Below are 119,397 nucleotides of genomic sequence, written 5' to 3' on the forward strand. Positions count from 1 at the left end.
GGAAAAAGTGACAAGGCATCATCAGCATGTAGGATGGATTAAAGTCATAGAAGAGGATAACAATCTATTATTCTGTAAGAAAAGACAAAAACCAAAAACATATTCTGAAAAAGAGCAAGTTTTACTAGACAACAAAAGAGAACCTGGGGAAAGAAATTGAGAAATGACCGTTTGGTGAGCAAGGAAACTAAAACAGAGCAGCTTCTGACACGCCAAGGAAAATTTCAGAACAAGGAGCAGTCAGGTGTATCAAGCATCTCAGAAACATTAAGATGAGAACTGAAAAATTATTCCTGTATTTGCAAATTAGCAAAATATTATTAAACTTGGCCAGAGCAGTCAACAAAGCCCTAAAAGCAGGATTGCATGCTGGGCTTACTGGTGTTGGAGGAGCGGAGGAGCCATTTAATCTGTCATCCAACATGCATTTCAACTGAAGCACTTAACAAATCACATTGGCTGGGAAACTAAAATACGTGTTCAATGTTTGCAAAAAAAAATCCAGGCTGGCTATAAGAGATAGTGTTTTTAGGCCAGGTACAGTGGCTCATGCCCGTAATCCTAGCACTTTTAGAGGCTTACATGGGAGGACTGCTTGCTGTTAGGATTTCAAGACCAATCTGAGAAAAGAGCAAGGCCCTATCTTTACAAAAAATAGAACAACTACACAGGGACAGAGGGAGTGGGGTGCACATGCACCAGTGAGCCCAAGTCCCAGCTATTCAGGAAGCTGAGGCAGAAGAATCATTTGAACCCAGGAGTTTGAGGTGGCAGTGAGCTGTGACAATAGCACTGCACTCTAGCCAGGAGTAACAGAACCATACCTAGTCTCAAAAAAAAAGTGGGGGATGGATTTTTTGTCAACTTGCTCAAAATATTCTGAACCCAATAAGCTTAGAGACTAGCAGTGCTGGTAGTATACAGGATCCTAGGAAGACTCTAATGCCAGGCCTTAACCCTTTGATTGCTGTATTATAGAGAATTCCAGGTATTCCCAGGCATCTTGAAGAGCAAAAACACACATTTCACCTCATTACATTGTCCAACGTAGGATGGGCTTTTCTGTTAACTCCTCACCTCATAATCATCTACTCTCCTCTCCTATCATCTCCTTACTGTTCACCAATACCCATATCTATGCTAATACCACTGAAGGTTTAGGTAATACATTATAGCACAGCAAAACTAATATCTTCTAAAGGGTAGTAATTACATTTTAATTTCCTGAAAATTCTAAATATGATTACACAAATGTATTTGTTAGAACACCGAATCACTTTTTAAATTTAAACTAGCATTTTAAAGTAGTATCCAAACTGTCCTAAATATGAAAATGTGGGAAAATAATTTTCCATCTTTCTTAATAAGACCTGCTTTCTCTAGATTAAACATATAAATGCCAATTGACTCAATCAATTTAACTTTTGAAAGCCAAAAGATAAAAAAGAGGTGATTTCCTAGCAGCAAATTAAACTTGTATTCTTTATAGCAATCCATGTTTTTCTTACTTGTAACAAGCATTTTAGTCTATGACTCTCTACTCCTTCTCTTTTTTATTGACTTCATCTTTAATAAATGAGAATTTTTCTCAACTCACCATCAAAGTCCATGATTTTCATCAAAAGTCAAAAAGAATTTCCAGATCTTTTCTAAATCCCATGGCTCACAATTTGAAAGGGGGAGTTGCTTAAACTATATGCCTACAATATCAAACTATGGCCTCGCAAAGGACTTTGAGAAATACTGAGGAAATAAGACCAAAAACTTAGCAGAGTAAACTTAATCGGAAAGCCTCAGAGTTGTATTCATGTGCCACTGAGCCAGGGGTTCCCCGTTGTTCTCTTTTTACTCCATAACCTGGTTTGATCACTTCTAAGAGCACATTCAAAGAGATTTAAGAGCGATTAGAATACCTGATACCCAGGACCAGAAGCTGAGGGCAGAAATAATTTGCAGCATTTTGTCAGCAGTTAAGTGGCTACTTCTAATAAATTATGTACCTTCCTCCTGCTTAGAAAAAAGAGTCCCATTTTCTTATTTCCTTTTAGTGAGAGTGATTACTTCCTTAACAGAGAAGGAGCCTGTGTCTTTATAGGCAAAAGAAAGGGCAAGCTGAAGAGACCTAAGGGGAGAAAAGATGTCAATGGAATATAATAGTATTGGCCAGAGAAGACAGGAAAATGATTAAGCCATAGATCTGCCATTCAATCCTATAATTCCTCTACTAGGCATATATACCCAGAAGACCAAAAATCACATCATAACAAAGATATTTGTACCAGAGTCTTTATAGCAGCCCAATTCATAATTGCTAAGTCATGGAAAAACACCAAGTACCCATCGATCCACGAATGGATTTATAAATTGTGGCATATGTACACCATGGAATATTACGCAGCCTTAAAGAAAGACAGAAACTTTACCTCTTTCATGTTTACATGGATGAAGCTAGAACATATTCTACTTAGTAAAGTATCTCAAGAATGGAAGAAAAAGTATCCAATGTACTCAGCCCTGCTATGAAACTAATTTATGGATTTCACATGAAAGCTATAACCCAGTTATAACCTAAGAATAGGGGGAAGGGGGAAAGAGAAGGGAGGGTGGGGGAAGGTGGGCAGAGGGAGGGTGATTGGTGGGATTACACCTGCGGTGCATCTTACAAGGGTACATGTGAAACTTAGTAAATGTAGAATGTAAATGTCTTAGCACAATAACTAAGAAAATGCCAGGAAGGCTATGTTAACCAGTGTGATGAAAATGTGTCAAACGGTCTATGAAACCAGTGTATGGTGCCCCACGATCGCATTAATGTACACAGCTATGATTTAATAAAATAAATAAAGAGAGAAAAAGAAAAAACAAACAAAACAAAAAAACAAACAAACAAAAGAAAATGGCTAAGCAATCTCATCTTGCAACAAGAGAGAAGTAACACACTGAACCACTCCTGAGCAAGAAAGAACCTTCAAGTTTGCATTGCAAGATCCATGTGCATTTCCCCTCCCTTCAGAGAATGTCTTGGAATCTCCTGTCTGTAATCAAAGGCTTGGTGCCAAGTAAACCAGTCTATGTTGTACTGCTCTTTCCATGTACTTATTTCCAGGAAGTTTAGACAAAAAAATAACATCATTGACTCTTGCTTGCTCGCTAACTTCCACTGAGAAAATCTTTATTTTGGTTTCACAATCTTTTCTCTTTGCATGCCTCTGGCTCCCAATGTTGGATGCCCGTTCCTACCAAGTATCTGATGGAAACAGATGAGCATCTGAATTTCTTTTGATACTTTAGCAAGCTGGCTCTGCACAAAAACTGAACAAATGCTTTTGAAGATGATGTTATTGAAGGGGGAGGAACAGTATGATATCAGGATCTATTAACAGTAGCACCACTTGCCAAGAGTCAGGAAGCAACATTCCACTTCCTTTTTGGCCGGGGTTTAACTCTAATGAGATACATGCCCAGGGTTTGTCTTTGCAATTTAAATAAATATGAGGAAATTTGAGAGGGGCTAGAAAAGAGGGGGAAAGTAAAATATAGTGAGGAAAAAATAGAAAACTGTTATTTGGAGAAAAGATTAAAAGCGCTGGGATCATTTAGTCAGAAAAAGAAGAGATGATGGGAAAATGTAATGATAAGTGTAACAGTGAATAAAAAATAAAACACAATATTCTTTATCTTGACCAAGGAAACAATGAGGAGAAATGTGCTAAAATGAGAAAAATGGGGAGAGAGCTTGTTCAGGCATAAGAAAGAAACTCTTGGCCTCAACACTGAAACTTTGACATATACAGCCAAAAGAAAAGTTGCGAAATTTCTTGGAAACATCAATAACAATCTGTACTAATTGGTGAAGACATTTCTCTCTGCAAGAAAAAGTTCAAATCAATAACTTTTGCAGTCTTTGTTCTGAGGCCTATTTCTAAAAAAATTAGCTTCCTAAAAGATGAAGTCAAACAGAAATTTCTAAGCCCAAAACACTTTGTTCACAAACAATATTTCAGTCTCTGATATGTCAAAGTTTTATTTGATTAGATTTGAGAAGCCAGAAGTTTACAGTAAAAGGGTTTTGTTTGTTTGTTTGTTTTTATTATTTTTACCACGTGGTTCTCTTTTTCTTATACTAGCATGTCTTTTTTAATAGGTTAAACCCTTTAGGGCTCTAAAGTTATTAAAAAGAAGACAAAGACATTCTGATTTATAGAATATGAGACATACCAATTAATTCCCTGAACAAGGCTTAAATTTAAAAAAAGTAAAAAATAAAAAATTCTTTCTACAATTCATGGTCGCATTCCAGATGAATTTCTTTCACAACATTATAACATCCTACCCAGGTGGTTCTTAATGCCAAATGAACGAAAGGTGGAGTGAGGTGAAGATGGGAAGGGGGAAAGAACAAGGCAGAAAGTATGAATGAAGAAGAGTAAGACATTTAAATTTAACTTGGGGAGATGAAAGCGCATTGAAAGATCTTCAGTAGGAAAGGTACAGAATCCAATTTTTATTTCATCAAAATCATTGTGAAACTGTGGAGACATGATCGTGTCTCAGAGCTGATGGAGGAAGTCCACAGGGAGTGTTCTGAGTGGGTTCCAGAGATATGAGGGACACAGTTGATGAGGCACAATGATTCATAGGACAGTGAATACAATTAGTGAATGAGAGAGAAAAATCTAGGATGATTCTCCAATACCTGATTTCCACAGAAAACTCGCACCTCCACCCACCCCCACACCCAAAATACATATGTTGAAACCTAATCCCCAAGGTGATAGTATTTGGGAGTGAGGCTTTGGGGAGGTCATTAGGTCATAAAGGCAGAACCCTCACAGATTAATATCCTCATAAAGGAAAGTCCAGAGAGTGTCCTGGCCCGCACTGTCTGTGAAGACTCAGGGAGAAGAGAGCCGTCCATGAACCAGGAAGCAGGTTCACTGAATCCACCAGCAGCTTGATCTTGGACTTTCTAGCCTCCAGAACTGTAAGAAATAAATGTATGTTGTTTATAAGCCACCAGGTCTTTGGTGTTTTTGTTATACCAGGACAAACAGACTAAGAAACTGGTATGTGTATAAAGAAAGACGGAGACACGTGAATGCATCTCCTTGTCCACAAGCCCCAGAGTACAGATGAAAAGACTCCCTGGCAGCTGTATGAACTCCTCAAAATCCTTTTTCTTCCTGGATCAAAGGCATTCAGTCAAACAAATAGTTGGATTGCCTTTAATATGTTTCTGGAGTTCTTTCTGAGACATCTTCTTTAATCTCAAAACAGCCCCATAAATTATTTGACAAAGAATGAAGAAACCTCACTGCTTCACAGCACTTCAGGTTTTTATAAAATCTTATTCCAAAAACTCAAGCAATTTTTTTCCCAAAGGCACATCATTTCCGAGGGCAAATCTTATGTGGTATATCAGATCCACTCACGATATGATTTTCTAGTTTATTTGGCAACTCTGATAAGCTGTTCTGATGGTTTCTGCATTAGCACTCCCCTGGCGACTCTCTTAAAGAGTCCTCACACAGAGTTTTAATTGAATCTGCCTAACCTTCTCCTGGAGATTAAAAAGAAAAGTAATGAAACAGAAGAGTTTAAAGTCAGGTCATTAAATTTCAAAAGGAAAAAGCAGAACAATCATATACTATTAACATCTTTGACAATAATAGTACGATCTAAGGCAATACTTAATTCAGAGTTTTTCTCAGATAAACTTTTTCAGAGATGGGAAATAGGAGATCAAAAGTAGCCATTCAATCATTCATTAAATGCCAGCTACAATCCTGAAATGAATCTCCAGGATAATGGTTAATCCCATAACTTTAAGCAAGTAAGGTGGTTTGAGGAGAGAAATGAAATTATGATTGTTTGTAAGCTGGCTGAATTTCGATTCACTCAGTCAAGGTGATAGGCTAAAATTTCTTAGAAAAGAACTGATTTTTTTTTTATAAGAAACCTTTATGGACATGTTTTGTTATGAAAGATATTGTCAAGTGGACAAAGAAAAGATCAGAAGAGTTTAAATAAAGAAAAACTAAAACCTTCAGCCTAAAAAATTAACAAGAAAAAAAGTTCAGTATTCCCTTGGCAGACAAAGAAGACCAGGATTTTCTTATATCTTTGAATATTTTTTCTATCCTACTTACTCTCCCCCTTTTTTTATATTCACCAATAATACATCATATATCCTTTGTCTTCCTTAGTAAAATGTTTTATGATCATTTTTGTACCATTGCTCTTTTCTATCCCTAAGATTTTATGTTCACCATAAAATTTCCAGTAATATGTTATTGTTTAGTTGCTTCTGAATGTGACTTTCATCATCTTTATAATATTCTCTTACATTTGATGAGATATTATTTACAAACAATAAAACATACCAATCTATGTACAGTTTCATGTTTTATCAATTATATTCAGACATGTAACTATCATCTTATTTAAGGTATAGAATAATATGGGACAATTGCTTATGTTTTTTTAATCTCTTTTTTTTAATTCATAAAGTCTAGGGTGCCTGAAATACTTCTGAAGTTTTAACAAAATGTCTACCTGTCACGTCTTTAATCTTTACTTTGAGACCATTCCTTCCCCTGAGAAGCTTTTCCAATCTAGAGAGACTGGGATTCATTTTATTTTCTAATCAAGCATGTTCGGTGCATTCTTATTTGCTCTAAATTCTGCTTGCAAACTAGACAATCCCCTCTTTATTTCTTCTCTCTCTTCTCATACTTTATTGTGTACAGCTAAGAAAAGCCAAATGATAAACTCAAAATTTTGCCTGATATTCTTGGCCAGAACCATAAATTTACTTGGTATGTTTTCTATTTCAAAATTTGTATCAGGAAAGAGTTTTAGCAATATTTCAATTAATATGTAAGAAAGAAACCATTTTTCAGTCTTCCAACAATCCATTCACGATTTTAGCCACTGATCACTGATCAGTATCAAAACCAACACCACGTATTTTAGGTTTTGTTATGGCAGTACCCCACTTTCAACTACCAATTTCTGTTTCCGTTATCTAGTGCTACATATTAAACAATTCTACTACCTACTTCCTAAAAATTACAACCATTTTATTTGCGCATGATAACTTGGAACCAATTTGGGCTGAGCTCAGATCTATGGTTCTTTTTCTGGTCTTCTCGGAGGCCATTGTGTGGCTGGGTTGACTAGAGCTGGGTGTCTAAAAGGACTGTACTCTCATGGATCACATGTTGGCTGGTTGGTGCTGACCATCCACTGTTTCTCTGTCTCCACCTCATCATCTCTCATTCTCAAGGGAGCCAGCTTAGGCTTTCTCACAAGACAATCACAGGGTACAAAAAAAAAAGAGACATTGCTGACCTAGCACAATATCATTCCTGTCATACTCCATTAATTAAGGAAAGCAAAGCATACGGCCATCCCAGATCCAAGAAGTGAAAAATAACTCTTCCTCTTGATGGGAGGAAAAACAACGTCATACTGCAAAAAGAGCTTTCGAGCATTCACAAAAGGATGGAGAGAATTACTGCAGCCAGGCTTTGCAAAAATCTACTACTGCCTATAGATGTTCACATGCTATATTCTCACAGCCATTCAATTCACTGTACTTACATTTCCCATCTGATAGTTTGACTAAGTTATATTCAGAGTAGATGTTGGTAATTTCCAAATATTTGGGGATTTTCTTATTATCTCATTTTATGGACTTCCAGTGGAATTTTCTGTGATCAAAAAACATATGTGCTATAATTCCAATGCTTTGAAATTTGTAAAGACTTGATTTATGGCCTTGAATATGGTTTATTTTGGTGAACACTCCAGATGTATGTTGAAAGAATATATAATCTGTAGTTATTGGGTTTAATGCTCTATAAACATTAGTTAGGTCTATACTGAACTGATATTTTGCGTACTAGTTCTGTCAGTTATTTGGAAAGGAATATATAAGTCACAATTTTCCAGAGAAAAAAAATCAATAGGATTGTGTGTATCTGAATGGTGTCTATGCTCACCCACCCAAAAAAAATCCTATGTTAAAATCCTACCCTCCAAGGTGATAGGATTAGGAGGCAAAGCCTTTTTTAGTAGGCGATTAGTTTATAAGGGTGAAGGTTTTATGAATGGGATCAGTGCTCTTAACAAGTAATTTAAGGGTTTTCATTCACTCCTTCCACCAAATGACACAGTGAGGAAAGGGACATCTATGAATCAGAGAACAGGCTCTCACCAGACAAGAAATGTGCCTATATCTTGATCTTGGACTTCCCAGCCTCTAGAACTGTTTATGATATTTTGTTATAGTAGACTGATCAGACAAGACTATAAATACATATGTATGTGTGTATACATATATAATACATACAGAGGGTGCCAAAAAGTGTACATACATTTTAAGAAAGGAAAAAAACTATGTTAAAATTGTAATAATATATACTGATAACAAAAGATGAAAACAAGTTTTTTTGGGTTTTTTTCAATTTATTTTATTTTATTATTAAATCATAGCTGTGTACATTAATGAAATCATGGAGCACCATACACTGGTTTTATATACCCTTTGACATATTTTAATCACACTGGTTAACATAGTGATCCTGGCATTTTCTTAGTTATTGTGTTAAGACATTTATATTCTTCATTTACTAAGTTTCACATGTACCCTTGTAAGATGCACTGTAGGTGTAATCCCACCAATCACCCTCCCTCCACCCATCTTACCCTCTCCCTCCCATCCCTCTCCCCCTTCCCCATATTCTTAGGTTATAACTCGGTTATAGCTTTCATATGAAAGCCATAAATTAGTTTCATAGTAGGGCTGAGTACATCAGATACTTTTTCTTGCATTCTTGAGATACTTTACTAAGAAGAATATGTTCCAGTTGTTTTGTTAGACACTTCTTGCAATTACAGAAGTCAAACATGACTTGAGTACTACAAATTTAATACAGTTTTTTTCTTTAAGTATGTGTACATTTTTTGCATCGTGTGTGTATATGTGTGTAGAAAGAGAGAGAGAAATTATAAGGAATTGGCTTATTCAATTAATGAGACTGAGAAGTGTCGGGGCTAATCTGGACATGCCCCAGGATGAGAGCCAGCATTGGCGATGAGAGGAAGTCACTCTGAACCTAACTGGTAAACAACCTTGAGGAAGTCCTCCTGATTGGCCTGTGTAGGTGCATGCTGCGCTCATGCTGTATGCCTGCTTCGGCTTTGGACTGTAACATGTGCATTTCCCGAACACGTGTACTCTACTCTGATTGGCTTAGGAAAGGTATATAAGGCTGCACAACGGTTCCGTGCAGAGAGGTTCCTAGTTCCCATTCCCGTTCCTGTTCTGTCCTTTGAGCTTGCTGCATAAAAGTTACCTTTGACTCTTCGTTGGTGTCCTTGTCTCTGCTGGTCGGCGGCGCTGCGACACCGACAGAGAAGTCCCACAATGTGTCTGCAAGCTGCTGAGCCAGCAAAGTCAGTGGTACAGTTCCATCCTGAATCTGAAAGCATGAGAACCAGTAGGACCAAATGTGTAAGTTCCAGTCCAAGTTCAAAGGCACTTGAAAACATCAAACCACAATAATTTGTAAATATGAGGTTACAAGACCACAAGAATGAGACTTCAAAATTGTGATATTTAAAGATTGCAAATATGTTTCTTTTTTTCAGACTTTTTACCAGGTGGGACTTACTTTGCAAAATTCCCATGTGAAAGAATTATTGGCCAGGGAGGATTGACTTTGTGTCCTGGGCTCTTCCAGCTTCAAGTCCTGCATGCTATCCCTCTGGTTCATCCACACTTTATTAGTTTATCTCCAACTCACAAAAGACTAGCTTCTTTGCCTATCCCACTCCAAAGCTCGGCAATTGGCCCAAAGTATGGAAGCACTCTACAGTTCTACCCTGTATAGAAACAGAGGAAGTGGCAGTGCCTGTGGCTCAAAGAAGTAGGGTGCTAGTCCCATATACCGGAGGTGGTGGGTTCAAACCAGGCCTCGGCCAAAAATTGCAAAAAAAAAAAAGAGAGAGACAGAGAAACAGAGGGAGGATCTTTAGACTTCTGTAAACTCCTTTAGTCTTCTTTGCATCCACAGCTTTAGATGACTTACTTTTAAGTGTGTGTGCGTACGTGTGTGTATTTGAGATTTCTTGTTATGAGACTATTGTCTTTTCACCTCTTTGTACATTCTAACAAGAGGCAGTAACTTCATCTCTACAATATTAGTTTTTCCTCTTTCATTTTATTCTCAAGATCCATGTTTGGTCTTCATCTCCAACTCTTTTTCAAATTATACACAACCCCCTTTGTTTATAAATTTGCCAAATTGTTGGGGAGGGGCATTGTCCCTTTTTAGCTGAAACAAAAGAGACTCAGAAAACTTAGAGTACCAGGAACAATGGACACCAATAGAAATAAGTCCCAGCTTGTGGTAGCCTCAGACTGCCCAACATGTATTACAAGTAAGGAATAATCATCAATAAGTCTGACATCCAGATCTCAGCATGCAACCAGGAAAATAGTTTAGTGGCTAATGCTATCAATGGTGAGGTATCATAGATTTTTATTACTATATTGCCAATGACCCCCCCAAAACCATAACAGTGTTTTTCCTTAAGCCTAATGTATACTTTTGGTTAGTTGGATGCTAACACCAAATCATCCTTGAATCCTTCTTTATTTGTCATATTAAACGTGTCATGCAATTACTTGTGCAACTGGAAGGTTGGGAAGAAAGTAGAGAGGTCTGTAACTGCTGTAATATTAGGTAACCAAAAGTAAAAGTAACTTTTTGCAGCTTTAGTTGGAATACAAAGAGTCAGTAGAGGCAAGCTAGAGAAGAAAGCTCTCTATCTTTTTCTGTCCATTTTTATGTGTATATGTGAACACATTCATACATATACATAGGGGTATACATGTAACATGTATTTATATGCATACACCTTTATTTTTACTTATACAGTTAAATCATGACTACATATTAACAGTATTAAAACAGTTCAGATAAGGTCAAAATACCTCTTTGAGAAACACTTTTCCCTAGTCCCATCTCATCACTCCCTGGGGATAACCCCTATCCTTGAAGCTTCCACTCTCACCCTCTTGCAACCCTGCCACCTCCATGCTATAAAGAAGCTTAGAACTTGTGAGAGGAAGAAAGACCTTGTAGAGGAAGATGGAACCTCAGCTGACAGCCAGCACCAACTGCTACACATCTGACTGGGGTTGTTGAGTGGACATTTTAGCTATATGCGGCTGCTGCTCATCTTCCTGGGTCAACCCAGTGCAGCCTATTGATTCTCTGAGAGATCCAGAGAGGTGGGTGTCTCCCCAACTGGGGAGGGTTGTTGGGATCTTTCTGAGGCTGGGAGGCTAGAAGTCTAGAAGCTCAAGGTAGATTTTGTTTCTCACTGTGTTATTAAAGGCCATCAGCTCAGCTTTCCCAGCACACTGTGAGCTTGGCTGATATCTCTCTGATAGAGTGCTACAATGGGCAAGAACACCAATATGGCATCCAAAGCTGTGGGATGGTCACTTTCCTGGCTTCTGCTGTACCCCTGGGTGGTAAATCCATGCCTTTCCTAGTGTTCCCCATGAAATGAGACCAGACTTGGCTTTCTGACAAGTGTCTCAGAATACTAGGGAAGCGAGACAAGTGCTTCTAACTTATTTTCCCCTTGCAGAAACTAAGCCCAGGAAACCTTCTCTATCTGGGGGCTATGCCAGTTTGGAGGAGGAAGAAAGGGTGACACAAAGTAAGACCAGTCCTCTTACCCTCCAATTCACATTTCATTCCATTCTGTGTACAATATGAATGTCTCAGGCTTATTTCCAGGTGTCAGGGTTTTCAAAAGGATGCTCTGGTCTGTGGATAGTTGCTAGTTGAACTTTCTGTTTGGGATAGGGGCATCAAGATCTAGCATCTTGGTCTGGAATCTCCTCCTTTTTAATGATAGCTATCACAAATACAGTAGAACCTTTGTAAATTGATCACCCAAGGGACTGTAACAAACTGGTCAATATATGGAGGTTGTCAACATAAGGAACTAGGCCTACTGTACTGATATGTACATGTGGTGCATGTCTGGTCTATGAAAATTAGGTCAATTTAAGGAGGTGGTCAATGTAGGGAAATGGTTAGCTATGGAGGTTCTATTGTATATTTGTCTATCACTTGTATCAGTCAATGCTCTTTGAGAGAAAAAGAAACACAGCAAGATATATATTAACAAAGTTATTGCAAGGAATTAGCTTGTTCAGTTATGGAAACTGCTTAACTAAGTCCAAAATCTATAGGGCAGGCTGTCAGAAAGAGCAGACTGACAGTCTTGAGATGAACTGAAGCTGCAGTCTATAGTGTAGAATTTCTTCTCCTTTGTAACTTTAATTCTACTTGTAAGTCCTTTCAACAGATCGAATCAGGACCACTTATATTATCTACAATAATATCTTTTGCTAAAGTAAACTAATTAGAGACTTTAAACACATCTTCAAAATACTTTCACAGTAGCACCTAGGTTAGTATTTGATTGAATAGGAAATGAGGAACTGTAGCCTACCCAAGTGACATGTAAAGCTGACGAGCATATTAGTCCTTAAAATTATGTAGTGTCATTGATCAAAATTAAGTTTTTAATTCTAATATGATAATTGTATTAATTGTTCTCTTTTTATTAGCATTGTGTTCAAAAATCACTTCTTTTGTTCATGTTTCCAAACAAAATTTATGGTCTGGTGGGCTTCTTTGCTTGTTTCCTGTGTACATGTATGTGTGTGTGTTACCATAAGGTACCTATTCTACCTGCATTTTTTTTTTTTTAAAGAATTGGTGTTGGAATGTTCTGAATATTTGTGTTCCTTTCCCAAAAATCCATATGTTAAAATCTTAACCCCCAAGGTGGTGGTATTAGGAGGTGATGAGATCACAAGGGTGGGGACCACATAAGTGGAATTAGTGCCATTCTAAGAGTGGCCCCAGAGGCCTGCCTTACTTTTCTTCCATGTGAAAACAAAGCTAGAAGTCATCAGTCTACAACACAGAAGAAGGCCCTCACCCTACACCAAACCTGCCAGCATCTTGATCTTGGACTTAACAGCCTCCAGAACTGTCACAAATAAATTTCTGTTTTTTAAAGCAACCCAGTTTGTCATATTTTGTTACAACAGCCTGAGCAGAACACAACAGGCATGCTGCAAGAAAACTTTCTTTTCTTCCAAAACACATTAGCCAAATATTGTAAAACAATTTTTTGAAATGTTAACATTTCCTTAATTCATTTGTAATGTTGTTTCTTATGAATGGATATTTCATGGGAACATTATCCCTCCTTTTTTTTCTTTGATATAGTCTTGCTGTCCTCCCCAAGCTACAGTGCCATGGCATCAGCCTAGCTCACAGCAACCTCAAACTCCTGGGCTCAAGCGATCCTTCTGCTTCAGCCTCCAGAGTACCTGGGACTATAGGCATGTGCCACCACACCTGGCCAATGTCCTTCTATTTGTAGTTGAGATGGGGGGGTTCAATTTTCTTGAGGCTGGTCTTGCACTACTAAGCTCAAGTGATGCTCCTGCCTCAGCTTCCTAGAGTGCTAGGATTTCAGGTATGAGCCACCGCACCCAGCCATCTCTCTTTATTATCTTTTAATAAAATATTTAGCCCATGGTCATTGGCACCTTGAAGAGAACCCAATTCATTTACCAGAAAACCAGGGTGTTGGCAATTAAACCACCAGAAGAACAAATCCCCAGCTCCTAAATTTGTGCATACATGTATGTGTTGAAAGCACTAGAAACAAGCTTTTGGGGGGTGATACAGAATGGGCTGCAACAAAGGTGCTATTACTGAGTGACCCTCCTTTAGCCACTGTAACTGGCCCATTTCCAGAAATGGAAACTTGAGGCAAGTCTAGATTTCAGGTTATCTCCTTTTGAAATTTGCAATTTATGGTCTCCGGATTAAATATAAGCAAGACAATGTCTTCTGGAGAACATCACAATCTAATAAAGAAGAAATGAACTGCCAAAAAAAAAAAAAGAAATTTGCAATTAAGTCAGAAAATACATCAGAATGTGTCTTGTCTTTTGGTAAAAAAAAAAAAAAAAAAAACTTGAAAGCAATAGTTTGACCATATTTTACCAAGTAGTTTGAATATTAGACAAGTAAGACCGAGAAGAACAAAACAGGGCACATCAAGATTCGAAAGACAAGAGACAGCAGATGATTTATGTTGGCTTTCTATTTCTTTATTCTTTATGCCTTACTGAGACATACCTTTATTCTAGACCTCAATTCCCATAAAAAAATCTTTTAAATCTTTCTTAATGGTTGCTTAAAAAAAAATAAATAAAATGTACCCTGAATACATTTCTGTTGCCTTAGATTCCCTTTTATCCAAATAGAAAAGGGCACAAAAGAGGGAAGTTTATGAGATACAAACATTTAGCGTCTTGAGAACCTGGCCGTGTGCTCACAGAAGGAATAAAGAGCAACTATTAAAATAATGAATTACTTAAGCATGGATTATTTAAGAGAGCTTCTACTCTGCTGACAACAGATACACTCTAGTTTTTCTTGATAACAACTCCATGCTATACCTTGTTTTTATTTTTTTGTGTATATCAGATATATTCAAAAAAGTACATGAAGCATAAACATACAGATTTACAAACTGACACGTTTGTAACCTCCCCCCAGGTGAAGAAAAAACATTCACAGAACCCCAGGATCTTCCATCATGTTTCCTTCCAATAGGTACAATCCTCTCCTCCCCACAGTTAACCATTATACTCTACTGTAGCTTTATAATTTTGCTTGTCATCAAACTTTTTGTAAGAAACCTTCAACTGTTCTTTTTGTCTCCTTTTGTCTAATACTATGTCAGATTAATCCATTGTAATTTGTAGCAGATTATTAATTTTCTTTGCTATATGGTATTTCTTTGTATCAGTGTAATTCAATTTATTTGTCCATTCATCCTTGGTGGAAAAAAGGTTCTTTTTAGCTTTTTGGCTACTAAGAATAATGCTGAGGCAAGTATTTCTGTGACAGCTATGATTTTAAGTTCAGTTTTACCTAGAAATAAAATCCCTGGGACACTGGGTGTGCTCAGCTTTGGTAGATAATGCCAAGCAGCAGGACCACCCATATAACTCTCCATGAATAAAATATGAAATCATTGGAAACTTTATTGAGAAATTATGAAATTTTCAAGATAAGAGGCAGAGCATGATGGCAGACAGGAAGGACGTTTAGCTCAGCTCTCCTGGAACAACAGGTGAGAGTGAGTGGGCTAGATCATTCCCCGTGTGAAAAATTGGTGTGGAGTGGCAGTTTGGGGTGTGCAGTGAGGTGGCAGATTGCTGGACTTGGAGTATAATCTGAAGCTGCAGAGACTGCCAGGAAAAAGTTCTGCCCCATGGCTGCAGCAGCTGTGGGTAGCAACAGTGGAGACAACCAGCCCCACCACAGAGGATTGCAGTTCCCAGTTCATGGGGAAACTGGGTAGGGTGTGGAAATATTAGTGAAGTGTGGACTCCTGAGCAGAATTAGGTGGCCAGAGTGGGGTGCCGTCTGGTGTGGCACCACCACAGTTAGACAGTGGGAGAAACACTCAGACGGGAAAAATCCTGGATAGGAAAAGGTCATTATTTTGGAATTTGGGAGATGGTGGTTGCTGCAGGCACGTTTCCCCACAGGCCAGACACAGCAATTTGAGTCTCACCCACAGAGAGCCGTTCTACACTGGGAACTGGCCCAGGACATCCCGCACTTCACACGAATGGTTACAGGGAAAATTAGGGAAACCTGCCTATAAAGATTTTTTGAGATCGGTGGAATCAACAGTTCAGCAGGATCTAGGCCCCAAGCAGGTAATCAGGCAAACACCAAGAACATTTAAGCTGGGAGATAAGTATAAGCCTGGGAACCACTCATGGTGCCACTTGGTGTCCAGAAGTATATTGCAACATAAATATATTCCTACCAAAGTCGATCCTTATGGCATATATGTAGTCGTATGTTTTTATATATATAATTTTGTTGCCTTTTTTTTCTCTTTTTGCTCATTCTTTTTGCTTTTTTTTCTTTTTTCTTTCTTTTTTTTTGGCCGGGGCTGGGCTTGAACCCGCCACCTCCGGCATATGGGACCGGCGCCCTACCCGTTGAGCCACAGGCGCCGCCCCTTTTTTCTTTCTTGTAGGAGTTATTGTTAAAATTTTTTTTTAATATTATTTTTTGTTTGTTTTTCTCTGCTTCTCCCTGCCCTCTTTTTTTTTTTTTTTTTGACAGAGTCTCACTATGTCGCCCTTGGTGGAATGCTGTGTTGTCACAGCTCACGGCAACCTCTAACCCTCTTGGGCTGAGCAGTCTTGCCTCAGCCACCCAGGTTGCTGGGGCTGCAAGTGCCCACCACAGTACCTAGTTGTTTTTTGGGTTGTGGTTGTCATTGTTGTTTGGCAGGCCCTGGACTGGGTTGAGCGTAACAGCTCTGGTGTGTGCGGCTGGTGCCCTGGCTGCTGGGCTATGGGTGCCGAGCCCTCCCCTTCCTCTTATGGTGCTTACATCAGGCTATTTGAGGTTTGTGTGTGTGTGTTCATTTGTTTTTGGTTTTGGTTTTGATTGTTTGTGTATCTGTTTGTGTGTTTGTGTGTCTGATTTCTTTTTCTGTTTGTTTGTTTGTTCATGTCTTGTGTTCTGCTAAAACCTCAGGTTGGCTATTTTCCCTGACTCCAATTTTTACATGCAACAAGAGCAAAGGGGAATGGGTGGGTGATAGCCAACTGAAGCCAGCTTCCAACAGAAGCACCTGTCCAGAAGGAGAGATAGTGGCCAGAAACAACCCAACAAAGCTGAAGGGTGGGAGCCAAGCTGAGAGAAGAGATTGATAATTGCACGTCTTCTCTGCTGAGGCAAACTGCAACTCCAAGGAAACAAATTTCAGATACAGAACTCACCCCAAAGAGGACATGTGTCTGTTTCCTCCCCCCAAGAGAGTTGCTTGCTTGCTTGCTGTGAGATCTCCACTAGTAAGCAGTGAACTGAGGTCCTCTTCACTCACCCCACAAGAGTGGGTTGCTAGAAGGTGGGACTCCTTCTCCAGACAGTCCCTGCTGTGAGCCTGAACATTATCTTATCTAGCATGAAGGTTGAACATTTTCCCTGCCACTTTGAACTCCCAGTCTACCCTTCCCCCTGCGCTGGTGGTCTAGAAGCTCAACACCTGCAGAGAACAGAATGTTCTGTTCTATACATTGCATGATCTGAGGTAGCACAGCTACACTATAACTATGAACTGGCAACAGTGCAGAAAGGCACAGTGGGGAAGGTGTCTGGCTTGGCTCTGAGAAAGAGCAACTCAGCAGTGGGCAGAGGCTTGGGTCTCCGTACAATGGGGGGAAGCTCAGGAACTGCTGAGGCATGGGAACCCAAGTGGAGACACCTCCCTCCTAGCAGCAGCATTAATAGAGTGATTCTGCAAAGGTCAAATTTTGGAGAGACACCTCCCCAATTCAGTGGACTGCTACAGGGAGCTAGATCTCGCATTGCAGTTATACCAGAGGAGCAGAGTGGAAGGAGCAGAGGCATGGTCTCTGAGGGTGAAAAACATTTGCTGCTTTGTTAACCTCTGGTTTGGAATGAGTTCAGGTAGAACACAACCCAATTTCCATTGAGCTTCTGAGGTAATCAGACTTCAACTCCTCCAGCCAGCTGATGGCAGAGTGTGGTCACTTGGCCAATGAGGCATTGACTTCCCTCGGACTCTGGCAGTCCCAAATCCCTGGTGCATTTGGGAACTAGGGTACTAGGCCACAGCCCTATGGAGCTACCAGTGCCTGGGTGTAACAGAGGCACAAGGTGGGGAAGGAGGCACCAGCCCCCCCTGGACTATTTTTCTGGGTGGGCCTTTCTGAATTCACAAAGCACTGGAGTGAGTTACACTTCAGCTGCCAGTGGACCCTGCTACCTAGATGCAGAAAACCTTTTGAACTCTCCCATCTGATTGGTGTTTGTGTTGACCAGGACAATTGGTTTGGAACTCTTGCCTGGGCTGATCACCTGGGCACCCACCAAGGTTGTACCCTAGTTGTGTTGTTGTAGGAGTGTGGGATTCTCTTCTTCCAGTTGTTGCCTGGGAGTGTGAGGGAGGCAGGGTGTCTTAGTTGCTGATATATCTCTACAGCTGATATTTCAGCCCAAAGCCACTGATTCACTAGGATTGGACAGAGACTAGCCAAATACAGGTCATAGCCATCTAGCCCCCAACACACCAAGCAGGTCCCCAGAGTTTCAGGCTTTAGTACTGAATGGGACCTTTGTAAAGCTCTAGGGTAAAAGCTGCAATCACCAGTCCCAGTTCTTTGGCAAAGGACTCCAGGAGCCCTAAGTTCAGTTTCACCTTACCAGCTTCTCTAGTCAAATGGTGAAAAATAATCATGGGGCAGAATCAGTGAGAAAACTCTGGCAACATGAATAATCAGATAGATCAACTCCACCAAGGAATAACAAAGGAGACACAACAGAAGGTCCCATTCATAAACAAATGGCTGTGATGTCAGAAATTGAATTCAGAATTTGGATTGTAAATAAGATTAACAGAATGGTGGTAAGATGGGATTAGAAATTCAAGGAGCAATTCCAAAGTTTTCTCAAGAATTCAATGAATTCAAAGACAAAATCACCAAAGATTTTGACACATTGAAGCAAGAACTTGTAGCCATCAAAGAAATACAGTAGAATTCCTCAATAACAGAATGGAGCAGGCAGAAGAAAGGATTTCTGACATTGAAGACAAAGCTTTTGAACACTCTGAAATGCTCAAAGAAGAAGAGAAGTGAAGAGCAAAGACGGATCATTCCCTAAGAAAACTGTGGAACCACTCCAAAAGAGCAAACATTCACCTTATAGGAATTCCTGAAGGAGAAGAGGATGGTCCCAAAGGCACAAGTACTCTACTCTAAGAGATAATTAAGGAGAACTTCCCAAGGATGGTAAGAGATACTGAAATTCAGATAGCAGACAGTTTCGGAACCCTAGCACAATTCAACCCAAATAAAGCATCTTCTAGACACATTGTAATTAACTTCGCCAAAGTTAATCTGAAGGAGAAAATCCTGCAAGCAGTCAGACGTAAGAAAATCATAACCTACAAGGGGAAGAATATTAGAATGACTGCAGATTTCTCTGCTGAAAACTTTCAAGCCAGAAAAGGATGGTCTTCAACCTTCAATCTCCTAAAACAAAACAACTTTAAGCCCAGGAAAACAAAACAATCTTCAGCCCAGGATCCTGTATCCAGCTCAATTGAGCTTCATTTATGACAGAGAAATTAAACACTTTAATGATATACACACGTTGAAGAAATTTGCCATAACCAAACCAGCTTTTCAGGATATCCTCCATATTGACCAGCACAATCATCTACCACCAAAGTAAACTCAATCTGAAATTCTTTTTTTTTTTTTTTTTTTGCAGTTTTTAGCCAGGGCCAGATTTGAACCCACCAACTCCAATATATGGGGCCAGCGCCCTACTCCTTTGAGCCACAGGCCCCATCCCACTCTGAAATTCTTGCTTAAAACCCAATGTCCACAGTGATGAAAAGATTTAAAATGTTCACCAGACTTTAGAAAAACTTGACACCCATAATATTACTAGGATTATCAATACTTTCAATTAATGTGAACGGCTTAAATTGTCCTCTTAAGAGGCACAGGTTAGCTGACTGTATACAAAACTCAGGCCAGATATCTGCTGCATACAAGAATCTTATCTTAACTTAAGGATAAATATAGACTCAGGATGAATGGATGGACATCTGTAATCCAGGCAAACAGAAACCAGAAAAAAGCAGTGGTGACAATTTTATATGCCGATACATTAGGCTTTAAACCAGCAAAAGTAAGGAAAGACAAGGATGGTCACTTCATATTTGTTAAGGAAAACACTAACATGATGAGATGTCAATTATTAATATTTATGCACCCAACCAGAATGCTCCTCAATTTATAAGGGAGACCCTAACAGACATGAGCAATTTAATATCTTCCAACACCTTAATAGTTGGAGATTTTAACACCCCTTTGGCAGTGTTGGATAGATCCTCCAATAAGAAACTAAGCAAAGAAATTTTGGACTTAAACTTCCCACACAACAATTGAATTTAACAAGACATCTACAGAACATTTCATCCTAACAAAATTGAATACACATTCTTCTCATCAGCCCATGGAACATCCTCCAAAATTGATCCCATCTTAGGTCACAAGTCTAACCTCAGCAAATTTAAAAGTATAGACATTATTCCTTGTATTTTCTTGGATCATCATGCAGTAAAAGTTAAACTCACCAATAACAGGTATCTGCATACTCATACAAAGTCATGGAAACTAATCTTATGCTGAATGATAGCTGGGTCATAGATGAGATTAAGAAGGAAATTGCCAAATTTTTGGAACAAAACAATAATGAAGACATGAATTATGAGAACCTGTGAGATACTGCAAAGGCAGTTCTAAGAGGGAAATTTATAACATTGCATGCCTTCCTCAAGAGAACAGAAAGAAAGGAAGTCAATAAGTTAATGAGATATCTTAAGCAACTGGAAAAGGAAAAACATTCCAACCCCAAACCCAGCAGAAGAAAAGAAATAACTAAAATTATAACAGAATTAAATGAAATAAAAAAAAAGAATTATTCAAAAGACCAATGAATCAAAAAGTTGGTTTTTTGAAAAATTCAACAAAATTGATAAACCTTTGGACAACCTAACTAAAAATAGAAAATTAAAATCTCTAATATCATCAATCAGAAATGACAAAGGCAAAATAACAACGGACAACTCAGAAATTCAAAGAATCCTTAATGAATACTACAAAAACTTCATTCTCAGAAATATGAAAATCTGGAAGAGATTGACCAATACTTGGAAGCACGCCAATTTCCTAGACTTAATCAGAAAAAATTGGAAATATTGAACCGACCTTTATCAATTAATGAAATAGAATCAACTATACAAAATCTCCCAAAAAAGAAGAGTCTGGGACCAGATGGCTTCACATCAGAATTCTACCAAACCTTTCGAAAGGAACTAGTACCCATACTACTTAACCTTTTGACAAAACATCGAAAAAGCAGGAATGCTTCCCAACACATCCTATGAAGCAAACATCACCCTGATCCCCAAACCAGGAAAAGACCCAACAAGAAAAGAAAATTATAGACCAATGTCTTTAATGAACACAGATGCAAAAATATTCAATAAGATCTAGCAAACAGAATCCAGCAACATTTATCAAACAAATTATACACCATGACCAAGTGGGTTTCATCCCAGGGTCTCAAGATTGGTAAAACTATAAATATAATACATCACATAAACAAACTAAAAAACAAAGACCATATGATTCTCTCAATTGATGCAGAAAAAGCTTTTGACAATATCCAGCACCCTTTCATGATCAGAACACTTAAGAAAATAGGTACAGAAGGGACTTTTCTTAAACTGATAGAGGCCATCTACAGCAAACCCACAGCCAATATCATATTGAATGGAGTAAAATTGAAAACATTTCCACTCAGATCAGGAACCAGGCATGGTTGCCCCTTGTCTCCACTGCTTTTTAACATTGTAATGGAAGTCTTAGCCATTGCAATCAGGCAAGAGAAGGCAATCAATAGTACACAAATAGAGTCAGAGGAGATTTTACTCTTTGCAGATGATATGATTTTATACCTGGAAAACCCCAGTGACTCAACTACAAAACTCTAAGAAGTGATCAAGGAATACAGTAGCATCTCAGGATACAAAATCAATACTCACAAATCAGTAGCTTTTATATATACCAATAATAGTCAAGGACTCTATTTTCCTTTCACAGTTGTGCCAAAGAAGATGAAATATCTGGGAATTTACCTAACAAAGGATGTGAAAGATCTCTATAAAGAGAATTATAAAACTCTGAAGAACAAAATAGCTAAAGACGTTAAGAAATGGAAAAATATACCATGCTCATAGCTGGGAAGAATCAACCCAAAGCAATTTACAAATTTAATGCAATCCCTATCAAAGCACCACCATCATACTTTAAAGATCTGGAAAAAATAGTACTTCATTTCATATGGAACCAGAAAAAACCTCAAATAGCCAAGACATTACTCAGAAATAGAAACAAATCAGGAAGAATCGGGCTACATGACTTCAAACTATACTGTAAATACTTAGTGATCAAAACAGCATGGTATTGGCACAAAAATAGAGAGATGTATGGAACAGAATTGATGAACCCAGACACTTATTGTCATTTGATCTTTGATAAGCCCAACAAAAATATAAATTGGGGGAAAGATTTCCTATTTAACAAACGGTGCTGGGAGAATTGGCTGATGACTTGTAGAAGACTGAAACTGGACCCACACCTTTCACCATTAACAAAAATTGATTCTCACTGGATACAAGATTTAAACTTAAGGCATGAAATTATAAATATTCATGGAGAAAGTGCAGGATAAACACTTGAATAAATTGGCCTGGGAGAATACTTTGTGAGGAGGACCCCTCTGGCATTTGAAGCAACACCAAAAATACATTACTGGGATCTAATCAAACTAAAGAGCTTCTGCACAGCCAAGAACACAGTAAGTAAAGCAAACAGACAGCCCTCAGAATGGGAGAGGATATTTGCAGGTTATGCTTCTGACAAAGAGAGAGAACCCACAGAGAACTCAAACTTATTAATTAAAAAAGAACAAGTAATCCCATTTCATTGTGGGCAAGGAACTTGAACAGAAGCTTCTCTGAAGATGATAGAAGCATGGCCTACAGACACATGAAAAAATGCTCATCATCTTTAATCATCAAAGAAATGCAAATCAAAACTACTTTGAGATATCATCTAACTCCAGTAAGAGTGGCTCTCATAACAAAATCCCAAAACTACAGATGTTGGCGTGGATGTGGAGAAAAGAGAACACTTCTGCACTGCTGATGGGAATACAAGCTAATATGTCCCTTTTGGAAAGAAGTATGGAGAACACTCAGTGATCTAAAAGTAGACCTGCCATTTGATACTGCAATTCCTCTACTAGGTGTATATCCAAAAGACAAAAAGTCACTTTATAACAAAGATATTTGCACCAGATTGTTCATTGCAGCTCAATTCATAATAGCCAAGTCATGGAAGAAGCCCAAGTGCCCATCAACCTATGAATGGATTAACAAAATGTGGTATACGTATACCATGGAATATTATGCAGCCTTAAAAAAGATGGCGACTTTACCTCTTTTATGTTTACATGGATGGAGCTAGAACATATCCTACTTAGTAAAGTATCTCAAGAATGGAAGAAAAAATATCCAATGTACTCAGTACTATTATGAAACCAATTCACAATTTCTCATACTTTCATATGAAGAATAGGTCATAACTATGGCTCAGGATGAAGGAAGGAAAAGGGAGGAATGGGAGTGGAGGGGGGAGGTCAGATTGAGGGAAGGTGAATGGTGGGATCACACTTATGGTGCATAATGCAAAGGTATGTGTTGGATCTATTAAATATAGAGTATAAATGTCTTAACACAGTAATTAAGTAAATGAGGCAAGGTATATTTTAACCAGTGTGATGTAAACACTCCTAATTCTATATGAAATCAGCACATTATACCCCATAAATGCATTAATGTATACATGATCTATGTGTTTATGATTTAATAAAAAATTAATAAAGTTCAAGATAACAACAGCAGAGCATTAAAACAAACGTGGGTTTTTTCTTAAGACATGGCCCTGTATGATGACACTGATCACACACCCATGAAACTGGTCCTATCAAACCGTTTCCCAAAGTGGTTGCATCAACTTACACCTCCCAAAGTTTTTTCATGTCATTTGCATTTATGGAATTATGAAACCTATAATAGGATTGAGCATTTTATTATCTTAAGAGCTGGCTCCAGGAGCCTACTTCAGGGAAAAAAGAAAAACTATTTGGGAAACTACCTCGTTTGATAAAGCAATTAGAGAGATTCTAAAGGAAAAATCAAGGCAACCAAAATTAATACTGAATTTTATTAATGGGACCATGTGAAAAATGTAATTCCTTAGCCAGGCGTTGTGGCGGGTGCCTGTAGTACCAGCTACTCAGGAGGCTGAGGCAAGAGAATTACTTAAGTCCAAGAGTTTGAGGTTGCTGTGAGCTGTGACACCACGGAACTCTACCCAGGGCAACAGCCTGAGACTCTGTCTCAAAAAAAAATGTAATTCCTTCTGAATAAAATAGAAAAGGCAAGAGATAAGAGAAGAAAAGGGAAAGAACTGAGAGGATGATAGGAATCTGGGTGGTAAAAAATGCCCATCGCCAGGCTTATGAATAAGAATTTTAGTGTTTACGTTTCTATTTATAAATATTCATATTCATTATTTATAATTACATAACTATTAATTATGAATTAATTTATTTTACTTTTTTTTTATTTGCCTACCATTCTTTTTTTTTTTTTTTTTAATAGCACTCAAAGTACTTTTATTGTTGGGGATTCATTGAGGGTACAATAAGCCAGGTTACACTGATTGCAATTGTTAGGCAAAGTCCCTCTTGCAATCATGTCTTGCCCCCATAAAGTGTGACACACACCAAGGCCACACGGCCCTCCCTCCGTCACTCTCTCTGCTTTTCCTCCCCCCCCATAACCTTAATTGTCATTAATAGTCCTCATATCAAAATTGAGTACATAGGATTCATGCTTCTCCATTCTTGTGATCTTTGGCAGATGAATAGAGAAAGAAAATGTGGCGTTAATACTCTGTTTCAAAAAAAAGAAAACATGCAAAAATGTGGTGTACATATAACGGATACAAAGGTAAATGAGGACATTATGCTAAGTGAAATAAACCAGTGACAGGAAAGCAAACACTGCATATGAGATATCTAAGATAGTCAAATTCTGATTATCAGAGAGTGAAATCGTGATTACTAGAGGCCAGAGCATAGGAAGAAATGGGGAGTTACTAATCAACGAATACAAAGCTTCGTAAACTCTAGATATCTGCTGTACAACTGTACAACTGTACCTATTGTGAGCAGCAATGCATTATCCATTTAAAATTTTGTTAAAGAGGGTATATCTCATGTTAAGTGCTCTTACCAAAAATAAAATAAAATGTAAAATGTAATGTGCAATTTTAATTAATTTACATTTTCAAATTATAAGTATTTCTCACCAACAAATTTTCAAGATTGTGTAAGAATAATTTACTTGTAGATACTGATAAACAGCAATGTGCCATATTTAAACAATGCCTTCATGGAAACAAAATTAGATGGGATAGAAAAAAAATTCAACAGAGGTAGTAAATTGAAATTAGAAGTACCCACATGTTCATATGCCCCCAGGAATTTGCAGAAGAATTTAGACCTTCACAAAGCATGGAATGTGGGTTTCAGCTGATGTTATTGGAAACTGTGGTCCACAAGCACTACAGAAAAGTAGTAGCTATTTTCATATCAATTGACAGCCCTTCCATCCACCGCATGACTTATCCTCTAAAGGAGTATAACTTGAAATAGTGAACAGAACTTTGCCTTCTTGTTGAAACAGATCATCAAGCATTAACACTCCTGGCTTCCAGCACAGTGCTAGGCATTGGGATGGTCTGTGGAAATGTCAACATTTCTGCATGAAGGTAGAATGAGCAATAATCAGCAGTTCCACCAGTGGAAACCAAAGCAGAGAAGGGTAAATGATTCATTTCATGTATTAACCAAATGTGATGATAAGCGATACAGCAATATGTGGGGGTGTGAGGAGATGCCTCTCAGGAAGTTTCTTCCTCAGTGGCAGGTGAGAACAAAAGCCATTGTTACAGAAACTGTACAAATTTTAGGAGCTTCAGAAGCTTCAAGTTATACTTTTTCTGGTGTTGAAAGTTGATTCTGTTGATACCTCACTGCTAGAGTTTTGGACCTGCCTATAATGAGCAACTATTATTTCACCAAGTTCTTGAGCACATCAAGACAAGTACCTTTGCAACCTTAGCCATTCACACATACCTGGCACATACTTGGTGCTTAATAATTACGCTGATTATCCGACAGAGGAATTAAATGGCAAACTTTCATTTGATAAGCTTTCCGTTTATTTTGACAAACTTTTTATTTGTTTTTATAAAAGTGACAGACTTTTATAAAACGCTATTGAAAATTCTTCCACCAGTAAAAATTATTTGAAAAAGCCTATCCAAGTGAAAAAAAATGAGAAAGCACAAAAATTATCCAAAACCTAAAATTATGATTTATAAAGAGCCAAATATAAAAAAGAAACCCAGGCTTTAACGGTTAGATAGATAAATTTCAAGCCAGTGTGAAGATTATCTGAACCACAGGGATATAAAATGTGTCTGTGGGGAGACACTGTATTTGTATGAAAAAACAATAAGAACGGATTAGAGAGAACTGTAAGTATGACCTTGGGCAAATAATTTAATCCATAAAAATCACAAACCTGGATCCCCCTGGCTGTGAGCTTGTTCTGTCTGTTCCCAGGACACCGAATACGAATGAGAGAAGAGAGAATTATTCAGGTTTGGCGCATTACAAATTCATGCAGTCTGACTTCAAACGGGCCCTCTGTGCTCAGCCATCCTGTAATCACAACCAGGTTTTCTCCACTCGGAAGTGTTTCAAAACTTCTCTTTTCTCAGCTTTGACCTGCCCCTCTCCTTCCATCCCACTTAGCAGATGACTTCTACTTTAGGGGAGCATTGAGGCACTGGGGCCAACAAGGTCTTGCCATTTACCAACCTCTGTCCCCAACCCAGTGCATGTCAATCTCTAGGTCTATCCGTCCTCCCTAAAGTGTTAATGGAAGCAATTGCCCTCTCCTTCCCCACAGATGACCTCACGCTGCATGTTGTCAGTCACACCCCTTCCTAATTTCTGTGGACCTTGAATCTACTTATCACCCAACTCCCCAACATCTTTTCTGCCCTGCCGAATTTCTATATTGTTTATGATTTCGGATATGCAAATGTATGGCCCAACTTTTTTTTTAAGTAAAAAAACAAAAACCTTCTGTTGAATCTGTTCCACCTTCTAAATACTATGAAGTTTCTCAGAACTACCAAATTTTTCCAAGTAAACTTTTCCTGATGAATTCTTTTTTTTTCAACTCTATCTTATAATTCCTTTAACTCTGCGAAAAGGATTTAAGGGTCTCTTCCATACCTGTCTTAAAAATGTACCTTCCATGCTCACTTTTACATTTGTTTTCTCATTTTTGATAGTTGGTTTTCCCCAGTCAAAATGGTTAAGGTCATTTTTGTCAGTGTCCTCTAAATCTTTGTACCACATAACTCATTATTTCACCAAGTTCTGTCAGGAATTTTCTCTCCTATTCTTCATTGATCAGATCTTTAGTCCTTTATGCCCAGGATTCTGAAATTGCCTCCCAGGTAGGAAATGCTGCATCCATACAGTAAACCAAAGTCTTCATGGATAACAATAAGAAAATTTTATTTCTACTTTAAGATATGAATTGTCAGAACACTCAGCTTCACACTTCTTTACCTTGTGATTCAAGCTGATGGAGCAGCCTCTGTCTAAAAGATTGCCAGGTCCACGGCAAGGGGAAAGAGCATGGTATAGCACAACTCAGAGCAGAAAGCTTCTGCCTGCAAGTGGCGCTTATCATTTTTCTTGCTTCTAGATAGCACATCATTCACTCTTGTCTCTGGGATCTTCTATCCACCCCTTACATCTCCCCAACCAGCACGCACCACTTTCCCGAAGCCTACACACACTTCAACATTCCCAGAGGATTCATTATTTCCCTGTATAATTCCAAATCTCTCTTCAGTCAGTTCTTTCCTAATTTCTCTTTAGAGATTTAATAAACCTATATACAATGCTAGCACAGATATTTCTAGTTTGGTCATTAACTGTGTCATCTATATATCTGATTTCTCCAGCTATAGTTTGTAAGAAAAGACAATTGTTGACATTTGCTGTTTAAATCATTGATTTTCATCTCCTTTTTTTTTTTTTTTTTGATGACAGAGTCACTTTGTCACCTTCAGTAGAGTGCCGTGGCATCTTAGCTCACAGCAAGCTCAAACTCTTGGGTGTAAGTGATTCTCTTGTTTCAGCCTCCCAAGTAGCTGGGAATACAGCCTCCTGCCACGACACCCAGCTATTTTTAGAGACAGGGTCTCACTCTGGCTCAGATTAGTCTCCAACTTGTGAGCTCAGGCAACCCACCCATCTCGGCCTCCCTAAGTGCTAGGTTTACAGGAGTGAGCCACGCCCAACCCTGATTTTTATCTATTTCGAAACAATACTGAATGTCTCTAACATGAAGAGATTTAAGTTGTCTAAGGCACACCAGGAGACAGTCATGCCCTAACTAGAGTGAGCTTATGGGCGGCAGAGAGGAAACAGAGTAATAGAAGTTCGGTGTTGTTAACACTGTGGGTGCTGGAGATCGACGGCCTAGCTTCACATCCATGGCTCTGTGGCTTAGCAGCTGTGTGACCATTAGCAAGTTACTTAACTGTTTTCACCTCATTACCTGTTATTAATAAAAGGAGGATGACTATGATACTATGTCTATAGCATATGTCGATTTTAATGAGCAAATACATAAATACGTGAAAAGTCATTCTGACCAGTGACTGGCACATATGAAGACTTCTAGAAATACAAATACTAGGTTTTGTGGTTGCTGTTGCCAGTTGTCCAAAATCTAACAATTTGTACAGTCAAAATCTCAACAGACATTTGTTGTTTTCTACTCTCATGGTTACCAAAAATAAAGAATTATGAGGTAACTCATATCCCCTAGTGGTACCTGAAAATATTAGAACTGTTAAAGGCATCAGGAACTAGTCCTAAAATATTCCAAGCACTTATTATATTTTTGTTTCCCTTAGCACTGAAGGCTGCCCAAACTCCCTCAAGAAGTTCAATAAAGATTTGTTGATTGGCACAAATTCTCAGTTCTCAGCTTCCAAATATTAAAAATAGAAATAATACCTGCAGTGTTTATATTACAATATATTTTTAAACATACAGATTTGAATTTGTTTCAGAAAACAAAATGAAACAAAACATATGCACATAAATTTTTCTTTTTATGAAACGTATAATGGGACATTTAGGGTAATTGGAGAAAACACACTTTAAAAGATTATGTAAATGTTGCCATTTAACATTGTAGAAAGAAGAAATGAGATGAAGAAACTTTTATTTTATTTTATTTTTATTTTTTTGAGACAGAGTCTCACTATGTTGCCCTCAGTAGAGTGCTATAGCGTCACAGCTCACAGCAATTGTCAAACTCTTGGGCTTAAGCAATTCTCTTGCCTCGGCCTCCCAAGTAGCTGGGACTACAGGCGCCCACCACAATGCCCAGCTATTTTGTTGTTGTTGTTGCAGTTGTCATTGTTGTTTGGTAGGCTGGGGCTGGGTTCAAACCCGCCAGCACTGGTGTATGTGGCAGGTGCCCTAACCACTGAATTACAAGGCACTGAGCCAAGAAAGTTTTATAACAATAAAAAGTAAAAGGGACCAAAAAATATGAAAGTATTACTTTGCAGATGGAAAATGACACACTTTGAGGCACTCTTGAGAAAAGAAAACCAGGTTCTAGCAATGGCTTGACTCTAATCAGAGAAAAGAAGGAAGAAAGGACCATGGCAGAGAATAAGCCCAAGTTCCTAATATTCATTAAGACAATCCCTACTGGAAAGAGAAAGAGACAGAAAACTGAACTGGGTGTTAAATAGCTTCCTGTTCCCATGTACCAAATTCTGCTAAGTGATGAAATACCCCTAATTCCAGAGATTGAACAAGTCAGTTTTCCTAGTCTCAGCATTTTGTGATTTTTTTTATACACTCTATTTTATTTTACTTTTTACTTGTTCTTTCTCTATGAAAAGCTTTTCAAATATGTTACTAAAGTGGTAGACTTGTAACTATAAGTGACATGTAGTTTAGAATTGATGAATTATTAATGATAATAATTACATTATATAAATACAAAATAGCAACCTGGTAAAGACATTTCTTTGATGTGTAAAAATACCCTGTGTCTGTTTCTGCAATATATGTCCATTTCAGGATAAAAATATTAAAAAACATTGTTTCTGTAGTGGATTTCCATTTGGAACAAGTAAAATGTTATTGACTGCATGTGCTGGCTTTCTATAAAAGAGCATATTTCTTTCCAACAAACCATTAATTTATTTGATGTTAGAACTAGCCCCTTACTAAAAAGTAAAAATGTACCACCCTTGGGTCTCATCTTCTATTTGAAGTATATTTCTCATAACTATGATACATGCATGGGGTTCAGGTTGGAATCTATCACTAATCTATCTTAGAAAACTGAGACATAGATGTATTATTTCTAAGCCTAAAAGTTTAAAATGTATCATTATATAGGTCTAGAAATATAATTCAGGTCAATAACTCTATTAATAATATTCACAGGACAGAAGTAAACTAGTCCTCCCACTCTTTACCCACCCTAAACATATACCTCCTCTTACTATCATTCCATAGGCTTTTGGTGTTTTCCACAGCAATGACAGCAAAGGATTGTTAATTTTCTGGAAACATGGCCATCTTTTCTCATTATTCTCCTACCCAAGAATGTTACAGAGTTTATCTTTTTCCATATCTTCAATTCCAAAAACCTTATCGTTTTTCCAACTCTGTCCCCCATGACTACCCAATATGGAGTTGGTAGTCTGCTTTCTGACATGGACCATGCTCATCACTTATAAATCTGTACGTGGATGGTCTTCCTAGGACACCCTCCCTTTTCCTCTGTGTCCAAACTCCACCTGCATGTTAGGAGCCAGCTCTCGGGCCCCCTCTCTTGTAGCCTTCCTCCAAGGTCTCTACCTCTTATTGATCTCCCCTCTTCAGAACCCTTTTAATCCTAGGGAATAGCATTTGCTCATTTGCATTAGTGATCTATACTATGCCTTTCATGGTTAATGATGTTTCATGTCTGCTAGTCTTGGGACTACAGGGAGATTACAAATTCATTGAAGACAGAGATACAGTTTATTCTTCTTTTTATGCCATGTAGTAAATTTCAGAACAGAATTGGCCCAGGGATTTGCAAAGAATAGTGTTTGATAAATATTAACATTAATTCTCGAAAGACATTTAAATAGTTGAAAGATGAGAACGATCCTCAAATTCAGACTTTAAATTTGTTTATGATGACCACCATGCCATTGAACCTGTTTTAATTGCTAGTCAACCTATTCAATACAGCAGAAGGAAGAATCATCAAATACTTGTGCCTCAATCTACCTACACTCCTTCCAATAACAATAATCAAAAGTTTCTTCCATCAAAGTTAGTTAGCCTCACAAAAAGGCAGAAAATTTCTATTCTGTATTATGGGCAAGTAGAAAAGCAGCTACATCATTTATTTACTGCTTTCAGGTCTAAATTCATTAAACAGCCATCTATTGAAAGCCTACTAGGCATAGAACATAAACCTGCTAAGGACCAAATGCTTCATTCTATGATTCATTCCTTTGTGCCTGTAAAACCTTCTAATCTTCACAAGTCCTCTATTAAATCCAAATACACCAGAGAAAAGAAACATTTTGAACAGCTCTTAAGTAACACCTTCAACAGGCTCATTTGACCACTATTGGAGTGTAAGACCAGCACCCAGAAAGCCAGGAACAGAGACAGCATTGAAGGCTAAGTGCTAAAGATGAACCTCACCTATAATCTGCCTGGGGAATACCCAAATTTGTTTCCCTAGCAAAGGGCATGGGCATATTCAGTTCTCTGTCATCTCCCTATTTTTCTGGAACCAATCATCAAATTTTCTTCAACTCTGGGATATAAATTTTTTGAAGGGCTTTCAACCTAAGATAGATCATAGCTAGAAAGACAATTTCCAAAGTGGCCCAAATAAATTTAAGCACGACTATTTTCTACAAATGTGATTCTAGGCAAAAAAAAAAAAAAAAGCCCTCTTATTTCTTTGTTATCCTCAATAGCTTACTTAAGCATTTGTCCTTGTTTAAACAATGGTTTTGAGACTGTAAAAAAGTATAATTCTTTTGTCTAAGAGGAAAAAAGTAGAATTGTTTTTTTATTTCACAAAAGAAAAGCTAAACTTTCAAAAAATGCCAATGCAAGTATCAACACATGTTATGTTCAATTAGTTGGGCTAATATGAATAATCAGGTCAAGGGAATGTCTGTGAACCAGCTTTTTAAGATTTTCATCCTGATCTGAGAACTGAGCTGTGAAGTTTTGCTGCCCTCTTGAGGAGACTCAGAAATCATGACATCTACTAAATTCAGTACTTTTTGATGTTCTCGTTACCTTAGGCTTATTGGAACTGATTAAATTGCTGACAACATTAATCAAGTCACAAATTAAAATAATTTTTGCAATACAAAGTGTCTTTTAAACATTTCAAAGAACTTATAATCACTACGTTATTAAATTTTGAAACTAATCAATACAAAGTATCGGGTCCACTATTAGCCCTTTATGGACAACAAACATGGAATAATCATTTACTCAAAGGAATTCAGATAGTGGGCGGCGCCTGTGGCTCAGTCGGTAAGGCGCCGGCCCCATATACCAAGGGTGGCGGGTTCAAACCCGGCCCCGGCCAAACTGCAACCAAAAAATAGCCGGGCGTTGTGGCGGGCACCTGTAGTCCCAGCTACTCGGGAGGCTGAGGCAAGAGAATCGCTTGAGCCCAGGAGTTGGAGGTTGCTGTGAATTGTGTGATGCCATGGCACTCTACCAAGGGCCATAAAGTGACACTCTGTCTCTACAAAAAAAAAAAAAAAAAGCCCAGGAATTCAGATAGTATGTACCTGACTTATAATCCTGAATTCCCTGTATAAAACACAATGAATAAAATAACTCAAAAAGAAGAATAATTCAAGTTTATTACAAGGAAATTTATTCCTTTTCTTGTAGGTGAATTTAAAATTTTACAGATGATAATATATTAATGTTCCTATAATTTAAATCTTTCTCCCAATCCTTGACAGTAAAGAAGCACATCCCATAAGGAGTAGTTCCCTGTTTATTCAACAAGCATGTCTTCAAACCCTTCTATGTGCTCTTTATGAATACTAACAAAGGTTAGGTGAGAAACCAATAAATTATTTCATTTTCTTCTGTCTGCCCTCCGATACTTCAAGTGTGTGACCCAACTTACACTCCACATGAAAGCTGGATATCAGGAAACTGGCCTAGGTGCCTTTATGTTTACTAGTTCTCCACCTGAGAAATCAAACCACTAACATACATTAAGAACTCCCTGCCTGTTGGTGGGACTGCAAAATAATGCAGCCTTTTTGGAAAGAAGTACAGAGAAGCCTCAAAAAACTCAAATTACACATCCCATTTGATCCTGCAATCCCACTACTGAGCATCTATCAAGAAGAAGAAAAAATTATATCATTATAAAAGCATTTGCAATAGATTTTTATTGCAGCTCAATTTACAATCGCCAAGATGTGGAAACAATCTAACTGCCCATCAACCCAGGAATGGATTAATCAACTGTGTTATATGTATACCAGGGATTACCACGAAGCTGTAGAGAAAAGATGGTGACTTCACATCTTTTGTATTAACCTGGATGGAGTTGAAGCAAATTCATCTTAGTTAAGTATCTCAAGAATGGAAAAGCAACTAACCAATGTACTCAATACCAATATAAAGCCAGCAGTCTAATCACCCACACACAGGAGAAAAACTCATTTCAATTCAAGCTGGGGGCCGGGGGACAGGGCAGGGGTTTGGAGTGCTCCCACTGAAGGGGCACAACGTAGGAGTGTATGACACACCTTTTGGGTGTGGGACACAACTACAAGAGGGACTCTACCTAACAAATTCAAATATTGCGCCCTGGTTGTTTGTACCCTCACATTAACCTGAAATTTAAAAAGAAAGAAAGAAAAGAACTCTCTGCCTGCAACATTAAAAATTTTTGAACTGGTGAGAATTGGGAGTCAACCAGATTATGCACCAGTCGCTGCTTTACATGCGTTGAATTACGGTGCCCTAGTGACCACTAGAGGTCGCATCGCGTGAGATTTTTCTGAAGCAGCCCCTCTGAAACTGTAGCACCTGGATTATCCTCAGAGCTTTCTTTCCTTTCTCCAACGCCACCCAAGTGCCCGCTCCCTGTCCCTTGAGTTTAGTGGCCCACATTGTCCTCTAATATACTATTTAGCCTGAACTTCCCAGTTTCCTGGGCTCCAGCCTATTCCTTTTGTAATTCCTACCCATAGAAAATCTGAACCCCGAGTCCCAGCTGTGTTTACTAACTGAGACTACAAGCTTAATGAGTGAACATTGATTGCTGCCTTTGTCGTCTCATGCAGCGTTTTTTAACAGAGCCAAAGAAAATCTTTTGGCAATACACTAGAGTGGTTAAAAGTGCACCTAGTTGATTTTACAAGGTGGATATGCTGACGTACAAAAATGAAAACAGACTTTTAATTTCTCTGGAGTGGTTAGGCTTACAGTGACTGATTAAATTACTGACTGTATTAATCAAGACATAAAGTAAAATAATCTTTGCTATACAAATTTTCTTTTAAACATTTCCAAAAACTTATAATCATTACATTTTTAAACTTTAATCAATATGATAGTTCCGATGAAATTGTCACATTGTTATGCTTTTTTTAGCATGTTTATGCTCAGCTAAAAAGTCCTCCCGTCTCTTTTAGATGATAAAAAATAAAAGCCCAGTCCAGACTAATTACATAACTGCGATCTTCATTTCAAGTAAAATCTCTTTCTCCCAGCTTCAGGCTTGAATGCCAGCAGTAAGCAAGCAGGATGAAGCTAGCTTCCTTTCTCTTCTTTGCTCACCACCTCTCTTGCTAGCTAAGGCCCAGAGAAGAGGCTTTGGTGGGAAATTGCACATCTCTTACTTGGTAATACAGCTGAGATCTTGTATCATTGCCCTCTGGCCTCTAAAGACTGATTCTTCCTTAAAGGGTTTTGGAGGACAGGCCTGCAGAGACCTTCTCCCTGGAATGCACCAACTACCCTTCCTCCGGCAGGCCACTTGCTGCACTTCCTTGCCTGCCCCTGGGCTTCTCTGGCTGCCCATTTCCCTCTTGAGTCCCTTCACCATTCAGCCATGCTCCTAGATTGGATGCAGGTCAGCTATCCTTCCTGCATTCACAGAGCTTTCAAGGGAATCAACACGGTGGTTCTTCTCCTCGTGGAAGAGCCTTGCTCCCCGAGAGCCCTCCGCATGATGCGGTGGGGCAGAGCCACCTCCAGCCACAGCTTCTCACCTGTAACTTCCTCAGGAATGAGTCAACTATGAGTCCCTGTATCTCTCAAACTCCAAAAAGACTCAAGCATTCCTCAGCATTCTTCTCCAATTTCAAAGAAAGAAAGTGGAGGATGGCATACCAACAACACTGCCCAAAGAATTCCTGACTCTCAGCTTCTTCAACTTCAACCTGTTTTGAAACTTTAGTAGGTGACTGTCTAATCCTGATCTTTCTAGTACCACATGCCTAGTTTAGCACCTTTTTTAAATGTAGAAGTACTTAAGATCCAGTACTTTGTTCATGGCCTTTGAGTCTTTGGACAAAACTCCAATAAGGGAAAATGTATATATGATGCCAGACAATTAAGCTCCCAAAATCATCATGTAGAAAAAGTGCTACACACCCCATTGCTGAATATCACTATGCTCACCATCAAGGTGCCCCCCTTGGGAAGCTATGCATAGATACCAGTACCTAGTCCAGCCTCCAAAGCAGTTTTGGAACTCTCTGGAATGGCCATCAGAGTTGTCTTCATATAAGGTCTGACAATCAAGTTTACAAACTCATCATAGAAAATACTTTGAAGGGTAGACTAGGGATTGGCATTGGTGCATAGCTTCCCAAAGGGCCTACCTTGAAGGTGACCATACTGAAGATATTCAGCAATGGAGTATGTAGCACTTTTTCTAGATCAGTTTACAAACTTAATTATCTGACCTCATAATGTCCTGTGTGACCTTGAAAAAATTTGCTGTAACTTTCTAAAATTTATTTTATAATATGAATCTATAAAATAGGGCACCATAGGGCAGTTGTAAGAATACAATGTGATAATGCAGATTTTTAAAGAAAAGAGGTAGAATAGGAAAATAAATATGCTTTATATCATGGAAAACCTTCAGGAGCTACATCTCAGTGCATTCAGACCTCTTAGGGAAGGCAGCTCCATATTCCTGACACCTACTGAGAAACTTCTTGTTGTTGTATAATTTTCACATAAACAGCAATAGCATTATCACACCACATTAGCAATGTGAGGGTTAGAACAACCCCTTATTTAACATACCTCTCATGTGTATATATGCTAGTAAATTCCAAACCAGATTTTTCAGCTCATTTTGAGCATCTTCTGTGATTCTTCAGCCTCTCCTGTCTTGTGGGCCATTGGCCACTTACTGTGTAGTACAGGCAGTCCCTGGGTGATGAACAAAATAGGTTCTGTAGGTTTCTTCTTAAGTTGAATTTGCATGTTGGTTGGAACAGGTACATTTACCTATTACCTGTAATAGCCTCCATCTGTAAGTGCAAGTCGTACGTCAGATGTTTGTAACTCAGGGACTTGCTATAATAGCCTCTATTTGCAAGTGCGAGTTGTACATAATTTGGATGTTTGTAACTTGGGGACTGCCTGTAATTGCAGCCACATCCCAGCCACTAATACCAGGCTATCCAGCTGTCTAGCATCTCTGGCTCTTCCTATCACAACTAACATACTGGGACAGTAGTATAAATTTCCTCTGGGATGACCTCTAACCAACAGGAGATAGGACATGTGATTGAGCTGGCAGATAAATTTCCTCTACAATCCTTCACCTGATGGGTTGATATGACACAAAGTTTTTCTTTAGAGCCATGGCAGTGGCCCACCTGGTATGTCACTTTAAATTTGCTACTTATCCTTCCCTGTGTCACTTCTCCTTTCCTTCATTCTGACTGCACTAGGATGTACCTTTTAATTATTAATCACTTCAATTTTGCCTAAAACATTTTTTTTAAATCAGATATGAACTAAGAAATAAGAAATTGCATTATATTTCATAAGTTTCTCTTTTTTGTGGAATGAATCCAGACAATAAATCAACCAATTTACATTCTTTCTTGAGAAAGCATAGAAATTAGGAGTTTGCCCTGAGATAATGGGAGAAGGCACTAAATGTTTATTACTAATCACAGCATGACTAATTTAGACATCTGCTGCATACATACTGCACCCACCTAGTCCAGATCAACAATATCTCTTGCCCAGACTTGTACCAAAAGTTCCTAACTGGCCTCCCTGATTCTACCCTTTACCTGCTTTAACACATTCTCCTGGCTGCTGCCAGAATGATTCATGAGTAAGAATATACTACCTGCTCTAATAAACAACCCCCTAAATTCCAGTTCCTAACACAACATCTGCTTACTTCTCACTTGAGTCACAATTCAATGAGAGATGGAGGTGGGATGAGCCTGTGTTCCACCTAATCTTTTAGAGACCCCACTTCCTTCCATCCAGTGTCTTCTCATCCCCCGGAGCTTATAGCCCCGTTCTAGGTCCTCAGCCTGCCACAGAGCAAAGAAAGAAAGAAGGCATGGAAGATTGTACCCAAGAGGCAAACACCCATCCTGTAAGGGCACACACAAATCCTGCCCTATGCCCCTGGTGATGGTTAATTTTATGTGTTAACTTAGAGAATGTTTTTGAATAATATTGAAATTTAAATCAGTGAACCATGAGTGAAACAGAATACTCTCCATAATGTAGGTGAGTCTCATTCATTCCAGGGAAGGCCTAAATAGAACAAAAACACTAGGCTCCAGAGCAAAATCTTTGCTCTGTGTTGTTAATTCTTCAACGGACTGCCCTAAACTTCATGTGTAACATCAACACCCTGGAGTCTCCAGCCTGACAACCCACGTTGCAAATTTTGGTTTCACCAGCCTCTATAATTGTATGAGCCACTTCCTTATTATAAATCTCTTTCTAACTACTTATGTAGCCAATGTATCTATCTATCTACCCGTCCTATTGGGCTTGTTTTCCTGGGAAGCCATGACTAACACACCCCTGGCCCATTAATCGGGCAGATGATCTGTAACTGCTAGAGATCTAGGAAACTGGCCCAGGAAGAAGAGGAGAGGCGGCAACACTTTCTACAACAGACATCTGATCATATAACTTCCCTGTGTTAAATCCAGGAGGGGGTTGTTTTTAAGTCATCGGTTCTTGAAATTCTTATCTTTGTCCATGTCTCCATTTGAGGCACTGACCCTCTCTCACTAGCATCATACACTCTGACAAATTTCCTCTGATGGATCTCACTTTCTTTTGACTCCTTATAAACCTTTAATAATATGTGCATTAGCTAGCATTTATCAGGCACTTTCTTTTGACTCCTTATAAACCTTTAATAATATGTGCATTAGCTAGCATTTATCAGGCACTATCTGCCAAGCCCCGCCCCCAAAACTTAAAATACATTTTCTCGTTTAATTCGTACAACAATCCTGTGAGGTATTATAACTACTTTACAAATGAAAAAATTATAGCACAGAGTAGTTATGTTATTGAACCAAAGTCAGATAGAAAGTAAATAGTAAAAATAATTCAAACCCCTCTCTAACTTGAAAACTCCCCTAACCCCCAGTTTCTCTTTGCCATACTCTAACATCTGCTCAACACCTTTTCATCCTTGTGATATTAATTCAAACCTCTTTTCTTTCAGGAAACATTCACGACTTTATAGAGATCATTTGCTCTAGCTGCTAAAGTTTTCATGGAAGCCTTTATTTCTCCTATAATAATACATTTATTATAACTATTTAAATAATAGTCCATCATCTCCTTTAGAGTTTAGGTCTAGGGCTGGCATCACTATAATTGCACACACACAAAAAAATAGGAAGACAATAGAAGATTTCATTTACAATATTAACAAGAAGATAAAATATGTAGGGTACTAAATATCACTCATTGGCCCAGATCTACTCTTTACTTTGTACTCTGGCAGGCTGCTATCTGTAGCCACACCAGTAGTCGTCTTTGTCCTCTGGCATTTGTTGGGTTTGGCTAATAGAAGGCATTCACAGGTAATCTGATAGCAGAAGAAGAGCATGGCTATGGTGCCTTCTCCCCTGGGGTGACTGTGTCCCTCTATAGAAAGCCACAGCTCCTGTAGGGCAAGGCTCTTCTGCAAGTTCTCCCTCTGCTCTCTAGTATATTCTCTCCAACCTTGTACAACTCATTGCTGTCCTGAATCCCAGGATATTCCACTGTCTGTATTAGTCAGGGGGTTCTTCATAGAAACAGAACCAGTAGTATACGGGTATAGATATAGATACATGAGAAGAAATTTACTGTAGGAATTAGCTCACTCAATTATGGACATTGAGAAGTCCTGAGATCACCCATCCTCAAGCTGACCTGAGAACCTGGTGCAAGTACTGGAGTCCTAAGACCAGAGAACTTGGACTTCTGCTGTCCAAAGGCAAGAGAAGGAGGGTGCCACAGCTCCAGGGGAGAGAGAGAGAGGGAATCCATCTTTCCTCCAACTTTTGGTTCTACCTAGGCCCTCAGCTGATTGAATGATGCCACCCACATTGGTGAGGGTGGATTTTCCTTATTCAGTCCGCTGGTTTAAATGCTAACCTCATCTGGAAACAACCTCAGAGATATACCCTGACATAATGCTTTCCCAGCTATCTAGGTATTTTTAGTCAAACAAAGTCAGACAGCAAGTAGCAAATAGTAAAAAAAATTCAAAGCCCTCATCTAACTTGAAAATGCCCCTATCCTCTGACACATAAAATTAACCAATCCAACCAGGAAACAGAAATCACTCTGAGTATTGGTGATTTTGTAAAATACATGTTTAGTCTTTGACCTATTTCCTGACACACATATCCTAAAACCCTTAGAATCTTAGGAGTGCTAACAGTGTCTTTTTTATGCTGAAATGACTGGTGACTGGCAGCCCCTAGCTTCAGAATGAGGACTGGTCACAGGAAGACCAAAGCAGAACTAGAAAATTAGGATTTTTCAGGCCCACCTCCCCCACCACACCACAGAAAAGGGGCAGAGCTAAAGGATTAGTTAATCACTAATGGCCAATGACTTAATCAGATCTACATGACGTCAACACGGTCTGTTATCAGTTTTGTAAATATACCATTTTGTGCCGAAGAATCAGGAATTTTTTTTTCCATTTATGTTCTGGTTTTCTGTTCAAGTCCGTCACCAACACTATCTGTTGATTTTCTTTTTGGTGCTACTTTTCATAAAGAAATATAGTCTTAATTCTCTATCCATCATCATCTTCATAGGAACAAACAGAGCTAAAACAGCCTCTACAAACTAGAAATGCTACACAGTATTCTAGCCCTAAGAAAAGGGAAAACTTCTTGCAAGTTGGGGGAAAGGTACCAGTAGACTCCATCTTGAGGTATAAGGGTGCTAAATTTGGTGGTTTGGCACAACAAATGCACAAACAAGCTTGGGAGCCAGCCAGACACCAGTTGGAGTCAGCCAATTGCCAGCCCCATGACCATCTCAAGGCACAGTTTCTTCATCTATAAATGGACATTTTAATAGTCCATCTCTTACAGACCTCCCACAACAAACAAGATAATGCATATAATGCAATTTTCCAAGTTTCTGGCACATAGTTTGGCTGATAAAACGTTAGCTGTTTTTCTTTTATTGCTATTGAAAATGGCAGAGACTAGGAAATGAAATGGAAGCTGACAGTAACCAAGACACTAGAAAATAAGCCAAGGGTGAATTTATGAAATTGTCGGTCAAAACATTTGTCTGTCATTTTTGACAAATTGCTAGAGGGATCCTGAGAAATATAGACCAATGACTCAAACTTTAGTGCCAGAGAAGTTGGCAGACTATAACAAAGTTCTGAATAAAGAGAGAAATATATATATATATATTTATATATATATATCTCCACAGATTTGAAACCACCTAAGAAAATGGCAACGTGGTTTCTATAAGAATGACCCTTCCTGGCTTGGCGCCCACAGCCCAGTGGTTAGGGCCCTGGCCACATACACCGGGGCTGGTGGGTTCAAACCCAGCCTGAGCCTGCTAAACAAAAATTAATTACAAGTGCAATAAAAAGAAATAGCTGGGTATTGTGGTGGGCTCCTGTAGTCCCAGCTACTCAGGAGGCTGAGGCAAGAGAATCTCTTAACCTCAAGAGTTAGAGGTTGCTGTGAGCTGTGACACCACAGCCCTCTACCGAGGGCAACATAATGAGACTCTGTCTCAAAAAAAAAAAAAAAAGAATGACCCTGCCTGACTTCAGCTATTACAAATAAATAACTAAGTATTTAATCCCACACAAAGATATAAAATGACATTTATAAAGCAATTATAGATGCAAGAATAATTTGTGCAGAATATATGTTCAAGGAGTGCAAATCTGGGCCCACAGTCACATGTGCAATAAACAGAGCTTTATTTTCTGAAATTCAAGTCATTATCTATTTCAAATTCCCATTGGGAAACTAGGTTGCATTCAAGTCAAGCCTTCTCTCCCATATCTGCTCCATCCCTTAGATCAGCGTAAGGAAAGTGAAGCAGGACCCTCATTTTATAAATGAGGCAGAATCAGTTAACAGTGTCCCTTTTAGTCACATCAAAGCCTGAGACAAAAGGAAAACTTAGTAATATTAATACTGTTATTACTTCAAATTTTGATATTTTGTCCCTCGTGTATTTTCCCATTAATTTTGATTTCAAACATGGCATTAGTATATTATCTATCTTGATTACTTAGTTTTTTGGCACCACATTAAATTTTGCACTCAAGGTTGGTAACTCACTCACTTTACCTTAATACTAACTCTTCTCCTTCTTCTCCCTGGAATCAAGTTTAAATTCGGGGGTTATATATTTATGCCAAGATATCAGGAGAAGAGAGTGGGCTGGAGATATGGGGTTGTCATCTATGGACAACAGTGTGTTTTGAGATGCAGGCTGCCTTTCCTGTCCAAGGTCAGTGATCCATGCAGGCTGCAGACACATCATCATTTGGACTTGACCTCAGAACCCTTCAAATTTGATCCTATTCAATCACTGTGATATGGTTCAGATGTTTGTCTCCTCTAATTTCATGTTGAAATTTCATGTCCAATGTCAGAGACAGGGCTGAGTGAGAGATGTTTGTGATATGGGGTCAGCTCTCTCATGAACAGAGTGGTGCCCTCTCTGCAGTAATGAGTAAGTTCCTTGCTTTACTAGTTCACTCGAGCTGGTCGTTTAAAAGAGCCATCCCTCCTCTACTGCTCCCTCTTTTGTCATATGGTATGCCAGCTCCCTTTTGCTGTTTGCCATAAGTGGAGCCATCCTGAGGCCCTCACCACAGCAGATGCTCAAACCAAGCTTCTGGTATAGCCTGCAGAATTGTGAACCAAGTAACTTCCTTTCTTCATATATTACCCAGCCTCAGGCATTGTTTTTCAGCAATGCAAAGCAGGTTAATACACATGCCATGCTCATTTCAAGGAGCTCAAAAACCTTCAACCTGCTCTCCAAACCACTGTGGGGCTTCAGGTCAATTACTAGTGTTGTCTGAGATACTTTACCACCATGTCCTGCTCTTAGATGTACGGAAAGTTGTTCTGCCCCTCCCCAAAACACAAACAGACAGGCAGGAACCCCTAAAGGTTAGAGGAGGCCCATCTTCCTGGATGCATCACATAGCAGATTTTATACTGGATACGAAATGTAAGACTATGGTAGGTTCCCAGTAGCCCATCTGCTTCCTCAGGCTCTATCTGGGAAGGTAGGTGCAGGTCCACCCAGGTGCTGCTAGGTGTTAATATCTGCTCTGTGGGGTGGGATCTGGGGACTGGTTTGTCCAACATTTGTCCATTTCCATAGAGTAAAACTCTCACCACAACTGACTTCAGGTTACCATTGTGATACCAACAAGCTCACAAAACACTAAAACTTTACCAACCGTACCAGATCCAGCACATGACAGCATATTTTGCCTCAATTATCAAACCTTCAGACCTACCTGAGGGGTTGTTACCCTCTAAGAATACAGTGAAGGAAGGAAAGACATCAGGCATCAGCCTGCCGGGTTCAGAGATACCATCGCCTGATCTCTTATTCATGCCCTCATTTTCTTCCTTCCTGGGTTTAGAAAATCAAGAAAAACAGCCCCTTATCTCATCTTTCAAACCCATCATTCACTGCTAAATTCAAGAAATACAATAGATTAGTCCAGAATTTAACTCTTCTGTAATCTGAATTGTCCGTGTTCTCCCTACTACAAGGCAATGAAGACAGAATGCCTGGCTGTTCATATGGAAGAAACCATTAGGAAATCCAAAAGCAAGCAAGAGTTTGTATCCCAATGTATGTTAGTCTACCACCCCATCCAAGTAATCCACAAAAGGTAAGTGAAACAACAATCTCTTATTTAACAATTTTATCATTTATTTGCTCGACACAGATTTATTACACACCAGTACAAAAAAATAGGTGAAGTGTCAGGGACTGTGCTAGGTACTAAATACATAAAGATTAGTAAGGCTACACAATCTTGAGTTCACAAATCTCACAAATACATTCCTTAGTTAGAATACTGGCTAAGATTATATACATATAATAATAGATGTATATTATATTAATATGTGGTAATATATCTAGACACACATACTATGTTTATGATAAGCCATTCAATATATAAACTATATACATACTATACACAGCATATATATAGTACATGTAAAACTGAGAAGCTAAAACTAAAAGAAAAACACATGCGAGTTATCATAAAAAGCTCAGCTTTAAAAAAAAAAAAAAAAAAAAAGCTCAGCTTTACAGAAGAGCTGTGTTCAAGAAGAAGCTACTAGATACTGGCAATCTTCTATTTCTTTCTAACTTTTTTTTTTGCTTTGATATACATTATACACAGTAGACACTCCATAGTTGACCAGCTCCCTACATTGACCACCTCCTTAAGTTGACCTAAATTTTCATAGACTGCACAGGTAGCACATGTACACAGGCCTAGTTCCTTATGTGGGTCAGTTGGTTACAGTCCCTTGAGCAGTCAACTTATAGAGGCTTTACTGTATTACAAAACGATTGCCACAGTCCTGTTAGTTCACCTACCCAGTTGCTTTATTTCTTTATGTGGGTGGTAATTACATTCGTTCTAAAAACAGAACTCAGCCCTCACTTCGGACCAAGGGAGGCAATATAGAATAGCATGACCCAGCCTAACCAGTCTAATTAACTGAAAGACAGAGAAAAAGAAAAAAAAAAGACCTCTTAGCCACTAGAATTCAGCCCATATCCATATAAGGAGGTGGCCAAACCATCTGTCTCTTGAGTAATGTTTTTCCAAGACCACTGAAGCAAGATGCTGACACCGCTGATAAGAACCTGGCCTCAAAGAAATCAAACCTATCTAGGTCTAACTAACTCTAGACAAAAAGAACCACCATGCTGACTTTCCCCTGACTTTCCCCTCATTGTAATCTCATTTAATGCTACATATCACACCCAGGGGTTGGAGACTTAACATGCTAATGAGACACACAGTGCATGAAGAAACATGTAACAAAGCAGACAGGTGCCAGGAAATCACCCCTACGTGCTTACAAGTCATCTAAGCCTCAGCAAACTCTGCCCAAACACCCCTCAGGGAGCCAGCCTGCTTTTCATTATGTTATTTTTTATTTTTAAAAATCCCACCTGCCTAACTGATTTTGCCATTTGAGTATATCAAAAATTTTTTCATACCTCTTATTTTCAGCCTGAAGTATAATCTTATTCTAGGTTTCTTAGCAAGTTGAGATGGTTTCTACTATTGCTGCAGGTTATTGTTTTAGAGATATCTTTGAATGTTTTGAACAACGATCCACATTTAACTCTGATTTTCTTTTCTAAATATGAATCATCCTTCTTACCAGTAGTATGTTAAATCAAATCATTTTGGCTTCAGTGTTTATGACAGCCTAATCTCCATCAAAAGTACATTCTCTCATGATGAATTTCCCAACAGTTTAGGATTTGAAAAACAACTACCACTTCACTCAAACAAGAAATGACCTGTGTCTCCACATAGACTGGGGCTATGAATTGAAGAAGCCTGGACCAGCAAGAACAGGCAGTGACACAAAGAATCGTGGTGTGGAGCAAGGATATTCCCATAAACTAAAAGAGAAGAAACAAAAGGGAAATCTGCCAAAGTTCCTTACATACTTTGATTAGGGAGCATACAGAGATGTTCAAGGGGCTGATTTCAGATTGCTAACTCAGCTAGTTACTAATTATGTGACCTGAAGCAACTCACTCCACGGCCTGCTTCCTCATCTGTAAAAAAGAGAACTAGGTACATACTACTTTTGAGATATTTATAGGACTACGGTAATGTATGTTAAGTGCTTGCTAAAATGTACAGGTACATTATTACATCATATATTCATTTCAAGGAAATTTCATAGTAAAATTAGTTGTATATATATACATTTTTTGCAGTTTTTTTTTGTTTGTTTGTTTGTTTCTTTGGTTTTTTTTTTTTTGTTTTTGTTTTTTGGCCGTGGCCAAGTTTGAACCCACCACCTCTGGTATATGGGGCTGGCGCCCTACTCCTGTGAGCCACAGGCACCACCCTAGTTGTATATTTTTTTAGGCTGATTTTGTTGGCAATTTACTGTGGAAACCATTAAATCAAGAAACAAAGTCTGCTGGGACAGAAGTCTTGTGCATACTTTCAGGTGCTAAAAGAAACAAGCAGTTACACACAACTTATCATTCCATCTAGAGCATACATTATAAGCACATAATGTCCACTTGGGTCGTAAAATAATTGATTATAGGAATGCTATTTTTAAATTGCTTTGAGTACAAATTCTAACTCATACCTCTAAAACCCACAGAAGTACTCAAACCGCACATTTGGGAAGACATAAGAAGGGAACTTTTATATTCTACTGTTCTGGCTTTGCTTTCATGTCTCAGATCTTCAGCAAAGTTGTTAAAGAAAACTCTCATTAAAAAGCTCCACATCTTACCAGGACAGGAGAGAGGTCACAGAGCAATCAATTAAGAATCAGAAACTGCGTCTCAAAGCCCTTTCTCTCAGTCCTTCAGATAGTTTCACTTCACTCTAACTCTCGATGGTTGTTATAACCTTACTCCATGGATTTTGCTACCTAATATTTCAGAATAACGAGAAGAAATTTTAAAACTCCACTCAATTCCTCCCTGATGAATTAGCTCCCACCTAGGAATGCTGCTCAGGGTATGAACAAATATATTCATTCTGTTCCCCTGTTCCCCTCACTACAGCTACTTTTTCTATCCTCTTTGTTCCCTTCCAGCCTGCACATTAACATTAATCTTTATTTGCAGAGATTTCCTCAAATCACAAGTCATTAAATAATATTTGGAATTTCAAGTGACTCCACTGCTGGAAAAGGACAGAAATCTTTGTGTCTCTGCCATTTCTATCATTGTCTGGAAATACCCTCCCTCAGAAAAGAGGGAACTGGAAGAAAAAAATATACTCTCCCATTAAAATAATTCCTCTTCATCAATAAATCACCAAATGCTACTTCATGACACCGCTGTGCTCCTTACTACATAATTTACTAGGTAACTTACTCCCCTTCTTAACTCTCCTCCTGAAGTCCTCCTGACTCAACCACCTACCAGAGAAACTTCTCAACAACTTAGATTTCCCTCTTCTAGACAGTCACATTACTCTATCACACCACTTTTCAATTTTTTCTTAATTTTTATCTCAATATAAGTTTTAAATATTCATTGCTTATTTTTAATAATTTTTGTTTATACTCATGCAAGATATTCTGAGCTGCACAAAGTCAGGGATATTTCTGCCTTGCCCACCCTTGTGGCCCTGTGCCTAGTCCAACACCTGACACATAATAAGAACCATAATGGGTCTGGGATTGTGTCCTACTCACAAGCCACTAAGTTTGCCTGCTGTGGTTTTATTGACACAAGAGACTCTGATTCAGAGAAGAACAGTTTATGAATCACAATAGTTGAAGCCAGAATTTTAACATTTTTGCACCGGTTTTTCTCGCTTGAAGTCTACAGAGTAACAAAAAGAGGACCAGAGGACCCCTGTACAAGGTCAGACAATTAAGTTCACAAACTCGTCCTAGAAAAAGTGCTATATACCGCATGCTGAATATTACTATGGTCACCTTCAAAGTATTCCCCTTAGGAAGCCACACACTGACAATAGTATCAAGTCCACCTTTGGGAGCAATTTTGGAACTCATTTTCTGGAACGGCCATCAGAGCTGTTGTGGGTACAAGATCTGACAATTAAGTTCATGAACTCGCCACTGTGCGCTTATGTTGGCACCACTGTATACACAACTCAGTAAGGTTTCATGTCCTTGTTACAGCAGTGTCTCATAGCCGTGTGGTGGTGTCTTGCTGAATGGTGCTCGTTATTGTTGTCACATGTTTTTCTGTGGCATACCATGATAGCTGTGACAGTCATTCCAGAAAGAGTTCCAAAATTGCTGTGAAGGGGGGACAGGTGCTGGCATTGGTGCATAGCTTTCTCCCCTCACACCCCCAACTGTTCCAGACCACAGGGGCACACCCAGGACTGGGGTCCAGTGGAATCCACTTGGCCTTTCTCAGCCACCAGGGTCACAGCAGGGGAGGTAGCTGCTGGATTCCCAAGTGATCACTTCCAACACATTTTTTCATGGAATCATTGTCAATACTTCCTGTTTGGCTCTACTAAATAGGGTATCATATTTTAAGGGCACCATGCATCATAACAGGAACTTACAAGCAAATCTAAGGTGCTAATCTCTCTTCTTCTGTGAAAAATGCATTCTGATTTCCAAATTTAAAAAGAAACTTTGGAAATGTACCCGAACAGGAGACTGCTTAATATATAGAACTTCCTATTTATTTATATATTTTATAGTTGTGGAACTATGTCCACTAGGGGGCAGCAAAAAATTTTATATGTGAAATACAGAAATGAAGAGGAAAGCTGTATCCTTACTTGTTGATAACTAGGAAACTATTGGAGTCTTAGATAGCAATATCACTTCAAGTTTATGTGAAAAAACTTGAAGAATTTATCTCTTAAGATTAAAAAAGCAAGACTGTTCTTTTATATTTAGATGATTTCAGTATTATGGAAAAATACAACCATAAGACTAAAATTTCACTTTAAAGTCTTAATACTAACTCTTATATTAGGTTAATCTCCAATTACTTGCTCACTGATCCATTTAACATATATTTTTGAACACCTCTCATTTCCAAACCACTGTGCTAGTAAATATCACTTTTAAGCATGACTTGAGGAATATAAACGTGACTTCCTGCCTGTCCCACTGTATCAATTCGGATTCTCCAGAGACATAGACACAATCAGATACACATGTATACATGTATGTTGTGTACATACATATACATACATGTGTGTATATATATCTATAAACATGTATGTGTGCAGAAAGAGATTTGTTCTAAGGAATTGGTTCATGCAACTGTGAGGAATGGCAAATCTGAAACCTGTCCAGCAGGCAAGCAGGCTGGAAATTCACACAGGAGTTGATACTGCAGGCTTGAAGTGCAATTTCTTCTTTTCTAGGAAACCTTAGTGTTTTTGCTCTTAAGGCCTTTGCCGGATTGAATGTGGCCTACCTATATTATCAAAGTTAGTATCCTTTACTTAAAGGCAACTGATTATAGATGTTAGTATAGCTACAAAATTCTTTCATAGTGATATCTGATTAGCATCCAATTACATAACTGGGTACTATACCCCAGTCAAAGTGACAAATATGATTAACCTTTACACTGCACCCAGTACATTTCCCATGTCCAGATGCCGTATCCCTGAACACATACATGTATATATATATATATATGGATAATAGCACCTTTGGGAAAGCATGCTTTTAGTCATGAATTACTTGGATTGCATTTAGAAGATTATATATAATCTTGTAAAATGCATACACCCTTGGTAGGTTAATATACCTACTTAGACACCAATGTGGGAGTGCCAGGTTATTTTGCACACATTTCTCCAAACAAAAGAGATTCTGTGTCTTTCTGAAAGTACTAAGTAGCAGGAGATTCTAAAATGCTAAAAGAGAAGCTGTGAGTCACCTTCAACAAACCACCAATTTCCTAACTTTACCTACAATGTCCTCCTCCAAAAGTACCATATTTTTGGCTTACAGTGAGAAAATACATCATTTTTGTTGTTTTTAGAAACCGTATTTACCTCATAACACAGCAAATAAATAAAAACATAGCACCTCAGTCCCTAACCCTTGTTCAATGTGCTATTCCAAGTTTCAGTTTAAAATATTTTGCTTATTATACTTCAACAAAATGGTTCCCAAAAAGAATGTATAAACCGACTCTAATGCTGAGGAAATATGAGACAAATTTAAAATGAAAAACATTCTATTCTATAAAAGGTAAGACTAGATTCTTTAAAAAATATCAATGTCATAAAAGATAAAAATTAAAGGAAAAGACAAAGGAGACTAAAGAGAAACAATAATTAAAATCAGTGTATGCTTCTAGACTAGATACTGAAAAAATCTATCATGAAGGATAGTTTGGGGTCAGTTCATAGACTGGAATGCAGACAGTGAATTGAGTAGAGGTGAGGAATTTATTTGGTTAGTTTGAAAACAGTACAGTTGTCATGCAGGAGCATGTCCTTATTATTAGGCAATGATCAAGTTCCAGAAAAATACAAAAACTAAGTGTTAACATATATATGAAGAAAGAACAAGAGAGGAGGCAAGTGGGTTAAAATGTACGTGAGCCTGGATGAGGAGCCTGCTGGTGCTCTTTGTGCCAGAGCACAAAACTAACAACTTTTCTTGTCTTAAAATTATTTCTAATAAAAAGTAATTTAAACATTTGGCAAAGATAGCTATGTTCCACTGTAAGAAATTTAGTCACATGCTTTAAGTTAATAGTGACATTGCTTTAGGAAATCCATATGAGTATGGTATTGAATATGAAAAATGTTCAAAAAGTAGATGCAAAATAGATCAGTGAATAATCAACTGGAGAGTCCACTAATATGATCAGGGTTATACATAGCTCACATCACATCACAGTCCCATACGAGTCCACAGGGAGGAAGGGAAGTTTCTGTCTCATATGCATAATTCAGGGATCCAGGGTCGTTCCAAAGGCTGCACTCTCCTTTGAATTTACAAGTCTTAGTAGGGAATAGCAATTGCCTGGATTCTTTTCTAACAAACTCTCACAAACGAGGACTAGCCACACTTGGTAAGTGATGGAGCACTGTAGTTTGGATGAAGCTCTAAAGGCATTCTTTTTCATCACATTCACTTTTTTGCTCCTTCAAACCCTCCTTTGAAGACCTTTGTGATCTCTAAAAAAAGATGACTGTGTCCAGGACCCTCAGAATGAAACTAGCATGGCAAAGGCAGCGTTCTAGACAGAGGACTGATTTCCAAATTTTGCTTGGCTGGACCCAGATGCCATTTTCACATAGCATCTTCCTAGCCCAGTAACCTAAAACAACACTCTTTAACTCCAGAACAATAAGAAGATAAACTTACACAAACTGAATATGTGCTGTGAAATAAAGAGTACATGCATTTTACTGTATAGTTTATTCGTAGTAATTATATACTGAATACAAACAATAGATGGAATACAGAGAAATTCTAACATTAATTTCCAGCATCTTCCTCAATAAGTTGTTGGTGAAAACCATTAGCCAAGGATGATTAAGAGAATCACCACTGTTCCAATTCAAACCAGATCTGATTTCTCTGTCTCCACCTTCATCCAATTTCTGCATATCTGCTGTTGAAAGCCACAAACTGTTCATGGTTTTATGGCCATGTACCAGAGATCACTTCCTTCTAGCAGAGCCATTACTCTATCTGCTCACGGGATTGCCCAATATTCCATTTAATGTCCAGCTATGCTACTAAAACAGTTGTCTTCATTGCTCTCCAGTCTATCTGCAAAATGCCAGCTGCTGCTTGTCTCTGTTCTGAGCCTTTGTGTCCCTTGGCGAGTATTCACTTTGTGGCCACTCCACGTTGAGGTGATGAAGAGGCTTTTATCTTCCTCATATTTGCAGAGAAAGAAAAGCTATTCAATGACAGCAGAGCTTAAAAGATATCTCCTGGACAGCAGGGATGTTGTGCTTCCTGCCCTGAAACAGCATCAACTTTTGACCTAGAAGTTGTACAAACCTAAATCTATCAGTATCAAATAGGCAACATTAGCATGTCTTATATTTTGCAATATTTCTGTGAGCAATCCAACAAAGTATCAGGGAAAAAATTACTTTCTAAAATGTTCATAAAAAATAGATGAGCAATAAGTCCAGAATACCAGATATTTCAAAGGAGAATTTTCTTTCGCATTTGGCAATTTGATGTTTCTGCTTTCTCTGATTTCTCAGCTGACGCATCTCAGAAGAAAGAAACATGTCATCGTTTTATAAATTGTGTTAATAATGTTCACATAACAGACTCAGTGTCCATAGCGCAGTGGTTATGGTGCCAGCCACATACATCAAGGGTGGCAGGTTCAAACCCGGCCTGGGCCAACTAAACAACAGCTGAACAACTACAACAAAAAAATAGCCAGGTGTTGTGGCAGGTGCCTATAGTCCCAGCTACTTGGGAGGTTGAGGCAAGAGAATTGCTTGAGCCCAAGAGTTTGAGGTTGCTGTGAGCTGTGACGCCACTGCACTCTACCAAGGGCAACATAGTGAAATTCTCTCTCAAAAAAAATAATAATAATGATAATAATCATGATAATAATGTTCACATAACAAAGACTATTTGTAAGTGTTTGGTCTCAATGATGCAAGAATTTGCAATAGTCTTTCATGTGAGAATACCCATACCATGCTTGGAGGTTACCAGAATGATGTCTATTCATGACAAATGTAGTTCTCTGGTTTATGGTTTGGTATATTTTTTAACTTTAACCCATTAATTCAGTTACTACACAACCCAAATGAGGCTAAAGCTATGGAGTTCAATTTAGCATGAACCAGTTAGAGTTTCACTGTTTTGTAATAAACACATTAAAACTTTTAGCTTGATCAATCTTTCCACATATCCATATCAAAAGTCACATGTGAAATCAGACAAGATATTTATCACCACAATTTAAAAACAACTCCAAATGCATGCCCTGAACTGTGTCAAAAATACTTACTGCTGTGGGAAAGATGGCATGCTTTTACTGCTTTGTAAACATTACAGCCAGCAGGGATAATTAGAATCTCTCTTGTGCCACTTATAATATGAATTTCAGAAGATACACATGGGCTTTTGACTGTGGTAAAAGAGTTTAACCTAACTGTCACTTAGATATATATTTTATTATGAAAGTCATTCTATATTACAATTGCTGTAATTACAATTTATCATTCAAATAAATGCAGGAGTGTCCAACCTATTTTTTTTTCTGCCACACATTGGAAGAGGAAGAGCTGTCTTAGGCCACATGTTAAAAACACAAACACTAATGAAAGCTGATGAGCAAAAAAAAAAAAAGATCTGTGCATAATTTTCATGATATAATCACCACAGATAAGCAGAACACTCTCAAATAACCTGTATATGGCCCATGGGTCACAAGTTGAAGATCCCTGAAATATAGCCGTTCAGCTGATTTGACACCACCTAATCAAGGTCAATATTGCATTTCCCACTGCGTTTATTCCCTCCTATATCAAAACCAACAAGTGCAATAGTAAAAATTCATTCAAGGATTTAGCAAATCAACTTTTACCTCAGAGTAACTGACTTTAAATTTTGTGAATCATTTGATCAAGGAACACTCTGCTTCTCAAAGTTTATTTTAAGTTTCTAACATAATCATAGTGTACTGTTGCTATGGGGAATATGAATCAAGTATTAAAGACATAACCTATTTTATTAATCAGACTTCTATAAAGAAATGGAACCAATAGAATGAATCCCCCTTTCTCTCTCTCTTCCTCCTACTCCACATTTTTTCTTTCTCAAAAAGTGACTTATCCAGTTATAGACTCTATGTCCCAAGATCTGCACTCAATAACCTGGAGACTAGAGAGGGCCAATAGTTTTGTTTGAGTCCAAAGATCTGAGAACCAGGAAAGCCAATGATGTAAGTTCCAGTTTAAAGGTCTTTAGGCACAAGGACCAAGGAGAGCCATTGTTTCATTTCAAATACAAAAGCAAGAAAAGACCAATATTCTAGGTCAAAAGAGTGAAGCAGGAGGAGATCCCTCTTACTCAGCCTTTTTGTTATATTCAGGTCTTCAATTGAAGATGGATGAGGTTCAACTGTATTAGGAAGGGCAGTCTTCTTTACTCACTTTGCCAACTCAAATGTTAATCTCACCCAGAGAACCCTCACAGACATACTCAGAATAACATTTTGATAAACGTTTAGGCAGCTGTGGGCCAATTTGACACATTAAATTATCTGTCATAATCCATATACACACAAAAATATATATCACTTAAGGAGGAAATAAGATAAACACAATAAATTGGGGTAAACAATGACAAAACAGCATATAACTTAAGTGCTAGATTAAATGACAACACCTGTAATTCTTATAGCAATATAGAAAGGGAGTAATCAGAGAACTCCTGAATAACCATTGTATAATAAATGGACTTTCATTTGTATACATGTGAGTAAGTCCAAAGAACTACAAAGTAAATAAAGGTTGATTGTTAACCGCCAAAAGGAAACAATAAGAAAACAGACTCTCCTAGGCATGTCTAGGACAATACTTACCGCCCTGCAACTGGATACTAGGAGAACACAACACAAGTGGATTACACCCTCAGCAGCTTCTTGTCCCCAAACTAGTCATAGACCCACAAACAGCCATTCTGAGAGTTTAACACTGACTGCACCCTTCCCTCAGGACAAGTCCAGGGCACAATTGCAGCTGCCGCCCCGTCTAGGAAGAACAGGTAAATCAGGCTTCCCTAGGCATACGTAAAACAATACCTACTACCTGCAATGGGGTATGCTGTGAGACAAATACACAAGTGTACCACACTCCCAACAGCTTCTTACTCACACTGCTTGCCTGGAAGGGGCCCTGCCCTCTATGGTTTCAGGCCTAAAGTGCCATTTTGAGAGTTTAATAGTGGACTGCACCCTCTCCTCAGTCTGAGCTTGAGGTACTACCCCTGCTGCTGCCACCCGGCCAAGAAGGGATAGAGAAAAACCAAGCTTTCCTAAGCATATTTAGGACCATATCCACTGCAATGCAATAGACAGATATGGAACGGGAGACTAATTTGCCCAACTTACCGTAGCTACCAGCAACACCAACATAAATACTTTTGGTCTCCAAGGATTGCTCTACCACTGTACTGCCCTCATCCACATCATAACAGCTTCCCAGGGGGCTAAGAACTAATCCACACACCAATCCCACTGCTTCTACCATCAGCTTCTAAGTAACCCACGTAGAGGCCCAAGAAGGTGCCATCTAGGACCCACTAATCCCAGTGTTGGCATAAGCTGCTCTGCAATCTAAAAACAGAAATGCTCAGCCCACTTCTCCCACCAATAGGGCCTGAAGACTGGCTCAGTTGGTTTCTAAGTTCCCAGAAAAATTTCACCACAGCACCAATTAATAACCATACCCTAACTCACCAAGGAAATTATTAATACCACTGACCCTGCATACTGCTGAAGAAAACATACAAAGATCACGCTTCTAAAGGCAGGAAAATCAAAGCAAAAGTGTCCTTCTCAACCAAATACACACACACACACACACACACACACATCATCATCATCATCATCCTCATCATCATCACCATCATATCATCATCATCAGGAAAAAATTCTCCCTTACAAAAGCAATTTTTAAAAATTAGAAGACATGACTGCTACACCATATGAATAGATATCAAAGGAATAACAGAGGAAACATCAAAAAGCAAAGAAATATGGAACCATAACAACATATTAAAAAGGTTATACACCATGATCAAGTGGGTTCTATCCCAGAGATGCAGGGTTGGTTCAACATACAGAAATCTATAAATATAACACACCACACCACATCAATAGAATCAAAAACAAAGACCCTATGATTCTTTCAATTGATGCATAAAAGTCTTTTGACAATATCCAGCATCCTTTTCTAAAAACTCAAAAAAATGGCCTTAGAAGGAACATTCCTTTACCTGATAAAGGTTATCTACAGCAAACCCACAGCCAATATCATACTGAATGGAGTAAAACTAAAAGCATTCCCACTCAAATCTGGAACCAGACAAGGATGCCCACTATGTCCACTGGCATTTAACATAGTGTTGGAAGTCCTAGCCATCTCAATCAGGCAAGAGAAGGAGATCAAAGGAATCCAAATGGGGGCAGAGGAGGTCAAACTCTCCCTCTTTGCAGATGACATGATCTTAAACCTGGAAAACCCCAGGGACTCACGTACAAAGCTCTTAAAAGTGATCAAGGGATATAGCAGAGTCTCAGGTTACAAAATCAATACACACAAATCAGTAGCCTTCGTATATACGCCAACAATTGTCAAGCCAAGAACAAAATCAAAGACTATCCCTTTTACAATAGCACCAAAGAAGATGAAATAGCTGGGAATATATCTAACAAAAGAAGTGAAAGGTCTTTGTAAAGAGAATTATAAAACTTTGAGAAAGGAAATAGCAGATGTCAACAAATGGAAGAAAATACCATGCTCATGTCTGGGAAGAATCAACATTGTTAAAATGTCCATACTACTCAAAGCAATCTATAGATCTAATTCAATCCCCATCAAAGCAACAATGTCATACTTTAAAGATCTTGAAAAAATAGTACTTCAATTCATATGGAACCAGAAAAAAAACTGACTAGCAAATACAGTTCTTAGAAATATAAACAATTCTTAAGGTATCATGTTGCCAGATTTCAGGTTATATTACAAGGCTATTGTGATCAAAACAGCATGGTACTGGTACAAAAATAGACACAGATCTGTGGAATAAGATAGGGAATCTAGAAATTAACCCAGCCACATATCATCGTTTAATCTTTGATAAGCCTAACAAAAACATGTAATGGGGCAAAGAATCCTTATTTAACAAATGATGCTGGGAAAACTTGTTATCCACAGGCAGAAGACTGAAACTGGACCCACATCACCCACCACTGATAAAAATTGATTCCCACTGGATAAAAAATTTAAATTTAATGTGAGAAACAATAAAAATGGTAGAAGAGAGTCTGAGGAAAACGCTTGAAGATATTGGCCTGGGAAAAAACTTCATTTTTCCCTAGTAATTTCAGCAACACCAAAAATAAATAACTGGGACTTGATCAAGGTAAAAAGCTTTTGCTTTTAGCTAAGAGTACCACTAATAAAGCAGACATCCCTCAGAACGGGGCAAGATTTTGCATGTTATGAATCTGACAAAAGACGGATAGCTACAATCTACAGAGAAATCAAATTAAACAATAAGAAATGTGCAAACAACCCTGTCTACAAGTGGGCAAGTGATTGGAACAGAAACTTCTCTGAGGATGACAGACAACTGGCCAAAAAACACATGAAGAAATGCTCATGATCTTTAACCATCAGAGAAATGCAAATCAAAACCATTCTAAGATATCACCTAACCCCAGCAAGATTAGCCCACAACACAAAGTTCCAAAACACCAGATGCTGGCGTGGATATAGGGAGAAGGGAACACTTGTACTCTGCTGGTACTACTACAGCCCTTTTGGAGAGAAGTATGGAGTCCTCAAACATCTAAATGTAGACCTTCCATTTGACCCTGCAATCCCATTACTAAGTATCTACCCAGAAGAACATAAATCATTTTACCACAAAAACATTTGCATTAGAATGTTTGTTGTGGCTCAATTCATAATTTCCAAGGCATGGAAGCAACCTCAGTGCCCATCAACTCATGAATGGATCAACAAACTGTGGTATATGTGTACCAGAGAATATTATAGAACCATTAAAAAAGATGAAGACTTTACATCTTTTACATTTACCTGGATGGAGTTGAAATACATTCTTCTTAGTGAAGTATCCCAAGAATGGAAAGATGAATATCCAATGTACTCCGTACTAATATGAAATCAATATATAAACAATTAAATGTTCCTAAGAACAAAAAACACTATTATAGTCTAGTTCAGGGGTAGAGGGAAGAAAGAAGGGGGAGGACATATGGCAGAAGGAGGGAGGGCATGAGGCAGGATCTTACCTGAGGTGCATATTGTGAGGGGATATGTATATAACAAGCCTCCTGGATGAGGGGCTCTTCTACAAATGGAACTTTACCCTGGAAGTAAGAACAATGTAACCTAAATATTGTACCCTCACATTAATTTGAATAAAGTTAAAAAAAAAATATGAAACCAACAAAGGACCACCACAATAGTCTGGCAACAGATCCCAATCACAACTCTTCAAAATGCCAGACAGAGAATTCAAAATATTGATTTTAAAGAAGCTCAATGACATAACAAGAGAAATCTGAAAACCAATTCAAGAAAACTCAGAGGATTAACTCAAGATGTGAATAAGAAATTTATCAAGGAGATAAATGCCTTAAAAGAAAAAGAAAAATGCTGGAACTAAAAAACTTATTATATGAAATACTAAAAAAAAAAAAAGCATTGAAAAGCTTAGATAATAGACTAATCTAAGAAAAGAATGAATCAGTACTTGAAGATAGGTCTTTTGAAATAATCCAGTAAGAAGGAAGGAGGAGGAGGAGGGGGAAGAGGAGAAGAAAATTTTTTTAAAGAATGAACAAAGTCTTTGAGACACTTGAAACTACATGAAGTAACTGAACTTACAAATTATCAGTATTACCAAGAGAAAAGAGAGAACAAGAAGTTTGGAAAATACATTTTAAAAACTAATAGTTGAAAACTTCCCCTGTTTAACAGGAAAATTAGGCATCCAGTTACAAGAGTCCAGTGATCCCTCGCAAATACACTCCAAAAAAGGTTTCACCACAGCATGTAATATTCATAATGTGTAAAGGCAAAGTGAAAGAAAAAAATTTTAAATCAACAAAAGAAAAGCATCTAGGCACCTATGAAGAAAACCCCATCAAGATAACAAAGGACCTTTCAGCAGAAACCTTACAGGTCAGTAGAGAATGGGATGACATTTTCAAAATGCTGAAAGAAAAAACTGTCACCCAAGAATTTTATATCCTGTCAGATTAGGCTTCATAAATAAAAGCGAAGTAATATTTCCCAAACAAGAAAATGGTGAGGAAATTCATCATCACTAGATCAGCCAATGCTGAAAGAGAAACAAAAGGTCAAAATTTACCATCATGAGAACAGATGAAACTCACAGATCTTATAAAATAGTCACACCAAGGAGGAAGACAACAAAAATCAAATTGCAACATCAAAGATTTTCATCAAACCACAAAGACAAATAGACGGGGAAAAAAACGAAAGATTGTGTGAAACAACTGGAAGACAATTAACAATATGACAGAAAAGCCTCGCATATCAATATTAATCTGTTCTTTATTCTGGAAGAGAAGGCTGAGTTTATTAACATATAATAACTGCTAACAGTATATCAACCACTTTATATGCATTATCTCATTTAACCCTCACAGCCATTCTATGAGATAGTTACTTTTTTTTTTTTTTTGAGACAGAGTCTCATTATGTCACCCTTGGTAGAGTGCTGTGGTGGCACAGCTCACAGCAACCTCACACTCTTGGGCTTAAGTGGTTCTCTTGCCTCAGCCTTCTAAGTAGCTGGGACTACAGGTGCCCACTACAATGCCAAGCTATTTTTTTGTTGCATTGTCATTGTTGTTTAGCAGGCCCAGGCTGGGCTCGAATCTGCCAGCTCTGGTGTATGTGGCTGGCACCGTAACCACTGAGCTACAGGCGCCAAGCCGAGATAGTTACTATTATTGCACCTTTTTACAAATAAAAAAACTAAGGTACACAGAACCAAAGTAATTAACCTGAAGTGAACTCAGTAAGGGGCAGAACTGGGATTCAAATCCAGATGGTCTGGTGTTGAGTCCATGCTCTTCCCTTTCCCTCCCCCTCAATTAATGTGATACACACATTAAGATTACACTGTTTGCATTTGTAAGGTAAACTCTAAGTTGTAGTTGTGTCCTTCACACAGGAAGTGTGTCATATGCCTACACATTTTTCCCATGGAGGAGAAAGTCACTGACCCTCCTCCTTCCTCACCCCTTCTTGGATTTGAGTTTTTCTCTCATGTGCTCACACTGTTGTTAATCTACTAGTTTCAAATTAGTATTGAATATGTGTGATTCTTGTTTTTACATTCTCCTGATACTTTTCTCAGGAGAGTGTTCTTCAAATCCATCTCAAATTGTAACAAAGGATAAAAAAATCTCCATCTTTTTGTAGCTGAATAGTATTCCATAGTATAAATATACCACAGTTTATTAATCCATTCATGTGCTGAAGAGCACTTTGATTGTTTCCACATCTTTACAATTGTAAATTGGGCTGCTATAAACATTTGACTGCATATGTTCTTATGGTAAAATGACTTTTTTCTTTTGGACAGATATCAATTAATGGGATTGCAGGATCAAATGGAAGATCTACTTTTAGCTCTTTGTAAACTCTCCACATTTCTTTCCATAAAGGCTGTATTAGTTTGCAGTCCCACCAACAGTGCAGTACTCCTTTCTCTCAGCACCTGAACTAGCAATTGTTGTTTTGGGACCTTGTGATGTGGGCCATTCTCAGTGGGTTAGATGATATCTCAATGTGGTTTTGATTTGCATTTCTCTAACAATTAAAAATAATGAGCATTTTTCCATGAGTTTATTTGCCATTCATCTCTCCTCATGAGAAAAGATTCTATTCATGTCTCTTGCCCAGATCAATATTCATCTTGAATGTAAATGGATTCTCTGCTCCACACAAAAGATATAGGCTCACAGAGATGTCCAATCTTTTTTTTTTTTACTCTGCTGCATATTGGAAGAATAAGAGTTATCTGGGCCACACATTAAATACACAAACACAATGAAAGATGATTAGCAAAAAAAGGTCCATACATACTTTTCATGATATCCAACACCATATGGCATCATAAAATCAACATCCATACATACTTTCATGATATCCAACACCATATGGCATCATAAAATCGACATCATCAAATCAACTGTGGGCCACAGTTTAGACACCCCTGACCCAGAGGCTGAATACATAATTTTTTTTAAAAAATCAACTATATGCTGTTTACAAGACACTCTCCTCACCTATAAAGTCAAATCTACTAAGTGTAGAGTATATATGTCTTAATACAATAATTAAGAAAGTGCAGTGAAGGCTATATTAACCAGTTTGTTGTAAGTATTTCAAATTGTATATAAAACCAGCACATGGTACCCCATAAATGCATTATTGTACACAGCTAGGATTTAATTAAAAAAAAAAGACACATGTAAACTGAAAGTATAAGAATAGAAAAAGATATTCCATGCCAGCAGAAATGAAAAGCAAGCAGAAACAACAATACTTATATCAGAAAAAAAAAAAAGATTATAAAGAAAAAGCAGTAAAAAAAAAAAAAAGACAAAGGTCATTATATATAAAGATATCAATTCAGCAAGAGAATATGAAAATCCTAAATAGATATGCAAACATTGAACCTCCCAGATTCACAAAACAAATACCAGTATACCTAAAGAAATAGACAGCAATACAGTAATAATGGAGGACTTCAACATCTTTTGTACTAGCATTACACAGGTCATCAAGACAGAAAATTAAAAAAGGAACACTGTGCTTAAATTGGACTTCATACCAAATGAAGCTAACAGATATGTACAGAACATTCTACTTAACAACCAGAGAATATACATTCTTCTCATTAACAATGGAACATTCCTCAAGATCTGCTATATGTTAAGCCACAAAAACAAGTCTCAATAAAGGTTTAAAAATAAAAATCATATCAAATATTTTCTCAGAACAGAGAAAAAGAAAACCAGAAATCAATTCAGTGCCCACTGTAGCACCCAACCACTGCTCAAATAAAAATAGCCAGGACACAGATTGAAGGTACATGCCTGCAAAAGGCAGGCTTCTCATCTATTCTCTGAGAGCCCCAAGAAACCTCTCTCTTGGCCTTTTATTGAAGCCTCAAACCACAGATGTGGGGGCCCACGTGCTAGGATCACATGTTTAATGGTTGCTAAGTACTCTTTCTGGCCCAGGCTTGACGCCCATCCTATTGCCCTACGAATGCTACAAAGTATAAACACTTGCTTGCCAACAAGCTACCAATCTTATCTCATTAATGCATGCAGATGCTTGAGGACTTATCTCTGGGCTGCAAAACTAGGAGGCTAGGAGATTATCTTGCTCCCAGCGTGTTCTTCAAGAGCCAGTGGCTGCTTCTATAAGCCTGGTGCTCAGTCTCCTACACAATTCCCAGAGGGCTTCTCAAAACTAGACAAATGCATGAAAATTAAACAATATGGTCCTGAATAATCTTTATATCAATGACAAAATTAAGATAAAAATTAAACAATATTTGAAACAAGTAAAAACAGAGACACAAGATACCAAAACCATTAGATATAGCCAAAGCAGTGCTAAGAGGGAAGCTTATAGAATTAAATACACCAAAAAAGTAGAAAGATCTCAAATAAACAACATAACATCACACCTTAAGTAATATTTTATAAAACAGAATTAACAGAAGAAAAGAAATAACAAACATCAAGCAGAACTAAAAATATAAAGACCAAAAACAATACAAAGGATCGGCAAAACAAAAAATCAGTTCTTAAAAAAAATAAACCAAATTGATAAACCACATTTAGATTAACAAAGAAAAGATGCAAATAAACAGAATCAGAAATTTGAAAGGAGACATTACAAATGATACTACAAAAAAAAAAAAAAGATCATTAGTGACTATTGTGAACAACTATATGCTCACCATCTAGAAATCCTAGAAGATGGGTAAATTCCTGGAAACATGCAATCTCCCAAGATTGAACCAGGAAGAAAGAAAACTCCTGAACAGATCTAAAAGGACTTACGAGATTGAATCAGTAATAAACAATAATCTCCCAAGAAGGAAAAGTTCAGGACAGATGGATTGACCCTTAAATTTAACCAAACATACAAAGAACTAATACCAATCCCCTTGAAATTGCTCCAAGAAAACAAAGAGAATCTTTCCAACTCATTCGACAAAGCCAATATCACCCTAATATCAAAACCAGAGAAGGACACAACAAGAAAAGAAAACTACAAACCAATACCCTTGATGAACACAGATGCAAAAATCCTAAAAAAAAAAAGTAGACCAAATACAACAAAATATCATAAGGATAATATGCCATAATCGAGTAGGTTTTATACCAGAGAAACAAGGATGGCTCAACATATACCAATCAATAAATGTGATAAATCACGTAAAAAGAATTAAGGACAAAAGCCATACAATCACCTCAATAGATGTAGAAAAGTATTTGGTAAATTTCAGCATCTTTTCATGATATAAATCTTTAACAAACCAGGAAACCAGGCAATGAAAGAATTAACTAAAAAATTCTAAAGGCCATATATGACAAATCCAAAACCAGTATCACACATAATGGAAAAAAGGTGAGAGCATTCCTCCCTAAAAACTGGAACAAGACAAGAATGCCTATGTTCACCATTCTTAATCAACATAGTAGTACTAGAAGTCTCTTCTAGGGCAATCAGGCAAGAGAAAAAATAAAAGGTATTCAAATTGAGAAAAAGGAAATCAAATTGTCGCTGATCATATCATCAGTGATATGATCTTAGAAAACCCTAAAGACTCCACTCCAAAAACTCTTAGATTTGATAAATTTATTCAGCAAAGTTTCAGGATACAAAATTAATACACAAAAATCAGTGGCATTTCTACACATCAGCAACAAGCTAGCTGAGAATCGAATCAAAAGGGCAACCTCATTTAAAATAATTGTGAAACAAACCAACCAACCTAGGGATAAATATAACCAAGGAGGTAAAAATCTCTACAAGGAAAACTACAAAATACTGAGGAAAGAAATTGTAGATAACACAAACAAATGGGAAAACATTCCATGATCATAGATCAGAAGAATTAGTATTGTTGAAATGACCATACTGCCAAAGCAAATCACAGATTCAATGCAATCCCTATCAAAATACTAATGTCATTTTTCACAGAATTAGAAAAACCAATTCTGAGCTTCTTATGAAACCAAAAAAGAATGCAAGTCTCCAAAGCAATATTTTATTTCAATAGATTTAGGGAGTACAAGTGGTTTTTTAATAGATGGGTGAATTTCATAGTAATGAAGTCAGGGCTTTTTAGTGTACATATCAACCAAACAGTACACCTTGTACCCAATACATAATGTTGATCCCTCAGCTCCCTCCCACTCTTCCCCTTTCTGAGTCTCCAATGTCTATTATATGAACTGTATGAACATGTATACTCATTGCTTAGCTCCCACTCATAAGTGAGTACATGTGGTATTTCTTTTTCCATTTCTGAGGTACTTTTTAGGATAATGGCTTCCAGTTCCATCTGAGTTGCAAAAGACATCATTTCCATTCTTTTTTATGGCTGAGGAGCATGATATGGTATACACATGCCACAATTTCTTTATCCACTAATCAGATGATGGGCACTTAGGTTAATACCAATTATAATTTGTGCTGTGATAAACATACAAGTGAATGTGGGGGTTTTATTTTGCATGTGGTTTTTTTTTTGGCCGGGGCTGGGTTTGAACCCACCACCTCCGGCATATGGGACCAGCGCCCTACTCCTTGAGCCACAGGCGCCACCCGTGAATGTGGTTTTTTGATATAATGACTTGTTTCTTGAGTGGGGAGAGATAACCACTAGTGGGATCACTGTATTGAATCATAGGTCTACTTTTAGTTCTTTGAAGAATCTCCATACTGTTTTCCATAGAAGCTGTACTAATTTATATTCCCTTGAGCCCACCACCTCCGGCGGGAGGTGGGACCGGCGCCCTACTCCTTGAGCCACAGGAGCCACCCTAATTTATATTCCCATGAACAATGTGTAAGTATTCCCTTTTTACCACATCCTTTTATGGTATCAGTTCTTAACAGTTAAATTTTTAATGCAACTTGAGTTAATTTTTCTGTATGGTGAGAGTTAGGGGTCTAGTTTTGTTCTTCTATAGGTGGTTCTCCAACTTTCCTTGCACTATTTATTGAATAGGGTATCTTTTCCCCAGTGTATGCTTGGGAAAGATCAATTGGTTGCATGTGCATGTTTTGTTTCTAGGTTCTCTATTCCATTCCATTGATCTATCTGTCTACTCATATACTACTACCATGATGTTTTGTTTATTATAGCCTTGTTGTATAATTTGAAGTCAGGCAACATGATCCCTCCAGATTTTTTGTTGTTGTTTGTTTGTTTGTTTAGGATTGCTTTGCCTATTTGGTCTCCCAAAGCAGCCTTGAGCAAAAAGAACAAAGCTGAAGATATCACATTGCCTGACATCAAGTTATAATTTGGTCAAGGTCATAGTAACCAAAACTGCACAGTATTGCTATAAAAATAGACACATTGATCAATGAAATAGAATAGAGGACTCAAAAACACAACCACATACTTAGAAACAACTGACCTTTAACAAAATCAATAAGAATACTCCAGAGAAAGAATAACCTTTTCAATAAACAGTGCTGGGAAAATTGGATTTGCCATATACACAGGAATGAAATTAAACTCTTATCTTTCATTATATAAAAAAATCAACTCAAGATGGAGTAAAGACTTGAATGTAAGACCTGAAACTATAAAAATACTAAAAGAAAACTTAGGGAAAACTTTCCTGCACATTGTTCTAGGCAAATAATTGATACCTAAAGACCTCAAAAACACAGGCAACTAAAACAAAAATAAGTAAATGAGACTTAATTAAGCTATAAAGCCTTTGAACAGCAGAAGAGAAGAAATAATCTATGGAGTGAACAGATAATCTACAGAATGGGAAAAAATATTTGCAAACTGTACATTCAATATGGGATTAATATCCAGAATTTACAAGGAACTCAACACAACAACAAAAACAGCCCCATTAAAAAGTGGACTAGGGGCATGAAGAGACATTTTTCTAAAGAAGAGATACAAATGGTTAATAAGCATATGAAAAAATCACTAATCATCAGAGAAATACAAATTAAAACCACAATGAGATATCTTTTACCAATCAGAATGGCCATTATCAAAAAAAAAAAAAAAAAAACAGATGCTGGTAAGGATCTGAAGAAAAAGAAATTCTTATACATTGGTGGGAAGGTATGTAAATTAGTGCAAACTCTACGAAAAAAACAGCATGGAGATTTCTCAGAGAACTAAAAATAGAACTATTATCTAATCTAGCACTTTCACTTGTAGATATCTACACAAAGGAAAAGAAACCAATATATAAAAAATGATACCTGCTCTCATATATTTATCACAGCACTATTCACAATGGCAAAGACATGGAATCAACCTAAGTGCCCATCGACACAGCATTAAAGAAAGAAAATGTTGTGTGTATATATATATATATATATATATATATAATGGAACACTACTCAGCTGTAAAAAAACAAATGAAACCACATTTTTTGCCAAAGATGCAACATGATGGCAGTGAAGGCCATTCTCCTAAGTGTGACAAGTCAGACACAGAAAGACAATACAACATGTTCTCATTTACAAATGGGAACTAAATAATGTGTACAAATAAAAGCAGTGTGCAGAGTGACGGACAACAGAGACTCAAAGAGGTGAGAAGAGGAAAGGAAAGGGGAATGAATGATAGAAAGTTGTATGGGGGTACAATGGGTACTGCTTCAGTGACGTTTGCACTGGGGCTTATAGCAAATGCACTTGTACACCATGAATATATAGAAATAAAAAATTAATGAGAAAAAAGAAGCGGAAGATAAAATGCCTAAAATTACTTTAATAAAACAAAACTCAAGCACAGAGATGAGCAAGAAAAATAACAGACTGCTTCAGTGCATTTCCTATCTGAATCATGATACCATTTTATACTTCCATGTGCAAGAATGCTTTAGCTGAGAGAAAATGGTTTTTGATGCCACATATTCCTAAAACACCTCCTGTTCCTGTTTCAGCAAATATTTCAGCCTGCTGGGGAATTTTAGGTTATAATTTTTATACTTATACCTTCTCAAAAATTTTTAGAGATTTTCAACAGCAGAAGAAAAGCAAATAATCCCATCCAAAATGATCTCTGAGAGTGATAGATTTTCTTCACTGCTTGACTTTCTACCCACTACCTACCAGATTCTATTCTTTCACAGGCAGTGTTTTAATGGAAGGGGTACAAAGGATAATGTCACATACATTATTTCCCCAAGGATTAGGCAATGACATGTAAGCAATCACATTGGCCAAGCTTGACAGCAGTTTTTACTGAGAACTAATAATAGAAATTATTATGCAAAAATTTAACAATATGTCTCTAATCTGTCTCGAAGGCATCAATCCCAAACAGTTTGGGAGTCATTAAAGTATCTGTAGCTGAAAACCCATCATCTTTCTTTAGTTTCTGCCTCTTCAGTAATGCTGGATCAACACTCAGATCTGAGGTGACCACTATTTTCTAGTAAGTCTCAATATCCCAATTAGCAGAGGCTAATCAAATGCCCCCCTTTCACCCATAATAATGGCAAATTCTATTTCATTTTGGTTGATTTACCCAGCCATCTATGGCAATGATTTTTGTCACTGGTCACTTCCTCTGCTAGAATCAGACAGATTGAAGGTGCTTTGAAATTTTCCTGTTATCTAGAGCAACCTTTCTCAACCAGGGTTCTGAGACAGAATTAAACCTAATGCCACAAGGCAACTATTATGTGTATAGTGAATTGACTGCTTCCCCATGAATCCAAAATTATAGCAGCTAAAGACCATTTGTTATAGACTTGGGAAAATAATACATAATCATTTCATTTTCTGTAGAGTTCAATCCTGTTAATAAAGTCACAATGAGATACACTGTTAGAGTACCAGAGTAAAACAGGATGAATTATTTAAGCTATATGTCCTGGTCCAGCAACTCTCTTAAATGGTTTTCCTTTTATAATTTAATCAAAAAATACCATTGTAATATCCAGCATTTAATCAAAATTACTAAATATGCCAAGTGCCAGGACAAAGGACAAAAATTCAGGGGGAAAAGAAAAAACAAAGAAAAGCAGTTATATTAAAACACAATACTTTTAACTTAGAATTGATGTTTTTAATACCTCAAATAAGATCCAGTGGCAGGTCTAATAATAAGTTTATCAAAATAAAGTTAAGAGTAATAGTATTTTGAGACATCCATAATGCAATATAAAAATATCTTTCATTATTTAAGTAACAAATTGGAGATATTGCAAAGACTCTTCAAGTTAAGACAATACTTACAATTTAAGGAGATTACAAATTTTAATTATAGGTTACTGAATAATATAGAGGCCCTTGCAAGTTGATCTAGTGGACCTGTCATCTCCTAGGACAAGGAAGCTTCAGTGAATCTTTTTCTTCTGGCCAAATGATGAACCACGGGGGAGAGTATGAAGGATTACAAAAGAAGTGTGAGTTGTCAGCCTTGGAAGTGGTGTTCTTCCTTTCTACCCACATTCTCTGGCCAGAATTTAGACACATGATCCCACCTGTCTGCAAGAAACCTGCAAAAATAGTTTAGCTCTGAACACAAGAGGAAAAAGAAACACAGAAAGATATCTTTTCTGCAAGGACTGAGCAAAAACAGTATGATTAGGGGTGACTGGATTGATGTGGTACAATTGCATAGGGCCAAATATAACAGAACCACAACATCTGTGGATACACAGAAAAGGAATAAGTTTGGCAAAGAATAAAAACCCAAGTCTACATTTGGGCACTGACACTCAAAAGAGCAATCTTCCCTTTACCAGATATGTTAATTTACAAACTAAAGTAAAAATACAAAAAAAAAGGATAGATCTAATATCCAGCTTTTGAGTACCACTAAAAGAACTCCTGAGTCCACAGTGAAGCATTTGTCTTATAAGCCATGCTATTTTGAGAAAGAAAAATGGCCTAAAAGTACAAAAGCTTCATTCTCGTATCAAGAGCCAAATCTAAAAGACTTGACTTGGACCACAGACTTTTACTAAAAGCTCTAGGATAAAGTAAGGATTCAATGAAGAAGGAATCATCTAATTCAGTAAAAAAACAGGGGTGGGGATATTTGGAAGGGATTTCACCAGGATGAGAAAATAACCTGGGTCTCTGAGAAAGGAATTAGTATTCCAAATTCACAGGCAAATAAAGAAAAAAAAAAGAAAAATGACAGAACCCCTGATAAAGACTCTTGATTATTTGAGAGAGATAATAAGAATGTCCAAGAAGGGTTGGCACCTATAGCTCAAGCGGTTAGGGCGCCAGCCACATACACGGGAGCTGGTGGGTTCAAATCCAGGCCGGGCCTGCCAAACAACAATGACAGCTACAACCAAAATTAAAATAGCCAGGCATTGTGGCAGGCACCTGTAGTCCCAGCTACTTCAGAGGCTGAGGCAAGAGACTCACTTAACCCCAAGAGTTTGACGTGACTGTGAGTTGTGATGCCACAGCACTCTACCCAGGGTGACAGCTTGAGACTTTGTCTCAAAAAAAAAAAGAATGTCCAGGGTTATTCCTCATTTTATCCACCAAATCCAGCATAAAGTGAGAGTAGAAAATTAGTCATGAGAAGATGACAGTGAGTATCCCTGTTTCCCATGACTAACATTTGACATGTTGGAGACCTTGAAGTTCCCATGGAAGAGCTTGGAAGACTCGATGTTGAGAAATCTGGTTCCAAAAGGTGAGACTATATATAGTCTACAGGACCCTGGGAACCCCACACAAATGGAAGGGACTAAACACTAAAGAGGAGGTCCCAGCAGGAAGCCCAAGTAAACCAGGTGGACACCAGGCCCAAGAAAACCAGGCCTGAACAGCTTAATCACTTCTCAAGAGAAAGTCAAGATGCAACCCAGCACCAGAATACTACCCCATACTGAATTAAAGAATTCAGTCTTCTCTTGCAGCAAACATGCCATCTCAGGGAAAAGAAAGGGAAGGGAAGAGCTCATGAGAGGAGAGGAGAAGGAATCTTGGTAGGGAATTTGAACTTTGAACTGATGCCTTATTTCACCACCCTGCTAAAGACGAATTAATCACAAAGATTAATCTCAAGAAAACTTTCATTAAACCAGAAGAGGCTGAATTAACTCTCATGGGCAAGTTAGGTGTTTTCTCCCACACTCATGTGGCCACAGCAACAGAACTGCAGTATGCAGAGCTAGATGCAATCACGCATAGCAAGTAAAAGAAGCAAAATGGTTTTTGCAGATCTGTATGGCAGGGTAAACTTTGATCTCAACATACAGAAATTAATAAAATGTAGTTCTTAATGTTCCTTAAACTCACACTCTATATGAGAAAAAAAAATTCGATGAAAACATAGTGTGACAAACAGAAAAACAGAAATAGGTATAAACAGAGATGTAACACAAACCAGAAATTAATAAAATAATAAAAGAATAAACAAGAAAAAGCTTCTTGGAAAAGAAAACTATGTTGAGTTTTAGAGGTTGAGTAAGTCTGTCATGTATTTGGGAGCGTTCCCTGCAGATAAAGATGACAGTAAGCAAAATGCACGCAAGAGTGGAAGATTTAAGAGTGTTCAGTTTCATTTTAGTGGCGCATAATAGAGAAACCCAATCTTCTCTAGTGACTAATGTTATAGCTTAGAGGAGAGAAACACTCCTTTTGTTTCAAGATGTGAAAATTCTGTTTTTAAAGAGAAATCATTTAATAGTGTATTCAGTACAATGGGGAAAATCTGTAGTATTCTTCAGTCATCAAAATTAAAAGAGACATTCCAAAGATAATTTGTGGAATTATGGCTTTTCTCCTTAATCCAGAAAACAGACTCCAGATGGTTACAAATATTTACTTCTAAAGTGTAAAAAAAAAAAAATGAGATCTGTTTTCTTTCCATCCAGTCTCAGGTCTTTAGCAATTTCCACCTTTAAAAAATTATAAGGAGGTGTTTGAGTTCACTAACTGCTTTGTTTTGAACTGCCATCACTATTAAAAACGTCTTTCCGCATTATTTTGTGTCATATTGAGAATAATGTGCATTTTTGAAAGCCATCATCTTGCACATTTTATTTAATTCTTGCTCAAATATTATTATACACTATTCTCTTTAGTGATAGTTTAAAAATGACTAAATTTCAGTACACAGCTATGATTTAACAATAAAAAAAGAAAAAAAAAGACTAAATTTCAAATGATCTCAACAACATTTTTATTGGTTACTTTGTCAAATAGATGTTAAAGATTGGACTAAAAAATACAATATTGATTTCACTGAAAAAGAAATATTTTTAAACAACGACCAAGATTGTGTGGGCTGGTCTTACAAATACATGGCATGACCTGAGGGATTCTAGAATTATCCGCCTGCCCAAATATATTTTATTTACTTGCCAGGGCACGAAGATGCTCTGCTAGAAATTCATAGCTTTCAATTTTAAAGATTTGTTAACCAATCCTGTACTAACAGTGCCAGTGTCTCCCTGCAGGAGATCTTTTAATGTCTACATTAAAAGATATTATCAAAGAATAACTTTCAACAGCATTTCCCAACAAGTGTTGGCACATGACTAAAGGGTTCCATATGCAAATAAAATAAAGAAATACTGAGCATTATTTCTCTTTCAGAGAGTCACAATACATGTTAGCATAGGAGAGACCCTGAGAAGCCCAAGGACTTAAAAAAAAAATAAAACCTTAAACTTTTTAAAACTCAATGAATCCAAAACTCTTGACTTTTACTGCTCTTAGGGCTGCTATGAGAATTATAAAAACAGCTAGCTGAGAGTAAGATAACAAAAATTAAACACAAAAGAGACAAGTGAATTGGGCCAGGAAGGGACACTCAGATGACTAAGAGTAAGAAAGAGTAAGAAAGTGCTAATCATGAAGATGAACTCTCATCAAGGAAAACCCGAATGTATTCAACTCTTACTTGGACTGGTCCTAGGGATAATCCAGACCTTTGGGTGGATAAAATTCCTTTGATGTGGATAGCTTTCATTTCATCAAAGGTGAATCTTTCCATAACTTCATCCATTAAAATGCATTTTAAGATTTTATCACTATTATCTAAAGACAATGCAAGAGTCATATAAAATCCATTCTTGCCCTTGCTATAGGAAAGAAGTAAAAAATGTCTGTTATCTTGTTCAGAGCCCCTTATATAAAGTACCACATTGAAAATGCTTTTCAGAATTTAGGGCTAAAACAAATACCCTGTTTCCCCGAAAATAAGACACAGTGTCTTATTTTAAGGTGTGCTCCCAAAGATGCGCTAGGTCTTATTTTCAGGGGACGTCTTATCTTTCCTGTAAGTAGGTCTTATTTTTGGAGGATATCTTATTTTCAGGGAAACAGGGTAGTATCATTCCCTAAGGAGCTGAGACTCTTTCTCCTTTCTGAAAAGAAGCAAATAGGTCTTTCTACTTATTTTGATTGCCAGGAAACCCAAAGCTAAATGTCAGAGCAAATATCAGAACCACATAGACCTGAATGTTTTCTCTTGACTCCCTACTCTTATTAATGCCTTCTCTGGTCATGACTCTGAATTTCTCGTTCTCCATTTAGTTTCTTGTGTTTGCAATAAACCACCACAAATCCACTCAGGAAGGGGAGAGGGGATAGGGAAGGAGATGGACAGTTAAATAAAGACAAACAGAAATGACTGGCTCCTGTAGGATCTGTATGGAATGCAATCCCAGTACCTTCCATGGGGCCTGGAGTATCATTGATGTCTAATAATTCCTAATATTTCTAAGTGAGGGTATTTTCTTAGATAATACTTACTTCATCAAGATCGCCAGAGACAGTTGCTTCTTATTAAAATGTATATCAAGGATACTGAGTGCGGACTAAGTCTAGGAGCTCCATCACTGCTTGGGTTCAAGGAATTCCATGGGGAATTCTATGGGGGCTAAGGAATAACCTTGAAGTGGTCAGTGAAGACGCATCAACGATAAGTCAGAGAACCTAAGAGGTAACAGCCAAAATAAAATAAAATAAATAAATAAATAAGAGGTAACAGCCAGAATAAAATAAATAAATAAGAGGTAACAACCAGGAGAGACTCCCTTATAGATAGATGTGCAGAGGGCTTAAGAGTGAGTTAAACAATTCTGTTGGGAAAACACGATTTGCTAATGAGGGAAGATTAGGGTGAGGCATGACTATACACACGCATGCTCACGAACATTCATAAACACACGTGTTTGGGTGAGGGGGAGTGAATTTAGAGGGGAAACCCCATAGTGCCTGCTCAGAATATATTTTGCATCTGAGAAATTATAGGAAAAGTATTTGTTTTCCAAAGGGCTCAGGAACATGTAGTAAATGCAGTGGATTGGTTACATCACAGGAACCGTAGGTTCCTTGTGTCTCCTTGCCAACAGCCCCAACTGTGTATTTCAGCCCAAAGCTTCCTTTTATAAGACAGATCTATATGCCCAAAACCTATGCGGCATCTTCATGTGTATATTTCACAGGCACCTCATCACTTAACATCAACAAAACTCAAACTGAGACCTGCTTTTCCGGTGGAATAACTATCTCAGTAAATTGCTTAAGACAGAAACCGAGGCACTTTCTTTGACACCTTTGGTTCCCCTGCTCCCCCCATCCAATCTCCTGCTAAAAGCTTCCATTTCTACCTTCCAAGTATATCTCAGACCCCATCTGCGTTTTCTAACCCCAAGGCCATCACCACAGGCCAAGTATCCAAATGCACCTTCACCTGGACCAGAGCACCCGTAGTCAGTTAAATCTAACCGATCTTCCTGAATCACCTGCTGCCTGCTACCCACCCATTCTCCACTCGACACCCAGAGTGAGCTTTTGTAAATGTGTAATAAATGTGAATTCCTCACAGAGCCTTCAAATGTGCAGAAATGTGACTTCCCATACGTAGGTCTCTAAAAACCATGGTAGTTCCAAAACTCCAACTGAATCTTGTGAAATTAAGGAATACTAAGTCATTCCGGGTAGTCAACCAACTCAAGATTCTCCTCAGGAGTCTCTAAATTATATCTTCCACTTGGGGATGATCTATGATATGGTGAGGATTACAGGCTCCCTGGTTTTGGGATGGTGGGGGATGGGGTCACTCTTCCACAATCATCCTTTACTTACAATGACTTCTGTTGTAATTGACTTCATCCTGACTCCCAACAATGATGACCCCTGTCCTTTCCTAGCTGCTTATAGCTGACGTACTGATAACAATAACAGGAACAACTGGCTCATATTCTAAGGCCTTCACATGGATCAATTCATTTCCTTCATTAACCCCATTGAATCTGTTGGTCATCCCTTAGCATTCTTTTTTTTTTTTTATTGTTGGGGATTCATGGAGGGTACAATAAGCCAGGTTACATTGATTGCAATTGTTAGGCAAAGTCCCTCTTGCAATCATGTCTTGCCCCCATAACCTTAGCCCTCTTCTATAAGACTCTGTCTTCCCCACTTAGGAAACTCAGAGACCCTGTTGCCTTTTCCACATCACATTGCACATGTGTACTGAACCCTCCCAGTCAACCAAATATCTCACTGAACCACGGCTCTTCTGTCACTTCAGGGCCTTGGCAAGCATGAAGCCTTTCTATGACAACTGTAGTCTCCCCAGGCCACTCCTAGGAAAGCAAGATAGTCCCCTGCTCAGATTCGTCCAATGAGCCAGACATTCCTGTAATTCTCCCAATCCTGCCCCCATCGAGGTCTAAAACTTCAGAGAGAGAATGGTGCCCTACCCTTTCTTAGAAACCCACATGAGCTATTAACTCCCTTGCTTCCTTTTCCCAATTCTGAAACTCCACTTACCTGACAAGAATATTTAAAAACTAAAAAACCAGAAAATCTCTGTGTGTCAGGAAAATTGGCTTTGGATTTATTCCCATCCAAATGTGTTGTTTATTAACAAGTTCTGAGGTATTCTTCCTACAGACTTTGACCACTGAGGCCTAAAATCCCACTTTGGGGAAATTAATTAAGTGTTTTCTGGGTCCAGAATTAGGCTTTTCATTGAAAATTTGTGCTTTTCAGGTTTTTAAACCTTTTATGGGTTTCAAGTAATCGGTTGTCTTCTTTTGCTAGACTAAATCTGTTCTTCTTGGGTAATAGACACCACGGACTGACACTTTAAAGACCATAGAACATTGAGGGGGGGAATGTAAAAAAGGAAAAAAACCTCAGTTTTAACGCTCTCCAAATTTTGTCCATAGACAAATGCAAACATAGCTAAGTACTGAGCCAAATACACCCCTTCCCTTTTGAAATTCTACTTCTCTTTTAAGTAAATCTTTTACTGATACATCATTCACAAACAGAAAAGCACACAAATCATAAGTGTACATCTTGATGCATTGTCACCAAGTGGAAACACACTCCTGTCACTATCACAGGTCAGGAAGTTAGAACATGACCAGTCTCCCACCTATATCCTACAAGAGCTTACTATCCTCATTTCCATCACTATCCAGTAACTTTACCAGTTCCTTAACTTCATATAGAGGGGATCAGATACTGGTCTGTGGGGGGTTTGGTTCTTTCTCTCCAAAGTATATGCCTAAGAGTCATCCCTCAGCGTTGCTCATGGTGGTAGCTTACTCATTTTCATGACTTTACGAGTTTCCATTTATAAAATTTGTTTATCCATTCTACCACTGATGGACATTTTCTAGTTTAAGGCTATTGTGAACGAAGCATTCACATGTGCAACAGAAGGCATGTGACATTCTTACATATGCATTTTTTTTTTTTTTTTTTGTAGAGACAGAGTCTCACTTTATGGCCCTCAGTAGAGTGCCGTGGCCTCACACACAGCTCACAGCAACCTCCAACTCCTGGGCTTAAGCGATTCTCTTGCCTCAGCCTCCCGAGTAGCTGGGACTACAGGCGCCTGCCACAACGCCCAGCTATTTTTTTGTTTGAAGTTCGGCTGAAGCCGGGTTTGAACCCACCACCCTCTGTATATGGGGTCGGCGCCTTACCGACTGAGCCACAGGTGCCGCCCCACATATGCATTTTTATTGGTTATACATCTAAAATAGTACTAGTAAATCAAGGGTTATGTGTTTAGTTATACAGTAGATATTACCAAACTATTTTTTGGAGTGGTTGTGCCAATTTAAACTTCCACTAATAACATTAGGGAATTCTAATTATTATACATCTTCATCAATACCAAACTCGTCAGTCTTTTTAACGACAGCTCTTCTTGAGCATGTGTATTGGTTATCTCATTATGTTTTAATTTGCATTTTTCTTATGACTAAAGTACTTTTTCATGTGCTTACCTGCCATTTGGATACACTTTTGCTGATGTGCTTATTAAGGTCATTTGTCATTTTTCTATTTGATTTTTAGTAGTCCTTTATCAGATATATAGATATAAAAATTAATTTCTATAGATAGATAGATAGATGAATAGATAAATTATCTCCTTTCTTCTATTCTTTGCCTTTTCTTTTCCACTTCTTAATGAGGTATTTTTTTTTTTGGAGACCGAGTCTCACTAAGTTGCCCTCGGTAGAGTGCTGTACCGTCACAGCTCACAGCAACCTCAAACTCTTGGGTTTAAGAGATTCTCTTGCTTCAGTCTCCCAAGTAGCTGGTACTACAGGTGCCCACCATAATGCCTGGCTATTTTTTTGTTGTAGTTGTCATTGTTGTTTAGCAGACCCGGGCCAGGGTCAAACCTACCAACCCTTGAATATGTGACTGGCACCCTAACCACTGAGCTACAGGCGCCACCTTAATGAGGCCTTTTGATGATTGAAATTCTTAATTTCAAAGTAGTCCAGAGTATCAATCTTTTCTTTTATGGTTATAGTGCTTTTTGTATTCTCTTAAAGAAACTTCGCCCACCACAGTGCCATGAAATGATCTCCTATGTTCCCTTCTCCAAGCTTTATTTTATCCTTTATACTTAACTACAATCCATCTAAAATTGATTGTGCTATATAATATACAATGATAGTTAAGATTCATTTTCTCTATATAATCACTCAATTTACCCAGAAACATTTTTTAAGAGACTATATTTTTCCTATTGCATTACAGTGTGACACTTTTGTTGTGTCATGCCACACCTTATATGTCTGAGGCTATTTCTGGATTCTCTACTTTGTTTTATTTGTCTACATTTGTATCCTTATGCCAATACCACAGCTGCCTTTAATTACTATACCTATGCAATATGCCTTTTTCTTTTTCTTCAAGATTATCTTGGCTACACTTGACCTTAAAAAAAAATCTGTATAGATTTTGTCAATGGTTTCACACAAAAAAGTATATGTGCATATGATATATATGTACATTGTTTATATATTGCATATCAATACCTACATATATAGATTGAACTTTTTAGTGAGGCTGCACTGTTTCTATTGATCAATTTTTTTAGAAAACTAATCTTTACAACAATGATTTTTCTAATCTTTGAACTTAATAAAATTCTTTCTTTATTTAGATCTTTAATTTCTCTTGCTTAACTTTGTAGATTCTCTAATCTGGTTAGATTTAAAGATGATAATTACTCTGTGTCCAACAGTAAAGAGAGCACTGAGATGATCAATGGCTATTAATAAAGATAAACAAAATATCCACATCTGATACTCCTAATCAACCACTTATAAGAAGCAAGTATAGTTTACATTCAGAACTGTCTGAAAAAAATAAAAAAAAGAAGAAGAAGATCTCCTTTGAACTTTTCTGAACAACTAAGGAATATAATGATGTTGGTTAGTTCCTAATGTTGTTGGGCAAAGTGGTGGAAAAAAAAAAAGGATGACCTCAGGGATTCAAATTCCCAGCTCAAGTGTTGCATTAATGACCTAAGAGCTTCTATATGTGTTCTGAAAAACTTCCTAATGTCTGGTAGCCAGAGCCAAAATTGCTGAAAATCAAATGTTGAACATCATCCTGCAATTGGCTGAATTATAACCCCAGTTGAACTCCAGGCTTCACAGAGTGCCTACAGTGAAAGTGAGGACATTGTTTGGGAGAGAATGGATTCTTGTAAACTGAGATGGAGCTGTGTGAGAAGACCCTAATGAAGTTGGGTACATTGAGCTCCCAAATTCTGATGAGTTTTCATTGCCAGTGGAAGAGATTTTTCCAGTTTCATGGAAAGCAACCTCTCTACCTCCAGTGCAATTAGCCCTCCAACCCCAGTGGAAATGGCCTTCCTACACTTATAGTAGTAGCAGCCTTTCTACTCCATCTGAGGAGATTAACCCTGAATGCCTGAAAAAATGGTAGTGGCCTCCCCTGAGGCAGCCACCATGCAAGACAATGTCACTCCCACCACCCCTCTTTGCTTCTAGACTTGTAACTAGACTCAAGTCCCAGAAAGCCCCTAAAGATAATGTACAAAGTGTGATCCATGAGCAGGTACACTATATTTCTCAAGAACTACCTGAGTTTTCTAATTTATACAAGCAAAAAAATTGGGAGAACTTGTGCGGGAATGGATATTAGGAATGCGAGACAATGGTGGAAGGAACCAACAGTTGGATCAGTCTGAATTTAATGAGATGAGCTGACTAAGCAGAGATTTGTATGTAATGTTGCATCTCAGAAAGTTAGTAAGGGCTGTAATTATTTGGTTAGTTGCTTGACTGAAACATTAATCAAAAGCTAGCTTAGTGGCCTACCATGAGTGACTTGAAATTGTTCAAACTCCCTTGGTTTAATGAAAAGAAAGGGATTCAAAAGCTTACGGAGATGGGATGCTAGAATGAGAATTGCCATTTAAGACCTACTTACTCACACAGGGAGGGTCCAGAAGATACAACTTGCATGAATATTTTCAGAATAAATTTGTGAGGAGAGCTCCAACATGCTAGCAGAGCTTTGTAATGGCTCTTATATGCACGCTTTACAATGGGAACCACAGTTACTCAAGTGGAAAACCTAAATTCAATAGTAGTTAAATCCTGGGTGACCAGAGCCAAATTCAACACTCAATTGCCAATGGATGTAGACACCAGAGTCAAAGCAGCAATCAGTATGTTCTGATCTGTACTCACCTAGGGCATTGGCTAGTGAATCACAGTGTTTCTAGAAACCAAGTAGATAGGAAGACTACTAAATTCTTTCTTGATCTGTATAAGCACAAAAGTTTTAGGTCAAGTAAACTAAAGCCCAACTTCAAGTCAATAAACAGAGCACCATGGCCCCTTGTTCAATTCCTAGACTTGAGTCAGTTTATAGACTCAGAACCCCTTGCATGAATGGTTGAGTCCCCTTAAGGGAGAGCCCTGGAATATTACCTAAAATTTATACTATTAATCTCTCTCCCAGAGAGATACATAGGCTTTTCACCATGGTAACTGTGCATTGAGGAAAAGGAAATAATCCAATATTTGAGGGATACTGGACACTGGCTTTGAACTGACAATGATTCCAGGAAACACAAAACATTACTCTGGGGCTCCACCACAGTAAGGGATTACAGAGGTCAAATCAATAGAGTTTTAGCTTAGATCTGTCTCACAGTGGGTCTAATGGGTCCCTGGACCCATTCTGTGGTTATTTTCTCATTTCTAGAATGCATAATTGTAATAAATAAACATATTTAGCAGCTGGCAGAATGCTTACATTTGTTCCCTGATCACTATAGTGAAGGCCTTGATGACAGGAAAGGCCAAGTGGAAGCCATTACAACTGCTTCTTCTTAGGAAGACAGTAAATCAAAAGCAATACTGCATTCTTGGAGGGATTTCAGAATTTACTGCCACCATCAAGGACTTGGAAGATGCAGGGGTTGTAATTCTTAACACACATCCATTCACTTCTCCTAGTTGACCTGTACAGAAGACAGATTGACTGTAAAGAATGACAGTAGGTTATTGTAGGCTTGACCAAGGGGTGACTTCAATGGCAGCTGCTGTACCAGACCGTAGTTTCATTGCTTGAACAAATTAACACATTCCTTGCCACCTGGTATGCAGCTATTGATGTGAAAAATTCCTTTTTTTTCATCTTTCACAAGCCCACCAAAAGCAGTTTTCTTTTAACTAACAAGGTCAGTAGGACACAATTCCTGTCTTACCTCAAAGGTCCATCAACTCTCCAGTCCTATGTTATAATTTAGACTGCAGGGATCTTGACTGCCTTTCCCTTCCATAGCATATCACACCAGTCCATTATATTAACGTCATTATGCTAATTGGACCTAGTGAGGAAAAAGTTACAATCACTGTAGACTTTAGTAAGACAGTGTATGTGCCAGAGGGTGAAAAATAAAGCAAAATAAAATTTAGAGCCCTTCTACCTCAGCGATATTACTAGCAGTTCAGTGATACAGAACATGACAAGATATTCCTTCTAAGGTAAAGGGTAAGTTTTTGCATAGGACCCCTCCTACAACCAAGAAAGAGACACAATGCCTAGTGGACCTATCTGGATTTTGGAGGCAACATAGTCTTCATTTTGGGGTGTTAATTCAGCCCATTTACCGAGTGACTCAAAAAGCTACTAGCTTTGGGTGGGGCCCATAAAAACAGAAGGCTCTGCAACAGGTCCAGGCTGTTGTGCAAGCTGCTCTGCCTTGTGGACCATAGCATCTAGAATAGCCAATGGTGCCAGAAGTGTCAGTGACAGATAGGGGTGCCATTTGGAGACTTACGCAGTCTTCCATCGATAAATTGATCACAAGCCTATGGAAATTCGAACCAGGTTCCATCATCATCTTTAGATAACTACTCTCCTTTTCAGAGATAGCTCTTGGCCTGCTACTGGGAGTTAGTAGAAACTAAATGCTTGACCATGCACCATGAAATTACCATGTGACTTGAGTGTCATCTGATCCATTATGCCATGAAATTGGGCAGGCACAACAACATATAGTTCTCTATTTTTATGATGGCCAGGATCTACAGGATTCAAGGAGTGTAAATGAGCGTGGTACTACTCAATATTACCCCTAGTGATTAACTAGCAAAATTTTTTCATCTTGTTCCCACACCTTTATGCTCCACTGACCTAGAAGTCTTAGTTCCAGAGAAAAGAATTCTACCAGGAGATACAACAGTGTCTACATTGAACTAGAAGTTGAGACTGCCATCTGGCCATCCTGAACACCTCATGCCTCTGAATCAACAGGCCAAGAAGGGAATTACTGAAAGGGTCTCTGAAAAGCAAAAAGCAGCCCATATCTATTATTCAGTGGGAACCCTGTAAAGCAGAAAGCAATCCTAATAGTTAAAATTAATAAAACAAAACATAGGGCCAGAGAAGATTAACATAGGAATGAACTTATTCAAAGGTAGACTGAGAGGTGGTTGTGACAAGGTGGGAGAAGTCATTTTTCTTGCAGAGTGAATAATGCTATGTCTGAGACATAGCATCACAATAGATTCCACAACTGATTCCACAACAGATGTTGATTTTTCACCAGGTGAAAGCACATATAGTGTGAATGAGATGGAGTCAGCCAGGCTAAGTTGGACATGACACATGAGTTTATGCCCTGCCTGACCTTCATCCCCCGTCTCCCCTTCTTACTGCTTTGTAAATTTAGCTCCCACCCTAAAGGTACCTATCTTGAGTAGTTTAGGTGATTGATTTAGGAGACCAACTTTTGAACTGGAAAGTTGTAATAGTTACTGAGTTATGCTAAGGGTTAATGTGGTCTTTGCTTTGAACTATGAAAACTAAGAAAGAATACCACATTGCAAAAAGGTAGCTTTGGGTATTTAAGAAGTAAAGATTTTAGTAGGGGTTGGTAAGCTGTTTCCACCACCCCTCAACTCATAAGCTTTGTCTTAACTTTTGTAGAGCTTTTTTATGTCTTTCAATAAGCTCTGAATACTCTTGTGGCATGTATGCTTTATTTCATCCTGGTTGTCCAGTGCATTTGGAATGGGTGTGTCAACTGAAAGCCTCTATCCAGGGTACTCCCTGGTATGGCTTGAAGGGCTTCCCTGGAATATATGTGGACAGATTGCCCAGAAGAGTAGTAAGCAGACTTTTTTCTGGCTCTCTTTTTGCAAGGCACAGTCACCCATTCTAATCTGTTTTGTGGCTTTGTGTTCATTAGTGGTGTGTCCTTCAATTCTTTGTCTGACAACCCATGCACCTGCTGTTTAAAGCTCCAACACGCTTTCATTATGATATTAGCCAGAGTGATTGATCTGGACTACACAGGGGAAGCACCAGATGAGGTGCTTGCTGAAGGCAAAAGGAATAAAGGATGAATAGTGGAAGAATGTCATTATAAATATCAGCTACGACCACATGACCAGTACAGACAAGAAGATTGTCATGAATATTTCCTCATTATTTTGTTATACTTTTATGTGTAGACATAGATAAATTGAGCAAATGTCTTTGTTTTCTTTCCTCTCTTGTTCTCTAATAAGGTAACATAAGATGTGTTGACTTAATATTAGTGTTTAAATATTATTAATTTTACATCTGTATTAAAGTTACAGGATATAAAGAGAAGAGTAAACATGACTGAAAGACTTTACCTTCTCATCTGGGAAAGGGAATAGTGTATTTTTAGTTATACACAGGATAGTTGTATCACATCATGTTAGGATGAATTATGACCTTGTTATTGTCTTTATGTGATGACCAACTATGGTTTAAGAACATGTATATAGGTGCCAAATTGACAAAGGGTGGACTTATGATGGTTAATTTTATATGTCAAGTTGACCTGGATAGGGGATGTCCAGAGAGCTGGTAAATATCCTATCTGTGGTATGTCTGTGAGGTTGATTCTGGCAAAGACTGACGTCTGGAAGGCAGCTATGCTCACCATTGTACAATCAATGCACTAGAGATTAAAATCTGAATTAGCAATCCAAGTAAATAAGATCTGTCCTCACCAAAGTGAGCATGCATCACAAAATCTGTTGAGAGCTGAATAGAACAAAAGACAAAGGGAAGGATGAATTCACTGTGTCTGACCTGGGATGTCTATCTTCTCTTAGACATCAATGCTCCTGGTTCTTGGGCATTGGAATTCAGACTAACCTTACATCATCACCCACTACCCCACCACTTTTAGGTCTTTGGACTTAGAGTAGGACTCACATTATAGGCTCTCCTGTTTCTAAGGTCTTTGGACACTGCTCAAATTATATCACCGGCTTTCCTGGCTCTCCAGCTTGAAGGTAACAAATTGTGAGACTCCTCAACCTCCATAATCACTTGAGCCAATTCTCATTTTAAAAATCTCATGTTATGTCCCATTGGTTCTGTTTTTCTGGAGAACCCTGACTAATGCACACCTCAACCACAAGCTTCAGATTTTTGTGTCTAATTGGCTACTTAGTATTTCCAACTGGGTGTTACACAGCTACTTCAAACTCAACATGTGCAACTGAGCTGATTGTTTTTCCATTCCTGCACCCCCACCTGCTCCACCTACTTCTGCATTTATAATTTCAGTTAATGTTGCCATAATCCACCTACTTCCTAAAGCAGAAATCTTGTAGTCATTATAAATTCCTTTCTTTCCTTCTACCTGCATCTTTTCATTCACTAATTATTCCTCCTACATAGTTCTAGAATTCTTTTCTCTTCCTCCCCACCCTTACTACTACTACCTAATTATGTTTCCATTCTTTCTTACCATGACTACTAAAATAGCCTTTCTAATGACTGTCATTTCAGTTTTGACTCCACATAGTCAGAATGACAAATATGAAATTCAATCTGACTTCAGAATTCCCAGGTTTAAACCCATTTCAAGGCTTTTTCTTATTACTCATTTAACAGGTTGGGACTTCTATAACTTAACCCCTATTCTTCCCCATCAATTTCATCTTCCATTTTACCTTCCAATAACACCTAACCATTTGCAATTTCTATTAAACAATGATGCTTCTTTAATCCTAGCTTTCCTTGTGATGTTCCCCAAGATTGGAATGTCACTTAACTCTTACCCATGTTCCCAGAGCAGATTCTATAATATCACTTCCAGGAAGCCCAGACATCCAGATTGGATTGAGTTCATCTTTGCTCTCTGCCAAACCCCAGCAAACCTTTCATTATGACCATATCAATGGAGACCATTTGTTTGCAGTCTGTCATGTCCATTAAACAGTCAGCTCCTGGAGAGTAAGTCCAGTGTCATATTTGCCTCAGGATGTAGTGGACAGCCCAGCATATATTAGGTATTTTAAAATATTGCACTGAAATTGTAGAGATCATTTCGAATCTGTACAAGAGAATTCCATTTGCTTTTCCCTGTCTTTCTTGTTCACAGAATTCAAACTTTCTTCCAGTGATAATGTGTCCAACTCAATGATTTACATTTCTCACCCTCCTTTGCTCTGACGAAGATCAATGAGGTGTAAAAACTCAATGCTGGCTTTTGAAAACTTCTATAGGAGGCTGACTCAATTTTTGTCATTTGTTTCTCTCTATTCTGCCTAAAACATGTACATAATGTCTGGAGTTCTAGGAGACATAGTGCGTGTCCTTGAAAGTGCAAAGCCATGTTCTAAGTCTGGTTCTCTATTAATCATGGAGTTTTCATACCAGCGTGGGGCAAAATTCTTTTAACCTTTTGTTAACATAGGCAAATACGACCCCTATATTATTTCAACTGTCTGGGGTTTTGTTACCACCAGATGAATGCAATAGTAGCTGTTAGCTCTGACTAAATGTTTCTTCTTAAATGATGCAATTGCAAATTACAACTGAGCATGAAAAACTGCTTATTTGGGATCATCTAGGATAGACACCCTTATGTTTCTGAATGTATTGCACTACTCAACTCTATGCAGGAAGTGGAGGCTGAAGGGACTTTTAATATGACAGTGAACTAATTTGTTTTTCAATTTTTATTTCTCTTATGAATTGTCACTTTAAGTAGAGTTGGTATTTGTGAGGCACTTATTCAGTAACTTTTACAGCACTCCTTTTAGTCACAGCTAGTAGCTATTATGGGGGCTTCATCATTCCTAATTAGAAATAAGAACAGAGTAATTAGAATTCTTTCAAGAATTTATAGCCAAGAAAGCACTAATTAAACATTCTGTATATATACACTAAATTACATGTACCTATATGGATGCACAAATATAAAACTTTGTCAGATGCCAGCCTCAACACGCTGTGAGTCTACTTCCTTGTGGCCTGGTGGTGCGGGAGACCATCAGAAAATTATTATTAATGAGAGTTATAGAAAATTAATATAGAAATAATAAAGACAAAAAGATAGTTTGAAGAGCAGCGGGGATTCGGGAGGAGGCACATCCTTCTTCCTGAAGCTTCCAGTGTGGCGCCATGAGTATCAAGCTAGCTCTGTATTTATTTCATACATCAGGGTTACAATCATAAATCTCACGAAGGCAAGGCAAACAATCCTGTCATGGTTCTTGCTGCGCTTGCATTTCTACTAACTAGCCTAACTCTACCACTGATTACTCTACGACTTCTTAATTGCATGGATTTACTTCCTTCTTTTTACTATTTTAAGGTATATGGTATTAATACAAACAGAATCTTGATAAGGTAGCCAATTAGAGACTGACTCAAGGACCAAATCCTAGCTGACCCACAGTCACACACCACAGATGTGATGTTTTAATTCTCTGACAGTCTTGTGTCCAAACAGATAGACTCCTCTGGCCCAATTAAGGTGACAGAAGAAAAGAGATCTTTCTTCTCCTTATCTGGTCTGGAGAAAGTCTTCCTGTATTGGACAAAGTTTAAGAAAGCACTCTCCTGGAGCACACTGCCCTGCCCTGGCAGAAAATGGCCTCAAGGCTTCCAGCCAGCTGAGCTGGGCAGCTGTGACAGGAGAGGGGATATTCAACATGCCAGGCTTCAGAATCTTAAAGTGACAGAGTCTTACACTTTGCACTCAAAGCCAGGAAATTGTGTCAGAACAAATCCTCTATTACTGTCCACCTTTGTCCAGACTCTGTTCCCTATTCCTAATAATATTTCTAATCTACTAACAATTAATGATTGAATATTGGTTTCAAATTTATAAAATCATTATTAGTAGTAATGCAAGCACATCAAGATACGACTCTTAAGTATTCCCACATGCACTCTTCAAATCTTAATGAAGATAACAAACATACATCATGAACTTAATCTCTTAATTAGTAAGTATAAAATAAAGCAATAAAAACAACAACGGATATATAAATATTTCAAGAATACTATGGATTCTAGGTCTCCAACTTAACAGGCTCATATTTTGTGTTTCTAATTACTGACTTGTTTATCTTATTCCCTCCTCAGGGCTATCACAGGCCATTTTTCATACTGTATTAACTCAATTTAAATTCTATTGAGTTGATACTTACACATTAAGTATCAATGAGAAACAAACTTACCTAAGTTCCATTCATCCACTGGGTCAGTAAATTGTAATGTACTATGTGACTAGTACTGTGCAACGTCAGATACTACAATGAGTATGTGCCTAATTATGTGTTGTAGGGAATACAACACATAATATTGTAGGGTATTAACCAAGAAATACATGAGTTTACAATTGCAAACTGAAGACAAATGCTGTGAAGGAAATAAATATGGTTCTATGAGCTTGCTAATTGCAGACTAGATTGTTTTAAGATTGACTGTCCCACTAAGAAAACTAGAAAAATAAGATTTTTTAAAAATTTTTGGCAAATCAAAACCACCTGAGATATCATCTAACCCCGGTGAGAATGGCCCACATCATAAAGTACCAAAGTTGCAGATGCTGGCACAGATGTGAAGACAAGGAAACACTTTTACACTGTTGGTGGGAACTTCAAACTAATACGGCCTCTTTGGAAAGAAGTATGGAGAATCCTCAAAGAACTCAAATTAGACCTCCCACTTGATCCTTCGAGTCCATTATTGGGCATCTACCCAGAAGAAAAAAAATCATTTTATCATAAGGACATTTGCACTAGATTATTTATTGCAGCTTAATTTACAATCACCAAGATATGGAAACAACATAAATGCCCGTCGACCCAGGAATAAATTAACAAACTGTGTTGTATAAGCCATAATAAAAAGATGGAGACTTTACATCTTTTGTATTAACCTGGATGGAGTTGAAACATATTCTTGTTAGTAAAGTATCGCAAAAATGGAAAAGCAAGTATCCAATGTACTCAATACTAATATGAAGCCAGTAGACATCTAATACAAGCCCACACAAGAGAAAAACTTAATTCAATTCAAGTTGGGGGTAGGGGGAAGAAAGGAAGGAAAGAGGAGAGAGGGAGATTCGTGTACTCCCACTTCATGGGCACAATGTAAGGGTATATGGCACACCTCTTGGGTGCAGGACACAGCTACAAGAGGGACTCTACCTAACAAACATTATAACCTAATTGTTTGTACTCTCACATTAATCTGAAATAAACAAAAGTAATAATCTCATCAAAAAATAAAAAATAAATAAAAATGTTTTGAATATTTTACAAAGCTACCAAGATTATAAGGATTTGATGGACTAAATTCCAAAGAAGGAGGGAATTTCTGAGAGGTGAAAATGAAAGTAACAGAGTGACTTGTCTTCGTAGAGTATTTGCTAATTTTCACTGGAGGCTCAGCAGATGAGCAGAGTTTGATAAATTCCCGTAAACTTTGGGAATAAAAGTTGAAGTTTAGAACATATGAAGAGAGGGAGGCTTTTACAAAATCTGAAGCTTTCAAGTGAAAAAGGAAGACTCTTATTATTGCCTGTCTTAGTCCATTTGTGTTGCTATGAAGGAATACCCGAGGCTGAGTAATTTATAAAGAAAAACGTTTTATTTGGCTCATAGTGCTACAGGCTTTACAAAAAGCATGACACTAATATCTGCCTCTGGGTTTTCACTCATGGTGGAAGGTGAAGAAGAATAGCCATCACGTGGTGAGAGGAAGGAAGCAAGAAAGGGCAGGGGGGCACGAGGCTCTTTTCAACAAGCAGTTCTCCCTGGAATGAACAGAGCAAGAACTCACTTGTTACCTAGAGCATGGCACCAAGCCATCCATGAGGGATCTTCCCTCATGACCCAAATACCTCCTGTGGGCCCCACCTCCAACACTGGAGACCAAATTTTAACATGAGATTTAGAGGGGGCAAATGTCCAAATGATGTCACTGCCTTTCTCCATGATATATTCCATGTGTTTTTCTGCCTCAAAGCAGCAATCATGATAGTCACAGCTCTTTCGGCACTGGGTGACTCAAAATCTTAGTCCTAGTATACATGAGCCATTTATCATTTTGCTCATAAAGGGCTACTTTGGCCTTTTATAAAATTGTACCACTGAGCATGGCAGTACTAGGAGGAAATCCAGAAGATTGCCTTAGATTTATCCATGCTTTTCTCTGGACCCACCGTGAAATGAAATCTTTAATAGGATTTATCAGTCAGCAGCCATAACTTCCTTTTGCCCATTTACTCAGCAGCATGAAGAACTCTAAATGTTAACAGACGGTCTGAGTGTCAGATTTAATGAAACCACTGCTGCATCCCAGGTGGACACATTCTACTTTTTAACCCTAAAAATCTTCAAATGAAGTCTGAAAGAGTCGGGATGGAAATTGTTTACAAATTGTTTATTAGGTGCAACAGGGAGAAGCTGCACTCTCACTTCCATTTTATTGTCCCCAAATTCATTTTTCAACTTGTGGAAGCTGTAACACCATATATTGATTCTTGGATAAAAGGATATAACAAACAGTCCTCTACTCACAAGGTGTTGTATCTCTGCTTTACTATATGTAAGACTCCAGTAGACTACAGCTCTTCCTGGGCCTTGGGAATCTTATGCATGTAAATCACTTTTTGACTAACTGTTTTCACTATAAAACAAACTTCCTTGATCAGAGAAATGTTGGGTAGAATATTATAGTGCATAAAACTTGTTACCAAGAGCATGGCACCAAGCCATCCATGAGGGATCTTCCCTTATGACCCTAATACCTCCCGTGGGCCCCACCTCCAACACTGGGGACCAAATTTTAACATGAGATTCAGAGGTAGTGGTACTTAAAGAAGAAAAATTAAGAAGAAAAGCAAATTAAAATCTAAAGTCATAGATGAAGTCTAGCTGGACTCGCTAAAGCATAGCACTCTATTGCAAGCTCAGGGTTCATAGCTGGTTGAAAACGCCCTGTGTTAATGTCCATCACCACACTCCCTTTGATCAAGTACTAAGGAGACAGGAAAGAAGCAAACTGACATAAATAGAGTGAGTCATTTTGTCCACCTGATAATTAAAAAGCCTCATTCACAGTATCCTTTTTTGGTCATTTACATAGGATATATTTAGTCACGCTTTGAAATTCTGTTCAGAGAAGTCCATTCATTTATGCCTTCTCAAAATTCTTTGCAATCCATCTTACAATTCTGTTTAAGTCCCTGACAATCTGATTATACCATTAACCACTGCCCATCAATCAGTATAGATACTTACCCCAGGCTTTCTACCAACAGACAAAGTGGACAGTAAGATAAATTGTTTAAATTTCTGCTCACTGGGAGAATGTCCCTTCTTGACTGTCTTCAGGGCCACCCCCAAGAAGTGAGGCCTCAATAGATTGCTGAAGTGAGGCCTCAGCAATCTATTCCTAGTTGGTGCCAACATGTGCTGAACCATCTTTAACCAGAATTAAATGTTTTTCTCTTTAATCAACAGATCTGAAAAAATTCCCCCATAAGAGTGGAGCGCAAAGCAACAGGAGGATGCAAGGTAAGAGTTAATAAATTATGATTTATTATAACATATTATAATAATTATAATTTATTTCTGCCTTCACAATTGGCTTGGACCTGACCCTGATATACCACTTCCACTTGTTGATAGAGGACTTCTGGCCATGTCTGACTTCAGAGCTGGTTTCTAATCCTTCAATGCTTGTGATATATAATCTTCTCTACCTTTCATTTTTGAGGAAAGAAGTAATTCATCTTGGCTTTGCTGTATATCTCTGCGCTCATCTCCTAATATTACCACCCTGGCTTACTCCCCTCCATTAGGCAAGTCATATTCCTGATCTTTGCCCTTGTTCTTTCTGCCTACAAGACTCTTCCCACATGGTTACTTCAACACCTCCTTCAGGTTACTGCATAAATGTGACATTCCTGATAACACCATCTCTGACAGCCCTTGCTAAGAATTCTACCCTTTATACCTTGGCAATCCTGATTTATTCAAATTTATTTTCTCTTTATACAGGTCACCTTCTGATACACTATATATTTCCATTTATTTGTTCATTCTCTTTTTTTCATTAGTAGACAAGCTGCATGAGGGCATTTTAATTTGACTAGTTTACCAGTATATTTCCAGCACCTAAAACTCTGTGTATGAATATATTAAACATTCGATGAATACTGAATGGGTGAATGAATAAAAGAAACTTTTCCCTCAAAGTCCTTCCAAATTTTACAATTTCTTTGAGAGTATTTGTAAGTGTTAAAAACACCTGGTATTGCTTTGCAAATTATAGGCCTAATCCTATTCACCCCCGAATCATTTTCTCCTTCTTTTTTCCTAAGTGCTTCCGATCTATATACAGTATACTACAAAAACTTTTAAGTGAGGAGAAATAAGTTCCCTTCACTCTTCTTTCCCAACATCTGCTGGCTGTTAGAATAATAATACCATTGGTTATTTTTGATTAAAACATAAAGTGAGTCTTTGTTTCCTAGACAAGTCAACCAAGCAAACAAACAATTGAATTACTCCCAGCTTGAAGAAGTATATTGAATCTAGAATCTCAGTGAGTTGTCTCAATCATGCTGAAATCAGCCTGATCTAAAAATCATCATTTCCTCCCTTTGGCCTACTCACCCAGAATACACACACACACACTTCTAATAGAAATTAACAAAGTTTTGCGACTTCTTCTGGCATTCTTTCATCTCACCGATTTGTTTTAAATCGGTTCCCAGAGCATATTGGGATGTGACAACAGTTAAATTCCTGGAGACAAAGAGGAGGGTGAGGATAGGCAGAAGACAAATTGTCTTCCCTCGCCAGGTAAATCCCTTCAATGAGCCTCCATGCGAAGGGGGAAGAGCATCAGCAGAGGGAGGAGGAGGGTGCTATAGTTGCCAACAAAACTGATGGTGGTTTAGGACTAGAGGCAGTGAAGGGGAAATTGAGGGGAGGGTGACAGGTAAGAGGTATGGGGTTTGGCAGGGAGATAATGAGAATGCTCCAAAATTGAGTATGGTAACAATGCTGTAAATATACTAAATGCCCACAAATTGTACACTTCAAATGGTTGAATTATATGCTGTGTGAATTATCTTTCAATAATATAATATAATGTATAAGAAACGGAGGGTTCAAAGGCTTGAGTTTGGGACCACTGCACATTTAGGGATTCGTGACGTTTATTAGATATCCAAGAGGAAATTTTGAATAGGAGGTTGAGATTGTGAATTTGGAGTTCAGGAGAGAGGTCTGGAATTAAAATGTCAATTTGAGAGACCTCAATGTATCGTATAAAAAACCACCATATAAGGTGAAATCACTCAGAAAGTGAAGACAGAAAACCAAGAAAGGAGACCTGAGATGTGATCCAGGGCATGCCACCTGTTAGAGGTTAGACATATACAAAAGAACCAGACTCCTTTAGTCTCAAAAGGAGGAACCCATAAAGTAGAAACAGAAGCAAAAGTGTAGTGTCTTAAATGTCAGGTGAAGAAAATATTTAACAGAAGAGTGATCACCTCTGTCAAATGCTGCCCACAGGTCAAGTAAGCCGAAAACTCAGATCCATCATTGGTTTTAGCTACCTGACAGTCAATAGCAATTTGACAAGAGAGACTTTGTAAATGCTGTGAGAACAGATGCCTGACCAGAAAATGAGAGACAGGCAAATTACAGATATTGAGTAGCTGTGAATGCTGAGAAAAGTCACTTCTCACAGGAGCAGAGAAGTGATCCACTAACTGATGGGGGATAGAGAGACTGGGAAAATGTGTCCACTCTAAGATAGGAAAAATAACAACATTTATAAACTCATGGAAATGGCCAACAGAGAAAACATGGTGTTGCAAGAGAGAGCTGCCTACTGCTGAGACAAAGTCCCTGAACATGTCAAAGAGAACAGAGCCTGGTGAGCAGCTGGAGTGTGGACCCTTCACCCCTAGTCTGAAAGACAGAGAAAAACGGTGGGCAGCTGTAGGGGCAGCAGCATGTAGGAAGTGTCCTCTGGTAACTGTTATTACCCCAGTAGAACAGGAAACAAGATGTCTGAAAAGAATGAGGAAGAGGGGAGGCGGCACTAAGGAAAGAATCTCTGGGCAATAACCAAGTGGAAACCCAGGGATATGCAGTATGCTGCCACATAGTATTAAGTGTCCACTGACAGCTAATGACAAGGAATTAAAGACCAGTCAAGAAGGTGTTGTTTTTTGTTTTTCACTTTTTTTTCCCCAGGCATATTTAGCCACACAGGGCAGACTCTGATAAACTGAGTTGAATATAACCAGGGTTGGAATGAACAAAGTGGGAAATGCTCACAATTTTGTAAAGATAGGATATTTTACATAGAAGCTTGATTACAGAACTTCCATAGTGGGGGGAAAGCAGACTAAGGAAATCTATGTGTGGCTATGGTTTTACAGGTAATTTTTAATTCCTTCTATATGCTCCAAAATTGTTTACAAAACTCAGAACTTGCTCAATCTACCTTAAGTAAATTAGCATTGGGGTCTATTCCCACCCAGTAAGCAAAGGCAGGGGGCAGAGTCAGGTCCCCAAAGAAATTCAAATCTGGGAGTGATAAAACAAGAGAACAATTCTCTTAGTCTCCCCCTCACAGAGAACACCGTATGTCTCCTTCTGGGTATCCGCATCTTCACCCTGCGACCTCTGCTTGCCCGTTCATGCAGAGGATGACCCAACATGGCTACCCTTGTCTCAGCCCAGAGTTACAGAGACCACTATCACCTGACTGGGTCCTTGTCTTTGGGCAGGGTGGCTCACGGCTGTAATCCCTATGACACTGGAGTTTCCTCTTCAGAAGGTTCTCGGTCTCAGTGATTCTGGGAATGAATCTACCGACCACAGATCAGTAGTAAGACAGGATTTATTTACAGAAAAAAAGAATACAAAAACACCAAAGCTCCTGGCAGAGAGAAGATGGGGGACGCTCCCTCGCTCCCTCTCTCTCTGGGCTCTTTGCTCAGGGGTGTATACTGTAGCATGGGGTTATTTAGCTCAAACTCAATTGTTACATTTAGCCCGCGTGGGGCCTCTTAAAGATACATTCAGTGCAGGGGGCCCAGAACTCAGTTATTGAATGGATACAATCTCTTTTATTCAGGCCTAGGAAACTTACATGAAATTGACCAGGCCTAGGGCGGTGCCTGTGGCTCAGTGGGTAGGGTGCCTGCCCCACATACCCAGTAAGGCAGGTTCAAACCCGGCAGGCCAAACTGCAATAAAAAAAATAGCCTGGCGTTGTGGCGGGCGCCTGTAGTCCCAGCTACTTGGGAGGGTGAGACAAGAGAATTGCTTGAGCCCAAGAGTTGGAGGTTGCTGAGAACTATGACTCCACGGCACTTGACCAAGGGCAACAAAGTGAGACTTTGTCCCAACAAAAAAAAAAAAAAAAGATAAAATTCACAAGAGGCAAGCTGATTGGCTTAGTTTGAATCAAGGCTTCTGATTTGGTTCCAAGGGCTGAAACCAGGATAGGGAACTCCGCAGATCAAAATATGGTATCCATCCGACCTTTCTCTTTCAGCCAAATGTGGGGAAAACAGGTAATTCCAGTGAAACAATAACTGCAAGACCCCAACCATAACTCAAAAAAAGCATAAAAAAAAATGTGTGACTTTTACAAGAACAAATATTTTAAGGCCAGGAATGGTGGCTTATGCTTATAATTTTAGCAGTTTGGGAGACCAAGGGCAGAGGATTACTTGAGACCAGGAATTTAAGACCAGTCTGGGCAACATAGCAAAACCTCATGTCTACCAAAAAAAAAAAAAAAAAACTTAGCTGGGCATGGTAGCACGCACCTGTAGTCCAGCTACTCAAGAAGCTGAGGCAAGAAAATCACTTGAGCATAGGAGTTAGGAGCTACAGTAAGCCATAATGACACTACTGTACTCTAGCCAGGCAACAGAGCAAAACTATCTCAAAAAGAGAAACAAATATTTTTAAATAAACATTTACACATAAAAGATCAAGACATATAACAAAATATTTAAAATTTAGTTCCCCTTTTCTGTCAAATACTTCTCTGTTTCAGGTAACTTTTCATAATTGTGATTTCTAAAAAGTTTCTGTTGAGTCTTTTAGACATAAAATCATATTTAACAATAAAATTTACATTTTTGATGAAAAATTGGAGAATCTGGACTATTTCCCTGACTGAAGAATGGAATACCGGTAACATCAAAAATCTGAAGTTTCTCTCTTCAAAGAGTATCTAGTAAATATTTACTGTAGGTTATTAGACTTGGAAGTTAGATCAAAGGCAAAAGCAACAGAAGAAAACTGAAAAGTAAGTCTATTAATGGCATTTTCTCTTAAGAGTTTTAGGTGCACAAATTGTACATGACAAGTTTTTGTATTTAAAATTTCAAGTAAATACAGAAGCTTATAGAGGAAAATAAAAGGTTCCTTTAATACTACTTCCCTCACCTGTGACTGTCCCCAATTCCACAGACTCTGCAGAGGAAAATACAATTAACAGTTTGGGCTGAACTTTTCTAGGTTAGATTTATTCTTCACTTTATTCTTAAGTTTTCTTAAAACTTCTTTTTCATCTTTAAACTTGCCTTTCTTTCTTTATGCTGATCACTTTCTGTTAGTATTCCTGCTAAGTTATATGCCCTGGTGGCCTTAATTTCAGGCCCTATAAAGACGTTTTTTAGCAATAGCCCAGTGATCTAAATTCTTAAATCTCCTATTTCACTCATTTGTTTTTTTTTAAAGCATTTTACAGACCAGTGAAGCAATCGTTTAGAAACATACATCTCTGAAGCCATAATCATTTTATAATTTGTTCTGCCTCACAAACAACTACAGCCAATCTTCCAGGAGGACAATCCTTTAAACCAAATCTCCAACATGAAAGCCGCTTATGGCTATTGCAGAAAATGGGAGCTGTCCAGTCTGTGATGTGTTTGGTCTTTTTCATTTAGAGAGGATCTGTTGTACTCATAATGGACTTGAAAATGAGCTCTGAACTAGAAATTTAGCAGCGAATGATGGAAATAAGTGTGCTTACAAAATTTATTGGAAATTTCTTTCTGAAGGTCAGAGAATATATCAAGCACAACAGCAATTGTGCATCTTTAAAATAGTATGTCACATTTTTATGAGACCCTGTAGTCAAATTTATGGTGTTACCCTTTCAAAAGAACTGGTTAAAGAGAGGTCAATCAAAACCTACTTTGTAAATTTGCCTACATTTCTGAAACAATAAATAATATGCAATAGAGGGAAAAAAACTCTGCAGATTTCTCCTCCAAAAGGAGAAAAAAAATCCCAAAAATATGTCCTAAATGATATTTCTACACAATTTCTACAATTGTAGTACATCTTATTTGTGTAGAAATATACCCTACCACTTAAAGAGTTATGTCACCTTGAATGGTATTAGAATTTTTATTACTCTCAGCTTCCTGGATAAACTAGAAATAATAATGTATATTTTGCAAATATTATTGCAAAATATGTTTGTGCTCCCAAAAAATTCATTATGTTGAAACCTAATTCCCAATGTGATAGTATTAGGAGATAGGGACTTTAGGTGGTGATTAGGTCATGAGGTGTGAGACCTCATGAAGGAGATTAGAGTCCTTTTAAGAAGCAAAGGAGACCAGAGTTCTCCTCTTGCACCATTTGAAGATTCAGCGAGAAGATGCCCCACGAAACAGGTCCTCACCAGACATCAATTCTGCTGACTCCTTGATCTTGAACTTCCCAGCCCCCAAAACCATAGGAAACAAATTTCTGTTGCTTATAAACCACCTAGTTTATGGCATTCTGTTACAGTAACCCAAATGAACTAGGACAATTATATAATGTATGTATAGCAGAGGGCCTGCCATATGCCTGGCCTATCATTGATTTCGATTCAGACTATAGACATACAATTCTCATGTATATTGGCCAAACCTCACCACAAGTGTTTCCTTTATTACTCAGCTTTTCTACCTCAGGACTTGTTCTGAAGATGTAAGATTCTTCAGCCTTATGCAGGATGGTTTGGAGACATTAAGACAATAACATCCACTGGGGCAACCCTCGGCCATTGAGGAATGGCAATCAGTGGGAAATGCCTCCATCTTCTCTTTTGAGGGACAACTCTGAAACCCATTCTATACGATTCCCTAAAGGATCTCCAGTGGAATCGAGCCAATTGCCCATAGGAATAACTGGCTCAATAATATACCTTTAATCAGCTTCCTGGTATCATCTCCCAACTGTATAATTTTCACCAAAACTCTTGTTTCAGGCTCTGCTATGGGAGTGAACCAAACTAGGGTGTTATGCAACATCTTTTAACAGTGCTCAGTACAAAATCTGTTGTTTGTATATGATAGTTTCCTTCCCTGAATCTTTTCAGAAATGCCATTCACTTTACTGACAAGTCAAATATCAAGTCCTTAGCAATGACACACTCTGGGCAATGCAGTGCTCCAGATATGGTAGCCCATATGGAGCAGTTGAGGATCTGAAATGTGGCTAATTCGAATTGAGAGGTGCCAACAGTATGAGATGCACAACAGGTTTTGAAAACAGAATTTAAAAAAAGAAAGTAAAGTATCTCACGAATCATTTTTGTATTGGTTAGCTGGATGATAATACTTTGGGTATACCGGGTTAAATAAAATACATTATTAACATTAATCTCACTTATTTCTTCTTACTTTTTGTAATATGGCTGCCATTTTTTTAATTATCTTTGCGGCTTGTGCTGCTCTGGACATTATGGAAAGAGTCATGTGTGAACGGAGTGAGAGAAAGTGTGTGTGTGTGTGACTCAGCATATTCAACAAAATGTTTAATTATAAGCCACAGAAACAATGTAGGCTGGTGTAAGCAAGAATGATTTTATTACAGATTAAAGAAGGCTGAAAAACCTGGCCCAAAGAATCAAGCCTGGAGGCTGCACAAATACAGGAAACGTTTATAGTTTGTAAAATTCCTGCTTTTATTCCCCTTGTATCCATGTCCCTTGAAAATGTGATTTTGACGCTCTTCCCACCATGAGGTAGAGTGGATTTCTTGACCCTTTGATTTTGAGCTGGGCTTGTGACTTGCTTTTACTTTCTCTTGGCCAAGAGAAAGTAAAAAGTGACAGTTGTTATCAGTTATACATGTAGGGGCCTCTCCTTCCTGGAATCCAGCTAAGCCATCATGTGAACGAGCCCAGACTGGCCTGCTGGGTGATAGGAACATGTGGCCCAGTCATCTCCACAGACTCAGCTGACAGCCAAACCACAGAAACAGAGCTGTCTTCTTACCAACAGCCAACTGCAAACACACAGGCAAGCCCAGAGGTGCTCAGTTAAACCAGTTTAAATCACTATATTCACAGAATCTTGAGCTAAACAGGCTACTAAGTTCTGTGATGACTTGTGTCAAAGATAAATCCAAACACTAACTAAAGCAGTAAGGACAGACTATTCAGTATTAATCATTGCAAAGGGGAAAAGAGAGTCCAATGTGAACTGAACTCAACTTTGATTTGGGCACAGGTGATGAGGCATTTTAGAAGGTGAATGAGGGGGAAATAAGCAGGGGCTTGAGCAGAAACTGGGTTGGTTAATAGGTACTTATCCAGAGGAGGAGCAATTTTCTTGTATCTTTATGGCAGGAGTTCTCAGAATAAGTTAGAGGCAAGCTGCCCACCACTGAGCTGGGAGAGACAGCAGGAGTTATTTCCTTGAAAGTTTGCATTTTAAAGAAATGGCTCTCAGGTCCAAGAGAAGACAGGTTGGTTTGACAGAGGATCTACATCTCAAGGGGGAAGAGAAAGGAATTAGAACTGCAATCTTTCTAAAGTAACTGTTCCAAGAAGAGAGGGTTCAGGGGCCTAGAACCAGGATTGGGCTGGAGCAAGCAGTAATTCCCCTAGAGAACAGCTTGCAACTATTGAGGCAGGCACCTTAAGGTGGCTAGGGCCATTCTAGGGATGCAGTCTTAAGCTGATAGAAACTGTAAGTTTTTGTTCAAGCCTTTCGGTGTGGGGGTCGGGTGCAGGGGGTAAACAAAACCATTTGTGCTGAGAGTCTGCAGTTTTTATAGGCCTAAGTTGAAGCTCTGTCAAAAACAAAACTCATAGCAGTTTGTCTAAAGTTGGGTAAAAAAAGAGTTTTTATCACTTAGTTTTGTGATGGTTTGTTATGTAGCAAAATCTAAATAACATCATGTCACAAATCAAGCCACAGAACCAGTGCACAGGAAACTCCACCATCCTTCCCTCTGGACCCGGAAACCACAGCTTACACTGCTGGCCCACTGATGGAGGCCGTGGCACTGCCAATAAGTACCTATGCTGCTTCCACCACCACTGCCAGACTCACCAGAATAGTCTGTGTGGTCTGTGCTTCTGGGTCTCACTAACCTCAATTCAAAGCCTGGGGAGTCTCCATCTGGTTAATGGAGCCTAAGTCATGGGCCCAGACCCTAGTTTCTCACTGGCATCTTCAGCCTCTACAAGGAAATGGGTTCTCTTTGATAAAACAGAGAATTCCCCAGTGTAAGAAGGGTGCTTACATGCTAGGCTGTCAAACCAAAAAACAAATCTCATGGTATGTAGATCATCACAGTTCATACCTCCATTGTTTGCTGACACTAAGAACCATACCTGACACACTCCTCACCCCTGTCAACTTTAATAACTCCTCTTCACCTTCCCTGGGAATCGTCTCTGACTTCCCCCTTCCCCAGCCCTAGGCTGAATTAGAAAAATGCACAGGGGTATGATACCTCAGGAAGTATTAGCAATCCCACTGTTTCCTTAGTTCCTCCTTGGCCATAGTTCTTACTGAGAATCTTTCGATCTGAATGACTGGAATTTTTCATTCATTCCCCAGTACCTGGTATGGTGTCTAGAACATAGCAAAATTTCACTATTTGCTTCTACACTAATAAACTAGAGATTTCATCAAAGGAAAAAATGAGAGGTCAATCTTTTTTTTTTTTTTTTCCGTTTTTTTTTGTTTGTTTGTTTGTTTGTTTTGTGGTTTTTGGCCGGGGCTGGGTCTTAAAGTAAATTGGCGTCAGATTATGCAGGATGTTGATGTAATTTATCTCGGAGGCATCACAGGGCCATTGAAGGATTTTGTACTATTTATTAGAAAAATTCAGTGGGCAGGATGCAAAAAAAAAAAAAAAGGGAGTGAGAATATAGCCCACCCAGCAGCCTATCACAAATGCTGGGTATGTAAGTAGAAGAAGGTAGCCATGCAATGGAAGAATTGAGCCAGTTGCATGAGAAAATTTTTTAAAGATGCTGGAATCTGACTGGTCCTAGGAGGGGTGGGAGAGCAGAGGAAAGAATATGTTCTCAAGTCAAGTGACAAAAAGATGAATTGAAGTGTGTGGGTTTTTCTTAAATTATGATAATTTTCTTGTTGCCCCAAGACCCTTTCCTCATCTTAGTCATTCTGAGGCATTTTCTAACTCAGAAAAGGAAAAATTACTGCAGAACAGGAAAAAAGCATGTCATATTCTTTGCTTTTAGTTTCAAAAAATAACGTTCTAAGACAGCAAGGATTTTAGAAGAGTGCTTGCTAAAGAGGTTACACCCTTCCTCTCCAGGGAAGTTCAGGTCCCCAGTAGGTAAGAGCCTTCTGAGAGAATGAAAAGAATCTGTGGAGAACTCGCAAAAGGGCTAAATACATAAGCGGAGAGAACTGGAACCTGGCCCTCCCCTAAATGTGTTGCTCAGGGAGCGAGAAGCTCAGAGAAATGTGTGGGATTCCAGACCCACAGCACTGACTTGGCATTCTGGTACTCAGGGCAGAAATGGTGGGGTGCTTCTCTCTGTGCCATTATGCATTCGGCCTACTGTTAGATGAGGCTGGAAGTGACATCAGGGGACAAAGAGGCTCTGATGACACCTCCGATTCTACATTAAGCTCAACAGTAAGAAGTGGACAAATAAACTTCCCACTTCTCAAGTGGGACACACAAGTTACTTGAAAGAGACAGCTATGGGTCAAAGAGCGTGAATTGTTAAGCCCAGTGCAAAATTGAGGACACTTCAGGAGGTGGCCTTTTGGAAGACTGACAAATACCATTCCAAAGAGCAGTCATTCTCCTTCCCTCATGTCCCTCACCTCTATCCTGTCAAAAATAAACTCAGGAACAGGCGTAGCAACCGAAGAGAAAGAGACAAAGGTAAAAAGCCCAGAACTGACATTTTTTAATATTCTAAAAGTTGATGAGGTTTTATTGTTACAATACTTGGAATAATTTCATAGTAGCAGTAAATTTTTGAATAACATTACATTAACAGTAAAATCTGAATGATTTTGTGGTAAAGAAGAGATAACTGAGGAAAATAATTTCCCTGTACAGTGAAATTTTCATATACTATAAGGAGATTTCCCACATCTGTCTGGTTTGGGCTCAAAATGAGACAGCTAATATGTTTTATTCATTTCTTTCTTTCTGTTACTTTAAAAAGTTTCTTCAAATAGGAAATTAGAACTGATTCTTGACACAGAGGAGAGTACCAAAAAAAAAAAAAATCAGGTTTCCTGGCACACAGAGTTTTAACAAGTGGGTCAAACAATAATAGTTTGTGGTCAAGTCTCACACACTTTCTTTGCAAGGTCGCTAGCAGCCATTACAGCCCTCCCTTTCCCATGCATGGGAAATGCATGCAAAAACAGTCTTTAAAGGACTGCAAAGGAGTGTAAACTCCAGATAATACTCCCAAGTCCTACCATCTCTTCGTTTTCATTTTATAAGTGTGACTCAAGCCCATGGAAACATGATCATGATAGTGGTCGAAGATGATCAGAACTCCTTGATTATTCCATCAGCCATGCAGAACTCAACAGCAGAAGCTTAGAGGACTCAGCTGAAAGGGGTTTTCACCAGAGCACTAACCACAGAGAAATGGGAAGTCCCTTCCTACTGCCCTACGTAGGCAACAGCCCATTTAGGACTGACTGCCCTTCTCTGGTAAGAGATGAAGAAATCACTCTTTACCAATGGTAGATGGGAGAGTAACATCAGTGATGGGAAAGAATCCTTACACATAGCAGACCCTGGGTTCTTGGCTTTTCTCTGACCACCCACGCAGTTACTGAATGTCCCAAGCCAGGGGATAAAAACAACAATAAGAGATAACAAACCAAACAAAACAGAAAACAACTAAATGAGGAGAATGATGGAGACTGGCTTTGGGGTCTGAACTCAGGCTATAATCCTCTGTGTTTTACTAAAAGCCCAAGAATTGTCCGCTAAACTCAGGCAGGGCTAGTTCCTCTAACATTTAAAATAAACATATTCATCCTAGTCTACCACGTTCTTGTGTTTTCCTTCCAAGTGCCCCAAAATACAACCACAGTGAAGGTCTATTTAATTAATAATTAACAGAGTGTTTAAACTTGAAGTGACTGAAAAAGCAAAACAAAGGCTAAGTCTACCTAAAAATGACTAAATTTAGTTTTATATCATCAGAGGAAAATAGAACATATAAGAGAAATTAAATTTAAGTACAGAAAAATAAAATGTTATCTGGTTTGTATATATGACTTCAGGGTGTATGAAACTCATACTTAAAATAGGTATAAAGGAGCTTATTGCATTTTTTAAGAGGATTAAGAGCTCTATTTTGGGAGATTACCACACAGATTATTTAAAAAATAATAATAATAAATCACTGACTAAAATGGTTCAACACTACCTTGAAATTAAAAAGTGAATTTCTTAAAAAAAAGTGAAATTTCTGTTTTCCCCGTCTCTGGCCTACCCTCTGAGGCATATTCTGATTCTAATTTAGTGCTGGGTTTGGGTCACCAAGGTGATTCTAGCTAATATTCTTCAGGATAGTCTAAAGATTTTTCAGTCCATTCTTGGGCCAAAATCTAAAGGACTCAGAAAAGATACATTAGCTATTGAAGTGGATCTGTAGATAAATAAACTCCAGAACAGCTGTTCTCCATGTGGGTTGCAGAGAGGGGGGTTGCTCTTCAGGGGACAGGTAGCAATGTCTGGAGATGGAATAGTTTTGGTTGTCACAACTGAGGGTGTCACAACTGGCATCTAGTGGGCAGAAGTTGGAGATGCTGCTGGACAGCACATAACGCAGACAACCCCCACAACAAAGGGTTATCTGGGCCAAAAGGTCAGTAATACTGCAGTTGAGAAACCTACTCCAGGGAACAGTTAGAAGCCTAACCACTTTCACAGTCCCGGCAGCCTCTTAAGGTTGAGCTACCACTTTGAACTGTTAATATACGAAATTTAATGTAACAGTAATTTTTGTACTGGGGAGGGCCTGGAAAAAAATTAAATTGTTTAATATGTTTATTAGACTGCTTTAAGAAATATTTACTTTTAAAATAAAAGTAAAAACACAAGAATTCTTTAAATACTTTCCTGTCTGCCTTTAAATGTAGAATTAACAAGAAATAGTGTTCTCCCTCTTAATTTTGGTGATCTATTTTTACTACTTTTATATAAAACAGTAACTGGGAACCTAATTACCATGATTTTACATGTGAAAATTGTCATGGAGTATATGTCAACCACAACCCACAGTCAATGTTCCAAAACATAACTGAAACTCAATAAAACAAAATAAAAAACTACGTGAGGGCATAAAATGCTTAAGACGTTCCTAATCACCAAAAAATCAGTATGCCTAATAATCAGTTGTTTGGTATATAGCAATATACCATAGACAATATACATCTCGTCTCTGAAGACACTAGAGCTTTTCAGAATGTCAACTTATGACCCTGATGTTGTGGTTAGAATAACTTAAAAAATTCCTCACACATTGTTTCATTGAAATTACTTTAATTGATTTTTCATTTCACTGATAACTAAACATGTTGTATACTTTTTAATGTATTTGTTGGGTATTTGTATATCATTCTTTGCTAAATATCTATTCAAGTATTTTGCCCATTTTTTTATTTGAGATATAATAGTTGCTCACGGATTCTGGATACAAGTCCTTTGTCAAAGATATGTATCGTGTATATTTTTCCCCACTTTGTGGGTTTGTTTTTTTTTAAAACAGTGTCTTTCAGGGAGCAAAAGTTTTAAATGTTGATTCATTTGAGCATAGAATTGTTTCTTCATAGTGTATTTTTGTGTCCTGCTTAAGAAATTTTTACTTATCTTAAGGTCACAAAGACATTCTCATCCTCCTTTCATCTAGAAGCTTTACACACAGTAGGATGGCTAAAAATAAAGGTTGACAACACCTACTGCAAGCAAGGATGTGGAACAAACATATCTCATAAATCATTATAGTGCAAAATGGTAAAAGTCTTTCAGAAAATTGCTTGGTAGGTTCTTACAATGTTAAACATTCAACTACTCTGTAAACAAGCAATTCCACTCTAGGTATTTATCCAAGAGAAGGGAAAATGTACACAAACAGCTTACACAAACATATTTATAACAGCTGTAATAATAGCTGTATTCAAAATAGAATAATTAACCAACATCAGGTAGGAAATAAACAAATTGTGGTACCCTCATGTAATGGTGAATGTATGGATACATATAATAACAGAGGAATCGCAAAAATATTATGCTGAGAGCAAAGACAGACACAAAAGAGTACATGTTTTGTGATTCCATTTATATAAAGTTCACAACAGGGGAAACTAATTGATATTAATAGAAATTAGAAGAGTGGTTGTTTCAGGGTAGGGAGAAAGGAGCCCAAGAAGGGGCATAAGGAAATTCACTAAGGTGATGGAAATGCTTTATAGCTCAATGGTGTGGCTTGCAGTATTAGAACAATGGTGTGGAGTATGTTGTTAGCATGTTAATGATACGTTATTTTGTTATTGAATAGTAGATTTAAAATCTGTGCATTTTAGGCAGCTGTGCCTGCCTGTGGCTCAGTGAGTAGGGGGCCAGCCCCACATACCGAGAGTGGCAGGTTCAAACCCGGCCCCGGCCAAACTGCAACAAAAAAATAGCCAGGTGCTATGGTGGGCGTCTGTAGTGCCAGCTGCTAAGGAAGCTAAAGCAGGAGAATCACCTAAGCCCAAGAGCTGGAGGTTGTTGTGAGCTGTGATACTACGGCACTCTACGAGGGTGACAAAGTGAGACTCTGTCTCTAAAAAAAATAAATAAATAAATAAAATAAAATGTGCATTTCACCACATAAAAATTATGCCTCAAAAATATATATCATATATTAGAGACATAAGCCTAAATTCATCTTAAATGTACAGCAGCTAAGAAATATGTACACTTTGTGAAATTCAAGTATTAAAAGTCACAATGCATTCTAAGGGAAAAATGTTAAAAGTAGGAGAAATACCACAGAGGTTTGCCTGTATTCCTTATATGCCTAGAAAGATCTGTCCTCATCTGTACATTTTTAGATATAAATGCAGAGTCAAGATTATCCACTGAAAGTTGTTTCACTCTGAATCACAACATCTTAACTCAGTTGGAATTCCCTAACAATGGGGCCATGTTTTCCCCTATATTTGATCTGTTCTGTCAGACAAGTGCCAAGAGTTAATTCTGTCTCTATCTCTAGGTGTAAACAAAAAATACGGTGTAACAGGATTTTATTTATATGTGTAAGACAACAGGTTGCAAAATATTTTTTGTTAGCTATTAAATTAAATGTAACCCACTTCATTTTCTCAAAAACCAGAGCAAATATGTCAGTTGGTCAGTAACCAAGATCTGCTAAGCCTCTAACACAGCCCTAATAGTATAAAAGAAAATGCATAACTTTGGGTAAGGCATAACAAAGTCTTTTGTCCTTGATGAGCAAATGTCACCTTGGGTTAACTTTATAGCACTGTTTCCCTGGAGATCTGATAAGACAATATTTCTTAGGATTCAAAAAAAAAAAAAAAAATGACAAGTTGCACCTGACAGGAAAGAAACTATATGTGAACCATAACTACCTAGTGGGAAACCATAGATCTGAGCTCCCTGAATGTGATGACTCTCACAGCTGTGTAGGTTCACTGCAGGCACTCTGGAATTGATACCTCCAACACTGTTCTAAGAGATATAGGTTCCTATCTGAGACACGAGGCTTCTAAGCCAAAATGGAACACATGTATCTGTCTCAGCTCCTTGCACCTGAACTGTCTAGTTGAATGTTAGAGATTTACCTCTTTATTGGTGTGTGACTTCCTCAAAAAGTCTCACCAGTGGAATGTAAATGTCTTAGCACAATAACTAAGAAAATGCCAGGAAGGCTAGGTTAACCAGTGTGATGAAAATGTGTCAAACGGTCTATGAAAACAGGGTATGGTGCCCCATGATCACATTAATGTACACAGCTATGATTTAATAAAAATAATAATAATGATAAATGTCTCACCAGCAAAAGATACCTGATGCCGTCATTCTGACAAGCTGCATTTCCTACCTCATATCCCTCAAATTGAAACTGATGCCAAGTGTGCCCCAAGGAAGTCTTCTGAGTTGAAATTTTTAGAGACTCCCTAGTAAGCACTGCAATAACTCAGTCTACAATATAAAATACCTAATGGTAGTGAGTAAACGTCTTTTATGATTAATGGAAAATTCCCTGCTCTCAGAGTCATGTTCATCTCTGTCATCACAGGTAAATTACTCTTCAATGCCACAATATAAAGTGCAGGTGGCATCTGCCCTCATACGATTGTAGGAACGTCACAAACATAAAGTAATACATGAAAAACCTGTTATCTCCTTAGAAGAAAGCAAGAAAGCAAAGTAGCTCAGAGAAGTCTATGTGAGGCAGCCAAGAGCACAGTAAGTAGAGCAAACAGACAACCTTCAGAATGGGAGAAGATTTTTGCAGAATGGGACTACCGGCACTGGCCACAACGCCCAGCTATTTTTTTTTTTATTTTTTTTTTTTGTTTGCAGCCGTCATTGTTGTTTGGCAGGCCCAGGCTGGATTCGAATCCTCCAGCTCAAGTGTATGTGGCTGGTGCCTTAGCTGCTTGAGCCACAGGTGCCCAGCCTGGAACATATTCTTCTTAGTAAAGTATCTTAAGAATGGGGCAGAAAGTATCCAATGTATTCAATGCTACGATGAAATCAATATATAATCACCTACACACTCATATGAATGGCAAAACATAACTATAGTCCAAAAAGTAGAAGGGAAGAGGAGAGACAGGGGAGGAGAGGGAGGGCATGGGAAGAGGGAGGGTATTTGGGGGGACCTCACCTAATGTGCATGATGCAATGGTACATTTCAAAACTATTAAGAAATGAGTATAATTGTGATGGATGTGTTACTTAGTTCAGTGTAAGCATTTCGCATTGTATATCTAAGCAGTACACTGAACCCCATAAATGCATCATTGTACAAAGTTAGGATTTAATGAAAAATAAAAAACAAAAATACATATTAAAAAAAAAAAGTCTATGTGAGAATGGCAAAACTTACCAGGCCCAGAGAGAGAAGAGGATGAAAACTTCCATCACATCCCCTGTACTCACGCCCAGGGGAAATTGTTCCAAGGCATTTTGTTCCTTCTTTCTTTCCTTGTACTTTCCAGACTAGCTGATAAATCATCTAAATGTTATCACAAGTCACACAATGTCACCCTCACCTATTATCTTTGTATTCCTGGAATCTGTGAAATAAAGAACAATTGTTTATAAACATCAACAGCTCCTGTTATTTTAACAAACCAAGGTAAGAACTGTCCCCTTCTTTTTCCCTTTAAAAATCGACAAGGAATTGCTGCTAATCAAAGCATAATATATTCAGGGCAACTTGAATCTGTGTCTCCCAGGTTGCAGTCCTCAAATTTAGCCCAAATAAATTCTCTACTTACATTAATTTTGGCTGAGTTTCTTTCTTTAAATCAGCATAACTAGAATAGTTGGAAGGATTCAGAACAACCTGCCCGCACCCTCAACCACCTACTATTCCCTCTTCGACTCAAACCCAATGTGTCCCTTTAACTCCAGAGGTTTCACTGGGTACACATGGATGAGTCCTCCTGAATCTAAACCTCCTTTTTTTTTGTTCTTTTTTTTTTTTTTCCAGTTGAGATATAGACTTTTTTTGAGCTGGTTTTTCACATCTTCTCTTTATTTTAATAGTAAGTACTTTGGTCTTTGGGTGGGAAATTTGGGTAAAGATCTCTGCACTAGGCTGCCATCTCTGCCTCTGCCTCTGCCTCATGACAGGAGATTCAAGTCAAGGTCAGGTAAAAAGTTCAGCAGAGAACTTCTGCCGTCTTTGCTTCTTCCTCATGGCAAAAGGGTTGGGTTATGGTATTGGCAGTCTAGCATCAGTGGTTTCACTTTTTTTTGATATAAAATAACATATGTTTAAAACTGCAGCTGCTTCCCATTGCTTGTGATTCAGACTTTTCTTTTGTGAACAATTTCTGCTAGTTTCAAACTGAAAGGCGCGTGAGGGCACGCTCTCACGTCCTGAAGTTAGGAGACCCTTGCTACCTCCAGAGTTGATCAGGGGCTCTAGGTAACTAGACTTGACAGAAGTCTGAGACATTTGTTCATAATCTGTAGCAATCTCATGGGTCCTTCTTCTTGCAGGGACTTTTAACTCAGCCAAAGATGCCCATGAGGGTTAGTAACCTGGTACCCTGAGCACTTTGCCACCTAAGGGTGATCAGAGATTTGAAGACACAGAAAAAAGCAAATCATGACTCACTGGGGACTATTTGAAGAGTTATGCTCACAAAGCAGGACATTCCAACTCAAGGCACTGTCTCTGCCTTGCTCATGTTGGGGAAGAAATTTCTAAAACTACAGGAACATACTGAACAAAACTGAGGTTTCCCTTAAGGGGCAACCATCTTTAGAAACACCATCTGGTTTCTGTATAATACCTGTGGAGCTCTGTCTTGCAAATACCTGTGGAGATGTATTCATGTGATTTGAGATGACCTCAAATCACAATGACCCCAATGGGGGTCTTTGGAAATTGCCAAACAAATTTCATGTCTAGTTTCTGTATGTCCTGGCTAAAATCTGGTAAGAAATCTTAAAGGTTAAAATCTTAAAAAATCTTAAAAAAACAAAGACCTCTATAGCCAGAAGTCAGCTTAATTATAAGCTGAAATTCAAGACACATATATTTATTTACTTATTTTAAGGCCTTTCTGCTTTTTTTGTTTTTGTATCCTGTTTCTGGGTAAGTTGATCAGTCAATTGAAACCCCTTTTAAATTGTATACTTGTTTCCCTGTTCATTTCCTTTCTTGTTTTCATGATTTTTGCTGAGAAAAATGTAAAACTCTATTGCCCTTTCAGAAATCTTAAAATCTCCCCCAAACTGGTTCTTTTAAGATTTGTTCTTCAAATTCAGAGGAGGCTTATAGTAGCCCTGAGACCCCTTAAGAAACACAGAAAAAGGTTCCATACATACCCCCTTTTGGTGCAGGGAAGCAGGGAGGCTTCTGTCCTCCTCATGGAGTTCTAAGAGTCTCTGGCAGGTGCCTCTCAGGTCTAAAGCTCTGTTCTCAACCTCCTGACCTCAAGCGATCCTCCCACCTCTGCCTCCCAGAGTGCTAGAATTATACGCATGAGCCACCACACCTGGCCTAAAACTCTATTCTCTTTTGCACTGAGTTAATCAGTATCTTTGGCATTTGTAGTACCAAAGTATTATGAGTAAGAATATGACCTTTGTGAGTTCAACAGTTAGCAAATCACTGGCAAGCGCCATGGTTTTGGAGGTAGCTGACAGTACTTATTACTGCAGGAGTCTACTCATTTCTTTGTGTGGTTAGATAAGGAAGGTAGTTTGAACACATGGAAGTTATAGAAACACTTGTCATCAAGGAAGAAAACTCCACAGTGTATGGGCAAATCACAGAGTGGGTTGATTGGCACTGGGTTGCCCACAGTATTGAAAAATGTCTTTGTAGTGAGGACTGTGGAAATGTTGCATGGCCCGGTCCCAGGGTATTTCCCTGTTTTGAGGAAACTGGGGTTTGGTATAAAGTTGGGGTCACTGATTTTTAAAGATCTAGCTGCTCTGCCTTCCAGCTGTGCCTGCTTTTCACAAATTTATTTAAACATTAGTTCCTGAACACTGCAAATGCTTTGCCATTCCTGGTTGTTAATGGGCTCCATTCCAATCACGATGGTCCAGTTAGAAAATAGAGACCAAATTAGAAAGCTCCCTATCTAAATGGAATTGTCCCTCTTGTAAAACTCTGTGGCGAATTCCTGTGATGTTGTGTTACTTGGGTATCTATTTTTAATCTTGCTCTAATCTTTTTCAAACTCCTTCTGAAAAAATGAAACCTTACATTCTCTCCCTCTGCTTTAAGATGTAAACTTGCTACCCTGTTCTAAAACTCACTAAAGGCTCCGGCTATGTGGGACATATAAACTTCAACTTGTTCCAATACTGAGGCACAGTTTAATCCAAAAGTCCTTTTAAACTAGTTAAGTGTTACCAGTCATCGCTAAAATGTAAAAATCAAAGCTATAAGATCTTTGCGTCTTTCTGTGTTTTTACATGTTCATGTCTGTAGCATGTTGCCTACATGGCACCTAACTGACTTATAAAGAAGTGGGTCCTTGTAAAGTAAATAAGATCAAATGTGTTTCAATTCACATGACTTAGTAATCTCTGGTAAATAAAAGTAATTTCAAAATTGCTGAAAAAATAAAAATGTCTTCAAAATCGTTTATATTAATTTTCATTTTAGGTATTTTTACCTGAGTCTACTGGGCAGTCAAATTTATATTATCTTTCCTAGATGCTTTGAGGACATTAAACTGTTGCTTCTGTGATATTTTGATATGTGGTTAATTGTCTATGAGCATCTTTGGTTTTGAGCCTTTAGATTCTGGGGTCTAGATAGGTGGCCAGACGGAGGCCTAAAGACGTATATATGTCCCTAGCACCTAAGCCACCAGTTACAGGTCAGAGCCAACCGCAGTGTGTCCTCCCTGCCCCTCTGTGTCTCCCAGCCATGCAGGGAAAGGCTGCATTCCCCAGACCTTGTCTTCACAGTTCTATCCTTTGTCCTGGGCTCTGCATAATCTTAGGTTCTTCACTGACGATTATAGCTAATAAGAGTTAAAATTGTAATTCTGGCACAGTGGCTCATGCCTGTAATCCTAGCACCGTGGGCAGCAGAAGTAGGTGGATTGCTTGAGCTCAGAAGTTCAGGGCCAGCCTGAGCAATATTAAGACCCTGCCCCTACTAAAAGCAGAAAAATTAGCTGGACATTGTAGTGGGCACCTATAGTCCTAACTACTACTTGTTAGGCTAAGGCAGGAGGATCGCTTGAACCCAGAGTTTGAGGTTAATGTGAGGTAGGCTGACACCACAGTACTCTCTAACCTGGGGCAACAGAGTGAGACTCTGTCTCAAAGATAGAAAAATAGTTAATATATAATAATAAACCAGTGTAAAAACTGAGCCTTCTTTTTCCCTTCAAAAACCCACTTGGAACTTCTGGTAATCAAAGAATGTAGTAAAGGCAATTTGAATCTGTGTCTCTGAAAATGCAGTCCTCAAATTTGGCTCAAATAAACCCTCTGCTTATATTAATTTTGCCTCAGGTTCTTTCTTTAGGTAAACAAGACACTATAAAAATAAAAAATGTGTTTTGGTACAGACAGGGTTATATTTATTTCCTCTGACATTTTGATAGTCTTTCTTTGTTTTGCTTATAGATATAAACATGTGTAAGTGAGTTTTTAAAAAAAAATAGATTTACATAATGTGACAATTATTCTTTCTCCTCTACATCTGGTTAACTGCACCTAGCCATCATGTATCACAAATCAAAAGCCAAAAAAAAGGAACTGTCAAACATCATTAGAGAACTTGGTAGCCATAGAGTACATGGGAACAAAAATAGAAATCCCCAAATTATACTAGAACACAGAGAAAAAAAAATAGGGATACTTAGACTTAAAGATACCTGCACAAACTTTAAATACATACAGCAAACTCAGAGCAGTTTCTGAACAGTTTTCATGGGTATGCAATTTACTTGTTACATCTGCCAGAAATCAGTGCACTACCCTGAGTCACCACCTTTTCTTGGTAGATACATGTTCTCTTTAGATACACTTTTAGGGAGCCTGATATAAAAAGTAGTTTAGTGAATCTGATATTATATGACACACTTTTCAAGAAATAAGACTCATCCTGAGCACACGTTCGTCATTTGAACTTAAATTATCAAAAAAAGAGCTGAGAATATGCAACTTGCCCAAGTTTAGATATAAGACCTACACACTCATTTGGAAGCTAACATTACCATTTGCAGATACTGAGCAGCTTTGCAAAGAAAATGCCTCAATGTATCAATGGTTTGATAGTTACCTGGGATGATAAAGCTGCAGGGCTTTTTTTTTTAAAAAAAAAAAACAAACGAACAAAAAAATAACTCTATAGCTTTCGAGATGATGACACTGGAATATTTAACAATATGCTATTTAATTGATTTTCTAAGCATATATGCAAAATTTACCAGGAGCCTGCAGCAGCATACTTAATTAAGCAGTCACAATTTGATTCAGGTATTCTAAACTCAGTCAGTTCGATTTTCTAGGTATTTAAGAAAAACCTGGGCAGCGCCTGTGGCTCAAAGGAGTAGGGCACTGGCCCCATATGCTGGAAGTGGCAGGTTAAAACTCCGCCCCAGCCAAAAACTGCAAAAAAAAAAAAAGAAAAAGAAAAACCTATGAGTGGACATGGAGAAGAAAGAGGCAAACTATCCATCCTGTTTCCTTAACTCTACAATCTTCTACACCTATGAGTGTACGTCTGAATCAATACAAACTAAATAATACAGTTATACAATTGCCTATATCAGTGCCATTTCTTCTGAGGTACCAGGACAGAGCCTCCCTGAAAATAAAATCCATGTACTCATTGCAGAGATGATAGGATAGACTACCTCTATCCATCTTGGCATGCCTAAAAGACCTGTTATGCTAGTTCTACTAATTATGCTAAATTCCAATGCTAGTAAGCACTTGTTTTGTGATAACAGTGCACTACACGTATAATGATTTGTTCGTTCCCCTATTGTCAATTCCTTGATGACATGCACAAACTGTATCATTATTCTTTTCACCTATAGGTTTTACAGCCTGGTATGTAGTAAATTTAGTCAATAAACAAATGAATGGAAAAATGGTTAAATATGTACCAATATGAGAGCAAATTAGTTGCAACAGCTACAGAATATACTGCTACCCTATCAGTTAGGATGCTTTCAGCTATAGTCAACAAATAACAGATGAGTAGATCAAAAATGAATTAAATAAATTATCTCATTTAAAAAGTCGTTCCAAGGTTGGTTCAGTTTGCTTCAATTATACATATGACTCAAGAATCAACATGTATCTTTCTATTGTTCTAATCTCAGTATGCTAGCAATGTCTGTCTTCATGATCACAAGATGGCTGCTGACACTCCAACATCATATCAGCACAAAAATAAAAATTGCCCAAAGTAGAAAGGGAGTGAGCAAAAAAAAAAAAATGTTTTTTCTTTCTAGAAGTCCTTCATGCTACCATACTTTTGCTTACCTAACACACACCAAATTTACTTCACTTTTCCCTTTTAGACTGGTCACCAACAAAGACGACTAGAATCTCCATAATAGGTATAGAATAGCTCTCCATGGCTAGAGAACAGAGATGCATCCTTCCTTTACTCCACCCAATGAACAAAGTAGGAATCATATTTATGTGGAGGAAGAAGGAATGGCTGTAACCTACAATATTTCACAGCTAACTTACAGCATGGTATATAGAAGATCCTTTTCAGGAAAAGTCAGCACACTCTCAAATCTTTCATTCATTCAACATATATCTGTTGAGCACCTATCTTTCAGCAGACACTGGTCTCCTCCAAACTTCATATAATCTACATTATAAGGAGAGAAGACAAACAATAAATATTAGTATAACAGATAATAAGATGTATGTATTAGGGTGGCACCTGTGGCTCAAGGAGTAGGGTGCCAGTCCCATATGCCAGAGGTGGCGGGTTCAAACCCAGCCCCGGCCAAAAACCACAAAAAAAAAAAAAAGTATGTATTATATGTATATGAAAGTGAAAAGAGGTATTTAAAAAAAGAATATCAGGGTAAGGTGGGAGCAGATGGAATTTTTAAATAAGGTGATCAGAAAAGACCTCCTAAAAAAGTGACAATGACTTAAAGTAGAAAAGACCAAATATTAACCCTCTCCCCTTACCTAAAAGGCAAATGACTGATTTGATTGATTCCAAATGGCAAAAGGTCTATTGTCTTCCCAGGAAAGTCTAAATAGTCAGATGGCCTCAAGATAGTCAATTTTAAAGTGAAAGAATATGTCATCGGAAGAGCAAGAAAGTACAAACTGAATTACTATGTCAAGTAGTGGTCCCTAACCTTTTGGGTACCAGGGACTGGTTTCATGGAAGACAATTTTTCAACAACAGGGTGGGGAAGGGTCAAAGGAGATGGGACAGGAGCTCAAGTGGTAATGCCAACGATGGGGAGCTGCTGTAAATACATATGAAACTTTGCTCCCTTGCCTGCAGCTCACCTCCTGCTGAGTGGTCCAGTTCCCAACAGGCACCAGGAACTGGTTTCATGGAAGACAATTTTTTTTTGCCATTTTTTGCAACCTTTATTATGAAAATCTACTTAAATAGATGAACTATTTTAATTACTTTTCACTACTTTTAGGATTGAAGGCAAAGTCTCATGTTAAACTTGGAACCCCTTAAAACCCAAGAGGGTAGGAGGAACATCCAGCCCCTCAAAGCAGGCAGTGTGGGTGCCGCCGGGAGGGGACTTGGGACCTGCCTTAAATCCCAGATCTGCTCTCCACCTGAGATGTGCACCCTCCATACTCCGGAGACACCTGAGATTCAGACACTGGGCTCTGGCCAGGTAGAAAAGGTGTCTGTTTCACACTGTGGGGCTGTAGCTGACTACATACCCAGAGATATGAGGTAAGCAAGGTCTTCCACCACTGTGAGGCAGCAGGCTCTGCCTTCTTGCACATACTCAGGTCCGGCTGCTCTGTGAAGGAGGGCCTGGGGCACAGCCTTCATGGAAGACAATTTTTTTTTTTTTTTTTTGTAGAGACAGAGTCTCACTTTATCACCCTTGGTAGAGTGCCGTGGCGTCACACAGCTCACAGCAACCTCCAACTCCTAGGCTTAGGCGATTCTCTTGCCTCAGCCTCCCGAGCAGCTGGGACTACAGGCGCCCGCCACAACGCCCGGCTATTTTTTTGTTGCAGTTTGGCCGGGGCCGGGTTTGAACCCACCACCCTCGGCATGTGGGGCCGGCGCCCTACGCGCTTTACACAGACCAGGGTGGGAAGGATGGGACAGGAGGCAGTCTCAGGTGGTGGTGCTGTGCCAACAGTTCCTAACAGGACAGACCAATACCGATCTGCTGCCCGAGGGTTGGGGACCACACATGTATTATATACCCAGAAAAATTTCTGGTTGCATTTCCAGGTACGTAAGATAGAAGCTCACTAACATTGAAGAAATCACATTCCTAAAGAATCTACCAACCTACGAATCAAACCAAATGACCCTATTGGCCTGAAACTTAACTATAATATGCAGCCCTCCAAAGGGGACAAATTTCCAAAATCCTTTTCAGATGCCATCAAGAAGAATAATAGACAAGAAAGTTCCTTCCAGATAGGAGCAACAGGGCCCAGACAGGAAGTTCCTTCACTGCCAGGACACAGGTCTTTGAAATTTCATCAGTGGTTTGGACCATTGACCTCCATGTTTCTCCTGCTTCCGTTTTCTGAATAAAAGTTTTAATTACAGTTATCCTGTTCCTGTTCCCACCATTTATTCTGGTGATGGGAAGGGGTGACAAACAGAGGAAGGTATCTTAGCTTCAGTTTATAGGTCACAGGACGGACAACCAAGAGCTACACCTGGGTGTGAGTGAGAAGACTGAACATCACCCGGGGATCACGGTTGTTGAGTGGGACACAGCAACTGAACAGAACTGTGAGTTGTCTCTCTTGGGAAAGAAACTGATGGAGAAAGGATCAGTGTGAGAAGAAGGGCACACACAAAAACCTGGCAGCCAGAACTGCAGGCTGTGGGAGTGATAGCCAGCCATCTATCAAAAGTCATCCACCAGGCACATCATTAGGCTACATTTCCCTGTCCATCTTGCAGACTGATGTAAACACATGACTAAATTCTCAGCAATGAAACGACAGTAGATCCTACCTTTTCAGGACTGGGGACTTCAAGAGAGGGTTGCCTCCTCCATAGTATCCCTCTTTCCATTGTCTGAAATCTGAATACAATCTTGAGCTCACCCCTGATCACCTGGTCCTAGGGGTTGGAGAAACCAAATGAAAGAAACCAAGGTCTTTGAATCACCATGTGAAGGAGAATTACTACCAACCTGGAGTACCCGCCCTCAATTATCACATGAGGGAGAAATCATCTTCTTGTTCACCATGTCACTGATTTTCTAAGACAGTGTTTATAACAACTTCTAACACAGAAATTCAGCTACTGCAGAAATTGCCTTCTATAAAGAAATTATCTTCTTTCAAAATAGCTAAAATGTTTCCAGTTTTGAATCGACATTTTTCAGTGATTTTGAAAAGTAAAAAAATGGTGGAACCTCTCATTTCTTATGGACTATAAATAATGGATTATTAATATATTTAACATGTAAGATTCAGCCGAATTAAAAAAAAGCAGAAAATAAAAATGTTATTTGCTGATGTCATAGGTAAGACACCTAAGGCATCTTCACAGTGCTACAGCAATTGAAAAGCAAAATATTTTACTGTCATTGTAAACTCCATTCCAAATGCAACTGCTTAATGCTTTTTTCTTATATTAGGTGGTAAATTTTTTAAGAGGAGAGGGTCTGTTTGGCTCTCAACTTTTAAAATAATATCTGGCACAATCGTTCATATCTAATATGCATGTAATAAATATTTGTTGGACGAATAAAATAAATGATTGAATAAAAGTATTTAAATTTTAATTAGTTTTAACTTTTGAGGAAAAGTAATATATTTAATAGAAATTCAAAATGCAAAAAAATAAAAAAGCAGAAATGATTGTATTCTTTCTCATGTCTTTTTTTTTTTTTAGACAGTCTCACTATGTCACCCTCAGTAGAGTGCTGTGTTGTCACAGCTCACAGCAACCTCAGACTCTTGGGCTCACGCAATTCTCTTGCCTCAGCCTCCGAAGTAGCTGGTACTACAGGTACCCACCACAATGCCCAACTTTTTTTTTTTGGTTGCAGTTGTCATTGTTCTTTAGCTGGTCCAGGCGAGATTCGAATCCGCCAGCCTCTGTGTATGTGGCTGGTACCATAACCACTGTGCTAGGGGCACCAAGCCGTTTCTCATATATCTTTAATGCTGTCATCTCTCATCAAGAAACCTTTCTGAATTACAACAAAATTTTAAATTTTAGATCTAACACAATGGGCACACGATTAACTCAGAAATACGTCTAGATTTTATTTTTGAGTATTCCACACCCAGACATCTGATATTTTATAATGAAGTATAAAAATAAACATCTTATAAAATATTATTAAACAGACTTTTCAAACATCAGACATCAATTCTAAACTTTCCTTTTATCACCTTGACTTTAACAGTGGGATTTTAACAGTGGGATTTGGCTCACAGTGGAAAAAAAATCAATAGCTTGATCCTTAACTACCAATCTTCTCCCAGAAATGACAACATAGAATTTATCCACAGACTGGAAACAGGTTTGGTTTGTTCTGCTTGCAGAACAAGACAATGGATCAGCAGACAGCTTACCCATAATGTCAGCATTACTAAAACTATAGGATATAAATCTCTTTAATGCAAATATCTGTATCCCAAACTTTCAAAGGGATGCTTGTCTAAGCTTACGAGGAGCTGCAATTTTAAAAGCAATATTTTCTTTAGTGTTAACCATGCCAACAGAGAAACACTAGACTCCTTGTGTGGAATCTTGCAGGGTGAGACTTTTAGAAAAAACTGAAATAAGCCTGCCACACTGTTCAATTTCAGGGGAAATAAAAAAAAATTGAGATAAATTTTTAAAGTATCTTAAAATAAACTTTTCAATTTAGTAACAGCGACATTGTTTTCTTCCTTATTAAAAATGAGAAATAGACTCGGCATCCATAGTTCAGTGGTTAGGGCACCGGCCACACACACCGAGGCTGGCAGGTTCGAACCAGTCTCGATGTATGACAACTATAACAAAAAAATAGCCAGGTATTGTGGTGGGCACCTGTAGTCCCAGCTACTTGGGAGACTGAGACAAGAGAATCACTTAAGCCCAAGAGTTTGAGGTTGCTGCAAGCTGTGACGCCACAGCATTCTACCGAGGGCAACATAATAAGACTCTGTCTCAAAATAAAAAAAAAAGAGAGAGAGAGAGAAATGGTTTAAATTTGTATTTTAACCTCAAATTCTTTAAGTCAGCATTGAATCTAAGATTGAAAATTTGATCTTCAGTGTTTATTAACCAATTTTAATTTTAATGTGATTCATTCACTCACACATTCATTCAAGAAATAGTCTTTGAACATTATAGCGGAGATTGTTTAGTGTATATTCCAATATCCACGCTCTCGCTTTTTAGAAGCCCTGATTTTTAGCTGGCCATGTGGACACCTACAATAAAGATGTGATCCTTGAGATTCCCTTTGACCTAGGCCCTCAGGGCCTCAATGGTGGAGGTAACCAGAAATGTCATGTGGCAGCTTTCGAGAAATATTCTTCGAAGGTAGCCGATATATATTCTTCACTCTATCTTCCCACCTTCCACTCCATTTAGCATGAAGTTGTAATAAAACGACCTGCCTCTTGCACACAAAGATGAGATCCGTATCCCCAGATGACAGAGCAGAAAGTTAGGAGCAACACATATGCCTGAGGACTTTGTGGATCAGAGGCATACCCTTGCGCTAGAAGGCCCTCCTCTAGAGTTAAACTTGAGAGAAATAAAGTCTTATTTTCTTTAATTCACCATTATTTGGGGTTTACATATTGTGATGAAACTTAATGGGTTCAAGCACAAATGGTAACATATAATAAGTATTACAGTAAACACAAGTGAGTAAGGCAGTTTCTGCACACAACCAGCTTAAAATTTAGCAGTGAATACCGATTTAAGAACACTAGAGTAAATTATCATAAATAGTTTTTTAATGTTTACTATAAAGTAGATCTTTTGTTAAGTTGAACCCCAAGAGACTTTAATTGGCCCAAATACAGAGGTGATCAACATAAGGAATGAGGCCTACTATACAGGTGGTGCCTGTGAGGTCTAAGAAAATTAGGTCAACTTAAGGAGGTGATCACTGTAGAGAGGTGGGCAACTAAGGAGGTTCTGTTATATTTCGGACCAACTCCTTTCCTCTGGTAACAACAACAATCCTCCTTTGGGGATTCTTCCATATCATAATACCAAATTTTAATTCCCATACCTCCATTCCCAAGCCATAACTACATCTTTGATCAGACAAGAGAGTGATTTTTATAACTTTTTCTTGATCCTGGTAAGAGACCACCAGCCAGGGACTGGTTCTGGCCAGTTTACAGAGGACGTGTGTCTGTGTCCCTGCTTTACCTTTTTCATACATAGGGCCTAATGGTAATACATTTAAATGTTAAGTCCTGCAGTACACAGTGACTGACACCTATAATCCTAGCACTCTGGAAGGCTGAGGCAAGTAGACTGCTTGAGCTCAGGAGTTGACCAGCCGGAACAAGAGTGAGACCTAGTAACTACTAAAAATAGAAAACCTAGCCAGGGTACTGTGGTAGGCACTGTAGTCCCAGCTACTCAGGAGGCTAAGGCAAGAGGATCACTTGAGCCCAAGAGTTTGAAGTTGCTGTGAGCTATAATGATACCATGGTACTCTACCCAGGGCAACAGAGTGACATTCTGGCTCAAAAATAAATAAATAAATGTTAAGTCTCCACCTCAAAGTGAACATGGGATATGTATAACATGCATGTTGACTTACTGCACATGAGAACATGTGCTCCTTCATGAACATTCATAGCTCCTTTTATAACCTGTTGAATATGTATAGCTAGCCAACCCATTCAACATAAATTCCTGTCTCACTCTTCCCTCCTTGAAAGACGATGCTTTTGGTCTCTGCTGAAGGATACAGTTTCTAGCCTGTCCTGATGGCCAGTCCACAAGTTGTAACCCTTTATGAGAAATAAAGTTTTCCCCTCCAAATTAACTCATATCTTTTTAGTCAACATAACCAAGGCACAAAGCAAAGGGATATCATCTGTATTTGTTTTAAAAAGGACTGTGAAAAATAGACTGAAAAAATTAGATAAAAAACCCACCAAAGAAATAATAAAGGATCCCAGCAAGGATTGGAGTGAGGAATAACAAAATAGACTGTGGTAAGTTAAAAATAGATCCACTAATCCTTAGAACAATCCAAAAATAAATGAATAACTATGCATATACAATACTGCTGTTTGGAATATGTAAAATATGGCTAATAGAGGAGAAAAATGAGGAGACAAAATACTAAAAAAAAAAAAGTGAAATAAACAACTAACCTAGAGGAGGCATGAAAAGAGGTCAAAGAAATAAGAACATACAAGATTAATAAAAAAACACAAGGTAGACATAAATCCAACCACATCAGTAATAACACTAAATATAAATGGATTCTACAACACCCAACTGGGGTGTTGGTTACACAACTGAATACATTTGTCAAAACTCATTGAACTGTTCTTTTACAGTGGGAACATTTCCGTAAATTATGCCTTGATTTAAAAAAAAAAAGAAGAAGAAGAGGGGGAGGAGAGTTTTAAAGAGAGCAAGGTAAACAGTGTCAAATGCCTCAGAAAGACAGATCGCTGATAATTGAAAAGAATTTGTTTCAATACCAAAAAAAATAAGTTGTTAGTGATTTTAGAAAACTGTTATTGAATCACTTTTAAAAGAATCTTTTAAAGATCTTTTAAAAGAATCACTTTCAAAAAGTTGGTTGGATTCCATCTTTTTAGTTATACCCAGAAGGAGAAATTCAAATAGAAAAAGCATAGACTTTTCTATTTCAA

The 119,397-nt window shown here is 38.2% G+C and overlaps 1 long non-coding RNA gene across 1 annotated transcript; it reads right to left on the minus strand.

The window, feature by feature from the left end:
- Positions 1-4,623: 4,623 nt before the first annotated feature.
- Positions 4,624-114,649, minus strand: LOC128567925 (uncharacterized). The gene is made up of 4 exons (XR_008374956.1): positions 114,542-114,649; positions 112,078-112,204; positions 105,764-105,953; positions 4,624-4,982 (listed from the first exon to the last, which is right to left on the minus strand). It is a non-coding gene; the product is annotated as an uncharacterized LOC128567925 (long non-coding RNA).
- Between the last annotated feature and the right edge of the window lie 4,748 nt (positions 114,650-119,397).

Source organism: Nycticebus coucang, chromosome 16 (genome assembly GCF_027406575.1).
Source record: "Nycticebus coucang isolate mNycCou1 chromosome 16, mNycCou1.pri, whole genome shotgun sequence".
Taxonomy (NCBI): Eukaryota; Metazoa; Chordata; class Mammalia; order Primates; family Lorisidae; genus Nycticebus; species Nycticebus coucang.